At 39.7% G+C, this 105,487-nt stretch overlaps 4 protein-coding genes and 1 long non-coding RNA gene across 20 annotated transcripts; 3 read left to right on the forward strand and 2 right to left on the reverse strand.

The window, feature by feature from the left end:
• Positions 1-4,712: 4,712 nt before the first annotated feature.
• Positions 4,713-31,255, reverse strand: nat16 (N-acetyltransferase 16). 4 transcript variants are annotated; one of them, XM_046380321.1, is made up of 7 exons: positions 31,132-31,255; positions 18,518-18,706; positions 10,172-10,385; positions 9,611-9,836; positions 8,245-8,469; positions 7,736-8,079; positions 4,713-7,495 (listed from the first exon to the last, which is right to left on the reverse strand). In XM_046380321.1, exons 4-7 carry the CDS (start codon positions 9,824-9,826, stop codon positions 7,267-7,269), a joined length of 1,014 nt encoding a protein of 337 aa, XP_046236277.1. In that variant the 5' UTR covers positions 9,827-9,836; positions 10,172-10,385; positions 18,518-18,706; positions 31,132-31,255; the 3' UTR covers positions 4,713-7,266. The 4 variants fall into 4 exon arrangements, with proteins under 4 accessions (XP_046236277.1, XP_046236278.1, XP_046236275.1 ...); XM_046380322.1 differs by lacking the exon at positions 18,518-18,706; XM_046380319.1 differs by lacking the exon at positions 10,172-10,385.
• Positions 31,256-39,795: 8,540 nt separating this feature from the next.
• On the forward strand, positions 39,796-66,595 carry mtm1 (myotubularin 1). 4 transcript variants are annotated; one of them, XM_046381325.1, is made up of 16 exons: positions 39,796-39,905; positions 47,402-47,477; positions 48,421-48,493; positions 49,911-50,005; positions 52,658-52,774; positions 53,852-53,953; positions 54,843-54,926; positions 55,054-55,203; positions 56,131-56,316; positions 57,271-57,453; positions 57,541-57,696; positions 57,803-57,850; positions 58,027-58,119; positions 59,058-59,171; positions 59,296-59,472; positions 60,510-66,595. In XM_046381325.1, exons 2-16 carry the CDS (start codon positions 47,427-47,429, stop codon positions 60,702-60,704), a joined length of 1,824 nt encoding a protein of 607 aa, XP_046237281.1. In that variant the 5' UTR covers positions 39,796-39,905; positions 47,402-47,426; the 3' UTR covers positions 60,705-66,595. The 4 variants fall into 4 exon arrangements, with proteins under 4 accessions (XP_046237281.1, XP_046237282.1, XP_046237283.1 ...); XM_046381326.1 differs by having other exon boundaries at positions 60,513-66,595; XM_046381327.1 differs by having other exon boundaries at positions 52,658-52,768.
• A 909-nt stretch (positions 66,596-67,504) lies between these two features.
• Positions 67,505-82,654, forward strand: mtmr1a (myotubularin related protein 1a). Of its 9 annotated transcripts, XM_046381315.1 has the most exons (20): positions 67,505-67,935; positions 69,195-69,300; positions 69,407-69,430; positions 71,436-71,459; positions 73,411-73,479; positions 74,852-74,939; positions 75,466-75,560; positions 75,676-75,783; positions 76,001-76,099; positions 76,473-76,556; positions 76,996-77,145; positions 78,244-78,432; positions 78,577-78,762; positions 78,938-79,096; positions 79,181-79,228; positions 80,082-80,174; positions 80,412-80,525; positions 80,608-80,651; positions 80,735-80,867; positions 81,991-82,654. In XM_046381315.1, exons 1-20 carry the CDS (start codon positions 67,829-67,831, stop codon positions 82,156-82,158), a joined length of 2,088 nt encoding a protein of 695 aa, XP_046237271.1. In that variant the 5' UTR covers positions 67,505-67,828; the 3' UTR covers positions 82,159-82,654. The 9 variants fall into 9 exon arrangements, with proteins under 9 accessions (XP_046237271.1, XP_046237273.1, XP_046237272.1 ...); XM_046381317.1 differs by lacking the exon at positions 69,407-69,430; XM_046381316.1 differs by lacking the exon at positions 71,436-71,459 and having other exon boundaries at positions 67,506-67,935.
• A 6,236-nt stretch (positions 82,655-88,890) lies between these two features.
• Positions 88,891-102,201, reverse strand: cd99l2 (CD99 molecule-like 2). Of its 2 annotated transcripts, XM_046381330.1 has the most exons (10): positions 102,063-102,144; positions 99,053-99,118; positions 97,396-97,443; positions 96,879-96,998; positions 95,729-95,809; positions 93,960-94,028; positions 93,812-93,859; positions 93,590-93,709; positions 92,970-93,035; positions 88,891-92,077 (listed from the first exon to the last, which is right to left on the reverse strand). In XM_046381330.1, exons 1-10 carry the CDS (start codon positions 102,121-102,123, stop codon positions 92,016-92,018), a joined length of 741 nt encoding a protein of 246 aa, XP_046237286.1. In that variant the 5' UTR covers positions 102,124-102,144; the 3' UTR covers positions 88,891-92,015. The 2 variants fall into 2 exon arrangements, with proteins under 2 accessions (XP_046237286.1, XP_046237285.1); XM_046381329.1 differs by lacking the exon at positions 95,729-95,809 and having other exon boundaries at positions 102,063-102,201.
• LOC124054880 lies at positions 97,764-102,126 on the forward strand. The gene is made up of 3 exons (XR_006842496.1): positions 97,764-98,121; positions 99,359-99,438; positions 101,967-102,126. It is a non-coding gene; the product is annotated as an uncharacterized LOC124054880 (long non-coding RNA).
• Positions 102,202-105,487: the final 3,286 nt, after the last annotated feature.

Genomic DNA, 105,487 nt, shown 5'->3' on the forward strand with positions numbered 1-105,487 from the left:
GATTTATCAACATAAAATTATGTTACACATATATTAAAAAGGTACTTATTAACAAGCATCCCTTACTTGAAAGTGGTACTGAAAAAGATTAATCCAAGAACTCTGCTGGGCTACATGTGTGACAGTCCCACAAAACTACACTGCAGTAATTCCAAAGTTCAAAATACCATTTCAGGTCAAAATCTGGGGGATAAGCATCAGTGCATTAGGCAGAGTAAAAGTAATTCTGTCTCCACAATAAAAATGAAAATGATTAGGATGGACTGAAAGATTTCCTTTTCTAATAGTGTTTTTGGTCCAATTCAAAATTATGATCATTGAAATTCATCTAACCACATTGGTTGGATTGATATATATATATATATCTATATATATCTATATATATATATATATATATATATATATATATATATATATATATCTATATATATATAAAATTAACCATTTGTGTCTTAGAGCTTCTGCCAGATTCATTTGCATGTCAATGCCAGAATGTTTGGAATTTTTGTTTGGATTGTCAAAATGCTCTTTAAACAAACAAGACTGTAGAGCTAAAAAGTCCGACGATACAAACATTCCCCTGCATGAACTGCCCCTTTATCATGGTGGAGGGGTGTGGGTGCCCTAATGATCCTAGGAACTAGGAGCCAAGTACTTGCTCATGGGGGAATGTTGGGTTCTCTGTATTACAAAATTTAATTAAAGAGTATAGTCTAGACCTGCTCTAATTGGAAAGTGTCATGCTATAACTTTTGTTATGAACTGGTGCTATATAAATAAACTGAATTGAACTGAAGAAGAAAAGCAAGGACAAGCATACGCTGCCCAGAGCCAGGGCTGGGGAAGGGGCCCATTGACAAGTGCCTGGTGACTGGTCCCAGCCCAATGCAGGGACATGAGTCTGTCCTCCAGTGGGCCATCAACTGCAGGAGGAGTCAAAGGGGTCTGGTGTAATGTGGATTGGGCAGCAGACACAGGCGAGGACCTTGGTGGTCCAATACCCAGTTGTTATAGCTAGCTACTGGGACAAGGAGTGTCACCTCACTGGTGGGAAAGGAGCCTGAGTTTGTGTGTGAGGTCAAGAGATACCAGATAGATATAGTCTGGCTCAACTCTATGCACAGCCTGGGCTCTTGAAACAAATTCTTGAGAGGGGTTGCTCTCTCCTCTTTTCTGGAGTTACTCCAGGTGAGAGGCAGAGGGCAGGTGTAGGATTACTTATAGCAAAACGGTTGCTTCTTTGCGCCTCCATGTCGGGGAACAGATTCTGACTGTTGTTTGTGCTTATGCACCAAATAACAGTGATGGCAGAAGATGCCCATCCTTGGGACTACATCGTTCTGCTGCAAGACTTCAACATTCATTTTGTTAGGGTTGTTATCTTGTTTGATTTTGCTCTTTGTTTTGTTGCACTTTGTCTCTTTCTGGTTTTCCAGCTATTCGTCTATCCCCTGCTGTTTGAGTTCACCTAGCCAACCAGAATGGAGCAGGGCAGAGTGGGGATTGCTCCGATCGCTCACCTACCTGCACACCTGTTTCCCATCTGCTGTCAATCTCCTCCTCATCCACCTCACTATTTAAAACTGACTCTCCCAGTCCACCCTCTCCAGATTATACCATCGCCATTGTTGTATTTTGTCAGGCTCTCTGCATTCCTTGCCTTGCTGTTCTTTTATGTTGCCGATACTAATTTTTATCTTTCTGTTCAGGTTCACCTGCCTGCCTCTGCCCGCTCTACTCTGGCACAGGATTTCTGGTTTGTCTTTGGATGTAAGAACTCCGTTTGAACTCCTGGATTCCAGTTTGTTCTATTGAGCTTTGGACTGGGTTGTTTTGTGTCAGACTTTTTGGGACTTTATCAGTAAACTGTTTGTGTTTCATATTTCTTTGTTGAGTAAAGACCTTTTAACTTTTATCCTGCCATATTCACTTGCTCATTTGGAGTCCACCTCTAGCTTAAAACCTAACACCTGTGAAATGAAAGTGAGACTTGGAGGGGTGTGATTAGTAGGAATGGCTTGCCTGATCTGAACCTGAATGGTGCTCAGTTATTGGACTTCTGTGCTAGTCACAGTTTGTTTGTGGATGTTTGACTTTGTAGTTGTATCAGTGGATCTGTGGCCATATAGGGGAGGATCCCGGATAGATCCGGCAGACCTAAACAAATAATAAGGGTTTCCTGGGAATGTCCGAGGTCCCTGTCAGGATAGACTTCAACTACCACCTGGGACAGTGCTTCGACTGCTTCTGGGGGGTGGTGGGGGACATGGAATCTGAGTGGGCCATGTTTCACACTGTCATTGCTGAGGCGGCTGTTCAGAGCTGCGGTCAGAAGGTCATTGGTGCTAGGCACGGCGGCAATCCTCAAACCCACTAGTGAACACTGGGGGTGAAGGGTGCCATCAAGCTGAAGGAGTACTACAGGGTATGCTTAACTCCTGAGGCAGCTGACAGCTACCAGCAGGCCAGATGATGCAGTGGTGGTGCTCCGGGGGTAGACGAGATCCATCCTGAGTTTCTCAAGGCTCTGGATTTTGTAGGGCTGTCATGGCTGACACGCCACTGCAACATTACGTGGTCATGTGGGACAGTGCTTTGGGAGTGGCAGACTTGGGTGGTGGTCCCCCTTTTTAAGAATGGGGACCAGAGAGTGTGTTCCAACTATAGAAGGATCACATTCCTCAGCATCCCAAGAAAAGTCTACATCAGATTGCAGGAAAGGAGAGTCCGTCCATTAGTCAAACCTTGGATTCAAGAGGAACAATGTAATTTTTGCACTGACCGTCGAACACTGGACCAGCTTTACAGCCTTGTAAGGGTACTGGAGGGGTCATGGGAGTTTGCCCAACCAGTCTACATGTGTCTTGTGGACTTGGAATAGGCTTACAACTGTGCTCCTCAAAGTATAGTGTGGGTGAACAGGTGGCCTGTTGCTACGGGCCATCACTGTATTGTCAGAGTGATAAGACATCACAAAGATGCTTTGTTTCTTCTGTAGTTAAGACTGAGTCAAGTTTCTCAAAGAAACAGGCAAAAAATGTGTGGCATCCCAAACTGACTGAAGTTGGCCATATTTATTGAGGCTACCATGATTCAAGCAACTTGATGTAAGTTAAAAAAAGGTTTCTGGTAAGAACAGGACAGGTCAAACCTGAACCTTAAAGTATGCTTTAAACAAATTGGTGGAAGTTTCTTTATGATGATGATATTGTCAGGGATGTGAAACATTATCTCAATTTCTATGTTTCATCACATCCAGACTGCAATACAATGGAAAAAACACACAACTCTTGAAAAGAGATCAGCGAGGCAGTGGGATGATAAGAGCATATGGCAGGCATTTTGGTCCACCTCCAAGTGTGGCCATTTATAATGATTGAATCATAAAAAATTAAAATGAAAGTTGCCAGAAATTTTCCCAGATTAGAGGACAATCAGCATATTTCTTATTTATTTTGCCTACTGTGAAATTGACAATATCAAGACATCATGTCTTCACTCTGGCATTACACAAGCTCCAGTGGCTTTCCAGCACAACGTACAGTATTTACACGTTATTATGACAAGACGACAAAAAATAAGTGAAATTAATGAAAAACATTAATCATAAACTGACGGATACCATTACTTGGAATGTTAGGTTACGGTTATGTTAAACCTAACAGAGGAAGTATTAGATTTTTATGGAAATGTACAGCCAATTATACAGAGCATGTTTAAAAGATTATTTAGCTGATCAGGGTTTGCTATACTACTAGCATCTATGTACATTATGTCATTACTAAATGAATGCTATAAATCTGTATCTTCCTAGACATAATTTTCAGGCTATAAAACACATGGTCAAGAAAATTATTTCATAGTCTCAAAATTAAGAAGCTTTGTGATCACAAAATCAGCCAAACCTTGATCATTAGATCAAAAAAATCATATGTGGTAATTCAGCAATGATTAAACAAGGGGATGTGTCAGGCAAGTCAGGCCAAACCTAGCCAAACCAGCATGTGTATGGAAAAGGGCTACTCAGCTTCTCATTTTAGAGGGCTTTCATGCATATCCACCTGGGAGGACACTCCAGAGCAGACACAGCACATACTGACAGGAACACATATCCCAACAAACTAGGGCACATCCAGTATGTGGCTCATAAGAGTATGGGCTACTGGATAGATGGGCATGATCACTATACTGTAAACTGTTTCGCACAACTGAAACTCTCTTCCACTAGTAATATTAGAAATATCTAAAATAACATTTTAGATTAACCCAGTCAGGAGTTGACTATTAATTAATGTTAATATTTGCTTTGTCAAAAGTCAGCAACCCCACTTTATGTTAGCTGATTATACATAATTATCATGTCTGATTTGAAATCATGGGGATACAGTTTGAGTGATGTTATGCCAAGATAACAAAATAATGATTCTGTGTCACAACAATGATTTTTATAGAGATTCTTATAAATAAATCTCAAAACATATTCTTTGAGCTCAAGAAGACAAACTGTAAAAATATTTACTTCCAGTTAATAGCTTTTTTTTTTTTTTTTTTTACAAAAAGATATTCTTTACTGGCTCAGACAAATGGTTCTGTGTCATACCCTCTATGTGGGCATTTAAAGGGAGATTTCAGGCAGCGTGAAGAGTGAGTATGCTGTGTAATGTATGCTCCTATGATGCCAATTTTATGCAAAAGGAGAAATTAATCGCAATCATGGGGTTAAAGATGTAGGTCTAGGTGATAATGCAGGTATCGTAGTATAAGAAAATAAAGGACAACAGGTAAGGTGTAGACCAAAAATGTGTAATTTCCTCTACCAAGTTCATTATTATACATACAGTGACAAATTTGTGTCTGGTATTTTGCTTATACCATGGCCTCACCAAAGTAAATGTAAAGCTGTACTTAGGCCCAGCGATGCTTTGTGTTAAATGCTCTGTCAGTATACTAACATAATGACAGCTACAGTTCACATATGTGTGATGGGTATCATGTTCATGCTGTTTGCCATCTGTATTTCCCATGTTACCATGCTAACATTTGCTAATTAGCATTCAGCAAAAATTACAGCTGAGGCTGTCATTAATGTCATTATTTTAGCAGGTATTAGGAATAAATTTGAACTTGATTGTGGACTAATACAAGCCACAGTTTAGTAAAAAAAAAAATATATATATATATAAACTACTGATGGCACTTTGAAAAGTTAGGGGATCAGCAGAGTTAACACTTTTGCAGCTGAGTTAAATGGCAACATAGTGTAAATTATTGTTGCTATTGTCCCACTTTCATACAGACAAGTGAATCACACAGACAAATCCTTCCCTCCCCAAAAAAGAGAATATGTTTTGGAAAAATGCTGTTCATTCTTCCATTACAGTTCCACATACTTGGAGAGTCTATGACAAGGAGAACCAACACATAACTGCTGAGAAGAACTAGGTGTCCTGATTTTAATGGAAAGTTCCAGTCATGCAGAAATGAGTAAAATCCTTGCCCATGGTATAATGCACAATATTCTGTTTGTCTCTAGAAAACTATCGTACAAACTACAGACTGCCCTAATATAACTGAACCTTGTCTGAAAACTGGTGTTTTATATTCTCATGGAACACTAAAAAAACTAAAATGTTTTTGTCAGCTAGTATTAGTGATGTTTAAAACATATAACAGTATATTTCTGTTAATTCTAACAACATTATTTCCAGCCTCTTCCTTCTCACTACGTTAACTCAAGTCAGCAGTAAACTGCATGATAGTTTGTTAAACTTTTTCAGGCATTAGTATTTTGTTTGTCATTATACCAGCAATCTATGAAAGTAAACCTAGATTTCACTTACAGCTTCATAAGTTAATAATTTCTGTTAAAATTTCATGCAGCATTTCAGTGAAAATATTAAATTAGTAGCGTATATATACAGTCAAAACTTTGAAACTAAAGAAGACAAAAGTCTGACCATAATGAAGGATAAATCATCAGCCATTTTGTGATTGAGCATGTTCATTTCATTAACAGGTTTGTTTGTTGTTTCTGCCGGGATTTGTTGTTGATATTCCTAAGGTAATACTAGTTAGCAGATGCATGCATCAGTACAAGTGAAGGGGTCTGTAAATTAGCCCTATTTGATCCTGAACTATTCCTTTTCATTCTTACAAAGACACAACCTGTGTGTAGTTTTAATAAAGTGCCTTCAGAGTTGTGCAGATTTAGTAACCCAACTCAGCTTGTGTACATATTTAAAAGATTATTTACAGAAAGAACAGAGATGAAAGGTTTGAGATGCCCTAAGCGTACTTAAAATTTTATTCAAAGAATAGCATTTGCATGTTGACTGTGTTTTGGTTTTAGGTCACATCACTGCCAGTGTGCGAAAGTTTTCCCCATGTTCATCACCTTCACTACACCCTTCCATGTCATACCACATATAGTGGTATGACATGAAAGGGTGGTATGACAATTAATCAAGAGCACTTCCAATCATTGCATCATGATCGCTTTTGAGGATACTGTTTATAGTGTTGTTGTTAGTGTTATTGGACTGCATTGGGGCCCAGTCCCATCAGCATTTATAACCATGATGTTTTGGACCAAAATAAATTTGTCTGAATGGAACTGCAAGACTCTGGATGCACTCGTTATGGTTTTGCACCATTCAACTTATGTGCTGTCTGACTCACAAATTTGCAAAGTTGAACAATTGCAAAACCATCCTGACATTGCTAACTGCCTTTGGAACCCTTTCAGATTGGGTTTCTGTTTAGAAATCTAATTTATGAACTTTGGTTTTGGTTATGTTTTTCACAGGTCTGTTACAGCTCTGGTCTAAAGGTTTTGATCCATGATGGCCTCTACTAGAAGGTTTCCATCTTTGTGTTTATTGGGGGCACTAATTATTTATATTAAGCTATGAATATTATCACACCTGAAAACTATGGCCTTACAAATGATAGGCCTATTCAAAAATAATAGTAAAATTGTGTCAACATCTCATTTTTGTAAATACACTTTTTATCACAGCACTACAGTTGATTATGTGATGTGTTCATCATTTTATGTCCACATCTTGTATTTGTTAGAGTATTGTTAAGTTTAACTGACTGCACTGCATTGTTTTGCTTTGTTGAAACTACATTTTGTTTGCCTTGGTTCCTATCTCCTCAATACAATGTTTAATTGTGTTGTGTCCATTCATTGTTGTCTAGACCCTTATCTTCATTCCTTTCTAGCTCCGTCATCTTCTACTCCTTTCCATCCACCTTTTTTAACTAAATGACATCTGACTCCACCACACACTGCTCAGTGTACTCCTTTACTAGTTCCACGCTCAAGGTGTTATGGCAGAATTCGGCCATGGGCTTCCAGAGTGGTGGATCCAGAAACATCTGGCACATCACATGGCCCTTCAGGGTGGCGGTGTGGCGTTGCAGGTGGCATAAGAACTGCTGTCGAGCCAGTTCCAGGTCCTTCCCAAACACATCAATGTTCAGGTAATACCTGGTTTAAAAAAATGTATAAGTTGACTGAGTGAAAAGATTTTTTTTTTATCTGACAATAAGTAACTTGGTATGGTATGAGTATCTTAAAGACATTATGTGTTATATCACAATTCTGGACCTAATAAATTCACAACTGTGGTGCCCCCCCCCCAATGGCAGACTCAAATAATCCTATGGCAGACAGCTGTAAATATCACTACATTGTTGTACACTTAATATAATAAATAAAGACAGTTACCAATCATCTCCAATGGGCACCCTGAAAGGGAAGGTGCAGAGGCTGGCTACAGTAGGGTTGGTCAGATCATCTACCATCCAGTCAATGTCTTTCTTCAGTAGGATAGCCATGTTGCTGGGCAAAGGCTTGAAGGGCTGCCAGTCTTGAATGATGGTGGCATTGGGAAGGACTCCCTGCATCAGGTCAGTGGTTAAATACAGCTGATGGATAGCTGTATGGTCAAGACGCACTGGTGGATGGTTGGGGGAAGAGGTGGACAAAGAGGATTGGATTTCTTCACCCAGACCAAGCTCAGACAGTCGAAGTTTGAGGTCTTCGGCTCTAAAGCGTACCAGCAAAATACCCTGTAGAGAGGACAGTCAATGTGTAAGCTGATGAAGAACAGTAACATTAAACAAGCTGACTACATGCAAGATGTACTGTATTTTGCATTAAGCAACAAAAACATCTATTCACTAAAGAAATAAAAAAACAAAACAAAACATTTTTTCTGCTTTTCTTGCTGGTACCTGCTTGGTTATGATGCGATACTTCTGGAAATCCTTGGGTCCGAGCTGATCATCACGGGTCAAACGGGTTACTTTGACCTCTGGATACTTGGATTTGACCAGCTCAGAGCAAAAGCGCAACAGAACTCCTGCCACACCCTTGCCCCTTTCCTGAGGGGCAACACGAAGACCTTCCACCAGCATAGTTTCCCCATTGTCAATCACACATACCGACTCCAGAGCAATCTGTCGAGCATCACAGAAGACAAAAATGGCACTGATATGGTTGTTTTTGGAACTGTATGTCATTCCTGTAGCTGTGACACAGCAGTAAATTCCTCCTCCTATTCCTAATTGTCTTAGCTCCTTTTGTTTAAAACACTTTGGGTCATTGTGTCTGGTCAAATGTAAACACAGTTAAAGAACATAGCTGTTGTAGTGAACTGCATAGCATAACTTATCCACGTTCTGTTGAAATCGCCATGACATAGCAGCTCGTGTACTGTTTATTTATTGGGTGTCTGTATCAGTGTTGAGCAATAACATATTACTATAGTAAAATGTTACAGTGATGTGATTTTTTTTCTAACAGTAAGATGGTGAGTTAATTAGACTGGTCGCTCTGCCTTCAAGACCAGTAAAGGACGTATTAGCATGGCACAGAGTTTGAAGTGAAGGGACATGCCTAGTCTCTACCAAACGAGGAACAATGTGACAGGCAGTAACGTTGGGTGACACCTTTTGAAGTGGTGTGTGTTCTTAGCTGGCATGTGAAACTAAGACACAGATAGGTTTAAATTAAGGAAATTAATTTTGAGTTAGAAGGTCTCCAACTGCACTTCTGAGACTTCTGGATATGGAGTTGGTTTGAACATAAAATAACATGTAACATATTGCTCTTTCTGCTGACTAATTATTCAAGTCATGTAATTACTTTTTTAATTAGTAATGTATAATGCACCATTGATTACAGTATTGATTACAAGTAGCTTGTCCAACGCTTGTCTGCAGGCTTGCAGTACTCAAATATTTTATTTTATGTAATATACCATAGTAATTTGACATAATATAATATCTACGTTAAGTTCAATATTATATAATAATTCATGTGTGCAGATGCTGCCTGTAGTATGCATGTTTACTCAGACCTTTGCAGACAAAGGAAGATGATAAATATAGGTTATGCATATTATCAATGTAACTAGTTAAAAAAAGCAAATTTTAGCTTTATTATGGGGTCACTGTGCACGAAGATTATCTGCTGGGCCTAAAAAGGTCTGTTTGTACAAAAAATCTTAATTCCATCTAATGAATATGCTGAAAACAATTTCTCTTTACAAACATAGACACATTTGTATGGATGACACTAAAAAAACAAATAACTTACCACTTTTCCCTGTTTGCGGGCCAATATGACTATACGGTTGGTCTCCTGCAGCCAGCTGGTGTACCTAGTGGGCAGGTAGTCAAGGCCTCCATAGATATCCTGGCTCATAGCCATGATCTCATCAAAATCCTCCTCAGTGGCCACAGTGAACTGAAGGCCTGCCTGGGAGAGGGCCTCAGGAAGCTGGGGCATTGTCAGGCTGGTATCAATCTTCATCTTGAAACAACTGATGAAATACAAAGCGGAGGAGAGATTATTCTAGATTATATTTACGTGTGAAGGATGTCATTCTGAACCAGTCAAAAATGACCAATCAAAAGTGACAGCCAAATAGTCATACTTTAATGTACAGGACTAAAAACATTTTACCATATTCTTAAACCACCATTTAGAAGAACTCAAGAGCTGCCCTAACATAGGACCTCTTGACATGGCTTGAATGAAACATACAGTAAGCATTCAGTGAAAGCAGAGAAATAGCAGTGGTAAACCATAACAAGGGGTTTTATTTTAGGGAAGTTCCCAATTAGCATATGGGGACTTCTTACAGAGTAACTTCACCTGAGCTAATAGCATTGCTTGTGATGTCTTCAAGTAGTTGCAGCAGGCTCTGTTCCGGACAGTACTTCACAATACAGTACTCTGCAACTATGATGCCATGAGAAGATCAGATACCTCATGTAGCCCTCACACCTAACTTCTGTATTCATCAATCTTGGGTTGTCAAGATGGTTCCACAGTAATGATGAAAGTGGAACCAAACATCGATGAATGCCTGGAAAAATTAGTAGAGAGCAATATGCAGGGGAAGGTGGCTAGATCAACCAGAGGGACAAAAACACAAGCAACAATTCAACAAAACAAACCATAGACTGAAGAGAATGGGAGGCAGAAAGATGGGACAAAACAGAAAAAGGATGCAGGAAGTGGTTAACTGTCAGCTATCTTGATAGCTATGTCTTTTCCAATAAATCCTGTAAATTTGTACAGTCATTCTCTAATTATTACACTCGCTGATACCCTCTCCACATTTCAAACCCAGGTATTTGTCCATAACTTGGCAAAAGGATTCACACAGTTCAATGTGCAAGATAAGTACTGGTATTTGATCCAGATAAGATACAATGGAATACTATTTGTGTTTTTGGAGCTTGGATGGGGTGAGGGTCATTTGAGTGGATACACGACAATCTACAAGTTTTCTGGCAGTGAACACTTGTAGAAATGTTGTGGGAACTAGCAGAATATTGAATAACGTTTGAACAAAATTACCAGCATCAACTCTCAGATGTCCTGATGTCCTGCACTTAGGAAAACAACAACGATATGCTTGCTTGTCAGAATATTTTCGCATTTAATTAAGTTGGGACACAGTGCATTAACAGATGCTGCATACAGTGTGATCAAATAAAATAAAACAAGCTTATGCAAAACTAAACATGTTATGCAACATAACATAAAAAGCCATTCAAAAGAGAAGTGATACAATATAATAAGATATAACAATATGAAAATTATAAGTACATGATAACATACAATAAAATATAGGTAGGGCTGGGTTTGAAATCTCAATTATTTTTCAACACTTTTGTTATTATTTTCATATTTTGTGGTTAATGTAATTCCATATTTCATGTGGGAACACATGGGTTCTTAACATCGCTCATCTCTTAACATCTCTCTGTGTGAAAATAACATCTAACATGCATTTAAACACTTTGGTAAGTTTGGAATACTGGCTTGGACAGCGGTCATTGTCACTGCTAACTGGAGGCCTGGGGCTGATGCTCCCCATCAGCTACTGCCACAGCAAATGTTGTTCCCAGTTGACTTTTTTTGCCTACCAATTCTGAGTTTCATAAAGTGGGAATAATGCCTGGGACATTTCCATAGACCCCCCACACCAGTTCAGGCACTTATTGTTCAGGTGCTCCAACAACCAAAAGGAATGCAGCACTTGTTCACTGGAACTGAAGGTCTTTGCATTAATAGGAACATTACCTCTGTCAACCAATGCATATACCTGTACACATCTAATACACAGTTCTCAAAAGTTGATATTGGCTATTATGACAAACATTTTTTATTGATACCCAGCCCCAGCTATAAGAAGTGCTAAAGAGATGTCAAAATGACCACCAAAGACCTCAAACTGTTGTGGAAGTTCAACACAGAGCTTAGCAAGCCAGATCAAAGACAGGCCTTGGCTACTAAGGTGATACAACTGAATGTCCATAACTAAGGTTTCTAGTGCTGCTAGCCAGACAACAAACTCTGGGACCAGAGGCCAAAATGTCACAAAAATCAATGGCACCATCAAAGTATTCAACTACTGATACTCTCGACAGCATGGAATTCATCACATGAAGGAGTTCAAGGGGACATGAAATGGTAGGGGTTATGCCTTTAGTTCCCTGTGTTCCCTTATGTCTTTCCCCTCTTCCCCTCTATCTCTGTTTGTTTGCCCTGTGTGTGTTTGTCTCTATATGTTTGTATGTCAGAGCAGAGCTGGGTGGGGCTGACCTAGTACGCATTCTAACAACTCTACCTGAAGCTCCCAATACATAGACAACTCCTCATTCTTCTATACTATGCAGATCGTTGCTACTGTAGTACGTGCTTCAGGCCAGCTCTCTTGCATGTTCTTTGTCTCCCTTTGTTTGACTCATTCTTCTCACCCTTGTGCCTCAAGTTCACTGCCTTGTCTGTACCAGCCTCACCCACTTGGTCTCTCCAAGATTCACTTCAGGTCTGAATTTATTCCAGAATTCGCTCACCCTGGAATCTCAGTTCTTCTCGACCACACATCTATTTGCTTCCTGGTCCTATTTGCCTCAAGTTGTTTATATAATCTCTCCAGAGATGAAAGATGAGCCATGGAGAATTATAGAAAGGACTCTCTAGTGACGGGAATAATTCGGCCTTCCTCCTTACCACAAGGGACAGGATTTTTCTTTATTACTAAGAAAGATAAGTCTCTGAGGCCCTGCGTTGTCTTCCGGGGCCTTAACAACTTCGCGATCAAGAATTTATATATCGAGCCAGTAGTAGTAGTAGTAGAGTCACCAAACTTCGAGTCCGAGTCCAGTTTTGAGTTCCCAGTGTTTGAGTCAAGTCCAAGTCATTAAAGAATAATCCGAGCCAAGTCCAAGTCGAGTCCACTACTGATCCGCGTCAAGTACAAGTCAAGTCCAGGTCGTAAAAGGTTAATCCAAACTGAATCCAAGTCGAGTCCACTACTGATCTGAGTCAAGTCCAAATCAAGTCCAAGTCATTAAAGAATAATCTGATATCCGATATATAGATATTATCTATCCAATTTACTATGGTATATTACATAAAATAAAATAAAGATCCAAGGTCTTGTTTTCAACTCCAAATGCAGTTAATGCACAAGTCCAAGTCAACAGTGCTCAGGTCTGAGTCAAATCACAAGGTCTCAAGTCAGACTCGAGTACTACAAGCCTGTATTAAGCCACTTCAGGAATTGGTCATTTTCTTTAAATTTGATTTGCATAATATATGGCATTTAGTTTGTATCAGGGAAGGGGACAACTGAAAAACGGCTTTCAATACTCTACTTGGCCACTTTGAACACTTGGTCATGTTCAGACTAACAAAGGTGGTAACACTCTTTTAAGTGACAGACAACAATGTGCTCTGTGACTTCCATAATCATTTTGTTTTCATTTATCTTGATGACATTTTGATCTTCTCCAAAGTCCAAAGTGGAGCACAGCCTTCAGAAGTGTCTGCTTGAGAACAAATTGTTCATCAAAGCAGGAAAGTGCAAGTTTCATGTCCACACTACTTTCTCGGCTACATTATTGATAAGGGGCAAATTTGTACAGATCCAGAGAAGGTTCAAGTTGTGGCTACCTGACCCCAGCCTCAAAACAGGAAAGGGGATTATAGGGAATGAATAGGGATTATAGTCACATAGCAGCCCCTCTCATTAAGATAGCTTCATCTGGACTCCTGAAGCTGATGGAGATTTCAAACAGTTTAAAGAACTTGTCACTTCCGCCCCAGTCTTAGTTCATCCAGATCCATCCCTACAGTTTAATGTGGAGGTGGACGTTTCAGATTCTATGGTCAGGCCTGTATTATCTCAATGCACAGATCCACAGCAAAAACTTCATCCCTGTGCATTCTACTCTTGTGGATTATAAGCTGTTGGCTGTAAAATGGCTTTTGGAGGAGTGCAAATACTGGCTGGAAGGAACAGAGCTGCCATTTATCATCTGGACTGACCAAGAGAATCTGTCCTACATCCAGGTAGTTAGTCAAAATTCCACACAGGCTAGATATGCTTTTTCCTTCACCCGGTTCAATTTCACCCTCACCTACTGTCCTAGGTCCTGAAATATCAAACCAGATAATCTTTTCCATCAGTTCACATGTGAAGAAAAAAAAACACATAATGAAAACATCCTTTCCTTCAAGTAGCTGCAGAAGTCTCCAAGGAGATTGAATCTGTGGTCTGGAAGGCTCAACAGCATAATCCAGACCCAGATAATGGCCCCCAGGATGACTGTTTGTTCCTAACAATGTACTTTCTCGTGTTTTGCATTGGGTCAGCAACTTCCTGTAACCAGGAACAAGGCTTGCTTCATCCACTTCCTACTCCATCTCTTACATTGCTCTGGACTGTTACTGGACTTCCACTCTTTCCAGGTAACACAACCTTTCTAACCATAGATTTTCCAAACCTGCATTTCTGAGAGATTCTCAACCACTGAGATTCTTGCAGACCAAGTTTTCCACATCCACAGGATCCACCTGGACAAAGTTTCTGATCAAGGCCAACAGTTCACCACAGAAGAGTCACTGTCAGCCTCTCAATACCATGACCAAACAGAAAGTGAGAACCAGGACTTTGAATCAGTTCTATGTTGTGGGCTTCAACCAACCCATCCACCTGGGGTTCTCATCTGGCCTGGGTGGAGTATGCACACAATTCCCTTATTTGCCTCCCCTGTTCCTTCCAAGTGACCTCATCTGTTGCAAGCTGTGGGGGGACACTCATGCCCAGTGTTCACCTACACAGCTGCTACACTTTCAAACCAATCAACTGCACCTGAAGTTCCCAGTATATAAGCACTGGCTCATGCCTCTGCCAGACTGTTAGAGTCTCCACTGTGGTATTCACCTCAGGCCAGCTCTCTTGTTCTTTGTGTTCCTTGCGATTCTAACACAACTTTCCTTGTGGCTCAGGTTCACTGCTTTATCTCTGCCTGTCTCAGTGTGTCCCTTCAAGATTCACTTCAGGTTTGGATTTATCTCTGGACTCCTCTATGCTTCCTGGATTCATTAACTCAAGACTCAAAAGTCAGTTCCTCTCACCGACCACGCTACACTCACCTGCCATACTGGCCACCTCCCCCCAGTGGATTTAGAAAAGACCTTTGTCTGGACACACTAAATGGAGTGATTTCTCAGATGAGATTCCACCCTTGTATTCTTTTGTAAATGAATCATTGTTTGGTTATTCCCACTCACAGGTTATATGTTCTGTTTTTGGGTCCTCTATTCTGTTAAACATGACAGAAACAATACAATGTGCACAAAACCCTCAGCTGCACTCAGTGAAGACTAAAAAGGAGCATAGAAGTCTGAGTACTTCTTGGACAACAACAAAACTTTCAGTTCAGTGCAGCATACATCCATTCCTGAATGTATCACTCTAAAAGGTCAGTTAGACCTAAGTGCTATCACACAGAGAGCAGTGACCATAGAAATTGATGATGGTCATCCTTATAATAAAATTTTCACACTACTCCCAACCCGACACAGACATAGGGCACTAAAATAAAGTGTAGATTTTGGTGTGAGTTTGTACCGCAACATTGCAACATTTATTCTCCCAGGGGACCATAAAGGGGCACAAACCAAGGCCTTATCCTATTCCTGCTGCTTCTCTGCATTACCTTCAACCCTGTCAGCTGGTTATTTTGAGATGATTGCAGGTTTTAGAATGGCAGCAACTATTAGCCTCCTCTTCTGCATGAACCACATCTGCCCAGTTGTGGATAGATGGTTGCAAGAAAACAGAGGATTACTGGGACTGAAGAGGTTAAACTAGCAGATGGCTACATGGACACAGGGCTTTATACGTTGTTTTGTGATTAAGGACTTGACAATCACATGGGAGTCAATGTGCAAGGAAGACAGGAAGGAAGAAAGAGCAGGACTGTGTCCCATATCGACAGAAAGAACTAGATCCAAACTATCAACATAGACCAGTCATGTCATATTCCTCTGTAGAGCAAGGTAACCAAAGTTGGACAGCTGCAACCATCAAGATCTGGAAGCTCTGAACAAAAGATTTCATTTCCTTCAGCACAGTGTGCAACCACCTAGAAGTACATCCATATGGCACCTTTCAAGGATGAACTGTTATTCCACAGTGCAGCAGAAAGGGGATATAGAAGGACAAGAGAAAGATGGGCTTAGAGTGTTCCACTGACAGAAAGAAGACGTGACTGACACTGAAAAATCATGTCAGGGGAAGAGAACGCTGGACTCAAGAATAGTAGCAAGTCACTGAAAATGAAAGGACACCTGGTCACCAGGACCAGAGTCCAGCAGCACAATTGGACCCAAGATGCATACTGCATAAATGACTTCACATACAGTGGCATGGCCAAATTAAAAGAATTATGTAGTGGTCAACACAAGAAAGAGTGTCTGAGAACGCTAGAGCAATAACAAGTCACATCAAAATCACAAAAAAAAGAATATGGGAGTCTGAAGAATAACCAGGGGGCTAAAGAACAGCAATACAAGATTTGAGAATCCATTTGGGGAAGATAAACTCAAGCCATATGAGATTTCAGTAATTTCATAAACATGAATGGCACTGCAATCTTTTCACATTTCTTTCACAGTCGTGTGACAGTTGGAACATGGCCTGTCATACTTGCTTCTTCTTAGGGGTGGTCTACACCAGTCACAGAACTTGTCTGTGTAAATTAAGCCAAAGAGCACACCTTTATTTAGAAAGCATGGTGAGCAAGACTGATAAAATGGAAGAACATGTGTTAGGTCAGACTTGCTTGAGGACAATTTAAACATTTTCCTAAAACATGTCTGGTGTAGACATGTTGTAACTGTCAGACGAATCAGGGACCTTCTAAACTTCACAGGGATATTGTACTGCATCCAGGTCCATTGTTTGAAGGAAATATGTCAGCAATCAAAAATCCAAAGCCTGCCCAACATAAAGATTCATCTCTGGATATCAAATGGATGAAATTTGTCATTTGTCAAAAATGCTTGTAAGCCTTTATAAAAATGTGGACACAGTTGTATAACACAAACTCAAGGACATAATTCTGTGTTCATTCTGTTTTCATTCTTAAAACTTTCTACACTCTTTTCCCATTACTTGTTAGTTTGGGTTTGTGTTGAATTTGTTTTAAGCATTGTCTTTTTATGCCATTAAAAAGACGAGCCGTTGGTTTGTAGAGGCTAACATAGAAACGCTAGCTGTGTTCCAATAATCTATCAATGGGCCATGTGAGCTGTAAGGGCTTTTGTAGTGAAAACACTGTCTGGTCACAGCAGACACAGACACGTAACACTGTGGACACTGGTATTTTTCCATCATGCTTTGATGCTTTGAGATGAGTTGTCAGGCTTGACTGGGTAGCCTGGTCCTGCCAATGAGAGCAATCCTGTTTTGTTTTTGTGTTTTTGTCTCCCACTCTCTCTCACACACTCACTGATTCACTCTTCTCCCATTCACTCTCTCATGCTCTTGCTTCCTTCCTCTCTCTGGCTGGCAGTGTACTCCAAACAAAATGGAAATTGGCACATTGCTGTTGATCTGCCACTGCGAGCAAATGCCAGTGTGCTCATGGCAGATTCGGGTCTGGTCATCTAATGAAGCCATTGCCAGATGGGGGGAGCTTTGGAGTTGTAGTGTGGAGATAAAAAAAAAAAAAAAAATTGAAATTAAAAGTTCTGAACCCAGAGATGCATGGAGCGTAAAGTCAAGTACATGACTTTGTTCTTAACTGATTGACAAGTCAAGGGAAAAGGTGATAGTAAACAAAGTGCCAACTATTTTGGTACAAAGAATTCTGCATTTTGCTCACAAGAGAGCAGTCAGGATTATTATAAGATAGATAAGATGATCCGATCTAAATTTGTAATCATTCCTTCTTGTGAAATCAGCATTAAATGCAATACATTAAGTTGTTTCTTTCCTTGTAGAAAAATGTCAGTTTGTCACAGTATCAATGCACCAGCCTGTTTGCTCAGTTTGTAAAATGTGTGTGACCTGTCAACATATTGCAGTTTTTGAACACAAAGTGCTTTTACCATTTATAGCCCCTAGACTCCCTTAAAAATTGTTCAGTTTTGTGAGTTGTTATTAGGAGTTAGGAGAAACAGTATAAACTTTGTAAAAGACTGTTCATGACAAATACTTAATTATTTGGGCCTTCTTGTAAATTTGGCAAATGTTATACATTAACTTGTTTCTTTCTTTGTGTAATAGAGATTGTATGTGTGTACTGCCGTAGTCAGAACTATCCTCTTATGTTCACTGGGGACGCATGTTGAGTCTAGGTCTAAACAGGTTCAGTGGCCACAAAGACCAGCAAAGACAAGAATTATAATTTGAATGAATTATGAGAGTTATTTTCAGGTTATGAATGATGATTAAGTTTTAGCCATGTCTGCTTTCTCCACCAAATAGTGAGACAACCTCAAATCTAGTACTATTAGTAATATTAGTAACATGTTATTATAATGACATAACAAATTACACTTATTTGGAGTACGCTGCCAGCCCTCCTCTCTGTCCTCCCACACTCCCACACAGAATAGATAGGACCATCATACTGAAAAGAACAGGTCTCTTGAGCACCTGAATAATACAAAACCAAAGGAACACACCATGTCTTCAGTAGATTATCCTGTTGGTCAAGTGATGAGAACATGGACACCAAAATCATTCATGTCTCCTGGGTAGATCCTTGGCTCCACTGCTTCATGCCAGTAGGCTCCATGCTGACGCAAACACATAAGTATACCACTCTGTTGTGCGATAGCAGGATCCATGTCATTTTTCCCACGCAGCCCCGCCTATACATAAAACAAACCATTGACACACAGGTACCAGAAAATGATTAGTTGGTGAATCTGTCAGTCATCACTCTGTGCTTGTTGCCATGAAAATAAGATAACTGCGATATACTTCAACATTGTCAGTTATACTGAGTGGCTTCTCCGGGATTAGTTATGCTTTAAGGCATGTGCACATACTGCAGCAAATCATCACATTATACCCCAAAAATTCAAGTGGTATTCTACAGTGACAGAAAGTAGGCTTCTATCTTGTGTACATTTCATTTGGTGTATTGCTTCAGATATAGGAAATCACTTAAATGTACTGACATTTCATATTTTATGATGTATTTGGCAGGTAATGACATGATACCAATCGAGGAAACATAGCTTACCCAAGCTAATTGTTATATTATCAACACCATAAAGTATTTAGTATCTAGTAAGAGGACAAAACTTCCTTTAACAAACAACTTAAATGACCGGAAACTTTATGGACTATGTTTTATGTGTATATTACATAAAAAAATAATGCCTCTTGGTCAAGCTATCTCATGAGACCAAGGGCTTCTAACATCTGTATCCAGTAAGGTAACATTAAGACAATAAGTTTACCTTCAGTTTACATCTCCTACAATGATCTTTTAAAATATATGAGGTGGGTCATTACCAAGACTAATGAACTGTCAAAATACTAAAATGACAGCCATAGATGTGACCAGAACCTAATGGCATGAACCTCACTGACCTACACGAGCACACACCCTTTTATGTTTCAGTGTGTGACTTCAAATTTCAAATTTAACATTTTCTCCTCTGAACTTACATCTGAACTTTTAAGCAGCTAGTAGATAGAATAATGTGCAGTATATCCCAATGATTGTAATGCCCCATCTAAAAATCAATACCTTCCATGTTGAGAGAGGCATGCCAGCCAATACTGGCATCTCACTCTGCAGCAGGCTGTTAAATAGGTTATAGTGTAGTGAGTCCTTGGTGCGGTGAAATCTAATATACTTACACAATGAGTTAAAAATAAATTTTAAAGAAGTCTCCTGTTTAAACTAACAATATGCTTCCATTTAAGTCAAAAGCCATTTAAAATCCACAGCAATGTTTAACCAAAAATAAATCTAAAATGCATAAACATAAATAGAGAACTTCAAAACTTATGTATCCATTGTCCACTCTTGGTTTGCATGGTTTTCAAAGAGGGATGGTCATGTCTTTTGACATTACGGTTATATTTGGCTTTGACAGAAGCCTTAGATGATGACGCATGTAATGAATTACTTAAAAGGATAGTGTATAATCCTTGCAGTAAAGCTGATTCAGGAAAAGATGTATGTAATGTTCTTCAATAGGTTTTGGTGTAGCAGGGTGTGTATAAAATGTTGTTGAATTGTTGTATTCAGGTTTGAATCCAACATAAGATTCACCTGAGTGACTGCCACTCGCCACCACTTAAGTGTTGAAATTTTAAGTTATTATTGCCACTGTCCATCTGGAATACAGTTCAGTAGTTCTGGAGTATGCAGGTGTACTTACACTGTTCTCATCTTTAACTATGTTTTCATGTGAAGGAAACCAGAGACTGTGTTTCTGAGACTGCTAAGGAAAACTTTTTTTTTTTTTATGGTGCCATCTGGTATGTTATCAAGCTGCATCCCACTACCACCCAGCACCCCACCTCCTCCTAATGCATGCACACACACAAAAAAAGAAAATTCTCCATGCACTAATTTCCCAGAGAGGTCCAGTTGTTGTTGAGCTGGCCACTAGTCTGTTTTAGTCCTGACTCAATCAGATTACAAAAATGACACCGTCCAACAGTCATGGATAGTGCAAGAGAACTACATTTTCTATTCTTTACAATTTTTACCATGGGTTTCATGGGCTCCTTTCTTTTATGATATTTGACGTTCCAGAACTGCAAGTCCGTCTGTAGCTCCTGGAGAACCCCTTTTGCATGTCAGGCAGGTTGTGAAAGATTGCAAACTGATATTGGTTTATCTTGACAGGCGCATGGCCATGACCATAGGGAAAGATGTCGTGTGGTCTGGTCGTACGTTAATGAGACAGAAGTGAGAGTGCACTTTCTGGGAATGTTTTGGAATTGCACAATTATAAGCAGTTAGAAAGGCAGACAGGTCAGACAGGGCTTATCATTTTGGGAGACAGGGCTTATCATTTATTATCAGCGTAGTTTGATCTCCGAGCGCATTGCAATTGCAGCAGAGATGGCAGCTATTTTAACACCGTGTTTAGCCAGTGGGAAAAAGCAGTTGGTCAGTATTGATGGTTTGTGATCAAACAGCTAGGTATCAGCTCAGCAAACAATTAATTTCCCACCACCTCCACATATTGTAGTAAGGTTTCAAACTGCCCCCTTTCGTCGTCAAAGGGAGAAAAGCTGAAATTCTTTTTTTTTTTTTTTACCCTGTAATGGCTGGAATTATAGATGGCACACGTGTATCACAACTTCAAGAGACAGAGAGAAGGCTTTGGTAAGCTACAAAAGATATCACATCAACCCCCAAGTGATACTGGCTAATTACAGACTTTCTGCATAACACATGCAAAATGGGTAACAGATTATGTTAATGATGATGGAAATAGGAAGACTTTTCTCTACAATGACTGGTTGAACAAAAATAACATTTAAAAGACTCAAAAAAAACTGTTAATGTTATTATTTTTTATTTGTTGAATACAGTATCACTAAAGCCCAAGGTTTCTTCCAAGTCACCCAAGTCACCAGGGTAGCTGCAGGAAGATGGGTGGTTTTCCTAGAAATAAATAAAGATAAATTATATAATGGATTTTGACATTTGTGTGTAATCAATTATGAAATTAAATTTAAAAAAATAAATAAATTATTTATTCCTGTTGCCCTTACCTTTGCAAGAATTCGAGGATCCGTCAACCGACATCAGAGGAGGCATTATCATTCAAAGCGTTACCTTCCCCAAGCACACACCAAACCACTTCAGCTAAAGTAGCTGTATGCATAATTCAGCAAAGACTAGTATAGGTTTTCTAGTTGCCTGTGTTGCTTTCTTATTACCTGCAATATCCCCATTACAAGATGTTAGCATTACCCAGACTTTCTGGACTATAATCAACAGAATACTAAAAGTTGGCACAGAGGCAACAAAAGTCTGGGAAAGTTGTGAAATGTTGTCCATAACCGTTCCATGACTGCTCTTGTGATTCACAATGTGTTTGTAGATTTCCTTTTTTACTTAATGTTCTGTATCATGAACAACAACAAAAAAAAGTCACATTTGTTTTTTGCTGAGTTGGACAACATATTGTCTTAAAAGAATGAACAAAAATATTAATGTTGTAGGCATACATTCATCTCTATTTCCAAATGGCTGTTCCCCTCTGAGGACTCTTTTGCTTGCAGTGGTGTCAGCTGTCACAAATTTACATCTTCACGTCCATCTGAAATGCTTTTTTTCTGTGACAGTATACAGATCTGCTATGTAAATATTAGGCACACCGAACAGTTTAAAATCCTACCTGCTAATGTCAACATCACAGGAAATAGATCTTTTTTTTTTTTTTTGCCTTTTGCCTTTTTGGAGATTACTTTGGTATTTTCAGTTAGACTTTAATTTCTTCCTATACCTTTACACTTTTATAACCTTTGTTTTTCTCAATGTCGTTTATAAGGACTTTAGAACATTTGCAAGTGTAATTATCTGAAAATTTTTCAGATAAGGTGTTTCAGTGATCTGATTTTTGGAAGTCATTTATCTCCCACCATATTGTTTAATAGTTTAGGTCGCTGAATTTACTTGGGAGACACAGTTGCAAAAGTCAAATGTGCAAGCTGTGTGACACCACTGTGCACAAAAAGACTTGATGTCATACGAATATATTACAAAAGAATTCAATCATAAAATAAAAATAAAATAAAAGCATGAAACACGACTAAATATGACTTATTTGAATTTCAGCTAACATATAAACACTGCCAAAGGCTGCATCAGGATATTATTTTTGTCCCACTCATGTGGGTGGGTAGTTGGCCCAGCTCAGCCAGGACAGGGATATGTCATGGCCTGAGAAACAGAATGCAGAAATATATATTTTTGGCATATGCACTGTTTTAGTTCACTGCATGTTTGGAGTAATTTGTATTACCGTTTCAGGGTCTGTGGGACTCACAAAACCAATTTGTTCTTATTGAATATGTAAATCTTCACAAACCATGTAAACATCATAAATCGTCCTGCATAAATCAGCCCTGCTCTATTTGAGGGAAATAGAAAGTATAATTTGCTTTCTGGCAGTTACACAAAGTTACACATAAAGATTGGTACCACTCTCACATCCTTCCGTTTGATATTACCACACCAACAGAGAACAACAGTGTGGCTCGTTGATTTGATTTTAATAGCTTTTAGACAACAGTGGAGCTCTATGGCTCAGAGGAATAAAATACATCAGGCTTTCACACAATACTTGGAAGCAGGATGAAATGATTGTTGGTTTTGGTGTGCACACAAGATTTCCTGAGACTTAACGCTACAGCACTGTGTCAGTGCTGGAGAAATGTCTGGCTTTAGTTTCGGTTTCATTGTTAGATTTTGGACAAGATTATTTTGGGTACCACGATGCACAGCAGTGATCCTTTTCATCCTGGTTATCATCATGCAAAAGAAGTGGGGAGGGAAAAAAAACACCCTTTAAAAATAATTTCAGAACATAAATGTATGTCATGTCAAATAAATGCAGCTGCGCAAAGCATTTTTTTTTTTTGTTCATTTCAGAAATGTGACAAGACACATGCAAGTAAATGCAGTGAATGCTAGTGGCCCAAAGCACTCCTGCTATAACATGTATAAGGGTCACGAGGAGGAGAGGATGAGGGTGGGGGATGGGTGGGGGATTATGTGTGTGTCATTACACCCACAGACAGCTGTGGGTGTAATAAATATAATGAAACAGTGAAAGGGAGAGTGGAGGGGAAAAAATAAATGGGGGCTTCGTGTTTTGTATCTTTCTATCAGCTCTGTCCAGTTCCAGGGAGAGAGAGTGAGTAATGCCATGCATCCCTCTGCACACACGCAGGGAGACACACACACACACACACAAGCACACACACTCCTTCTTTTTCTTCTTCTTAAGTTGTCCGACAATGATGTCCGCTCCTTTAACAGTGAGATCTGTGGTGGCCGGACAGTCTTCTGCTGGACCCACAAGCTCTGCAGGTGGGGCATGTACATGTGGTGGTAGAGGTGGCAGCCATTGCTGTATTTCACCTGGCTCTTTCCTGCTGTCTTCTGGTTGTCCTCTCGATCTCCAGCATATGATCTCCTTATCCCTACACAGCAGCTCAGCTCGGGCCTTGATGAACCGGGTCTTATAACACTTTGCATAGTAGCCGATATGCGGGCATCCTTGCTACATGCCGCAGGAAGGACTTGATGCGACGACTGTAAGTTACCCAAGCACATGTATACGCACACACATACACACACATTACTCGCAGAGAGAGAGAGAGAGAGAGAGAGAGAGAGAAAGACACCAAGCCCCATTTGACTTTGCAGTAGTTCATCACGAATCTGCCTATCTGCAAACAATAAAACTGCTCAGGCAGATAACTTTCTCCTCCACCTCCTCCCTCCTAATGACCTTTCACCTCTTTCTTGCCTCCTTCCATTTTAGTCCAAATCCTCCTCCTCATGTCCAAACTTCCTCCTAGCTTCATTCTTCAGTTCCTCTTAACACCCCTTCTTCTTCCCAGTGTCCCTACCATCCCCCTCATTCTGCTTCTATCCTGTTCTCCTAAATCTATCCTTGCTGTCTCTCCTCTCGTTCATCCTCCTTGCCTGGCCTCCCCTCTGCACTGCAGCACCTATACAGTCATTTATCTCCAAGGTCTTGTCAATGCAACACACAACGTGTGTGCGCGCATTGGTGTGTGTGTGTGTGTGTGTGTATAATATAAGATATATGAGTGTCACACCATGTCACACAGTCCCTGAAAAGTCACATGCTTTATTAAAGGCAGATTTATATTTTGCGCATTTGTCCTATACGACCTGTCTGACGTAAATGTGTAGTCGCTGACGAAATTCTGCAGGGCTATAGGGGTTAAAAAAATAAAAAGGTGGGAGAACTACTAACTTCAGGCACCTATACTATTATATTGTGTATTGTATTAATAATGAGGTATCATTTTGGCTCAATAGACCAAATCAACTTTCAATATTGTCCCATTAGGGAGAGAGGACGGAACATGAGACAGAAACAGACCCACTTTGGAGGTGGGGGCAGGTGAGATTATGTTCTGGACCGTCATATAATACTCCATAAACAACAGAGATAAATTTCCTGAAATTTGCAGCATGAGACCGTTTACTCTCACATTAATTTCCACGTTTGACTTATGATAAACCATATTTGCAAACCTTGCAAGAGCATGAAAGAGGAAATTTGCACATTGCAATATGAAACACAACATTAGTACCATTTGAGGATCCTCAACCTTGGAGAGTCCCCCTCCCTCATCTATCAGTCACATACTAACCCACTCTAAAGCTTTATTTAAAATATTAAAGAATATTTTTGTTTTTCTGACTGTCGTATGAGCTCCACCTGCTCCTGCATCACCTTTCCGACATCTTAACGTGTTCAGTCAACTATACAGTAATAAATAATCCTAAATTTGTCAGTTGCACACTGATTAAACCACAAGACATCACAGCTGACCACATATGACAACAGTGAGCACATGGGTGGTCTTCACGTTCACAGATGGTGGGCACAGTAGCAAGAATCAAACGCATGGAGGCATTGGTCAGATCGTCATGCAAAATCCAGCATACTAACAAGTAGAAATCATATAGTGTGCGTTAACCAACAGATTTTAGATCTACAGCGCAGTATGCACAAAAACCATTTCACCATCCTCTTTGCATAGACATCAAGTGCTGGTTATCCTGCCCCTGAACGTAGAGCGAGGCAGAGACCGGACTGTGTGAGTAAATGTGTTGACAAAAGTGAAAGACTAGGATGTCCATGTTTTGCTTTCCTATTTTTCTCTCCCTTCCATGATTAATACAATAATGCCTCCACGCTTTCAGTTCCAAATACCAAACTGTCAAAAGACATCACATCACATCCAAACCTCTCACTCTCTCTCTCCCCCCAGCAGCTATAAAAGCTTGCATGACAACAGAAAGTATTTCATGTGGTCACCATGCCAAAGAAAGAGCCGTAAGTAACAGTAAGAGTATGATGATGATGATGACGATGAAGATGGTGATGGTGGCCGACACAGTGAACAACAACAAAATTGTCCTTTCACTATTTAAAGCCGCATTGATCAGTAGTTTTATATTAACAATGGATCAGATGACCAAGGCTAAAAGAAGGGTGAGTAATCGCCAGAAAGGAAAAATCTCCTTGCTTTTTCAAGCCAATTGGCAACTGCAAGCCACAGTCTCACATATGTGCACAGTGCCAACTTATGACCTATAGTCAGCATAAGCCTCGGGCTGAAAAATACAACAATTTAGCTTTTAAGGTGAGGTGACCATAATTTCCAGGTTGTGAAATACCGATGACCTGGGGATGAGACTTAATTATCTATCTTTCTCCAAAATTGCTCACCCCGCCTTTAAATTCTTCAGACAGAGAATTACAAATTACTAATTTGCCATATGGTGAATTTTATAAGGTAACAATATGTCAGACACTGTGCCTACTAAATTACTGTTACAAACAAAAAACAAAAATTCATACAACAAAAGGATTATAATAATACCAGTGTATTAATGTGATATCTCAAGTCTAATAACTTACACTTTTTTTTATAGAGATGTCTGTTATATATGTGGAATGATCATTCATGTAGTCTTGGTCCTATGTCTCCATTTTGTGCATTCTTGTGCAGTGTAGTGTGTCCCATTTCTATTTGGGAGAAGGGACAGTGGTAATCTAGAGTCCAGATGGTCCGCCAAATGGAGCATTTCCACATGCATAGTGAAATCAAGTGAGACAAGAATTTTCCCATAATGCATTGCGGTGGCTGAGGAATGGCTAATACAGTATGTGCGCACGTGCAGCCCACCTATCTTCTATCTTCATTACAGTATGTTACTAATTCATTATGAGTATGCGACAAAGCTGTGTGATTTGCCAATTAAAGATTAAAGAAAGACACTACGTGGACAAAAGTATCCGGACCGGACCTTTATCTTTATAATTGAATTCGAGTGTGGTATGGGGCTGTTTGTCAAGGGTTGGACTATAGGCTCCTTACTTCCAGTGAAGGGAAATCTAAATGTTTCAGAATACCAAGACAATGCTATGCTTCCAACTTTGTGTTCCAACAGTTTGGGGAAGGACCTTTTCTATTCCAGCATGACTTTGCTCCAGTGCACGGTGTGAAAGAACTTGACTGGCCAGCACAGAGCCTTGACCTCAACCCAACTATCACCTTTGGGATGAACGGGAACAAGACAGCGAGCCAGGCCTTTTTATCCAATATCAGTGCCTGCCCTCATAAATGCCCTACTGGCAATTCCATTTTATGTTTTGTGTATTTAGAATGTGATGTCCTTAAAGTCTGTGTTGGTGTAAAGGTCTACTGTCCCAATACTTTTGTCTATATAGTATACCATGGATGTACTGGCCTGAACAACTACAGCCTCTTCATAACTCTGATACCTACATTAGTTTCTGTTGACCACAACTGCAACTAGCATCCCAATGTATAGTAACAGGTATACCACCTGGCCCTGGCCCTTGTAGGTCCATACCAAAGGGTCATTACCCAGTCAAGTACACCTGGACACAAATGAGTGTTGCAGGAGAAGTAATAGGATATTACCCCATGCCTTTTAATTTCACCAGTCTTATATATTTGTTAACATTCTTATAAGGTAAAACTACATGTACGCCATTGTTTTGCATAAACAATCGTTAGTCTTATCTTATCACTTTGAGTGATTTTTTTCTTCTTTTTAGTATGAGGTCCATGCATGCAATGTATAAGCATAGGTATGCTAATATGGTATGGTAATATTTCTACCAGTACTTTGGCCATTATTGGTAGTATCTTGGATCTGATTGATGAGATTGACACAGTTTTTTTGGGGTCAGTCATACTCAGAGTACAAGGAGAATTATTATTAGACGTACTGCAATGAATCTTTATGGTCCCCAGAAGATGAATGCTAATGACTCTGACTTCAACTAGCACCACCAGCTGGGTCAAAATGTCCATTTGTCAAGAACTACAGCTGTACCTTTCAGATTAACGCTAACATAGAAAGTTCATATGTTAATTTTAGCATGTTAACAGTGTTCAGTGTCTGCATGATAGCTTCTTGTACACATACATGCAAAAATACATGCAAATTCAGAGGTCTGTTTAGGGCCAAAACCTACAGTTCAAGGCAAACAATTTAATTATGTTTGCATCATGAATACTTTCACACGGAAAGTTAATGTTGCACAGCGAAAAATGTGAAAAAATTTTATTTTTTTTTTCCTCAGGGCAAGTTTGATTTTTATGAGCTTTTACACCAAATCTCATCCTCAGTTAGAGTATGACATGAGCAGTTTCCTCTTGGTTGCTTGCGTTAATGATCTGTCATGATCTCAGTGTGTTATGACATTGTGGTATAGACAGACAAGATGACTATGGTCTCGGTTTGCATGCTTTCATTCCATTAGACAATTCATGATGATAACTGATGGTATTGCTATTAATATGTGCAATCAATAGCAATAAATGAACAGTCATCAGCAGCGCTATATTTTGTATGCCAGGCAGTTATTCATTCCAGGGTAAAAAATACTAATACTGATACTGATACCAAAGTAGTATTAAATTAGAGTTTAGTTATATTGACTGGTGGACTTTAGTGGACATGAGATAACAAGGTTTGCTTGGTTTTCAGACATTTTTCAATAAAATATGAGAGTTAAGAATATGAACTATTCAAACTACAATATTAAACGAAAAAGGGGATCAAGCAGCAAATTTGTGCCCCAGAGGCCTGATAACATGTTAATCCTTCATGATGAAATGTACAATGTTCACAAGCTGACAGTCGTTCTATTATGACATCAATCCCAATGAAGGATCTAGTACAAATCAAACCCTGGTGTTTGCTGAGTGGTTTGAAAATAAAAAAAAAAACAAAAAAAAAAACGATCCTCTAAATATAGAAATATCCCAGACAACTGCAGATAGGTGTTTGTGATTTTAATGCCCAAATTAAGTCTAGCTGAGGGTAACAATGCACGCCTTTGAGAGCCTTAGCTGACAAATTGAGTTTAAGATATATTAAAAGTGTACAGAGGATTAATATTTTTGATTCAGGGGCATATGGCATATCACACAGCCTGACTCAGCCCTTATTTCTGGCCTTACTGTGGTACAAAGAAGAAGGAAATAAGCAAAGTTGGTTTATAATGTGTGTGTGTGTGTGTTTCAGCCTCACTGGGCCATAGATTTTTCAGCTTATTTTATCTAGGATGGCACTGAGTGATATCAATAAAGGTATACTGCAAAAAGATGACCTTGTTTTCTACCCAGTTCTGGTGTGCTCAATGATCATGTCCACTGCCCTAAAAATATGAACCACTCATCTTTACACAAGGTGGCTGAGTTCAACCCTGATTCAGAAAGCAGAATGTGATAATGATAGTGATAATCCTTTTTGACATATATATATATATATATATATATATATATATATATATACACACATATATACATATATATAATTAGGGCTGGACTAGGTAACACGTTATCGCATTCATACATTAATTAATTAACGCAGATAATTATTTTATCGCACATTAATGCATTTTTTTTAATTATAATAATTATTTTTAAAGTCCGTTGCTCACTTGCTCACTAAAAATATATATATATAAATATATAAATCTATTAGATATATATACACAAACCCAAATTTCCACGAACTGCATACCAATAAAAAATGAATTTTGGTTATAGTCAAGTGGTACATTAAATTTTGCCAAACATTTTAGGCAGCGCGGTGTCAATCATAAGAAAAATTCAGCCGCGGTAGCCTAGCCTCAGTGGTGGTTAGCTTAACTACGGTTTGAGAGTCTTCCAACAATGGAAACTAATAACAGCTGTTCTTCACTAAAAGCTGCTGTACTAAATAATTAAATGTGTGGGGTTGTTTTTCAAAGCTAACTAAAGTAACTGATGGATGAACTGTAGAAAACCAAAATGGTCTTTCTTTTCAAGTAATAACTGCCTAATAAATGAAGTGCTGCATATTAATTATTTGTTTGTTTTGTTTTAGCCTTCTTTTTTTTTTTACCTTTACTTCGTCAGCTGACAGCCAACGCTGCATCCATTTAATGTAACTAAGTTACAGCTCGCTGGCTAACCTTAGCTCACTTGGTCGTGAAGGTTATCACTAACCTATTATATAACCTGCTTGGCTTGCTTCGTCGCATTGGCTGATGGAGTCATTTACAAATGGAATGGTAAGCTAATGCTAGTGCCATATGTAGCCAATAGTCCAAACAAAACATCAGGGCATCACAGGTAATAATAAATATGACTGTATTGTATTTTTTAATATTCTGGATGACGATGCATTTCAGGGATGAGTCTTGTGTATACCATATCACTAATTTAACTCCCCTTCACGTTTCAAAAAACATGCAATGTTAACCATTGCACACTACAGCCCCAACTAACACCCCTCAGGCAAAATATAGTCCATATCGTAATAGTATGAACAAAACCTGAACTATAAAAAGTAGCATTTTAAATGTTTTGTATTGTATTGTATCACCTTGCATTACAATTATAATGTTGCATGTACTTGACCTTTGATGTATGTTGAATTAAATTGTTTTTTTCAGTTTGTTTATGTTGAATTGAAGGAATAGCTAAGTGAAAAGGATGGATGGATTTGACTCAAGGATGGATGAATTTTAATGACCATGATGACCTTAATGCCATGTTATAAGGTATTATAAGGCCTATATGTTTGGCACGGTGTTCAAATGGCAACAGTAGGGGGGAAAAAGAACATCTTCTTAAAGAACATTAGATGCTATGATAATTTTTCAAGGTTCAGCAGCGATGGGTTACCAGTGATACCAGCGCGATAACCGCTCAGAGAAGATGAAAACGCCTAAATAATCCGACAAGGTCACTGCTGTCATTATTGAGAAGCCTACAACACTTTTTTAAGCATATTACATAATCCCATTGGAGATTAAAACCAAACAATATCATAAAATCCTATACGTCACAATGAACCCAGTGGGCCTACGATGCACCACTGAACACCGCACGCGCTCCTTAGAGATGTTCTAGGCTGGTAATTTTCCTTTAAACAACCTATTGGACAGCACTGAGCCATCCGTTATCTAACCGGCAGCCGTTCTCCAGCCGTCTGCACTGCGGGTCTTACCGCGGATGATGGCCGACGGTGATGTCCTCGGTGTCGCTGGTCGGAGGAGACAGGATGGGAAACGGTGCCTCGGTTGATGGTGATGAATGAAAGACACACAGACCGGCTCTGTCGATGATCCACTTAAGACTCAACACGAACCCCAAGCCCCGCCCCTTCCAGTTCTCTACGTACAGCCTCCCCCACTGGACTCACTGGATGGCTCAGTATGACCGCAGCCCTCCCCCCTCCGATATTTGTGTGTGTGTGTGTGTGTGTGTGTGTGTGTGTGTGTGTGTGACAGAGAGAGAGAGAGAGAGAGAGTCAAAGGGACGTGCTGGGACTCCCAAGAAGTACAGTCAGTTGGGTATCACACCTCATTTCTGCCTTTCTGTCTGTAATTTTTCATTAGGGTAACAGGTGTCTTGGTTATTTAGCGGATAAAAATGCCATTAGACTTTGCAACTAAAAAAATAAAGAATGACAGACTATCCACCATCCACCATTGCATCGGTGCTGTGATTTAGAATAGTGAAGAAAACTTTTGTTCACTTGCCAGTGCCTCTCTATTCCGCGTTAAGTCACCCTTATTTTCATTGCTGTAATTGTCTGAATGCTCTTAACAACTTCACAAGATTCTTATAATCTAATCATTGTTTGTACCTAATAGTCTCTGTGTGCTTCTCAGACTTTCATTCATATTGTACCAGGCCTTCAAAGAATTATCTTCCATATATGACATTTCCCTGTCCTTTGTGTTTGAACAATTTCATAATGATATAGAGACTTAAAACTTATGAATAGACTTATTGCTTCAGAAATGTTTTTGGCTAATAGAGCAAATTTAAAACCTGACAAATGAGCACACTTCTTCATATTAATGTAAAAATCCTCAGTCCTCAGTCAGTCCTCCTCAAGTGATCTGCAGTATTTCCCACAATAGAGTAATGCACACAGAAATATTTAAAAGGGATACAAACTTTTTGTGTTAGATAACAAACTGATGTCAGTGGTTACTTGCGTTTTTTTTTTTTTTTTCTGTTTCAAATTGCTGAATAATTAAATTGTAAAACTGAGCAGCTGTTGACTTGTGACCCTGCAAGGACTGCCACCTGTTCCTGCTCAAAACAGAAAGCGACAGCTGGCCAATCAGAGCTCATGTTGCTGCTCTGTGGGTCAAACCCATTTTTGGGGTGGTACTGGAAGCCGAAAATGCTAATGAATGATGAGCAACATTCTTCTAAACAATATTCCTTGGTTAGGTAATTTGATGGCGAACGCTGTCTAACACGTCGTTCCATAATCTCACTATTCACTTTAGTTCAGTTAAGATCTGGCAATTTTGAAGGCATTCGCATAATTTTCGCAAACGGAATGCCAGTGAGTTCTCAGGACTGACTTTTTCCCCACTCCACATATATCTGTAATTTATTGACAATTTTTATCCTTGGGGTCAATTTGACCTGAGCGGTTTTACCTTAAACAAATCAATATAAGTAAAATTGTTACCCGACTATTATGCGTCAAGTCCTCAGCATTACCTCATCAAAATCTGTTAGATTAAAGATTAGAGCTCATTTTCAGTTGTGAGAGAGCATAAAGACCAAACACACAGAGCACCAAAATAATGGTTTTGTAGGCTGCTGTGCAAGGTTTTATATTTTTGTTCATCCTTAGGTTGGGATGGGAAATATGAATTGTCATCAATTGAAATATTATATATAATATATTAAGCCAAAACTTGCTTTTACTCAATGCCAGTCTGATGTCACAAAATTCAACTATCCATCCATCAATCCATTTTCTATACTGCTTATCCGTCAGGGTCGCAGGGGGAAATTCAACTACTCAGTGCAATTGAGGTATTTTGGCTTAAAAATTTTTTTTAATACCACTTCATGCTATTTCAGGTGGAAATATTGTACTTTTTACTTCATCACAAGTGTCTGAGATCTCTCTTGAAACTTTGTGGTCTCATGTTTTATGACCAGTAAATAAAATGTGATGCAAATTTGGAGATTGAAATTTTCATATAAAGTGCTGCGACTTACCAGATAGTTTGCACCCACAACTCAAGCGAGAGTCTTTCATGCATGAGTTTTAGCTGGTAGTGAGTAGTCTAGAGCACAAGGAAAAACATAAGGAAATCATTAGGAGCAACAGCTCACGAGAGTATCTTCAGAGATACTAGCCTGAAGTGTGGTAACACGGTGTGCAGCTGTACAATCTGGCAGAGAATAGATGAATGAACTGGTCCTTAAATGCAGCACTCAGGTGGTAGAGTTGATGACCAGATCAGGTGTAGCCGTGCAGGTGAATTGGCAGGAGGACCCCGGGAGCCACACCCAGCTCAGACACACACATACACACACTCAAACATACACAGGGACAGACTAAGAGAATAAACAAGGATAGACAGAGACACTAAATTTATACTATAAAACACTGAAAGTTTAAAGAAAAGGACAATAAGTAAGATCTCATACATAGGCTATTTTCTCTATAATACTAGGCCTCAGTTTAAATAATAATAAAAAACAGCTTATTTTATTCCATTTTGCACAAGGTGTGCATAATCACCAATTTATGTTTTTTTTTCCCATTGGTGCCCAAATTAACTGAATACCACCTGTGATGACTGTCACAAAAATCATTTCACCAGGTAGGCCTACCTAGCGAAATGCAACATGGCCCTGGATCAAATCATAAGAGGCTACACTATGTGTTGAGGGGAGAGTATTTACATACATACTGGCCACAACATAATGTTGCTTGTATTTTTAATAACACCTAATAAGTTAGTAAGTAAGTAGTTATTTCCTGCTGTAACATGCTGGGTGTAAATTGATGTTAGATTGGCATGCGGCATTTGACTAGTTGGGATTAAGATTAAGGAAGGTTTAGGTTTCCTTTAACAGGTGATATATAATAAAATTATGTTTTATGGAAACAGATGAAGAGATCTTAGCAATCAGCAATAACTTTGACTTTAAGTCCAGTTTTGAAGTTGGTCTCTGTGTACTTCCACACAAAACTATTTACGGGGAGATGGAAACAGATATAGAGTTCAAAACAAGTGCAACAAAATCAAACAACAATAGGTAATAAAAAAAATAAGAAGTAGGTGAAAATAGGTGAATATATACATAAGTATAGAAAGCAGCAATGTATATACAATGTGCAGGATTTAAACATGGATAATATGTATAAATTAGAGCACAGTGTTTTTTTTAAGCTGTAAATTTACTGTATGTATATATATATGTATTACACGGTCATTGACACTAAGCTGACAGTTCATTAGGGTGATGGTGCGTGGAAAGAAACTGTTTTTGTGTCTGCTTGTTTTGCCATACAGAGCTCTGCCTACTGGGATGGAAAAGCTGGAACAGGTGTGTGTCTGGTGTGTGATAGGAGATTTAAATCTTGAATGAAACTTAGGTTGGTAGCAGTGATTTTTCTCTACAGCCCTGACTGTCCAATGTAGTCTACTCTTTTTCCTGTTTGGTCTAATGTAGTGGTGGATGTGCAGAGAACACACCAGACTATTGCAGTGTGGAACTGGATCACAGGTTGAATGTTGAGCTGGCACAGGAAGTACATCCTCTGCTGCCAACTGGATGCCCACTTTAGGTCTTGGAGGACTATGGATCCTAGGGACATGAAGGTGTCTACAGCAGATGCAGTGGTCCCATTCATACGCAGACTCATCGGTATCCCAGATAAGGCTGATGACCATTGTGTCATCTGCGGGATGACGGATCTTCTGAGGTGTCTTTGGTGAAGAGGGAGAAGTGGGAAACTCACCTGATACTTCCTGTCTGTCAGGAGGCTTATCATCCACTGACAGGTTGAATGTGTAGCGGAGGGCTTCTGGGATTATTGTGTTGAAGGCCAAGCTCAAGTTCACTACAGGGATTATTGTGTGTGGCCCTGAGGAGTGAAGGTGTTGCAGGGTATAGCGCAGTCCCATCTTCCACTTACCTGTTTCCTAGTAGCTAGTTCCCTAGTTCCCTAGTTCCCTACTCCTGCAGGAGAGTCCAGTAGGGAGCCAGTGATGTTCACACCTTAAAGCATTTTATTACCACTGACATCACGGTCCGTCAGTCACTGAATTCTGCCACAGAAGGTTTTTTCTTCAATTTATTTCTTGCGTTGCTTTACACAACTCGAGATGAAATTAATATCCACACATGATATACAATGACATGTTAGCTAGCTATGAGAAGCTGGTCAAAACATTCATCACCTCCTCTCTGCCCCCCACCCTGGATCCCCTTCAGTTTGCATACCTCCCACACAGATCCACTGATGACGCCATAACCTTCCTGCTGCACAAGACACTTTCCCACGTAGACACTAGGATGGGGAACTATGTGAGAGTGCTGTTTGTGGACTACAGCTCAGCATTCAATACCATAGTCCCCTCCAGGCTGGTCACTAAGCTGTGTGATCTTGGACTGAACTCCTCCCTGTGCAGGTGGATCCACAGCTTCCTTACTGGCAGACAACAGGTGGTACGCATGGGCCCCTATAACTCATCCCCCCTCACCCTCAACAATGGATCCCCCCAAGGCTGCGTGCTGAGTCCCCGGCTGTATTCCCACATCAGACAGCAACATCATTATTAAGTTTGCTGACGACACAGCCATCGTGGGGTTAATCTCCCTCAAGGGGCTCAGGAACTTCTACACCTGCACCACTGAGAGCATCTTGAGTGGGAGCATCACCACATGGATGGGCAGCTGCACAAAGCAGGACCTCTCGGCCCTTAGGAGGGTAGTCCGCTCAGCTGAGAGGATGATCAGAACAACTTTACCCGACCTGCAGGACATTTACATCAGACGATGCAGGTCGAGAGCTGAGAAGATCCTCAGGCAGCCCCATCACCCCGGACACTCACTCTTCTCCCTGTTGCCATCAGGCCGTCGGTTCCGCTGAATCTTTAGTTCGAGGGCTAAAGGGTCCTGCTCAAGGTTTCTTCCTGTTAAAAGGGAGTTTTTCCTTTCCACTGTCTGCTTGCTCGGGGGTTCAGGCTCTGGGTCTCTGTAAAGCATCTAGAGACAATTTTGATTGTATAAGGTGCTATATAAATAAACTGAAATTGAAACATTTTTGTTGGAAGTGTTTCTTTATGAACCGCTGTACTAAAGAGGGTCCCTGTGTCAACGTCTGGCTTAAAGACCATCACCGGTTAATGCTTATACTATGTCTGGCATTTTCCTAAATTGACATGTTTAAATTTAATGACCACACAACAAATACGGGGCCAGGACAGAAAACTGAACACAGTTCTCAAAGAGTGTACGCTTACAACAAGCCCGGAAGCTCATTTTTTGCCTTTGGGCTCTCTAGCAGGTGAATGCAGCTGATATAAAATCATTTTAAAGAACAAGACAAATGCCCTCCAGTCCTACAGACCTTTAATTAACAGAGCTCAGGATATCAGCTGTGTATTGTACTGACATTGGCATATGTCTGTGTAATCAATGCCCATGCAAAGGTCCACACTGCTGGCAGGACCACAGTCACATTGATTTAAAATTTAGTTCATTACTGCTCTCATTGACGTCACAGGTTGGCTCTATGCCTCAAACTGTTCCAGTCTCACTACAACATGTCCTGTCACAGTTTGATCATCTATAGGCTTCTTAACATCAAAATCAAACAGTGAGCAGGCTTATCATCTCTACGCCGCATTATTTCACAGGAAAATGATAATCTTAAATCATGATTGAATTTACAATACAGTAAGAAAACCGAACTCGTCCTCCACTTCTCCAAAATCCAACAGGTCATAAAGTCAATTTTTGAATTATACTGTGAATGTATTGTTTAATTTGCAAACCATTTCACATCAGTGCAGCAAAAGATCCTTACCATATGATTCATGTCTTCCAAAGTTTTTTTTCAATATGTACATATGTTCTTTTTAAAGCTGACTTTTAATTGAGTCAATAATTCATATAGCTGGTGATGTAAAATCTATACTGATGAAGTCTTTGGGGTTTTTACTTTTTAGATTTAAAACAGAGTTTCAAAGAGGTAGATGCTGGCTGAGAAGAATCATCTCTAATCATCTCTACAAATACTCAGGGGCTTGTAATATTGCCAAACTTTTTCAACTGAGTGGAGGCAGTGGCCATAAAAGTGTTACTGTAGCCTAGGTATGATATAGTAACATATAGTAACAACCATTTGAGGTATACCTTTATACTACTACTTTAAGTTGGAGTCACTTACATAACTGCATAAAGTCTGTGCCATTTTTCATACACCATCTGTGCTCTGTTGCCCTCTGCTGTTACAAGTGAGAACTGCAGCTGGGAGGGTAAATGTATTATCACCCCTTGCTGCTATGCCACGGGCTTAATGTTGATGCTAACATACGAACATACAAATATTTCCTCCAAAAACTGTAGGATTAGGAACAGCCTGTCCCTTAAAGTAAAAATGAAATTCAAATTCCCCTTACTTTTCATATAAGGAAATTTCTATACTACACTATGTTTAACCTTCAAGCATATGGATGGATGTTACAGTTTTATCAAGCAAAACAAGCCCTTGTCTTGTACTTCTGACTGGATAACTGGATAACTTACAGCACTCAGCATATGTGAGGATGTGTTGTGCTGTTAAGTTTATATTCCCCTCAGAAAATTAACAGACATGCTTCCCATCATCTGTTGTTTTTTGTTCATGTTATTCTAATACCCACAGAGTCATCGCCAGCTGTCACACACACTGTGATATACTGTATTCATCAATGTGGGGATTGGTCACATTCCACAGTGACCAATCAACTCAATCAACCCAATTACAAACACTTGTACTTTACTAGAGTATTTTTTCTCATGTCATTTTTTATGCTCATATGTAGAAATGCTGTACTTTTTACTTAATCTATGTGACAGTTTTAGCTAAGGATTCAAGGATTCAAGGAACTTTACTGTCATACCAGCTCACAGTCACATGTTTATGGTATGAAATTAGGACTCAGGTCCCGGCAGCAGTAAGTAGACTATAAAAATATAAAAGTATGCGGTAAAAGTTGAATAAAATCGAAATATAAGCTAAATAGAAAATAGAATATAAAAAGAATATAAAACTAGACATTTAAATAAGCTAAACATTTAATTAAAGAAACTTAATATTGTACTTGTGGTATTGCACTTGTAGGATAAAGTGTTTGTAGTGCACGGGGGGGGGGGTGTTGTCAGGGGTGTGTGTGTGTGTGTATGGGTATGGGGGGTGGGGGACTACAGGACATGGCTGGAGTTCAGCAGTCTGACAGCTTTGGGGAAGAAGCTGTTCCTGAGCCTGGTGGTCTTGCTCCGGATGCTCCTCAGCTGCCTGCCTGAGGGGAGGGGTTGGAAGAGTCCATGTGCAGGATGGGTGGAGTCCTTCATGATGCGGAGGGCCGTCCCCCTGCATTGTGCTGTGTAGAGGTCTGAGGTGGTGGGGAGGCTGCCCCCCATGGCCCTTTGTGCAGCCTTTACCACCCTCTGCAGAGCCTTCCTCTCAGCAGCAGTGCAGTTGTTACAAGTTACTTGCACACAAAACATATAGAGATGTACAGTTACAACACAGTTGATTAATCAGTTGGCAGAAAATTGATGTGGTTTCAGCTTCTGGAATGTAAAGATTTGCCGTTTTTTGTTTTTCTTTTTGATTATTATTTGTTTTTGTTTTTTAAAATTGATTTTTAATTATTTATTTTGGGATTTGGGCGGTGGTTAGTGTTGTTGCCTCAGAGCAAGAGGGTTCTGGGATCGAGTCTGGGTGTTATGTGGTTGATTATTTGTTTGTGTCATTCATTGTGGTCTCCATTACAAATAATAGAAATCATTAATGATGAATTCTGTTATTTCTTTTATTAAAATAGAGAAATTGATAATACACAAAATATGAAGACTGTGACATGGTTAAAAAATAAAAAACTGAAAAAAGCCTTGAGTTGATAATATTTTTTGTTTTGATAATATTTTCATTTATTTATATTCATCCATATTTTTATTTACAAAGTATCTCTATAAACCTGTCAACATATTAATGTAAATATGTCTGTCCTCTTTTATTTCACTGGTAGAAGTGAACCCGTGAACTGAATTTGGTAATATCAAATAAAGAAGAGATCAATATTACATTCAAAATGTTTTATTTGTAAAAAATACATAGAACAATACTTTGTGGTGAAAACCAGGGTAAATATAAGATAAGATGATAAGATGAACTTTATTGATCCCGCAGTGGGGAAATTCACTTGTTGTGGCAGCTCACAAGAACACAAGAAGAGTGCAAAAAGTGTGCATAAACAGTTACAAAAAAATATAGAGGTGAAATAAATTAACATGCATATAAAAAATAAAATTAGAAATTAAATTAAAATTTAAAATTGAAATAAATTAAAATAAAAATATATAAATAAACTATATTAAAATAAAAAGTGTTAGTATCTATCTAGTAAAGGCCCTGCGATTGACTGGCGACCAGTCCAGGGTGAACCCCGCCTCTCGCCCGTAGTCAGCTGGGATAGGCTCCAGCTCCCCCGCGACCCTGACGGATAAGCGGTATAGAAAATGGATGGGTGGATCTATCCAGTGAAAAGTATCCATCATACAGATGAAGAGGACAATCGACTTGAAAACTACATTTCCCTGCATTCCTAGCGAGCTCCAATTTGACAACTAGCCAATCCGCGCCATGACAGCACGGCACGTGACGTAGAGTAAGTTCCTGCTGTGGCTTGAGGGAAACAGATCGACATTCAGCCACGGGAGAATCGCACTTTGCGGGTAAGTTAAGAAATTCGACGACACCTAGGCCACCTGAGTCCATATCATGTGTTCTTCGGAGGGATTTGCCCGAAGTCTCTGTGCCCTGTGGCTCTGAAATAGCCTGGGTTTCGGGTGGAACAACTGTCGTACTGGCTAGGCCTCCGCTATTTCCTGGTGCAACTCCACAGCTGTGCCTATTGGAATGGTTCAAGTTGGGAAAGTTAAGTTTATGGGGTTTTGGAGGAGCTTTGTTCTTCTTCACTCCACTTTTTACTCTTCTGTGTGTTCAAAATTTCCCATCGATACTATGATGCCTAATGCATTGTCGCCCGTGAAAAGGATTGAAAAGCCAGCTTGTAGCTATGTAACGTTAGTCATATCTAGGCGTTGGGTATTCAAACCGCAAACTGCTCCTAAGGCCACACACACACCAATCCGACATCAAGGAACTGGTAATGACGACGGCCGAGTGTTGCGTCGCCTCATGTCCCCTTTGTCAGGGCCAAAACTGGCACTTGAATACACTGCAAAGACTACAACCAGTGATGAAATGGTACTTAGGTTCTGTGCCTGCAGAGAGTAAAAACTGTCTATGCCAGCAGGTGGCAGTAGTCTAAGGTAATTTAAGGTCTTCAGTTGCTTCACGAAAAGTTGCTTATTTTCCTCACTTATGTTTCTCATTTCTTGCACCGATTTCCTTAGCTGAACAGCAAGTGTGAATGATCTCTCTCACTGACAGGCTCTGTTGCATTGCAAACCAGGCTGATGGTTGGCTGTTGGTGAACGAATGTGGCCCTAGTTTTTGTGGTGTGTCCCCACACTGTTTGCACTTGTTGTCCCCAGTTGTCATGTTGGATTGGTGGCAGAACCTGTTGGTCCAATATGGACTCTCTGCATCCATCCATAGACAATATTTACATCCATATTAACACTCTGTTCTTGCACTATTTTTCTACTTATTTGCACCTTATTTATTTTATTCTATTTTTATAAGTATTATCTTATTATTATTTATCTCGACATCAGCTCTCCCCTGACTGAACATTCCCCGTCTCTGCCATATTTTCTGTACAACATCCATTGCACATCAGGGATCCCTCCTCTGTTGCTCATCCTGAGGTTTCTCCCATTTTTTTCCCTGTTAAAGGTTTCTTCTGGGAGTTTTTCCTTAGTTGATGTGAGGATCTAAGGGCAGAGGATGTTGCTATGATGTTATGTAAAGCCCTTTGAGACAAACTGCGTGTAAAAATGGGCTATACAAATAGGTTGTCTTGTCTTTTACATACTTAAATGTAGATTTGGAATAACACTCCAAGGCTGTTACAATTTCGTTGTATTCCTTGTTCAATGACATTAAAGGCTTCTGATTCAGATTTTTCGAACACAGAATACCGGTACCCGCCAGTGTGGAGAGCTGTTTCCTCTCATGCAAGCGCAGAACGTATGCACTAGTTTGTCATCGGCTGTAGTCTTTGCGGTGTGTTCGAGGACACATTTAAGAACCCAGACACAGGCAACATGAGGTGATGGAACAGTACGCCTTTATCACTACCAGTTCTTATACCTAAAAACCTTACATTGTGAGCCTGTGCTTGCAGTGCTGCCTGTTTGGCTTACTACACCAGCTTCTGTATGTGGAGCTGGAGCCAGATCAGTACATCAGTATAGCAAATATGGCTGCATATCAGCATATTTTTAGCAGCATGGATCTACTCTATCTATGTACAGTACAGTACAGAACAGAACAGTGTTTGATTTAATTAGGAGTCTTTTTATATTTTTTTTATATTACTTTTAGTCTTAGATTGTATTTTAATATTCTGTGATGGTTTGTTTTCATATAATTCCTACGGTTAAATCTAAAGACAAATATTTGCATCATTTTTGCATCTAAGATTTTTGTGGAATTTTTTTCTGGTATTTTTGATTCGTAAGTCTTCCGAGGCAACGTCTGTCATCATATTTGATGTGCAGTTTCCATGGTTACAGGTCTTCTCTTTTTTCTTTTTTTTTTTTTAAAGATGCTTAAAGATGTTTAATTAAGTATGAATCACTTTTTCTGTGTGTAAATACAGATGTCCTTCCCAAACTTTGGTGGTTTGCTTAGAGCCTTTTACTTTGGGTGGTTCTTGCATACTGGTCATCATTATAGCTACCTGTGTTCTTCCATGCAGAGCAGCTGTTCACCTGCAAACTGCTCACCTGCTCACTGTCTGGCTTTAGTTTGAAAGGAACAGCTCAAGATTGGATGAAATATTTAACATCTATTGGAAGCTAGGTGGCAGCTGACTTTAATCATTACTCGTCCCAACAGAGAGACTGTAAGAAAGAAACTAGCTAACATGAAAGTAACAATACAATAGACTGAAAGTAATATTACTGTGATAATGCTATGTTAAATGATAACATAATGTCAGTATGCTGGCCTGCATGTATTTGTGGTATTTTTCCTTTCCAAAAGCTCATAAGGTATGCTGCAAAAACAGTAAAACAGTCAATTCATTTGTACATTTGTCTGTTGTTCACATTATCATTTAGTTTTTTTTTTCTTATTATTAAACCATCCCCACCTGATATAAGCCTGGAGGGGATCATAGTTTTGATTGTGTGTATGTGCATGTGTTTGTGTGTTTAGCTTTCTACTGCTTATCTTACGTTCTGCTGGACCCGTCAGCCTAGTGTGTTGTGCATATATATGACTGCATGCTCAAGGATCTCTCGTGTTTGTTGTGATTGACAATTATTGAAATTTTTTTGGAAAATGGCATTTTACATCCTTGGTGTATTGGAATGTGCATTGTGTCCTCTTCATTATTCTGTCATGCATACACACTGGACACACAGCCTGTCCTGCACTCCTTGTTCCTCTCACATGGCTGCAGACACACCTGGTGGAGAACTACACACTACAGAGTATGCTCTAATAATTTAATTTTTTTTGTCTTGTGTTTAGACCATAAGTTTTTGACGATCGTATTAACGCTGGTACAGATCTTAAATCTCCAACATATCTTAAAGGTCAGTAAGAAAAAGCGTCTCCATTACAGAGTTTGTCCTCCAGAGAGCACTGACAAGTTATGAATTGACAAGACATGTTGTTGTTGTTGGACAGGGTTTCCATCATATTGCCAGGCTGGCCTAAGTTGACGTTTTGCCAGGTCTAAGCATGAAGGAATTTTCTTTTAATGTAGCTATTTTAAGATGTTTTTTTAAACTACGGTGGGGTGTCTTGGTTGTAAAAACTAGATTTGGAGCTGCGTGATTATGACCAAAAAGATTATCACGATTCTTTTGACAAATATTGACATTACAGCTAGTCATTGATTTTAGGAACAATTTCAACTTTCACATTTAACTAAGCACAGCTTTCACCTCCGTGTGCTACATTCCTGTTAATCTACAAATCTAGGAATCAAAATAAGACTTAAAATAATCCCAGAGGTCGTCTTTATTTGCATGGTAGTGCAAGAGTTAACACTGTTGCCTTTCGGCAAGAAGGATTCTTGGTTCAAACTCCGGCTTGTGTGGAACTTTCATGCTATCTCTGTGTCTGCCATCTGCCGTCCATAGCCAGATATTATTAATATATTGCTGCACACAGTGGCACTTTTTATTCCATTTCATTCATTTATAGCAAATTCTATACCTGTGTGTAATTACAGTTAATACTTCCTACCATGCCCTCAGTCACAGTCATCTAGCTTGGAATTGTGTAACATTGTCCTTACTGAATACTTGAACTGTGAATCCAAAGTTCTTGTGTCGGGGGGTTCTGGTACTTTCATCCGAGTAACTCAGGATTTTTGATCTTCATGGTACATTTTAGGTCTTTTATTATCATCCTCCACTTTCAGAATAGAAGAGTTGAAAATGTGGAGGACTGGCTTTGCAAAGTGGAAACACTGACATATTCCTCAGTGAAAAGTGCATCAGTGAAATTGGTCACAGGACCAGGGGTCATTCAGTGCCGACTCACTCGGAATTCGGAACTCCTTCCAGTTACTTTTCCAGCTCCAAAGCTATATTTAGCACTAGATTTCTCCTGCAGAACAAAATAACTAATATAGATTAGATAGAACTGTATCAGTTTTACACAGAATCAAAATTTGATTGCATGAAAGTGTAAACAAATTGAGATATTAAATTTTGAAAAAAAAATTTAGAAACAAAAATGTAATTTGATTATAACTTTGTCTAATAGCTGTTCACTTGAATACACAGAAAGGTATAAGATAAGATAATCCTTTATTAGTCCCATTACTGGGAAATTACAGATATAGAATAGGTATAGAATGGCTTAGAGAGATTTGTTGATACCCTCCAGAACATCACCGTCCTGCCGTGTTGGGATGCGTCTTGGGCCTTTCTTCCAGGGGAAAGGAAATGAGCAACAGCCCTTTGCTGCTTTAGATTCAAGATTCAAAGCCTTTATTGTCATATGCACAGTAAGGAAGCAGGTTTCCCTGTACAGTGAATGTTTAAGTTATATTTAAAAAAAAAAATAGAATAATTTAACAAAATAGGCAAAGTGCATGCAAAAATAAACATAAAAATATAAAATATAAACTGAATAAGAAGGTAAAGTAAAGCTATATGCATACATACACTTGAGTACTCATTATCACGATCTGCCTCGAACTCCACCTTGTGGGTCACTCCATATTCAGTGCATGTTCTAGAAGCTTCAGCTCCCTTTGTGCCTCTGCTAGCTCCTTTTTACACTTCCAGCCACACGAGAAACTGCTCTGCTTTTGCAGGGGCAGTTCTGAATCTCATTAAATATTTATTTTAATTTACAACATGTCCTTCTGCACATATGTTGCTAAAATGAGACTGTGGCCAAAGCACTGGAGGTCTCATCCGGTTATTTAAAGAAGCTGCGTTCATAACATTTGATCTGTTGTCTGTTTCTCCTTCTGTCCTGGCAACTGACTCTCCTTGGGGATATTATGGGGGAAATGACATTTGCAAACAACTACTCTTTATTGTGAAATCCCCGTCAATATAATGAATTATCAAGCTCGTGTACAACCCTGCTGTTCTGCTTTGTACCTCGGTGGTAGTCGCAGAGCACTTGACATCTGTGACATCTCTCTCTCTGTTTCCCCTCCACACTTTGCATTCAGCGACTTGGTGATTCATGCTGGAGGAGGAGGGAGATTCAGTGAGGTAAAGATAGTTCATCTTTTTAGCAAGTCGGGAAACCTTGGCTAAGTAGCCAAACTGTCAGCCACTCGGATAGCTCCTTTGTGACATTTAGGGATAATATCAAGGTGGGAACGTAAAGCCAAATAGTCTTCATTAGTCCAGCCGTGGGTCGACCAGCAAGTTGGACCCATGGCTCAGATGAGCTGGATGATCACTGATAAATTTACTTAAAACAGTAGTAAACACAGAGTCTTAGGCTGGCTGGCAGTTCAGCTTTATCAGAGGCCTTTTGTCTAAACATTCAAATTTTCATAAAGTTGATGTGCTCTTCAACCAGCCAATCACATTGTTAAAAAAAGGGTTGATTTGCTATAGTAAATTTTCTAAATGTTCAGCTTGGTTATGCAAGACAGGTTATGATTGGTGACAAGTTAGCACTGAGACTAACCACCATTGTGGACCAGTTTGCTTTCGCTTGAATTTAAAGAAGACAAAAAGAAAAAACATGTCTCTACAATGGACAGTATTTTTACCAACTGGCCCAACGACTTTTCTTGGGGAAACCCTGCACGTCTTGTCCTGCACCTTAGCTTGTTGAACGACAAATAGTTGCCAACTTATTTTCTTTCAGTCTCCTAATGAACTGATCAGCTAATAGTTGCAGCTCTACTCTTCAGCACCACTAACAACAGACTGCACCCATGGCGTGTAGGCTACAGGTTAACTGTGTACTTAGTTTCTCGTTTCACATGTTGTAACATCAGCCAGCTGCTGTCGGTCACAGACAGTGAGGTGTCCCCTCCACATGGCTGAGGACAAAAGGAGCATATTTATTACTTCTTTTCCTCCCTTTCAGTTAGAAAGAAAACAATTAGAAATAGATTAATGCAGTTTCATTATTTTTGCCAAAAAAATGACTGATCTCAGTTTTCACTTGAAGTGCCAATTTTATTGAGGTTATATACTGAGCCCTCGGTACTACAGTGGTAATTCTCATTTTCCATGAGATCCCAAAAGCAGTGTTTAAGAACAGTGTTTTATGTCTATGTGCCTGAAGTCAGTTTATAATTATTTATCATTTTGAATTTATAGTTTATAATTCTCTAGCCATTATCAAATAACAAGAAAGGGTACACTTAATTGTCATATTTAATCTATCTGGTTTGTTTTCAAACTTATGCCAAACTGTATAACACATTGTTGGGTTTTCACCCACATCCTTTCATGTGACACAACTACAACTCCAGGATAACTGAAATAATAGCTTGTGTGCGTCACCTCATGAGTATCTTTACCTGCTGCCATTTTCCATGGCGTGCTGTGCATACTGTGAAACTACAAATGAGAGATGAGAAAGAAGTGGGATGGTTCACTCTTAACATCCTTCCATCATCACCTCCAGGAAAAACAATATGTTTACACATTTTTAAATCCATACAATTATGCATTCGCACCTGGAAGCTGACCAGTACACCCACTTACTAGATTTGGCCACTAAGCACTGGGTGGTTGTAGTTAAGGTCCTTGCCCCCCTCCCCCCACTTATCCTCTCAGTGCAGGGAACTGATCCAGTGACGTTGTGGTCATAAGCTCACTTCTCTAACCCTGCTCCCACAGGCTTTCACAGAATGAAGAAGCATTCATTGCTTTCAGTTTCATCTACTTGAAGCAGTGCAGTGCTCACTCCGACCTAGTAGGAAGCCCTAAATGCAGTTGCCATGCACTGTATGCTCCACCACGAGGCCCTCAGTGTGAAAACAATGAACGAGCTTACTCAGGTGCTATGGAACATTATTCAAGTAGTGATTTTCATCACTGTTCACTCTATGTAATGAGATGGGCACCCGTTTTGAAGGGTTGCTGCATCACTCCAACGTGCACTGGCTGTCATGTGTATGAGCTGCGGTAGGAGGTTGCTGTGTTCCTCTTATCTAAACGGTATCAGCTGGCAGACCATTTTACAAATGCAGCCTGGATTTACAAACTCGCAAACATTTTCCAGCATCTAAATGTGCTGAATTAAAGAAGTCAGGGTTACAGAAATGCTCTACCTGATCACCTTCAGGGATATTTCAGTGACTATTTCCCTGACCTTGAGAACGCTGATCTGAAATGATTTAAAAATCAAATTACATTTACTGTAATATTGTCAGTAGGTTTTGGTTTTTTAAAGACCCCATCCAAAAATACTATTTGGGGAGCCTTGGCATGGAAAAGTTTGGGAACCCCTGAGCTGGGGCTTACAGCATAGTCAGATTACTGACAAAAAAAATAAATAGATAAAGAGCCTAGCTTTAGAGTACGACTTTGCTGCTGAGAGATTTTTGCATGACACTGCTAACAGTTGCTTTTTCTCTCCATTTCAGCTTGTGGAAGCCCCCTCCCTGAGCGATGGCCTCACCAGTCTCAGTCTACAACTCCTTGGACACACACATCTCAAGTGTATGTGTGGATTTATATTTATATACATGTTTATATTCATCTCTTGTCTGTTAATGATCTTATGGAAATTAATCTCTCATTCTTTTACCATAGTTTGTTTAATCCGGCATTTGAGACATAACATGGCATTGTGGAATGAGAATCGAGGAAATATTAATTGAGATGTACCCAATATCTCAAGAATGTCTTCAGGGAATTTCTTCAAATTTGGAACAAATGTCCACTTGGACTCGAGAATGAATTTCTGATCACTGTGACCTCTCAAAAGTATTAGTAGCTTTGAATCTTAATGTCTTAATTTTAAATCATTATGATGTAGAGCAGTCAGAAGGTTTCCCCAGTCCGAACTAACCGGATGGAGGGGATAAATCGACAGGTGTTTGCAACAAGGTTGTTTTCTGGTTAAGTCACTTTATTAAGTATTTAAAAATCGTATTTACAAGATTGCAAACATCCAAACAAGATGTAAACATCCATCTTCATCTGCTTATGTGGGGTCGAGTCACAGTAGCAGCGGGCTGAGAGAATTCCGAGCGTCGCCTTCCTTCTCAATGTTTTCCAGCTCTTTCTGAGTAACCCCAAGGTGTTTCCTGGCAAGATGGTATATTGTGCTCCCTCCAGCTAGTTCTGGGTCTACATCAGGATCTCCTCCCAGTTGGACATGCCAGGAAAACCTCCAGAGGGAGCCGCTGTGGAGAGATCCTAATCACATGCTTGACCTACCTTGGCTCGTTCCTTTTGATGCAAAGGAGCAGTGGCTCTACTCCTTTGTGACCTTTGTTTATTTAAATGAATTTATTACATATCTTCTTGATAACGTAGTGTTCGCTGAATTGAACTGAACCTCATCAGTGCTCCAAACAAATAAATAAATACATGTTGTTCTTATTCATTCTGTTATTTTGATTTTATGCCTTGCTGTGTTTTGTGTGTCTGTTTGCAGACCTCCAGAGAGTCTCTGAAGATGGAGTTGTTAGCTGATGTGTCTCTTCTGCCTGGGGAGGAAAGAATTATAGGTGAGTTTATGTAGTCCCTTCAGTCACATGTCACATCATTTCTTTACTCTGTTTTAAAGAAATGTGTTTTGCTACACTATTAGTCTGTCTCCCAGGTGAATCTCTGTCAAGCGAACTTCTTGTGTAGTTTTGGAAATAGTGCTCCTTTATATCAGGATCTTAAAGCAAACACTTATGGCTCAATGTAGATGGTCCAGAAGTTGTTACAAGGGTCCCTGTTGAGTGGACGCTGGCGCGGCTTGCTGCTGCTATTCACCAGTAACCTTTACAATGTTTTGTGTTCTGTGTAATTATACTCAAGTCAGAGCTAATCACTTCATTTATCTTATAATTATAGTGGATTGAGTTGTTACTCCTGTGCGTTTGTGTGTGAGCGGGCTAATGTTAGCCTACCTGCCTGTCACACCACCTGGCTTCACAGTGTGGGCCAGCAAGATCTGCATCTGTTCAAGCACTAGCCTGGACTATTCCTGTCGCTCTTCTTCTGAAATACGCCAGTCCTGTTGGACACTTTTTTAAAAGGCCAACTAAAATAACATGGTTAAAGGACGTTAGTTATTGGAACCATTTCTTGACGAACTATTCATTAACCCACTTGAACATGCTACAGATGTTAATCCTTTAGCTTTTGTGGTCTTGGTATGTGTTTTTTGAACTTTAAGACAAGTCACACTAACTGTTTCTTATTTCATCTGGTCTCGTTTTGCCACAATGGTAATATAAGACATTATTGAACACTGGTGCCATGGAGACATTTGTCTGTGTTTTTTTTTTTAAACCTGCTGTTGTCTCATGAGGATCTTCTCCTAGTCAGTTTGTGTGGAAGATAAGATAATAAGATAAGCCTTGTTATAATCCTCTATGCTTCTGAGACAATATACCAAAGACATAAGAGTGACTCTTCCTGCAATCATACAACCTTTGATTTATATGTAACACTGAACACTTACAGTAGATGGTAATTTTACCCCACCTTTGCTGCACAGCTCTCTACTCATTTTCTGCTTCCTCTTTGCTGCATGTGTGGTGATTTCTTCCCTTAAATTGCTCACTGCTTACAAACAGTACAATCATATAGATGTCTGAGCAAGTGTACTAATGGGGCATCTGTGGCCTAGAGGTTGGAGAAGTGGCTGGAGTGATTAATCAACACTCTCCCCCTCCATTAGTATTGCCTGAGGTGCCTTTGAGCAAGGTAGCTACCCCCCTCCCCCCCCAACTGCTCCCTGGGTGCCTGACATGTTAGCCAACTGCTCATGTTTGTTTCACTGCCTTTTTAATGTGTGTGTTCAATCATTGATGGGTTAAATGCAGAGAAGAATTTCAGTGTATGTAAAACTAAATATACTGGCAATAAAGTTTGAAGTCAAAGTTAATGTGAAAAGAGGATAAAACAATGTTTGTTTTCTGTTTTCAGATAAGGACATCATCTACATCTGTCCATTCAACGGAGCTGTCAAAGGCAAAGTGTTGATCACCAACTACAGACTCTACTTCAAGAGCTCAGAGGCAGTAAGTCCATTAAGTTCGGGCAGTGTCAGCCAGTACCTCATGTCTCGATGTGTGAGTGTCTCTGTATATATGTATATACTGTGTGAGACTGATGGTAGTCATCAGTCTACCAGCAATGAAGTTGAGTAACATAGACCTAAGCACCAGGCAGGCAGGACTGATATTACAGGGGTAGATGCAGAATAAAATAGTCACTGTGCTCCTCAGTAATTTAAACTCCCGTTCCATGTGACATTTTAAACTTCAGGAAAGTGCAGGATAGTACAGGAAATACAGTGCATTTGCTTTGCATTTGTTACAGTCTCATTCCAAAATGGATTAAATGAAATTTCTCCCTCATAATTCTACACAAAACTGGGGCTGTAATCAGCCGAAGAAATTCTTGGTCGACTAAAGCCCTCAGATTTCAACTAAAAATGAAAGACTAGAAAGACTAGTACTCTATTTGCTTTATATTAAATCATTTTTGACCTAATTATTTTGCACTGAAATTAATTAAACATTCGAGTCTGTCTGCTCTGACAGCGTTTTGCATCACGTGCATCTGTGCAATATTATAGCCTTTGATTTCTGAAAATGTAATAATAATAATATTAATAACTGACAGACACTATCATTTCGCTCTGTGACTCACCATAGGAGCTCAGCTTCGCGGCTGAGACACAAATAATAAGAAGAAGAGGAATCAACTTTATTAGCAGTATATATATTTTTACATACACATACTGAATTTGACTTCTGCATTTGACCCATCCTTAGTTGAACACACACATGCAACACCCGGCAAATTACATGCAGTGAAACACACACAGGAGCAGTGGGCAGCATCAAGCGCCCGGGGAGCATATTGGGGGGTTAAGTGCCTTGCTTTTCTTAAAACTTTTACGAGTGCAGAAACGAAATAAAGTGCATAACTGAAAAATAAAGTATAGACTCAAAACAAATAGCCTACAAACAGTGAGCTGTTTAATTTGTATTTATTTGAAAGAAGTCAATTCGTTGACCTAAAAATTCTATGAATACAGATTTTAAAAGCCGTCTCTGCTGGAATCCCCATTTTGGGTGATAAATTCTGTATGTCAGGGAGCCTGCAACATGGTGTGAAATGACAAACCCATCATAATGACAATTTTAGAAATAAGCTGGGAGAAAATTAAAAAATGGCGAGAGTAGGATAACAAAGAAGCATGTAGAGATCTCCAAATGTCTGTAAAGGTCTAATTCTTGAATGAACTGATTATTTTTCTTTTTTTTTTGTTTTAAATTTTTATATTGAGGAGTTGGAAGCAGTGACAGTTTTACAAAGCAGAGAATATTGGTTCCCACTTTTTTGTCCTAAAGTAGACAAAATGGCAACAAAACATGCCAAGACTCTTACAACAGTGAGGACAGTGTCCCTGCACATAGACCTAAACGCAACATAAGTACAACCAAAATGGCTTGCATACAGATCATACACAATGCATTTACAATAATTATGAATTAAATAAAAAATGTAGTAAAACAAAAAAATTACAAAAAAAGGATTAGTCAGAGGGAAGAGTCAATAGAGAATTAAAATAGTTTATGAAAGACCCCTATCTTTGAAAAAACTTTGCAGAGCTGCCTAGGAATGAAAAATTGATCTTTTCTAGCTTGAAAAGACATAACATGGCTGAGCCATTAGGAGGCAAAAGGAGCTTTAGATTTCTTTAGTAAGAAACACCGTCTTGCCAAAAGAGTAGTGAAAGCTGATGTATTGGATCGTGAGGAGCCATTTTAACAATGTGTTATCTTTTGTTACTTTTAACTCTGCTTACATTTAGTGATGGCTTTGCTCTAGTTCTAGTCATGCTATTCTTAGAGGTAGTATGTTTGGCTGACATATCTGGGTAGAATCTGATTACTTATGCTTGTACATCACCTTTCCTTTTGCCTCAGCTGTCGGTGAGCCTTCTTAGTTGACGGTTTGGTGTGGATATGCTCCATTTCCAGGCAGCAAATTTTCAAAAAAAAAGCACAAATGTCTTGTCTGTTCTTTCTTGGCTAATCCCACGATTCAGTGATTATTTCTATTATGTGACCATCCCAGAGAGACAAGTTCACAAGCAGTACTCCAACATGAAGCAGTATGACAATCCACAAAGAGAGCTTAAAAAATAGCCATGTCCACTGTGCCGGTCTTTTAGTCGTGAATGTTATCCTTTATTGTATTCCACAGTACAGTGAGTCATTATTTTTAGTGTGTAGCAGATGATGATAATGGCAGTGATACCTACTTAATGATTGCGACTGTGTAAAGATAGGAGAGATGTTGATTATGTGATCAGCATGCCTGGCCACCATGCACTTTATTATTTTACTCTTCTTGTTTATTATATGGTGATATTCTACTGCTTCTTGTAATTTTTACATGATGTTGCTGTTGTGGCTAAGAACACTGAAGGCTAGACAAAAATGACCAGTGTATTTGGACCTTCCTGTAAAATCTGTTGCCCCCTAGAGCCAAAAAAAAAACCCATTAAAGTTGATGTCTCTTTTATGCAAATGCAAGGGAATAAAGAAAACATTTTGGGCAGAATGTTTAAAGCTTTTTTTCACATTGTAGTGCCTGTTGACATGTCTACTTATTATGTGTGTCATATTTTGTATGTTTGTATGTATTTGCTGTAGGATGTGGCGGTGATGCTGGACATTCCTCTGGGTGCCATCAGTCGAGTGGAGAAGATGGGTGGGGCATCAAGCAGAGGAGAAAACTCCTACGGTCTGGATATCACCTGCAAGGTGCATGTGCGTTTGTGTGTTTGAGAGAGAGAGAGATACACCATCAGGAGTGTCATGGCCTGCTAACTTAACAGCTTACACTCCACTGGGTACCTCTGATTTGTATTTGTCAACAAACAGAAGTTCAGTGTTACTTCCCAATGCTAAATGTGTGTATTCAAACTGATAAACACCATACTATAATGAATTTTAGCCCAATACATTAAAACAGAACTCATTTTCAAGGTGTTTACAACTGTTCGGACGGAGTGATAATGCGTATGTGGAAAAACATTGTCTGAAAAAGTTTTAAAATGAGTCAGTGTAGGAAGGGGCTAAGACCACAGGCGTTATTACCTGCTACCTGCAGACGTTGAAGTGTGGCTGTTGAACTGCACAGTCTGACAAGGTTAATTGCTCTTATACTGCAGTATAATACGTATCGGTGCCAAGTTCGGTTTAAAACAGCTTGCTTAAAACAGACTCTTATCAAAGGTGTCAGTCACTGCCCATAATATGAATAATGGAGTCATACTTCTCACAGTACCTATGTTCCCTGAAGGCGACGTGATAGAGGAAGATCCTCAGCCTTCTTTGTTTTGCTGTCACTCATGATTCCACGCCCCTCTAAGCTGATGCCCCGCCCCCTAGCCAGATCCAGGAGTTTGAAACAAAAAAGACAAAGTGAACAAAAGATCTGAAAGCGAAAAAAAAGATGTGAAACCCAACTGTCAAAAAAGAAAGGGAATCTGAAAACACTGAAAAAAAAATGAGACTTCAGATAAAAAAAAAAAAGTAAATTTATTCAAAAGAATTTCAGAGTTTGAGTACAATGTTGTATTTTCCAAATTTCAACTTTCAAGGTCAAATATATTTTAATTTAATTATTGAGACTTTTGGCCCCGATTTAGGCCCATAATTTTTATTTGATTATAAAACTCATCCAAAAATCATGGCAAATAGCACCATGGGTACAGCAATTGTGCATATTTTCATAAGGAAGTGCTTCTCTGGTGTGGAATGTTATCATACATGCATGAATCCTGTGTGTGTGTGTGTGTGTGTTGTGATGGTAAAGTGGCTGACTTTCTCTGTCCTCCTCAGGACATGAGAAACTTGAGGTTTGCCTTAAAGCAGGAAGGTCACAGCAGAAGAGATATCTTTGAGCTCCTCTTCAGACATGCCTTCCCCCTCTCACATGGTCTGGTAAGACAACCTCTAACTTCTGCTGCCATCTACTGACTAACTGATGGGTTTTGGGAGACCTTACTCTTTGCTGGGCCAACAGGGCGATCTATTTAAAAGATGATTCAGATGTAGCCTCATTTTCTTGGACAGTTTGCTCCGCATACCCTGATGCTAATAAAAGTTGAGATGCTGTGTAATATGAAAATAAAGACAGAATTCGCTCATTTGCAAACAAATGTTATTTACCAACAACTTTTGGAAGTTTTCCTCATCCAGTATATTACCGTCCTTAATGAATCATTTGTTTTGAACCTTGTTGCCTGTGACAGACTGAGCTTTTTGAGGAGCACCACAGCTCCATCTGCAGAGCTAATATTTTTGCATGATAAAATTGTGCCAGAGCAAACCTTACCAAAGCTACTTTTATTTGTCTGGTAATGGCCATTGGAGACAATGAAAACTCTATTTATTCTGCTAACTCCCTCTGGGATTAAATGTGCCACAACCAAACAAGCTGCATTATGATGCTACTTGAATAATCAGCATGAAAGATGAACAGTGGGTCCGTGATTAAAAAGTCAATGCTACAAGCCTGTTGTTTAGAGAAAAAAAAACGTAAAGAAAGGAGTTAATCTCGACTCCCAAAGGAGTATTTAGTAAGAGCTTAAAATATTATTGGATGCTCTGCTAACAGTAAGTGGACCTAATAGAACATTCAGCAGATTCAGGGTCTGGGCCTCAGTGTGGCAACAAAGCATCTTATTAGTTTTTATTGTGCATAAGTTGGGTATTTAATCAATTAGTCAATAGAAAACTGTTGACTCACTGGTTTGTGTGTTCCCTGTGCTACTATTGTAATACTGTTGTAGTCTGTAAATAAAATACTCTGTCTCTCCCTCCCATCTAGCAACTGTTTGCATATGTGACTCAGGAGAAGTATGAGGAGAACGGCTGGAATATCTACAAACCCATGGAAGAGTTCAGACGGCAGGTAAGGAGGAACAGGATGGGTGCACTTTACCGTCAGCTTACACGAGGCAATTGAAGTGACAGCAGTGCAGGAAGGGAGTTGTCTGTCTCCACTTTAAATAACTGATGATCATCACTGTCTTTTGTAGGGCTTACCTAACAACAAATGGCGTATTACATTTATCAATAAGAACTATGAACTGTGTGACACCTACCCCACTGTGCTGGCTGTACCCTTTAAAAGTAAAGAGGAGGACCTCAGAAGAGTGGCTGCATTCAGGTCAAGAGGACGCATACCGGTGAGTCCAAAACTAACTTATGTAAAACTGAACTGCACGATGCATGAGTATAGCAGACTGGGAAGCTCATCATACCTTTGAAGATTGAGCCAGATGGGATGAAAGTATCCGGGAAGCAGAGGAACTTGAAACAGAAAAGGCCCTTTTCATGTCATATCATTGAAATCTGAAGGGTCGCGACGCCCACACGGTGATCGCTTTTGATCATCAACATCTGCATAGCGCATTTGCCAAATTTGAAGCCGGTTGGATTCAATTTCTAGGATGAGTTTGATCAAATACGGTATTATGGAACTGGCAAAAAAAAGTACACCAAAATTGCACCTTTGAGCCAAAATGGCACACTCTCTGTTGAGTTTATTGTACTGCTCTGAGAGACTTTTTTGTGTGTCCTGATGTGTTTAACAAGCCTACCATATTTCATAAGGGTCAGTGAAACAGGGCCAAGACGCTGTTTTCACCGATTTTTAAGGCAACACCATTTCGTCGTTTTGCTACGTCCATTATGGACATCCATAAAATCTAACAGACCTGATGGGTGGGAGCTGATAAGGTCTTCACACCCTCAGTACTCGGGCCCTAAAACTGAAGGTCCACATTCTATGATGTGCATAATGTTCTATGGCGTGGAGAAATAAGATATCTGACTTTGGATACAGTTCGTTGTTGGTTTTGTTGGAATAAAACACCAGTCACATTAGAGCTGAAATACAAGAGTTAGTTTAATTTGCCCTGAAACATGTTATTGTCACTTAAAATTCATATCACATAGGAATAAGTTTGCCCTGATGTGTTGTACTGGGAAGATGTCTTTTTTGTATTTCTGTTTTCATTCAGTATTGTGACAGCGCTCACTCTGGAAGGACTTTGTTACATAGCATACAGTGCTAACTGACTGTAAAAGTTTCTTCTGACTTTGTGCCTTAGGTTCTGTCATGGATCCACAGAGAGAACCAGGCAGTGATTGTTCGCTGCAGCCAGCCTCTGGTTGGTATGTCTGGTAAAAGAAACAAGGACGATGAGCGCTACCTGGATCTGATCAGGGAAGCAAACGAAACCACCAAGCTCACCATCTATGATGCTCGGCCCAATGTCAACGCTGTGGCCAATAAGGTCAGGGGGGAAAGGACATAATCTCAGGACTCAGCAGCTTTCTCAGTATTTCTTTTTTTCAATCAGGGAAGATTAAAGATGATTCAGGCTGCCTTTTTGTGGAGAGGGTTTAACAAGTGCGGTTTGCAGTGACTTTGGAAAAATGCCTGACAATAGTGAGTCATCGACAGGTTTCAGCACATCCATTTCCAAGCAACTGAAAAAAAAAAATGAAAAAGCTGGTTAGCACGATGACTACACAGCAGGTGGATGAATCAAGATTGGACATTGTATCCTCCAAGGTTTCAGTATTGAAAGCATTAAGCATTGACAGTATAGCCAAATTGTTTCCGTGTGGTTGCAGCACTGGTCTGTTTCCACTGTGTCAAATCTTCTGTGTTGAAGGATTAGTTTATTACATATGATCAATGTGAATGACATCACACATCAGAAAAATCATTTCCCAACCAAAAAGCCTGTATAAATGAAGAGGGGGGAGCTGGCCTTTGGTGTGAGAATGTGATGTGATGTGAGAAATACCTGATGGGAGTAAATACGAGTAAAGCTGCTGAACCAGAACGCATCCTTGGTTGTGTCCTATAAACATGCACCAATCAGCTAGTTGATGTTACTGCTGCCATTTTCAGTGTATCACTGTAACAGAGCTTAGCTCTGTTGTGAAGTGTGCGGTTGACACCACCATTGTCTAACAGATTACATTATTTCCATTGTTGGGAGAAAATCAGCAGTCTTGAAGAGGTTCACAGAAAACAACGTGTTGTTCAATGTCAGTAAAATTAAGGAGCTGATTGTTGCTTTTAGATTCAGATTTAGGCTCCTGGGAATCGATCACACAGATGTGCTTTGTTGTGTATGTTCATAGTTCATGTTATATTAACGAAAGCACACTTCCTGTTACTGTTTAAGAACCAAAGTTGTATTTTTTTTTTGTCTGAACATCTTTGCTATCCCCAGGCCACAGGAGGAGGCTACGAGGGTGATGAGTACCAAAATGCAGAGCTCATCTTCTTGGACATTCAGAATATCCATGTCATGAGGGAATCCCTGAAGAAACTCAAAGACATTGTCTACCCCAATGTGGAGGAATCTCATTGGCTGTCCAGTCTAGAGTCTACACACTGGCTAGAACATATTAAGGTATGAAAAAAGATTCCCAGCGTCCGTGCACATGTGAATGTCATTATTATTATTTTTATTTGATTGGTGTTGTTTTTGTGTCTGTAGCTGGTGTTGTCAGGAGCCATTCAAGTGGCAGACAAGGTCTCCAGTGGAAATTCAGTGGTGGTTCACTGCAGTGACGGCTGGGACAGAACCGCTCAGCTCAGCTCTCTGGCCATGCTGATGCTGGACAGTCACTACCGCACCCTCAGAGGATTCCAGGTCGCTAACAAGCAGGCACAAACGAGATTATGAAAGGCTTGTCTACGCCAAAGGAAAAGTCAAGATTAATTTAAGATGTAATGAATATTCTTTTGTGTTGTTTCAGGTGCTGATTGAGAAGGAATGGATCAGCTTCGGACACAAGTTTGCCTCAGTAAATGACGTTTTTTACATTTGCTGTCTTTAGGATGATCTATCTCAGCTTTGCATGTTTTTGATATGAGTACATATTCAATGCCGTATATTTTTACCGAAACAAATCATGGCTCAGTTGGATGATAAAACACAGATTACCTTCCTGTGAATCATTTGATGTGTGTGTATGTATAGAGGATAGGTCACGGTGACAAGAACCATGCGGATCAGGACAGATCACCCATCTTTGTTCAGTTCATCGACTGTGTGTGGCAGATGACTAAACAGGTATGTTCAGCCAAGAACTACACTTATCACCTTTTCATAAATTTCTTTAAATCTTTACTACATGCATGATGTGAATTGGAGCAGACATGAATCGAAAATTGCAACTGAAACTGCTTACATCTAAGTCTGGATTAGTAATCAGGTCATGATTTCTGTAAAGAGACACTGCTGTTGAGTTTTTCAGTTTTTTTTTTTACGTAGTCATTTATTTATTTATTGGGGAGATTGAGCATCAGAGGCAAAGTGAATAGCACTCAAATATTTTTTAATAGGAAAATATAAGCAGTCCTACAAAAGAGGAGCGTGAGATTGACAGGCAGATCATCACAGATCGGTGCAGCGACAGCAGTAATGCGGTCGTTGTATTGGTCCGTCGTGGTAAAGAGGGAGCTGAGCCATAAGGTGAAGGTCTCAATTTACCAGTCAATCTACGTTCCTACCCTCACCTACGGTCGTAAACTTTGGGTCATGACCGAAAGAACGAGATCTCGGATACAAGTGGCTGAAATGAGCTTCCTCCGCAGGGTGGCGGGGTGCTCCCTTAGGGATAGGGTGAGGAGCTCTGTCACCCGGGAGGAGCTCGGAGTAGAGCTGCTGCTCCTCCACATTGAGAGGAGTCAGTTGGGGTGGCTCGGGCACCTGTTTCGGATGCCCCGTGGGCGCCTTCCTGGGGAGGTGTTCAGGGCATGCCCCACTGGGAGGAGACCCCGAGGAAGACCCAGGACACGCTGGAGGGACTATGTCACTCGGCTGGCCTGGGAACGCCTTGGGGTCCACCCAGAAGAGCTGGAGGAAGTATCTGGGGAGAGGGAAGTCTGGGCATCCCTGCTCAAGCTGCTGCCCCCGCGACCCGCTCCCGGATGAAGATGGATAGACAAAAGAGTTTCTTGATCAGAGATATGAGGTAACTGAAGGCATCTCATCTCCTCATCTTTCAGTTTCCTACGGCCTTTGAGTTTAATGAGCGCCTCCTGCTGACCATCCTGGATCATCTGTACAGCTGTCGCTTCGGGACTTTCCTCTACAACTGTGAGAGTGCGCGAGACCAGCATGTAAGCCTCGACATAAAACACACTGCCTGCTCTGAATTGACCTACAATATGCATGCAGGCATGTTTTGCCTTTGCAGTATGTTTCAGCTTCAGATGCCTCATAGTCACTCTTTCTTTTGTTCAGGAGGTGAGGTCGAAGACGGTGTCTCTCTGGTCTCTGGTCAACAGCAAGATGGACATTTATTTAAATCCCTTCTACACCCCGGAGTCTGGCATGGTCCTTTACCCTGTCGCCAGCATGCGCCACCTAGAGCTGTGGGTAACATACTACATCCGCTGGAACCCACGTATACGACAACAGGTAGGACTGACAGTGTGTTCATTGTAACGTACTGCGACCTTGGTTGCAAACTCCCATGAACCCGAGACCTTCAGGTGCCTAGAAGCCAGCTTGTTGTTCATCATATGGGTTGTTGAAATGTGACCCGTTGGCATATGGGTTTTGCTGTATGTGGTGAAGTACAAAAAGCCGATTCACCAACCTCGAGGCCACGGCTGCCCCCGAAGGATCTGGTTTTCAGAGGCAGGACTTAAAAAGCATGATTTATGACATCACAGATAGTTTGAAAGCCAATTCTTGTCCAGTTTTCAGCATACACAAGTGTGGTGTGATGAAGCCTCCAGAACTGAGAATGGACTTGACAATGAATGAAGAGGCATCTTGTGTTTGTGTTTTTTTTTTTTGTTCTTCAATGTGATAATTCTCCTTTTCTCCTGTGGGGAAAAAAAATGTCAGACTCACATTAGAGAATTTTTAAATATGCCTTAATGCATACAGGTGGAGGGAATTCTAAATGTTGCTCTTTATTTTAGGTTTCTTTGGGTTTTTTTGTATTTTTTTTTACCTCATCTTTGTGGAATAAATTTGCCAAACCAAGGACACATGGTTGATTATTACACAGCTATAATTTTGTCTAATTTATATAATGATTTCACAATTTAAATGAATTAAGCCGGAATCACAAATTAGTTACCGTGCCAGAAGCATTTCAGTTTCTAAACTCGAAAAGTTGAAATGTATGAGACAAGACACCCTCACTCTAATCTACTCATCATAGCCTGCAATATCTAACAACATTCTTCTTTCTCTCTCATCATTTAGTGATGGACTACCCATTTTTATTTGATCTTTGTCTTTCACTTTTCATTTAGTAAAACGCACTAAATTGCACATCCCCTACCAAACAGCATTTTCTAATGGCAAATGTGTATACACAAGTGGCATACAGGATACCATGCTAGTTGCTATTATTGGTATATTCTAGCTGATATTATTGGCTGCACCAGTAGCTGTGTATTTGTTTGTAACGTGTGTGTGTGTGTGACTGTGTGTTCCAGCAGCAGAGTCCTGTTGAGCAGCGCTACAAGGAACTGTTGGCCCTCAGAGACGAGTACTTGAAGAAGCTGGAGGAGCTCCAGCGGTCTGACTCCTCCCCTTCCTCCCGACTGGCTAACAGCCCCACCCCCAACGCCTCTTCCTCCACCTCTTCCACACCTTCACAGCAATACACACACCTACAAACTCCCCTCTGAGGGCTGGTCACACACACACACACACACACAAACACACACACACACACACACACGTGCACCTACTCAGATATACTTGCTGACTTGCACTTATGTTGTCTTCACTTTGATTTTTGTCAGTTTCACACACACGCAGGGAATTATTTAGTATTGTGCAGTCATAACTGTTGATAACAAAGAATGCTAATAAGATTTAGATTTGATGGTTAATTCTAACACCATAGAGGGGACAATGGTGATTTATGCAATATGTCACAGTACAGCCTTGTCAAATGACTTTCCTACACAGACACTCATCGTACAGTGAAGCCTTAAAGACATTCAGTGACTTTCAGTCCAAGGGCTTGAACACAAAAAAAACAGTGGATGTATGTAGGCGACGAGCCAGCAGAGCAGAGCTGACGTCATGTTTTCGAAAACATGAAACTGATTGCCACAGAACCACATACGTAGACTAGATTAAGGGTAAACTGAGTACAAATGACTATACTACTGTTTGAGTGAGAAACATTTGTCATAACTCAAGGCCTGCTTGATAAAGATCCTGAGGAGCAGTAAAGAAACTGCATCAAACTAACATAAGAATAGATGTTAAAATCTATAAAGGGAGTGTAAAGAGAGAAAACTCATAGGCTGTTCCACAGATTGCCCAGATACAAAACATTTCCTTGGAATTGTAACACATTTCAGTTGGATTGCAGGATGCTACTACGTAATGTTAGGCCCTCATTCAGACAGAATCAGGCTTTGGCAGTGTGGAAGCCAACACTGGGATGGGATGGTACTATCAGTCGGTCTGTTAAACTCCACTGGGATAGCACCCGGTTTCCAGCTCTCGGCTTGGCAGCATCAACTCTTCCAGAGAGGCCTTCTCCTCTCTGCAACATGTTTGCAGGGTAGTCCCCCCCCCCGGCTCGGTTTTCCTGGGAGCGCAATATTGTTTGAGGCAAGAAAGCATCACAATAGAAACTTGAACCACGTTGTGAACGGCTTTAATAACAATACTGTTAACCAGTGGCTCGGATCTCTCAGTTATGTGATTGGTCACCACAGGGTAACTTCAGGTTGTTTCTTTCGACTTTTCACTTTCACTTTTCTTTATTTTATTTTTCATTTTTGCAACAATGTCTGATTTGGTCTGAATGACGCTTAGATCTGGTTTTTTTGTCCGCCCAGCTCCTGCTTTTTTTCCCCACCACACAACCTTTGTTGTCTCGTGTATGATCAAGATGTCGAACAGTTCTCACTTTTCGCGCTTCTGCCTACCTGCTGCCTTGCTGCTAAGTGTTGCCCTAATCCTTCTGAGGAACAGATTAGAACTGCTGCAGAACTGATGCAGCATATATTTGGAGGCTGGGAGGTTCAATAGTGGATTTTTGCTCTTCGCACGTTTTGTTATCAGCTTGGTTCACCTAAGCTGTCTTTTTACCAGGGCTGAGAGCAAAAACAATTCTAGCCAAGAAGCAGAGTTTGTTGAGAATTAATCAGTAATTTAACTGTACGGATTCAGCTTTGATACAGTTTGAAATATATTTTAGGAGCTTAAGATAACATATGGAAATTAAGGGATGCCTGCCCCTGATTCTCGGGTTGTTTTTTTTCTATGTTCTCACTAAACACAGACCCCGATGGACAAACCAGGCAGGTCCATGATAGTCTTACCATGTCAAGATGTTTGTAACCAGCATTTAGATACAGTAAGCAGAAATAAACACTTTTTGTAAATTAGACTCATGGAAAACCACAATGTACATGTACCTTTTTGGACAGGTGTTGGTGGTGTTTGCCCCCCCCTTTTGTATAGAAAACTGGATGCTCCTGTTTTTACCCTATTGAACTCTCTCAAAACAAACATCAGCATTGAAATTGGTGCATGTTATCAACTAATAGGAATGATTTAGAAAGCTATAATAAAACGGTTACGTTGAAAATTGAGTCATTTTCGCATAGAGAACAGATGGAACATTCTTAATGAAAAAAATGAAACATTATGTGCCAAACTTATTCCGTATCCTGATTTTAAAAAGTATGGGACTTGACTAAAAAGTTGAAAAAAACAAAAAAAAACAAACAAAATCTGTATAGTAATCTTAACTCAAAGTCTGCTGACTTGCATTTTGTGTTTGAAAGCTCCGGGCAAAACCAGGGGTTTGCTATTATCGGCTTTCATCAGGTTCATCTCAGTGCTTTCAGTACAGAGTTATGTCTGACACCAGTCCAGTCTGCCTTGCGTACTGTATCCCACAGCACTAACTGGGTACTTATTTAGCCAGTACAGATTTGTTTTCTCTCTCTGTCTCTCTCCTTAGAACATTCTGACTTTTAAGAAAATTTAAGTTGAAAAAAAATCAGAGTCAAAAGATTTATTATTTTCTTCTATGATTTGTTTTGTCACTGACTCAGATGGCCTTCCAAACCCCCCCCCCCCAGCAGGAATGCATCAAACCCGACCTGTCCAAAAAGCACATGCTTGAGTCGTTGTCTCTTTGGGATTTGGTGCTGTCACGGAGCTGGTGTCTACAGAGCAGTTGTGTCTGCACAGCTACAATAACTTTGACAAAGTCAAACTCAGGACATCACATGGACAACAGTGTATGTGTGTGTGTGTGTATAAAAGAGGAATGTTGGAAACTGAATCAGATTTTTCTATCATGACAAGAAATTATGAGAAATAGCGTGATGATAAGAGGATTTTGCTGCTAACTTGAAAGATTCCCATTTTGGTTAGTTTTTCTAAAAAAGAAAAAAGGCTTTTGCGAGCTCACAGAGAGAAATAATAGCCAGCATGCTGCTAAAATGTCTGTCTCAATATCTTTCAGTCTGTCAAAATGATACCAGCATGATGGCAGACTGCTTATTACAATCGCTCATGAGTTGAAGTTCTTGGCCACCATTTTTGTTTATTTCCCTTGCAAGGTACAGCTGGACTGCTGTACCGAAACTAGGATTAATGAGTAATCTCCAGTAGTCATGAACACTTTACTCCAACACTGACCACTTAATAAATATCTGGGGCTTGATTATTGGACTAAGTCAGGATTTGAGTCTAATATTTACCAACCTTCTGCTAGCACATCATAATCTGTTCAGGAGAAATGTAATAACATGTCAAGTTTTGGCAGTGCATTGAGGTCCATGACTGAAAATAAGAATAATACCAATCAGTAACTATTAACTATTGGTAGGAGTTCATCTTTAACACTGCAACATTGCAGTGCTCTGCTTTCATACCTGAGGGAAACTGCTCAGACTACTTAGTTTAAGTTAATACAGGGTAGATACACATGGAAGTCTAAATGGACCATCACTGTAAATTAAGTTTCTGTGGAACTGTATGTGGAATATTTTATAAAACCTCTCTCACAAATTAATATTTTGTTACAGTTATTTTGCGCTCTCCTACTGGAGCACTTCTATTGCCAGTGGATTGATACCAAATACCAAAAACTAGATACCAAAAAATTTACATTTCGGGTTTCAATTTCAATTTACTTATATAGCACCTTATACAATCAAAATTGTCTCTAGATGCTTTACAGAGACCCAGAGCCTGAACCCCAAGCAAGCAGACAGTGGCAAGGAAAAACTCCCTTTTAACAGGAAGAAACCTGGAGCAGGACCCGGCTTACATCAGCATTTTCCAAGTTCATTTAATCTGAACATTTGATTTTTCATCAATTACATAAGCGTTTTTCAGTATAGGAAATATTCCACCTGGGCAGAGCATTTTGAAATAAGAGGGATTGTCCCCAAAGTAAATATACAGTTGCAGTGATCTAACCTACTTCAGAAATGATCTTTTCAGCAGACAAAGCAGTTGATCGAGCAGTTTCCTTAGCGTGGTGAATTTATAGGTGCAGGAAAACGTTTTCAGGTTGACTGTAATAATCTGTCCTCAGTGTTGTGCAACACGCAGGCCAGTTAGTTCTTAGTTAATGAAGACTGAGAAAAGCCAGCTGAGACACCAGTGTATTTTTTTCATGTTCACCTCAGTCGGGTTTTCAACAACATTGATGCAGCAATTCATTGGGATGATGAATTCTATTCAGTGTGACAGTTTCAATTGTGAGTGTGCTGCAATAAGTCATTTTGTGAAGTGTGTCGTGTTTCATGTCCAGATTTGTGCCTTGATTCTTGTGAGAATTACCTTCACCTCTTCAGAAATATATACTCTGGCTGTCCAGGGTCATGTTTGAGACTGACTGCTCTGTAGTTGAGGGTCCAAAGGATCAAAAAAAAAAAAGCCTTGTGTTATTTGGTTTGGATACCATGATGCTGTTTATAGACCCACGCTTGTTTGATGTGGAAGGAAATGGGTGGTCATTGCAGGTATTCCACGGTAACTACAGAGCACAGAAGACAGAGCAGTTTATCCCGAGGTATATTTCCTGTGGTAAAGGAAGCCTCCGTTTATTCCCCCAAATTCTACACTGTGTTAATCAGTAGCAGATCACATAGTAGCAAGAAAAACTACAGAATGAAATTTATTGGCCCTTGTTAAAAACTACTGTAACTTTATAAAATCGGCAACAATTCAACATTCACACACGCTTAAAACGCTCTTGTGATTGGCGGACTGATGGACGCAAGTGTCTCTGTCACTTTTTCTGTGAACAACTTAGTCCAAAACTATGACTCTGTTGCAAGAGAGACTATTTTAAAACATGCTCTGTTATCTCCGTGCTTTTTCGATCTCCCTCCTTCTCCACAATGGCCTGTTTTTTTTGTTGTTGTTGTTTTTTTTAATCTTCCTTCTAGTGTGGACGTGCAGAATTATTATATTCTCTGGCACAGTCGAACAGCATTTCATATGAACTTTTTGAGTGTAACCTTAATCCTTCCCAGCCTCCCATACAAATTTATTTCCAAGCATTGGACAGCAGATGTTGCTGAAATTTTTTCTGAACAAAAACAAAAAGTCAAAGTCTTATCTGTGACCACAGCAGACAGTCAGAATGAAATCTCATCATTTCATGGCGTTTTCAAGAGAGAAAGGGACTTGGGCCGCATGCAAGTATGGCATATATCAAACATGACTCATAACCATGTGTGGGTGGGTTCATATGGGCAGACTTGGAAGTGCATGCAGATCCCTGTTTTCACAGAGAGATTAATTAACAGTAATTATTTTACTTCCTAAATGAAAGGTTTGATCTTACTGAGGAGGCTTGTGGCTTAAACAAACAGACAGAAAATATGTGGCAGCGAGGAAAAAAAAAAAGTGTGCATTGGTTGGGTGGTTGTGTTTTTAGGGAAAAACAGATGATCTATTTTTTGTTTGTTTTTTAAGGTTTTCTTTTGTACAAGCACCATAATGTAATTACCTCAATCAAAACCTATTTTACTGCCGAAAGTTCTATTATTGTAAAATACAGTTATTTTATGTAGTGCAGAATCTTACAGTTTTATAAAAAGGAAAGTATTGTTGGTATAAATTGTGAATTTATGCTCCATTGGTTATGATTTTTTTTTTTGTTTTATTTTGAGGGCATTTTTGGGGTTTGTACTTGCTAACCCAGGATGAAAAGACAGGATTCTGGATTCTGTTCACTTGTCACAAACCTTGACATCTTCCTCTCAGTTCTCTGCTGAATCTTTAGCTTTTAGATGTTGGCTGTGTGGTGATGAATCTGAGAAATACTCTGTCGATGTTGATTTCAGTTTGACTTTATCATTAATGTAGGGAACTTGGTGTTAGAGGGTTTTGTGTCATAATATAGCCTGCTTTTTAATAGATACACATAAAATGTGTTTCATCTTTTTGGTATCAACAAGGGAAGGTGAAATCCAAATACATTTCAGTTATATTTCTTTTAGTCGTATTATATCCTCTCCATGGTTTGTTGGATGGTTCCTGCTATGTAAATATTACTGATTAAATTAATTTAAGGATTTCTGACTGGCTCAATTTCTGACTGTGTTGTTTATTCAATTATGTAAGATTTTTGTGTTTATCTTACTTTTTAAGCTGGTCATTTACATTATACCATGACTACAGACCTTTACATTTGTCAGTCATCTCGTACTAGCCCTGATCTGTGTTGGTCCCAACCTCTGTGCTCGAAATGCAGTTAAACTAATTCAGGCTAATATGTTGTTATCAGGCTTAAGCAGTTATATGGTTGAACTGTTAATTCTGGGTGACATTATTTAGAATAGTGTGCTCTTATTTTGAAAAGATTTTTTTTTTTTTTTAAAGGCAAAGGAGATGAAACCATGGTTAGCATTCATATGATTGGCTGAGTGCTGCTCGTGCTGCTCTGGTTGTAGCTAGATGAGGCAGTAGTGCTGGGAACTCTCCCAGCAAGCACCGGGGCAATAGACTCATGTCCATAAGGCCTGTTTTATGTGTTCCTATTTTTTTAACGGTTATCATTTTGTTCTACATTGATCTCCACGATGTTCCTTTTATTTCTACACATTGATTACAATTTAAAGCATTAGATATTATCACTAGAAGAGGTCAGACTATGAGCGATGTTGGTGTACTGTTGTGCTGCTATCAAAATAAAACCAAAACCCCATCTTTTAAAAAGCAGCTATGACTATAAACATGACTATAACAAATGCTGTATGTCCAGGCTTGGTTGGTCTTTTAGCAGAATACGGAGTGTTTTTACTAGCAGTATCTCAAACTATATTGAGCTCAACTCTTTCTAGTGAGCAAACATTTATTTTGTGTTATATTTTATCACGTTTGGTAGCTATTGCATTGTGGTAATTACAGATCCCAGCAACTAAAATGCACGCCCAAGAAAACATAGGCTATTTAATTTCACATTAAGACATGACAAACCTGAACAAAACGACCGCCGTAACAGCGATGACACAGTGCGCGCCTTCCTCTCATCCTCGCATCGCTGGCGTATTGTGGGCGGAGCTACAGAGCGAGGAAGAGATGCAAGTGAAAGACCAACAGGAGGAAGCACAAATAACCAAATGACAGGAAACCAGAACCTACAAGATACATTTTACTGACATTCCCGAACTCAACAGAACAGTCGATAGGTGTGCGCCCTGGGCGGAAATTGGAATTGAACAAAGGGCCAATTTCATTGGCGTTCGCACATTAGAGGAAATCGTCCGCCCCCCAACAGTGACCCAGAAAGTAAACAGATCTCCGGCATATGGAGAAACAGGCCGGGGCTTCCGGGGGTGCGGATGGAGCAGGCCAGAGCAAAAAGCCCTGGGGCTCGCCGACCTGCGGACCAACCGCTAGTGAAACCCTTGACAGGTGAGTGGGCTTCTTATTACTACAATATGTCAAATGTCGACGAGAAGCAACGTCTATTTCCGTTTGTCTTGCTTCTGTACAATATGTAATTACATATTACCTATTAAATATTACACAAATATTTCTTAAATCGAGAGGATCATATTTTTGTTTCGGCGTGGATGCGATACATAAAGTAGAGCTTGGTTCACTAACAATTCAGAAACCAAAAGTGGTTAAAGGGTATTCTTCAGTGAGCAGAGGCTACAGCGTCTTGCTCTTTCTGACTGGTGTGTAGGGAGCGTACGGTACACTAGCTAACAGCGAGTAGCCTACAAGCTTGACTGAATCGCCATACTAAGACATAAGAGCAAGGACATGACAGCGCATCTTGTGAGATGAATCCACATGGTCCATGATAGGGATAAGAGACAAATAGCGTGAATATGACAGTTACCGTTAACTCGGATTAATAGGCCTAGCTTAGTGTAAACGTTAAAGTAACTACCGCTAGCGCAATTAGACCACAGTAATGTACTGATGTATCGCTGAGTACAGTGCAGTAAGACCAAAACTCCAACAACTACTAGATATAATTCGATAATTTCTTTATGAGATGAAATTCAATTTTGCTTAAGAATATGTACCCGACAAGCATAATACGAGATATTAACATTTTCCATAACCATAGTTCGTCCAAACATAAGTGTTCACTCATTACTCTGAATAGCCCTCTTTTTAGGACAGCGGCGATGTATACATAATTGCTTTTTCGTTAAGGCGGCATAACTGTACGGATGTATTCCTAAAAGTCTGATATATTATCGGCCTGATAATAGCGAAATTGATCTATATCTATAGCCTGATAATATGAGGGCAAACTGTTCTCATTGACGTAACAAGCATTAGCATGTTGCTGGTGTGAACATTGAGATTATAAACTTGTTTTTGCAATGCTCAAATGTGAAATTATCTGTTATCTTATCAGTATTGGCCATGAAAAGCAGACAGTTAATGGTTCTATGTATTGGCTGAAAAAAATCCATAATGTGCCTAAATAATCAATCAAATTTTTCCTGCCAGTCTGGGGTGGAATCAAACCGACAACCCTCCAGTCACAAGCTTCTCAAACCTCTAGGCCACGGCTGAAAGCCTTTAATATGAGACATCTATGCACAAAGTATTAATTTTCATTGATATTAAAAGCGATGAAAAAACGGCAAAAGTATCTTTGTTTAGTGACTATATATCAGCTTTTTTACTGGTCTCTTTCTGCTCAGTCCAACAGGTTCTCATGTAGAGTGGTGTAAACAGCTGATAGCTGCCACCATCTCCAGTCAGATCTCAGGATCAGTCCCACCTGACATTGTGAACAGGGACAACAAGGTAGCTAATAGACACACACACACACACACACACACACACACACACCCCAATACAAACTCACAATGCTGACAGTATGTCTCATCACTTTGTGTTTTGTAACTGATAGGCTGGGAGAAGAGCCGATTTAATGGTAAGCTTTTCAGGATTGGCGACATGTGTGCACATATTTGTGTGCTGTAAATACCCTTCAGGTAGAGGTTTATGTGTTAGGTGTATGTGAATGTACTTTAGCTTTAGCTAAATTACTATTAAAGAGACAGTTCACTCCAAAATCATAGAAAAATATATTTCCTTATTTTCCTCTTGTCCACAGTGTTATTTATCCATCTGGATTGCTTTTGTGTGAGGGGCTGAGTTTGGAGATATTGGCTGTTGAGATTTTATTTTATTTTTTTCCATCCAATTAGATGAAGTGCCCTCTGATTGGATAATACTTGGGACAAGGTAGACCGCTATAGAGGCAAGAGCTCCAAAACTTAGTAACTCACTATCAAAACAATAGCGATGATAAATAGCATTACAGGTAATGGGAAAAATAGATTCTGTTTTGGTTTTTTTTAAGTTTTGCAGTGAGCTGTCCCTTTAGGCTGCTGTAGCCTCGCTCTTCTGCTTCCGTCTGTCAGCACTGCAGCCTGCTTTCCACAGCCGCAGCTGTCCTCAACTAAAGCACGTGATTGGTTAATTGAAAACTGAGCAGTGTTCTCCCAACTGTCTATTGGTTTGAGAGAAAGGAAATGTGTGTGTGTGCACGTATTTCTCAGTACATATATACAAATAATAAATTACTGTAATTTCCAGACTATTGAGCGCACCTGAATATAAGCCGCACCCACTAAATTTATTGTACATATATAGGCCACAATTGTCTATAAGCCGTAGGTATTAAATTAGCCGCATCATTATTTAAGCCGCAGGGTTCGAAGCGTGTGAAAAAAGTAGCGGCTTATAGTCCGGAAATTATGGTAAGTGTCTAGGTTTTCTGTACATCGTATGTACTACTACGGACAATAACTGCACCAACCAGCTGAACGCAAGTTGGGTGTCGTTATGTCTCTCTGCCACACAAAATAATCGCATCTGATAAAATATTTGCAACAGTAGAAACTTGCTTCCTTCCCTCACATGGTATGCGACAAAATGAGCTGAACCTCACCTGAAACCATGTTATATGGTCGTGTCTCGTTGGACTCAGAGCAAGGAGCTGAACTAAGCCTTTGGCAACAGTGGATTTTAAGGAACAGATTTAGATGAGAGCAAAGGGAGCAAAGGTGGGGGGGACTGGGACGTTGACAAATAATCTATACACAGCAGCCAAAGTTATTGTCATAATTTGTCAGTTGTCAAAGTGATTTCACCACTTTCACCACAGTTTACATCAGTACATACTAATTTAAATGAATCTTAACATATGGCTAAGAAATCCCAGTAGTGGTCAGTTCACCCAATCACAAGGACGCACACTCAGTGAGAAGTGGGGGTTTTTTTGTTCATATTTGGAGATCTGAGATTTCTGCCTCCACCCAATACATGGAGATGAATGGAATACAATCTATGGTGTACACACTGTTGAAAACGGCCTTTGAAACAGCTCAGAATCGTCTCTTTACAGCAACAACACGGTTTTCTCTCAGATTATTTCTGTGGTAAGAAGTAGTTACCACAAAATCTTTTGACTAACATCATCTGAGTGACGTACAGCTGTTGAATTTTAATGAATGTTATTTGCACAAATGATAAATTTCATTTACCTTCATTGTTTTAGAGCAGAATTCAGATATGACATGAGTCGCATTGTTAATGAAACACAAGCTTTTCCGTCGTCTGTGTTATACCCACACACATAACATACGGTATTTGCTTTGCTGTTCTGCAGCTCTCTTCTTACACCGTAACAGGTTTCAGTCGCTGTGTTCGCTTAAATATTTATATTGATTTGTTTCTGAAGTTGCAGTGCATTTTTCTTATTGCTTATCTGTGTGCATCCGTCCCTCGCGAAATTCAGAATGTGAATGATCGATTTTCCGCAGAAAGATGTGAATTATTATATAACTAAATTAGTTGTTTCCATTTCATGTGAATTTGTTGTTTTGTTTGTTTGTTTGTTTGTGTGTGTACTTGTGTTGGTTAACCTCCAGATGTCCAAGAGACTGAATCCCAGGGTAAGAGATGTGGTCGTATCAGCTTGTTTTCTGATGAATATTATTTATACATTTGAGACACATTCAAGTGCGTGTGAGTCTTCTAACTGTTAACAGGAATGGAATGTCAGTTTTATGGCAAATTAAATACTGCCTGACAATTCGTGCTTCACTGCACTGATATAAAGATACGCATCAAAGTGAATATTAACGCAACAGTTTGTTGGTTACTGACTTTGACTGTTAAGTGTGCGTACCCTGTTTTTCATGTAAACAGGATATGAATACGTGTGGTTGAGGCATATCAAAGTGACTATAGATATATTAGATTCGTCACCATCAGCCCATCAGACCCACCGGAGGCCTTCAATCTTCATCTCTGCCTTTTCCAGCTCAGTGCGCTTCCCTCTTAGTTTTCCTTTCCCTGTACCTTTCTTTTTCGGGCTTTTGATACCTCTGCCCTGGCAACAGCCTTGGCTGGAACTATTTTATTTTCTATGTATGTCTGTACGTTTGCCTGTCCGTTTGTCCATCCTATTCCTGTGAACGATTGGAAGATGAATGTAATTTATTTGAGTATGCAAATGAGCACTTTGACCACAGTTCCCCTTTCCACTTTATTCACTGATTAGATAACAGCGAAGAAATTGATTTAACAGAAATTGCAGTTGCATGCAAGGATAAAGAGATTTAGGTTTAACTAAATGATGAGCGTTTTTTTTTTATTAAAGAGGACTCATCAAATAAATGTATGTATTTTTAGCTTAATATTAAAGCTTAATATTTTCAAATCAGTGACTGTATTTAAAGGTGTACGACATCCCCAAAAGTGAAGGCAAAACATTTGGAGCCCCCTGGTGGCTGACTGCAGCACAGCCACAGTGGTGCATGCAGATGCAGTGGCCTTATTACCGAAACACCTGTCACCTGTGTATGAGTATGAGTTAACGTAAAAATAACCACGCTACAATGCCAAAAGCTCACAAGTTCCATGTAAATCTGAAATTACAGTGGAAGGAAGTAAAACTCTTGCGACAAAAGAAAACACGGTCATTCATCTTTGCGTTGCTTTCTGCAATAAAATGTCCAAAAATGACTAGTTAAGTTGTGCAACACACATTAAATGTTTTCAACAATGTTCACAAAAATCCATCATTTTATTCAAGGTAATGAAACATTTTCTTTTGGCCGCTGTCACCATAACTTTTCGGAGACGGTCATAAATGAACCTGGCAAACTTGACTAAACGTAACATGACGAAAAGCATTAAAGCTTTTCCTCGTCTGTGAATAGTTCCGCTTGAGTCACGTCAGATGGACTTTTATCAGCAGCGGCGGATGTTTAATAATCAACGACTGCCTTGATTGCTTTTCCGCAACAGAAATTACATTGTGTGGATTTAATTAATTCATTTACCAACACGGTGGACGTATTAATCAGTTGAAGAGATATTAGAGAAACAAGGTTGTCACGTTTTGCTCAATTCCAGTCCAATGCCATCCTAAATCACTGATTTATAATGTGTAGGACTTATTTCTGATGACTTGGGAGCGTGGAGCACCGTCAGCACAAACAATGGGATGGGCTGTGCCTGTAAACAGAGTTCAAAATGTCGGCAGTCGCTGAGGTAGCTGGAGTGACTGGCGTTGAATGGGAGCACTTGGAAATCCGTCCTTGACACGGTCATTTTAAACTCAGGACATCGTATGATAAAACTGGTTACACTCTTCTGGACCTCAGCCAACCAGCTCAGGTAAAACGTATTATTATGTGAATGCAGACTGTGTACGCGTTGACATATTTGGCGTGCAGGCACCTTGTCACCTCCCTGCAACGACACACCAGGCTTAGCACAGCAGAGAGTGGTGAGTGATGGTGTCGTACTCATGGGGTGATTTGTATTTACTGCATTATTTCTCTTTTTTCTCTTTCTCTTTTTCCTCACTTCCTCCATGCTCACTCTCCCATACAGCAAGATTCACAAGATGAAGGGCTTTGTTACCATGGAGAACGTGATTCTGAGCATCCTTCCAATGCTTTGGCAAGTCTCTGCCTGTCCTTTGTCCTGTTTACTGCCTTGTCAACCTGTCTCATTCTGCTTCTCCTCCCCTTCTCCTTATTTCAACTTCCTTCAGTGCTTTTGTCACAGGAAATTGCAGCTCATAACACGTTTGACACTAAAAGGTACTAAAAGTTCCTAAACGTAATGGAAGTGAATTATTAAATTACTCAAGTGCTGGTATAGGGCCGCACGGTGGTGCAGTGGTTAGCAATGTCGCAAGAGCACTGTAGCACTGTAGCAAGAGGGTTCCAGGTTCGAATCCCAGTCTGGGCCCTTCTATGTGGAGTTTGCATGTTCTTCCTGTACCTGTGTGGGTTTTCTCCGGGTACTCCGGCTTCCTCCCACAATCCCACAAACATGCACATTAGGTTAACTGGCGGCTGACTGGCGACCGCAGGGCCAGGGTGTACCCCGCCTCTTGCCCGTAGTCAGCTGGAATAGGCTCCACCTCCCCCGCGACCCTGACGGATAAGCGGTATAGAAAATGGATGGCTGGATGGAAGTGCTGGTATAAATTCTATGCATGATCCCTCATGTATTTTTGTATTTACTTACTTTGCTCTTGTTACTGCTGTTACTGTTCTGTTAATTTCATCCTGTAAAGCATATTCATTTATTTAGTGACCTTACAGAGAGCTGAATATACTTAAGATTATTTCATGTAGCCAAATTTCTAACCCATTGTATTCACTGTAATATTTTAAAATATACTGAAATGTGTTGCTGGTATCAAATTCACAATGAGCATATATTTACAAAAAATCAGTCAAATCGAGGAGGTAAAACAAATACAAATCTAAGTGAGAAATGAAGTCATCACATTCTGTTTCATTTATGTTTTACACAGAGTCCCAACTTTGTTGAAATTTTAGTTTAGATATAGTATAGACAAAGGTCAAGAAACAGCATTTATCACGTTATCAATGATTGTTTACCATTGTCAGGCAAGTTCAGTTTGTGAATGGAGATGAGTGTGTCTCATGTGGTTTCTGATGGAAATGAGTGAGAGGCAGAGTCCAGTGCGATGCCATGGAAAACACACACATCCATTAAATTTTGAGTCTTGATTAATGGTGATAATTCACAATGAATGGCGTTTGGTTACATCTGCGGTGTTTGAGTTTGTATGTGTGATGCGCAATTTATTGTCTCATCAGAAATGAAAGGACGTGGTTATTTATTTTATTTTTTTTAACTCAAGCATGCTACTCTCTAGCATTACCTTTGTTTGTTCAGTTACTTTGTAGAAGGTGTCATCTAAATACTATTGCAGATACAAAAAAAAAATCTTCAATTAGACTTATTTAAGCTGGGTCTTGTGGTCCGACTAACTAGTCTGTGTCTTGTACAGAACCTTCCAGCTCTGAGATACGGGGTTCAGGTCAGAATGTTCCAGAACCAGGTTCCTCTGCTACCAGGAGAAACTGTCCAAATGACAGGTGAGTCCACCTACACTGTTTGTCACCTCTCTTTCCATATTGAGCCTGTTCACACTTGGTGTTAACGCGCGTCATGGGTGGTATGATCACAAGTCAGTTCCTGGTTTTGATTTGACGCTTCAACAAATTGACACTGCGTTTTACGAGTAAAGAAACTCACTGTGTTACATTTAATGCAGAACTTACAATAATGCTATGAATTCGCCATCTTGCGATGTTTATTACGTTTCTCCCGACCCAAAGATTTGAGACAGCATCTTAACTGACTTTCACAACTGGAACTCGAGGCGTCTTCCGCGCGTCCACGTCTGTACTTAGAGCTGTCAACTTCCTGATCAGGTCACACGGGATGGATGTTCAAAATAAAATGAATGGCAATACCAGATGTAAAACAGGCTCATGTCATCATGTGTACAGTCATTTCTTAAACCTGAATTAATATATAAAACATCACATGCTCTATGCGCTATGCTCATCACCTATTAAACAGTACATTATCTTTTTGTGCGTGTGTGTGTGTGTGCAGTCAAGGACGTGATGTATATTTGTCCGTTCAGCGGCCTGGTTAATGGAACCCTGACCGTCTCAGACTACAAGCTCTATTTCGCCAGCGTGGAAAGGGTACCGCACACCTCGTCTACTGATCGCTCAGCATTGCTTTAATACCTTTAATTTGCAATCACAGCACTGTTGTGTCTTTGCCGCTGTATGTTAATGTTAGTCTGCATACATACAGGAGTCTCCTTTCATTCTTGATGTGAACTTGGCGGTCATAAGCAGACTGGAGACCATCAGCGTTCCCAACCAGGGAGAAAACACCAAAGGACTGGAGCTGGTCTGCAAGGTACCGTTCTCTCTCACACTCACACACACACACTCCACATATGAGATGTCCTGATGGATACTGTGCATCCAAACAGACAATTTACCGTTTTACTTCATAATAACAGATACATGTTCCACCAACAAAGTCATAACAGCCACAAATTCCATTAGAGAACTGGTGGAATCAGAAAACGCTGGCTGCTAACTGCTTTCCTCTAATGTTTCCCCTGCATCAGGATATGAGGAGTCCCAGGTTTGCTTATAAGACAGAGGAAGGGAACCCAGATGTGGTGGAGGTGCTGAGCAAACATGCCTTCCCCCTCTCTCACGACCTGGTCAGTCTCATTCAAATGTTATTGTTTTTTTATTTTTTTTGCAATTGAAATTTCACAATGTATACTTGCACAATTGAAAATAAAAGCCCCCCAAATGACTCAGTGTATAGAGTTGTGTTTGGTCATAAAAAATTAACAGTTTAAAGATATAAGTTTGGGTTGGCAGTTTTGACAGGATTACATAGCAAACAATTGATCAGTTATTTGAGATAAATAATCAATTAATAACTCAATAATGAAACAGATCATCACATAAAAATATGCTACGCTCCAGGACATTTTATCTTTATTTTTTTGAAAGTACAGTATCAGCATTTCCATAGTTTGATTGTGACTGAACGCTAACTGTTTGTCCTGCGACATCCTCTGGCAGCCACTGTTTGCCTTCCTGTACAACGATCAGTTTCCTGTAGATGGCTGGAAAGTATACGACCCCACAGCGGAGTACAGGCGTCAGGTAATTACACATCAACTGTAACACTGCATCTGCTCCTGTCTTTCTAACAATTAACTAATTTCACATGCTGTTAGTTTAAACATGATGGCATTTTGCAGTGATCATGTTTCTATGAGTACAAGAGAGTGTATTACAGATTTTTATTGTATAGCTTATCAGTAAACTAACAGTTATGTTAAACTCACTCTCACTTTTTGTTTTCAAAACAAATGCTGTTTTTATTCATTTCTTATTTCACTTTTGTTGTTAAGCTACCATCAGTGAGACTCAACACTTCCTATAATTTTTTCACAAGTCTCGTGAAAGTAGCTGGAAGGCTTTTAATGTGAACTGTTTGTGCAGGAAGTGTTCAGAGTGTCTGAAAAACATTAAAGAAATAACAATACTGTATCTGTAGGAAATCTTCTGTAGAAAATCTTCTTGGCTTGTGTTTTCTCAGGGGCTACCCAATGAGAGCTGGACCATCAGCAAGATAAACAGCACCTATGAGCTGTGTGACACCTATCCCTCCATCCTGGTCATCCCCACCAACATCACAGATGAAGACATAAAACGAGTGGCTGTGTTCAGAGCCAAGCACCGCATACCGGTCAGTCTGAGCAATCCATACTGACAAGAGACACATTGCCAACCAACTTATAGTTTGATGCTCTCTTGGCCAGTAGATCAGAGTTTTCCTGGCCCCTTGCATATTTTTTACTGGCCAAAAAAAAATTCTTTCTTTTTTTTCTTTGTCCGCCATAATTCAATAAGTTATTGTTACATTTCAGTCAACATAGATAGAAGAATTAGAAAGAAGACATAATGGCATTTGTATGCAAGACAAACTACTGCCTGTCTGTTTCAACATTCATGAACATTAGGTAATTATTCAATCCAATTATTAAACCTTTACATCATTATTATTATTATAATGATGGTGATTATTATTATTATCAAATGCATGTTTCCAGGTGTTTTTAAGAAGAAGTCACAGCCCATGGAAGTCATATCACTTTTGTTCATGTTGTATGAATAAAACTGAACATTATGAGACATCATGACTTATTTTGACTGTGCAAGAAATGATCATTGACAGTAATATCTGACATTAGCTAGCGTTAGCATTAGCGTTAGCATTAGCGTTAGCTCAGCACAGCGACTAAGCAGTGAAAAGTCACTGCTGGGCACAACACACTGGAAAGCAGTTTAGAAGCAGCCAATCTGTTTTGCTGAAAACAAATTTCATAGCAGATTATGAAAACAATGTCACATGTTGGGTCTAAACATTATAATGTATGAGTAGCTTTACAGTAGTTCTTAACTGTAGCTTCAAATCTTACATAGGTGATACATTGGGATCCCATGTCCACAGATGATCTTATGTTGGACATGACATATGATGTACCTGCTACAATACTGTCACATAAAAGAAGCTCTTATTATAAACTAAACTTATTTTAAAATGGAAGCTAGTTTTGTTTACATTACGTTACGGTTTTCCACCAAAACACTTAGCGTCTCTCAATACTTCTTGGTACTTAATATTATAAGTACCAGGAAGATGTAATTGACTTTCTGTAGCTCTCAGTTCCAAGCCCATTGGTTTCTTTGAAGACATAAAACACCTCACAGTTACAGTACAAGTTCATGGAAACAAAGGATTGAGTGTCCTCCTGGACCTGAACTGGTCATACTCTCCCTGCAGGTCTTGTCCTGGATTCATCCGGAGTCTCAGGCCACCATCGTACGCTGCAGCCAGCCGTTAGTCGGACCTTCGGACCGTCGCTGTAAAGAGGACGAGCGCTTCCTGCAAATCATCATGGATGCCAACGCCCAGTCCCACAAGCTCACCATCTTTGATGCTCGACAGAGTAGTGTAGCAGTAACCAACAAGGTACAACACGGCCATGCTTAAACAGAAAAATATACCTGTTTTTCTTGTTTTCTCTCCCTCTCTCCTCACCTTTGACTGATATTGTTCCCTTTTCAATTCCTCTACTCTCTCCTTCTCTACCTCCGATGTCCCCTACACTTGCAGGCAAAGGATGGAGGCTATGAAAGTGAGAGTTTCTACGCAAACGTAGAGCTGAACTTTCTGGAAATCCCCAACATCCATGTAATGAGGGAGTCTCTGAGGAAGATGAAGGATGTGGTTTATCCCACCATAGATGAAGCTCACTGGCACTCGGCTATTGACCAGACACACTGGCTGGAGTACATACGGGTAAATCACACAGACAAGTAACACACAATAAAGTAAAACTTTTGTCTTTACCACCATACTCCCATCCTTGTTTTCAGAAAATTTATAGATGGATATATAAGACCTTTAATGGTTTAAAGGTCAGCAGAAGGTGTATCATCAACATGTGTGTTGTGTGTGTGTGTGCTGTGTGTAGCTGTTACTAGCAGGAGCGGCAAAGATAGCTGATAAGCTGGAGTCTGGGAAGACATCAGTGGTGGTCCATTGCAGTGACGGCTGGGACAGAACCTCTCAGCTCACCTCTCTGGCCATGCTGATGCTGGACAGTCACTACCGCACCCTCAGAGGATTCCAGGTCACACAACATCCCACTATCAGCTATACATTATAATCTTCATCTGTACCTCATAATAATTAGCTGTGTGTGTTTTGTTTGCAGGTTCTGGTGGAGAAGGAGTGGATTAGTTTTGGACATAAATTTGCTGCTGTAAGGAATAGAGAATTTTATTCTGATGATACTCTTGCTACTAATGAACTTTAACAGTACCATTCCAAAGCCTGATTTTTTTATTTTTTATTTTTTTTTATGGCAAACTTTATTGATTTTAAACAAAAAATTATACATTAAATAACCACATTCACAAATGGTCCGCACCCACACAGGCAGTCAGCACAAGATAAGAATCACAGTGCACGGTATAACAAGAACAACACAAATATAAATAAAAAGTTACGAATACAACACTGAATCAGTTAAAAAAAAAAAAAAAAAAGACGGATAACAGAGCATCATTGATCCAGTGGCGTATAATGGACATGAACAATTAGGAGGAGCTTATCAAGAAGCTCACAGCGTGATGCAGTTCCCTGGACGTCAAGCATATAAGGAAAACCTAGGGTCTTTTTTTAAATTTTGAAAAACAGTGAGAGCTGCAAGATTACAGACTGAAGTAGATCTAGTCAACTTTGTGGCCTCCTGTTTATCAATCATATCCCTTTGGTGACAGCTAATACACATCCGAGAACCAGAGCAGTGAGCAGAACCATTGTATGAAATGTTTTTCATTTACTATTAAAGCCAATGAAAACCACTTACAAGAATAAATGTGATGCAGCTGTTAATGTTTTTTAATGATTTTTAAATCATGTGCAACAAATTGACAGTCCAGCATAAAGACATTCCAAAGTTATTTACTTACTCAGTGCTCAAAACACATTGCACACATGTATGTATGAAATATTCCATTCTATTTCGCTGAATAATTATTACACGCGTACAGAAACTCGGATGTGGATAGTTTTCTGCATGTCTGCTGAAAGCATTGTTTTCTGTGTTGTAGCGTGTGGGCCACGGTGACGAGAACCATGCTAACTCGGAACGCTCGCCTCTCTTCGTCCAGTTCATCGACTGTGTTTGGCAGATGACTCGACAGGTCAGCCTGCGTTCTCGCTTTTGATTAAACTTTTTGATTAAACCTCAGCTTCAAAACCTGAAGAACTACTAACCAAACACATGCCATAACCGGTACAAAGTACAGGTGTGATTACTAATTTTGAGGAAGAAGTGTGCAAATATTATGCAGCCAGTCAGGATGAGCCAATGAATGTGTGCTTGGGCTCAGTTGTTGGCATTTCCCCACTCATTATCACTTCTTTTTGCCTGGCTGCAGTTCCCAGCTGCCTTTGAGTTCAATGAGTTGTTCCTCATCACAGTCTTGGACCACCTCTACAGCTGTCTGTTTGGTACATTCCTCTATAACAGTGAACAGGAGAGAGCAGCCAAGGTTTGTACCACTCCTCTGTTAATAAAGGTTATGGGTCTGTAAGAGCCACGTCAGATTTAAGTCTTCTTCCTGTCCTGTGTAGGAGGTGCAGACAAATACGGTGTCCCTGTGGTCCTACATTAACAGGTATCATATTTCCCACATGCATATGAGTAATGGACTGAATGACTATAGCGATTCTCTAACACTTCCATGGTGTCCCCTGACAGCCAACCTGAGGACTTCACCAACCCCTTCTATGTGGACTATGAGCACCATGTTCTGTACCCGCTGGTTTCCTCCAGACATCTGGAGCTGTGGAGCAGCTACTATGCCCGCTGGAACCCTCGCATGAGACCACAGGTACTCAGGCTGTGTGATGGCACCAAATATTTAAAACAGGAAGTTCATTCTCCCTGTGATTGGCTGGCGACCAGTCCAGGGTGTACCCCGCCTTTCGTCCGTAGTCAGCTGGGATAGGCTCCAGCCCCCCCGCGACCCTGATGGATAAGCGGTATAGAAAATGGATGGATGGAAGGAAGTTCATTCTGTAAAACAATCAAGTCAACAACCAAAGAAAGAGAAATAGGAAATGAAATGTAAAAGTCAGCTTCACTGACATTTCATCATCAATTTCAGAACTGTTAGACCAGCGACCAGTATTAGCTACAAACATTAGGGCCCAGTCTTCTTGTAAAACAGTGTTTTGGTATCATAGAGAATTAAAACTTTAATTTTGTGAAACTGACCATTACCCAGGAATCAGTAAAGTATTCTGATTCTGATTCTTGTAAAACTGTGACTTAATGCCTAAAAAAAAAATGAATTTAATGCATAATAACATACCCATTTCTTCATTTTATCCATAGACTGTAAATACAGTTGGCTGCGACCCCACACTGGTTACTGGATGAGCAGTTATTTGAAGTACTGATTAATCTGACAGTTACGTTTGTGATCAATCATTTAATCGTTTGCTTCATAAAATGTCACAAAATAGTAAAAATTTCGAAGTTGATGAAGGTCTTTCCCAGTTCTAAAAGCCATAGATACTTAGTTGTATATATTTATATATTTTTTAAGTCTTTTTGATTTTAAAGGAAAATACATTTATACTGTAAAGACTTTTAAAATAGTTACCAATTAATATTCTTTCATTCATTTAATTGCTAAATTAAGTTCTTAACTTAATACTGATGATATCATGCTTTCTGAAGTATGATTGCAGGTTTAGCCACAACAAACATTTCTTGAATTACAGTTCTATTTTCAACACATTGCAGGTTGTTTTTTTTCTTCCAAAAATATTACACTATTCCTAAATCTCAGAACAATTCACACATAGTTTCACTGTTAAAACAGCCCATGAGTGATTGAGATGTAGGGCCAGTTGAAACCTGGATGTTGCTCTGTCAGTACTTAATTCTTCCCCCCCAAGAGGACGGAACTGTCACCTGATGCTGTGATTGCGTGATGTGTGTTTCAGGTGCCAGTGCACCAGACTCTGAAGGATCTGCTGATCCTCAGAGCAGAGCTGCAGAAGAGAGTGGAGGAGCTGCAGAGAGAGGCCTCCTCCCACTCCCTGTCATCTTCCTCTGAACACTCCCCCTCCCCCACACACACCACAGGAACTCCACTGCACACTGCTGTCTGACAAACGCACACAGACACGCATGTTGGATGCATGTTTTAGCCTAATTACCGCAAATACTGAGGCTAACACTTGTTTACAATGTGAGGGAGGCTTCACAATATAATAATATAATTTTATATTAACATTCCTAAATAATTTTTTTGCGATGTTAAAAAGAAGTATTTCAAGGAAGTATTACAACTAGCCTTTAACAACTGTCAGAGATTTAATGAAACTCTTATTATTATTTGTATTATTCAAACAGTAAGGCAGACCAACTCACCCTGAAGTGTGTGATCCTTTCAAGTCAGCCACGACCGCACTCGACTTGATTCGCAGTTCCATAAAGTTGCCACCGGTTTTATGTACAGTGTTTTATTGTTGTAAAAAGAATTGTTACTCTTTGTCTCAGGGCTGTGTTATTCACCTAACTGCAGAAGACTGCCAGTGATGTTACAAATCACTGCAGTTACCAGTCGTGTTATATGATATATTAAAACCACTGCATGATATCTCACACTTTCTCTTTCTTTGTCAGTGATCAGTGGACAACTGCTTTTTCCCTGGTCACCACCTCACATTATTTCCTGATTTTCTGTTCTTTTATTATACTGTAGTAAAATTACTTGAATTTCTTGTCAGTGTTTCTCACAAATGAGCTAAAGGTTTGTGTATGTAGCACTGGTCCTAAACTGTATCTAAGTAATTAGTGTCTGACTGTTAATTCATTGAGTGAGCGAAACAAATGAAGGTCATATTAAAAAGATGGGACTCATCCAGAGTGGCTAACCCAAGTAAAGACAGTACTGATCACGAAGGATCCTCAAAACGGCGCAATCCCCTCCAACTAATATTCAATGACAATCAACAGCAATGATAAGTGTGGTTGGATGGTAACGAAGAGACGGAAGATGATCAGAACAGAAGGACTGAACCACCAGAACCCAACATTACAGATATTCAGGAAAGCTGCAAGTACCTTGGGATCCCACAGGCAAATGGAAACCACGAGGAGGCTGCAAGGAAGTCATCCACAATCAAATACCTACACAAAGTGAGGCAGGTCCTTAGAAGTCAGCTGAATGGGAAGAAAAGGGTCTTGGCCAATCAACACATACATCCTGCCAGTCATCACATACCCCGCCGGTACAATGAGTTGGCCAAAGGAGGAGAAAGAGGACATCAAGACAAGCAAGCTCTTCATGATGCACTTAGGGTTTCCCATGACTGTACATTAAGTGGAAGGAGGTTGAGGACTAGTGAGTGTCAGAACCACTGTCCAAGATGAAACAACAAAGATCCAAGAAAACAACAGGAAGGTGGCCCTCAGATGAACTGTCGAGCGAAAACCTCCGGCAGCAGAAACCTGGCAGTGTTGATGATGAGGAGGAAGACAAACCATCATGGAGGGACAAGCCCTCGTACCACAACAGATCGAAGAAGTGGCTGATATCAAGAAATCCTGTCAATGGTTGAACAAGGCTGGACTGAAGGACAGCATGGAAGTGTTAATCATGTTAGGACAACAACAGGCACTTAGCACAAGATCAGTAGAGGCTGAGGTCTATCACACCAGTCAGGACTCCAGATGCAGGCTGTGCAAAGATACCCCTGAGATAATTTAGCACAAAACAGCAGGGTGTAAGGTGCAGGCGTGAACAACATACATGGAACGTTATAACCAAGTGGCTGGCATAGTATACAGGAACATCTGCACTGAATATGGGCTGGAAGTCCCATGGTCAGAATGGAGAACACACTCCCAGGGTGGTTGAGAATGACCAATCTAAGATCCGGTGACGGCGAACGAGTTTGACATTGTAGTGGTCGTGAAACAACAGAAGAATGCTGTGGTGATAGATGTAGACCAATATAATTGCTGTAGTGTTTATTCTGATTGGCCCCAAACAGTATGCCTCATGTGCTTGCGACAGTATGGTGGTGTCTTTTTCGGCCGCGCTGTAATGTTAGTTAGCTTAGTTGGCCAGCTTCTCATCTATGAGTAGATATACAGGTGGTGGTAATGAGGAGTGATGCTGACTGTGTAGAAGGGTAACTTGAAAATGGAGGATTGATTGAAGATGGCCAGACATCACAGCAGCGGTGGTGAAGGGGTTCAGATGGGATGCAAATATTAACAGGGCTGAACAGACAGCTGAATGACAGTGGAGAGAGAGAGGACACTTTTAAAGTTTGATGGCTTGGTATCCCTTTAGTTTTATGCACCATGTAAATCACACTCTACCTGTGGCATTCTTTCTTGTAAATCTTGTCTATATACAAGTGATGTGTCTGTCTAATTATGTGAAAAACCTCACACCTCCTAACAATCCATTATCACTTCCATTTCAAAAGTAAAAAAGAAAGAATTCCAAACTTTTTTTTTTTTTGTCTTTTAAAATGGTTTCATTTATTGGTTCATATTAGTAACAAGTACCTGTAATATATTGCCAGAGAGTTATCATAGTGGAATAAGAGAGAAAGAAGAGTTCACTATTACACCTCAAGAAATGAAGATCCAACATTCAGTTGTCAAAAAGACACAAAGTTCAACACTCGTAAGCTACAAGTAAATGTGTATAGAGTATGCAGAGAAAAGCATGCATCAAAGTGTGTATAGGTATGAAAACAGTTTACTGGATTGGTGTATATGTGTTGTACGTGACAGATAGCCTTGCAAAACCAGCTCTCAATATCAAATCATTGATAGCTTTGCTGGGCTCCCATCTGCTTCTCAAAAAGCGAAGAATACATGACTCTTGTGTTTTCACCAAAAAAAAAAGTGAGGTTGCAGGATGGCTGGCTTTGCATGACACATTGACATCAGGCACTAGAGTGTAGTCCAGGGAGAGGGCAGTCAGAGTGGCAGAAAGCGTGGAGAGGTCAGTGTCATGTAACTGCATCCATGCACACAATGCAGATACCATAAAAACTTTGGAGATGCTTTACAAAGCCAGCTCACAGTATAACCCATGCTTAACATTAAGTCAGCCTGGCTTACATGGATTCAATGTGTGTTTCTACAAAACCAACTCTTGTCCTTCAAAGTCATATAGCGCACACCACTGATTTTACATATCAACATTATTGAGTCACATCTCCGCCTCTGCTGCTTTGATTTTTGGACATCTTTAATGTATCTCTGGCAAGCCTCACGACTTTATGGTGTAATAAATTGGTGGAGTAGAGTGACAACGTATCGCTATTTTGCTGCTTGTAAAACAACATTTTTAACAGTGAGACTGAAGCATGTTTTTTTCTTATGCGTTGTCTCACTGCATGTTTCCATCACTAAACCAGGCTAAAGTGAATGGAGAAAACTGGCAAGCCAAGCTCAACGGACATGGCTGGATGTATTCAGAATTTAGCATGGAAAAGATGGGAAAATGCTTACAGTAATCTGTCACTCAGAGGGGCAGCAGAGAAACCGTGAATCAACACAGCTTCTTTACTTGGGCTGCATGTGAGTGGATAACAAAAAAAAAATCTGTTTGAATTGTTACCTTTGTTTGAAACTGTTTAAGTTTTGAAAAAGTGACAGGCCTAATGCTTAATTACAAGTTTTTTTGGTACAATTTGGAGTGCTCCTGGATGAAAGACTTTACAGAATATCAAAAATGAATTGTCAAATTTAACCATCTTGTTGATACGGTCATTTCTATCCATTATACAGCTCAAGAACAGTGCTTTTCATTTTCTTAATTGCAGTGCTGTTGCAACATCTAAACAGTACTTGTGTAATGACTGCATTAGCCAGTGACTGACTGTACTGGCTAACACTCTCACTTTGTAAAATACCCCCCTCTACAGACCTATATGGCCCTAAATCCCATCTAGTGACACCACTGCTAGACCTTTATTGCTCTGGCTTTGGCTAGACATTCCAGCTGTCCCCCCATGTTAGTCTAATGGTCGCTTGTTGCAGGACTGTAGCAGCTTTATGTTGTACTGATGTCATATCATGTCCACCCAACTGTTTTTTCTGTACAGTCTGGTAACCAGTTGTAAACAACAGTGTGGGATGTCTACGCTGAATCTGAAACGAGTATCAACACCCACAGTACCATTGAGGCATTGTGTATCCAAGTGAGCACTGAACAATTGACTACATGTTGTTTGTAACATATCAGGTCCATCCATACTGTCCTTTCAGGGATGTAAAAAAAACATACAAACTCTACTCACTCTTCATCTAACCACAAAACAAATCCAGATGGCGCACTCGAGATCGCAAAGACATCTGTGTAACATTCAGATTTAAGGCCTGATTCAGTCCTTTTCTTTGCATTAATATTTCAAAACAAACAGCAAATTCAATTAATACATAAAGGTAAAGTTCATCTCAATCAATGCTACATCTTTGGTGAATTTGTATTTTTGCTACATGCCAAAGGCTTTTTGCTAGATAATCGATACATTCAGTAAACAGAAGGGTTTGTTATTTTGTGTTTGATTTGTGTCAGGTTCAACTCTCAGCAGCCTGAGCTTGATGAGACACCCAAACCTTTCAGTCCTCCGGTCGCTGTAACCATTCCCCCCTCCCACCACATCCAAGGTGACCACAGCAAAGGAGCTATATACTGTAGGAGCTGCTGTCTATGGGGTGTTAGATGAATACTCTGGTGTATCCCTGTGGGACAGAGCAGAGTCTAAGGCAAAGAGAGAAGCACCATTTGAATTACAGCTGGCAGGACAGAAAGGTCATCCATGCATGACTCTTATAAGGTGAAGCAGATCAGTTAAACAGTTTTTTACTCTAACCACTCGTCACCATCACCAGTCCCTGAACACACCGGACACAAGTTCAAAAAGCAGCTCAAAACCATGTTAAAAAATGTAAAAGTGCCCAAACTATGATCATTTTGACTTAAGTCTCTTCTGCTTAGTAGTGGTTGCCAAGACTACACATTGCTAAAAAAAAAAACCCTTGAATTTGTATTTTATTTATTCTGTTGCCAGAGTCATTGCTTAGTTTTCCTTATAATATGTTTTTCTGATGGTTAAAGTCTTCTAGAAAGCACAGGTTTTCAACTGACATCAGTGGATCTAGATACAGATGTCCTGTTCTGACCCACTGACCAACATACAGTTGCCCTTTAGTTTGTTACAATACTGATCACCGTGTTGTACTCAGAAGACTGACTAGCTGCTGCATTGTTTAAGAACTTTTACGGAAAAAGCGAAACAGAGGGATTGTGGGTAGAAGCAGGTTGGACCAGGATGTGGTATTCATGTAGGGATTGTGCTATATCCTGTCAGATATATAACCGACTTGTTTTACAAGGCCACCAACACTATTTAGAACTCATACAACACATACTCCCTAAGTATCTAAAATGACATGAGACAACAAGAGAGTTCCAACTCCACAAAATGCAAAGTCCCTCACCTATTCCCCTCAGTGTAGATACAGACTAACCAATCAGACACTACTCAAGTCATTAACAATGCAAGATCGTGGTTGGTTACCAGTCATTGCTTGTGCTATATTTATGCACATTTTCTTTAACCTATCTCCTTTCTTCTTGCTATGTCAATAAAAAAAAACCTTGGTTATCTGGTTGGCATTATGTACCACATGAAGGGCCCAAGTCATAATTGCCATTGGGGAACACTTTTCCAAAAAACTCAGAAATATCAAACCTGAAAATGCAGAAGTGGCTGAAAAAAGCAAACCAAAATGCCTCACATCAGCCAAAGTCCATCATTCAAGCTAAAAATACACAGAGCTATATGGACAGCATATTTTAACCATCACTGCCTTCCATCACAACTGATGTGAACGTGGCATTGATCACTATGGTCTGTGTCACATTGTGGAATCGTCCATTAAATCTCGCTTTGAGCAGTGCATTAAAACAACAGACAGACTCAGCATCAGGCCGTATAGAAAACAGTGAGTGATTTCAGATTCAGCCCAAGTCTCCCAGATAAAAGCTTTAGGAAAACAGTGGCAGTCCAGAACGGACTCACTCAGCAGGAAGCAGTAACTATCTACAAAAAGTTTAGCTAAGTTAATAAGAAAGGTTAAGTCTGCTACAAAGTGTAAAAAGAGCAAGTGAAGAGAGTAAACACACACACACACACACACACGCTAAAGAGTATAGTTTCATATAAAGCATAATTATGCTCTTCCAAACTGCTAATAGTACAAACATAAAACTGCTCACAGTAATATGTACAACCACCACAACTTTCCAAAAGCAATGTCATGACACTATTCAGAATCCTAAAGCTAAATACTACTGCTAACCTCATCTACACAGCCAAAGCAGAGTTTTTTTTTAAATGCATATCATCTCAACCATTGTTGGCCCACTCATTCAAACACACATCTGACATCTTTTCATCTTTTACAAACGCTTCACTTTTTTCAACTCGAGTAAATCTTGTTCTATTTGGTGGCCATTTTGAAGTCTACCAAAGGCTGAGCTGTAGGGGATGTAGAACAGCAAAGCAAAACCTTGCAGTGATTAAAGTGTTTGTGTAGGTGGAATCAAGGTAGGTAGCTGCGTAACCTTACAAAAATCTGTCATCTGACATCTGTCAATTAACTTTATGCAGTGGCTGTCAATGGAAAGAAGCAAAAAGAAGGCTTTGCACATGGGAGAAGTTAGCCTCGAAGCCTTTCTTCTAGAAAGGTCTTTATAATACGTGTCAAACATCGCAAAAGTGTCTATTTTTATTCAAAATTATGGTGCTTTTCTAAACGTAACCAAGTATTTTTGGTACCTGAAACTAAAACTAAAAAAAAAAAAAAAGCATTTTTGCTGAAAGCTCTGTGTACTGTCTATGCTAGCCTCTCTGACTGCCAGTCTATATACTACGTACTTTCTGCCAGAAAGTCTTCTTCTGGTAGAAAGCCTTCAAGGCTACCTTTTCCCACGTGGAGAACAGCAGCCTTCAAGTCCGCCTTCTAGCGCCACCATTCACAACACTTTTGGTTTTACGTACCGAGACATTAAGTTTAATAACTGTAACAAATCACTGATTTCTCAGATCCTACACCAAAAATATCTGGACCAAATATGGACTAAAGCTAGCTATTATTAGGAGAGTAATCAAATTAAGGCTACCCTGTGTTTTTTTTTTGTTTTTTACTGCAGCAATGCAATGGAGCAATGTTGTTAAGAGAGTGTTCTGGCAGTATCTCGTGCATGCAGGCCATGCGCTACACATTCCTGCTAACGGTATAACTATAGCTAACAAACCTAAATATAAACAGCCACACAGCTTTGTGAACAGATATTACATTTTGGTAAGAAAAACTATAAGTTTGTTAACATGAAAACCATCCAGGATACCTTTAAATGTTAAAACGCTAAATGTTTAAAAAACGCTTGGGCCAACGTAGGGCCTACTGTCTAAAATCTGTTCGGTATCTATACCAGTCTGTATCAGTATGAAACTAGCATTACTTCAGCACGCAAGATAATCCTCCAAGTAGAATTTCTCACAATGATGGAAATTCAAAATGGCCACCCTGGGGTAAAGATGTAGTCAGTTCTCCTGGCGCCTCAATGCTAACACAAACACAAAACATATTACAAACAATATTAGCTTGTATGTAGCAAGTGTATCTTCAACAAAAGTTACATTTTACAATTTTTCTGCCTGTCCGTGAACGTCTTCACAGCTTGTTTGTCTCCAGAAGTGCTGAGATAACCTTTTTCAACTTGCTTACCGCTAAATAAGATTCCTTTTGAACAAATTGAGAAGAAAAAGTACACACTGTACTTTTCGAAACCCTAACTGCAGTGAACCGATTTAACTGGTATCATTTTTATACTACATCAAATGTGGTGGCGTTTCCCAATTGAAACGCTATGTTCCCTGATCTCTAAACATTACAGGGCTAAACTTTGATTTGTATTTCTTTTTCTTCATACAATCTTTTAGCTTTTATCAGTCACTCAAGAGGCTAATGTAAGGTTCACTGACACCTGTTCTCATCACAGTTATTCCATCAACACTTTGGAAAACCAGCTTCCATTATTAGGCATTGTCATTAAAGGCTACTTAAAAAACTGATTTTTTAAATATTAGGCTATTCACACTATAAAAATTCACAGGTGTTAAGTAGACAGAAATGTTTAGAAGCCTTATTTTTGCTCAATGCAAAAAGATTCAAATCTGCATAAGGCAACTTTGTACATTAAGGTAGACAAAATGAGGAGGGTGTAGATGGAGTAGCATATAGCAACTAATTATGTAACTGTCACATGATGTAACAGGTAGTTACCTCTAGTTCCATGTACAGTATATTCACCAGTATGTACCTCAAGCACTAGTAAACTTAATAATGGAGCACATTAAAGGACAATACATGTACCAAGTGGGTCAAAATGTAATAAAGCCTATTGGAAAACTTGATCAAAATGATCATTGATTATATTAGTCACTGATTATGCAATCATAATGATAGTACAATAAACTGAAAATAAATTCACTTAAATAATATAATAAATAAATGATAAAATGTCATCTATTGTTAGACAACATCATCAAAGAGTGTTACTTCCCTTATAAAGTAACATTACATTAATTTTTTCTGACCATTTAGGCATTTTTAACACACTACAAGTGATTGCATAAGCGGTTGCTACAAGGCTTTGAATACAATTCTGGAGAATATTTTTAAATGTTCTTCATTTACTCTTTCCACATCTCTGAAGAGCAAAGACACACCTCCAAATTATGGATTATGAAGTGTAGTCCCATTTTAGATCTCATTTTACCATTCTGCATCAACAAAAGTAACATCAATGATTTCCAACCACTGACATACATAAAGATGGACGACGTGTCTCCACTTCCTTTACGCTGTACAAAACTGAAGCCAAAATCTTAACATTTTATAGCATCAAATAACTAATCAAAAACAAATGTATCAGAAAAATTAACACCTAAACATATGTTAGTATGAATAAAAAGTTCTTAAAATTATTTTATTATTTGAGATGTACTTTGCAGGAAGGGCAGGGTGTTGGCAAGGTGTTTTGGCTTCACTTTTGGGGAGCTCTTATGTCTTCTATCTTTACATACGGTCAGTGTTTTCGGCACATATTTTGTTTTATGAAAGCAGAACTGTTGTATTCTATTTTACCTATCTTTAAAGTCAGGAAATGACGTGCAATGAGACTTTCATTCATTTAAAAAAGAAAAAAAAAAATACACCGGGCATGTCACACAGCGCTCTTTTGTTCACCTCAAAGTTCATCACCTGAAAAAATTCCCCAATTCTCTGTGTAGACCTATGACCATCTTTGCCATTATCAGGCTCTGTTTTAGGACCATGCTGCAAGCCACTGACTCATCAGCGTCCCAAAATTCAATCAATCAACCCTGTGAACTACAAGCAGTTTGATGCACACACCAGTACATGCCCAAGGGGTTTCTTTTTCTAACATATGTATAATATGATTAACTGCTTTTAGCACATTTTTCCAGTATTCCAACTTCACTGTGTATCTGGAGCTCAGCAAACTAAAGCCCCAGGCTCATTGCAGGGAAATCCCAGACTACATGCTCAGGGCTGGTTAACTGTAAACCAACATTGTTAGTGGCATTCAACAGTAAACAATAAGCTACAACATATGCATACATTTGGCGAGGTTCGATACACTATCGAACGTGTTTACAGCTGACGATAAAAGAAATCCAAGTTCACATTTAGTATAAAAGGACCGCAAATCCCAACCTTTGCAGCACAGAGCCGCAGCATCAATAAGGACATGCTACACAATAGACAATCTATCCTATAGCATGACTGTTTGTGTGCGTGTGTTTGTGTGTGCAGGGGTGGGGGGGTGGGTTAAGTGGGTGGGGGTGTTTAGGAAAGAGTGTCACTAGGTGATCTTTGTGTGTGTGTGTGTGTGTTACACAGCATTTTCTTCAGTGGGAGGTTCAGCATTGGGTGGCTCCAGGAGAGTTTGTTGGACTGTGGAGGAAAAATGAAAAACAGGTGGTGATTTATTCACACATCTTCTCTATTAGCTATAACAGATGAGAGTAGACATAAATAAGTCCTCTTAATGTTTCGTAAGATACAAGTGATGAACATTTCTGACTGAAATGTACCTTAAACATGTTATGTGATCTTCACTACATCTTAAGAACAAATATTACAGGCACCACTACAAAAGATTGCAGTTGCATCGCAGCCACAGGCTACCTAGTTTTATTTATCATTAAATTAATTTTTTACACAAAAGGGATACCAGATATAAAAAAAAAACTTTGGAAAACTCTGAAAATTATCCACATGACTGGTCTAACTCAGACTCATGAAGCCTAAAGTCAAAAGTTAACTTTAGTATGTTTATGTACAGAACAAGAACTGTGGACTTTGTCCCCATCGCTAACACAAAAAGCACGTTATCTATTCATGACCAGCAAGAACAGGAGAAAGAATTATAGAATTTGAAACCTTGTTTCAAGGCAGACCTTTACAAAACTGTGACTTAGTCTTTTAAGTTAACTTCTGTTAGATAAACAGTGCATTATGCATGAAAACACATCGACAAGAATTAAGTTCTGAGTTCATTCAAAATTATTTAAGACATGGCCTTCCTCTTGTCTGTATCACTCAGACACACACTCACAAACACTGTCATCAAAATATAGCTGATTTAATTGTTCTCTCTCACAGATCACCATCATCTAGGAATCAAAGTTCCTGTCGCTCTCGCCACTGAGTTATCAAGTGACTATATATTGCTGTATTTTCAAGAATTTGAAGCCGTTTAACATTTAGGCTTCTATAGTAATAGATGAAGACCAGAAAAGAGTGTGTAATAGATGTGTGCAGTGACATGTAGAGATGTGTTTACCTTGTGGTTCTGAAGCCACCACAGCCTCAGGATTTTCAGTTTTCACCATGTCAGCATTTAGGCTCTCTGTCACAATGAAATGACGGAAAGTAAACACACAACGAATATTTCCATTCCATAAAATATGAGATAAACTGCGCAAAAAACATATGAAAAGGATGCAATGATTATGTACCTATATTCGATTAAATACAATATAAAGAGAAAACAGTTAATGTTCAAACTGATAAATTTCATTGTTCTTTGTAATTGTACACCAATCTGAATTTGATGTCTACAACGTATTCCAAAAAAGTTGTGACAGAGGGGACCACTGTATTACATCACCATTTTCCTTTAATAACAGTAAGTCTTTGGGAACTGAGGACACTAACTGTTGAAGTTTTGAAAGTGAAATTCTTTTCTGTTTCTGTCTCTGTGCCAGATGGGGGACAGTTCTGCACTGTATTGATTTGGAGAGGTGTTTGTGTCAACCTGATAGCTGTAAGTCCAAATTTCACTCTGCTTTTATCTCTGTTTTGAACTCCGATTCGGGACTAATCTGATCATTTTACAGTGTTGAGGACAATGCATAACTGACTTCTCTAAAACACAAGACTGCAATGTAAAAAAAGCCTTACGTTGTATACTGAAGCACAGCTTCTTCTTCTGGTAAGAGATGTAGCTGCTGACTGCACCCACCAGTGCCATGGCAACTGCACTAACAATCCCTGCAATGGTGCCAACCTCTGCTGTTGTCTCTGATAACACACACACACACACACACACACACACAGTAAGCTTGGGTAGGAAAGCAGACATGCATTTAAAATGAACAAACAAAACAGACAGAGAAAACCCACCAATGTTGTCATCATACTGATTAATCTGATCACTGTCACCACGTCCACCTGTGGAAACGCAGAATGCAGTGTTGGTTTTCTTCTATAACGACTAGATTAAATATTCCGTAGAGTTATACGTGGATTTGCGATAAAAGACAGACATCACCTTTGCCTTTGTCAGGTTTGTAGCTGTCGTCTTTGCTAACATCAATCAGATCATTGTCAGAAAATCCACCTGAAAAAGGAGAAAGACATCATCAGCACTGTGGTTGAAGAAGCCACTAAATGATGAAGTGTAACTTAAAGGAAGCTGCTGAATTGTGGGAAACAAAATTATGAATCTATAATGAGTTTTATTTGTCATTCCTGGGTTTTGGTTTTTTTCCAAAACATCTAGTGTAGGCCATTCCTACAAACACTCCGATGCTGGACGTAAGGGTATCATGCTAACTATGGTCCCTCTCAAAGTGATCTTTTATCTGACAGTGCTGCAAGCTCACTGAGAATGACACTCGACTCTATTGCCCTTCTAAAAAAGAAAACAATAAAGCAAAAGATATTAACACTATGGTATAACTCATATCCACAAATTAAAGCAAAACGCACAAAAACTTGAAAGTAAATGGCATTCCACCAAACTGGAGGAATCTCGCCTGATCCGGCAAGATAGTCTAAAATCATTCAGAAGGGACCCACAGAGTGCCAGAGAAAATAAGAACAACCCCAGGCTTCTCTTCAGCACTGCAGAGAGTCATAGTGCTATCGAGCCTTATATTCCTGTAACATTCAGTAGAAACAATTTTATGACCTTGTTTAATAACAAACTTTTACTCATGAAAGACAAAATTCATCACCTACTAACCTCAACTGGTACTGACCTACCGTCAAACACAAAAGCCTTGGAAACAGCAGTAGCACCAGATATTTATCGAGACTGCTTTTCTCCCATTGACATTCACCAACTCATTAATCTCTTCGTCTAAATCAACAACATGCCTACTCTTGATCTTGATGGTCAAAGTCATAAATGACCTACTTACATCAGACTCCATGAACAGAAACGTTAGTTAGTCTCCCAAGGCTTTGTGCTCGGACCAGTTATTCACCCTATATCACCCTATATGTGATATAATTAGGAAACACATACATTTTCATTGTTACGCAGATGACATACAGTTATATTTATCAGTTAACCCAGATGAAGCCAGTCAGCTAACCAAACTTCAGACATGCCTTAAAGTCATAAAAATCTGGGTGACTGGCAATTTTCTACTTCTAAACTCTAGACAAAACTGAAGTTGTTGTGCTGGGCCCTAAACATCTTAGAAACAAATTATCCAGTGATATGGGCTACTGTTATTACCACCTGTCATATTTCTACATTATTATTATTATTTTTTACTGCTACTACTGCTATCATTATTATTATAAAATCCAATAATGGACAGATCTGTATCAGCGGAGTGGGAGGGGATGATTAGCGACAGATGAAAACAATGAGTGAAGACAGTCATTTTGTTGTTCCATGACTATCAACAACAGAGAACTTACTCAAATATAGTTTGAACATAGTTCAGTTTTCAGTGAGCTGTAAGCACCCTGGCTCTTTAAGTTGTAGACGAATGTCACAACAAATGAAGAGAATCTTGCATCTTCTGCAGAAGTCCTTTTTTCAGACTTTTTTAAGTACTATGAAACAGTTGTACTGTGGTGTATGTTGCTGATAATGACTGTGGTGTCAGTATCTGTATACACCACTGTCTACCACAGTGTTTTTTGATTTTTCTGAAATTTTCATATTCCTCATATAGTGACTTTGATTTCACAGGAAAACTTGCCATCTGATTTACAAAATGTGTTTTCAATGATGATTTTACATTGTTACCAAACTAACTAACTATAAACATTAATCCTATAAAAGACACTCCCACGCACCTCCCTGCCCCTTGTTCTTATCCTTGCCACCAATGTCACTGTCGGGACCCAAGGCATCTGCCAGGTCAAAGTCATGGCCAGCTGTAGAGGTCAAAAGGTCAGTGATCAACATTATTGCAAAAATAAAAACAAACACAGGAGGTTTTTTTTAAGAAAAAGTAGGTAAACAGAGAGGGTAATAACAACTGAAACAACTAAATCAAATGCAACACAAACAGACCTGTGTACTTGTCTCTTGACCAGTCTGAAACAAAGGTCAGTGTGACTATTTTATTAAGTTGGATTGTTTGGGCATCTGTGCCCACATAAACGGTATACTTGATTGATCATTAGTCACAATTAAGCCTCAGGTCATTGCACTCAAGTCCCAAGTCATGTCCCAGGTCCTAAACTTTGACTTTTGAGTCTGAAACAAGTCTTAATTTTCCCTTCACCAAATACATCGTCATCAACATAACTTTGCACAACTTCAAATGCTGAATGAAGTGAGTTGTTGCACCTCTTTGTAATTTTTGACCCATGCATTTTGCATATTGCAGTTCCTCTTAAAAATACTTGGTGAAGGTGCATTTGAGGGTACTTTGAAGCCCTTTGTTGTAGATTTCAGTTTACAAAGTGTACCTAATTGAACCATAATGTCCGGCTTCCTGTGTAAACCAAACTCCAACAGAGGTTAGAAGCATCGCGCCCATAAATTACACTAAAACACAATAAATACTCTAAGTGTAGTTTTTTATTAAGTGACATTTTTGGAACAAGCATTTACCTGCCAGTGTGACAGAAAGCCTCATGAGATTTACTCACCAAACAGAAAATACACTCCCGTTTGGTGCTTAGCAGATGTTAATTTGGGACCCATGGCATTAATGAACTGAAGAGAAATTCTTGATTTGTGGCACACTTTGTAATAAACACAGTTCTTAATGTTTGGACTTGGGGTAAGTCAAAGGGCTCAAACACTCTGAAGTGAAATCATTGGTTTTCAAGTGTTTTCTTCACTTGGATTCTAAGTGATTCGAATTCACTTGAATCTTACTCGAGTCCAAGTCATGGGACAGTAGTATGAGCCTGCTTCTAGCAATGTCCTGGTGCTCTCTGCAAATGTGCTCAACACCTCAGGATATTAACACAGCAGAAGGTGCATTCTCACCTGACATAGGTTTGGGTTTGATTGGGGCCTTCGTGCCACTGGGGACTTTAGGCACAATCTTGGGTGGGGCTTTGGTGGTGGTCATGCCATCAAATTTAAAGAAATCGTCCAAATCAAGCTCTGCGGAGAACATTGACAGCACTGTGTTCAAGTACAATTAATGTACAGATCCACTGAATTCAGTTCAGATAAGTGCATAGAGAAGGTTTGTCTAAAGCCTTGAAGTTGAACATACAAAATATAAGGCAGCATTACACATGAAAATAAGGTCAGAAAGTCAAATCTAAACACAGTAAACGACAATGTTAAATTATTAACAGGTAAGTGAGTAGCTCATATTAGAACAAAATCTGCCTGATACTGTCTCGTGTCTTGATTTAGTCAACAGTGACAGATGTCAAGATGTCTTTTCAGTTCATCTTAAAAAAAATGTAAAAATATATTTTATGATATTTTACAAACTGCAGCCTCCAAAGACTCCCCTCACAGATTAGTAGTTCAGAGTAGTGGTTCTTACCTCCCCCTGCTCCTCCAGCTGGTGCTGCTGGCTTTGATGGAGGGGTGGCTATTGTGAAAGAAAAGATGAATTCTATATTACATTTATATTATAATTTGAAGATAATTCTTTTAACTGATGTCATTCATAAGTGAATATAGGATATTTTACAGTACACCATTTGAACTCCCATAGTATGTTTTTACAGCTGTGAAGAAGTCATGAAGAGGCATGACATACTCTTGTGCATACAACCGTAAAGGACACTCAAGAGGGTGAAGATTTTTTTAAAAAAAACTTATTGTTATCGTTTCATGATATCAGTAGCAGTACATCATGGGAGACCATTTTAATATTTTTAAATGTACATAACATTTGACAAATGCAAATGGTCCGGTGGATCACTGATCCTGCGTTTGATTTCAGTGATCAAAATTGAAAGCTAATTTTGTTTGACTTTTGATTCAGAATCAAAATTGTGACACCACTAATATGCTGTGTGATGTGGTACCACTACCACTAACTTTTTTTTAATATTCATTATTGAGTTATCTGATTGATAGCACATTTGTAGGGCTGTCACGATTAATACATTTTATCTGATGTTTAACTGTCATACAAATATTTGCAGTTAACAATTTATTTGTCTGGTTAAACAACAATTTTTCTTCTAGGCAAATAAAAGCCTGGTCTGAAATAAAGGTCAAGGGGCGTGGTCAAACAAATACAGGCTGAACCCAGATACAGGTCAGTGGCATAAAATTACAACAATAAAACCATGCTTTCAACAATCTCTTATTCTGGATAACTCATTTTAAGTGCAATTGTCCATTTTCACTCATCGAGAGGTTATGTGTGTCGATGTCTCATTCAGAAATTAACATACAAGTGCCACAAGAATGCTGGAGCTATTTGAAGTACTCTGATGCAGTGGTTTCTCAAATCACGCCCACCACCCCGACAAGCTGAACCAGAGCTAAACACACTAAAAAAAATCTCCCATTGTCTAAGCTACCTCCTATTTACTGGAGTAATTAATGTTTCCATGGCTTAGGAAACTTATGGGATGATAATGACTGTTCCAATTGTTAGTCAAACCACTTAAGTGTTACCAGGGAAATGGAGTTAGAGCTTTTGAAAAGCTTTGATTGCAAAACACATGAAAATATAATGGTCTTCATTTTTTTTCTTTGGTAAATGACTATGGTATAAGCTGGATAATATCCATTAATTCCCGAATATGGACATATTGTCAAGCATTATTCCTTACTTGTATGAGATGTAACAGGACTCCTGTAGCTTCCCTACTTGGGCCTCCAGACAAGAATTTTATTAATGCAAAATAAATGAAACCACCAGTGTGGTTGGATGTGCAGGATCCTTAAAATACTTGTGTTCAATTCAGACTTGTGCCATGTTCACAGTGTTACATAAAAGTTACAGGTCCAACAGAAAATTACCATTGTGACTTTTATGCGGCCCAGGTGGTTATTCAGACAGAAGACCAACTTGTTAAATTGCCATCTGATTTACATAAAGAGTTGAACATCTGAAAGGGCTGATAGAGTTCACGATGTCCTTGAACTGTGGGAGGAACCTCCGACGAGCACATAGGAGAAAATCCAAACAACAAACAAAAAAGACTTGAACAAGTGAGCAGTTTTTCTGTTGTACTTACATGGTTTACTGATAGCATCACCATTATCCAGAGCATCAGCCAGGTTCAAGTCACCCTGAGACAGAACTACAGTCCAGAGAGGACAGACAGAAGAAGAAGACACATCACACTGAATCTGACACACATGCTGCATGATTTTCTTAAGGCTGAAACTGATATGTGTGAGCCAAGCTTCTTATATTTTGTAGAGGTACAAACAATTTATTGATCACTTTTCCAGGGCCTGCTGGTATGACAAAAGCCCACCCAGGTGCCAAACCGGGGCCATAATACACTAATCCTCTCTGTTTGCTGTTTGGATTGCAGAGCAGAAATCCTCTACCAGAAAGGACACAAAAGCAGTGACAAACAGGCCCCAGCTAACCCTATGAGCTGCCACTCACATGGTGTGTGTTTGTGTGTGTGCATTTCAACATTCAGATTGTTCAAACTACAATTTTACCTTCAGTTCTGCCTACAAATGACTATATAGAATGTCTTTAGAGAACTTTATTACCTTTCTAACACTATATCTGAGGGATGGAACTACTAAAAATGATATTTCATCGGCATTGTGAGTAAATATAGCATGAATTGATGAATATACTTTGCTACAGTCCACACCATACAGTACCATTTCGTGAGTAAGAGACAGATATATTTATAAAAATACAAACACACAGACATTTTAAATTAACTTTACATTACTTTGTGTTCATGCACAAGAAGAACGAGAAAGGGTAGAAAAAAACCCAAAAAATTTCCCTCAATTTATTAAAGAATGACAATCATACAGTGGAAACAAAAACGAAATTGCCAGAGAAAAACAAGATGGACAAATGTGTCAATCACAGACCACACCTTCAACCAGGGTTTGAATAATGAAAACCTTTCAACGACGTAAACGGGTGCAAAATAAATTGTGATAGGTTTGGGGGCAAGTCAGGGCTGGATTCTTACATAGTCTCGCATTATCTTGTGATTCTCAAGATTTTTGGCTGTGTTGCCCACCCTCGTTACCTTCAGACAAGGTCAATTATCATTCTTCATGTTATGAATTTTCAGATCAGGAAGATTTAATAGCTGCTAGTCCATGAGCACCCAGTTTTTTTGTGACTATCATTGTGCGAGTATAGTCTAGAGTATGAGGGTGAAAACTCATATAAGGTAATAGTAATCAACCAAGATGAGAAAAAATTACTTTCTTTGGAACAATACATTTTTAAAAAGATTTAAATTCTAGAAAGAACTATGAAGGGTGACCACATAAGCATTTAAGTAGTTTCTTCCATTTACTATTTACTCTCCTCTAGTGTCTCGCTGTCTCATCCTGATTTAATGATGTAGTTGTAGTTATTTGTTCTTTGTTTATGTTTTGTATCTGGTTTGGCTATAACATTTCCCCTGAGGATCAATAAATTCCAATCTTACAACTTGAGCCTTCCTGTTTTAGCTTCCAGTCCATGCTAGGGTCCATTTTTACTGAGACACACAACACTACGTGGATTAGCTCCACCAGACCTTCAGAAACATTGGCAAAGATGTCCAAGAATTAAGGCAAAATTATTACTGAGTTTGAAAATAAAAAAAAAAACACACCCCTGCACTGAGCTTTCTGGATTAAAATTAAAAGATCTCATAATGTTGTATCTCACAAAATAGCATAGTACAGGACTTGGGTAAAGTTGGAAAGATATTCACAGATTCGAACTTCCGGGATCAATAAATCTTAGCCGAAACGTTCCTAAAACACAAATGATGCATCTGTCCCATTGCAATAGCATAGACTACGAGCTACAAGGACCAAATATCAATTATTATTGATAAATCACAATTAAAAAATTGACCAAAATTATGCAAAAGTATATTTTCCTAAAACAGCTGTTGTAGTACGACCTTGAGGAGACCGCTGATGTGTGTAGTGATTTTGGAGTGTCTGCACTGTATAACAGTGGAGTTATTGATCTTGTGTTTGTTTGCAGCACTGTCCTGTGGTGTTGACACTCGTCCGGCTGAAGGCTTAGTATTTTTTATTTTTTTTAATTTATTTATTTATTTTTTAAAAAGAGATCAGTGTTGTGATGTGTGCTTGTTTTAAAAAGAAAATCTGAATTTTGGTCCTTGTAGCTTGTAGTTTATGCTATTGCAATGGGACAGATGCATCATTTGTGTTTTATTTTTATTTTTCCCCCCAAATACAGGTGAACCGGGGGCCTCTAAGCATGTTGAGACCAAACCTTATGAGCCAAATTAATTCACATAATATGCATATTCTTTTGCAAAATTTACCTAACAACATTGCATTTGCTAGCTGATCAGTGGGTGGCTCAATCTTTTTGTTTTTTAGTTTATGTAGCTCTTCGGTCAGCCCATATCCTTGTCCATAGATCATCATGTGAGCCTCTGACAGCCAAATGCAATGGTAGGAGGGTGTGTTCACGGTCCACCTGCTTGTCTGGGTGCTGTTAATGAACGGTGGAGATCAAAGGGGTTCAAGGACAAGTGCCACTGTAATACATACAAAATAATCTGCTTGCTTTTATTCACTTTTTCATTTTCATCGTCAGTGCGAGTGACATCACTTTGAGCACGGCGCGTGCAGCTGTAACCCAGACAGACTGAAGACTCTGTGGGTGGCGCCACATCACTTTGATCTATCGAAAGCATCACCTCTAAATGATAAGAGTGGAGCGAATAAAGCAAACACTACACATTCATTCATGGAATCATGTATTACTCGACCTTTTCCTGCGACTTAAAATCAGCATTAGTCTACATCTGGACCGGGAGCAAAGGGACACTCAAATACTGAATCAAGGTTCAATAGTAAAATCTAAAACCCGTACATCTGTAATAACTTACTGAATATATTCGTATAAGTGAATATGTGGTTAGTAGACCTCTGACCGCTCTGTGTTTTACCGTCTGCTTCCAGGCCGGCAGACCGTTATTCGGCCTTGAATCAACGTGCGGCACAAAAGGCAGAACATGTGGATTTGCCGAGGTGTGCAGGACAAAGCCCGAACGTTACCTTCCAGAGGCAGCAGCAGCGCCAGCAGCACACACAGCGAGCACAGGAAACGGTTAGCCATGTCTCCGGCCTCCACGGTCACAAACACCGGCTACGAGCTGATAAAGAGGTGAGGTGAAGAGCCGTTCAGTCTGCCTCAACGCTACAGTTCAGCTCCGTTCCACTGCAAAGCCGCATATAAGGCGTTCACTATGGCAATCCGGGACACTCCCACGCAATGCCGCGTCCTGCCACACCTTTCAAAGTAAAACACCAGCGGTGGAAAATAACTACATTTCAGAATCAGAATTGTCTTTACTGCCATGTAAGTGAAGAGATTTCACATTACTAGGAATTTGTCTTAGTGATTGGTGCATACATAGAACGTAAGAACGAGTAACATATAATAATAGAATACAATATGATAGAATAAGGTAAAACAAAATAAAATGAGATAAGTCAAATGAATGTGGTTCTGGAGGGAGTACAAAAGTGTGGTAGTACAGAGTGGAAGTAGTGCAAGTAGGTGAGGTAAACAGTGCAAATTTACTTACGTGGTGCACACAAGATGTTGAGGTACCTGTACTTTATTTGAGTGTTTCCATTTTTTTGCGTCTTTACTTAAATGCTGTGGGCTGCTTTTTAATCCACCACGTTTATTTGATAACCTTCTTTAGTGCTTTTAAAATTTAATTTAGGCTTAGACTTAGATATAGACACATGTTATTGCAATTTGGCTCAGCAAAGAATTAAAATATATATTATAATACAAAGTATACAGAGGAAAAAATACATACTGTAAAGTACAGTAGTAAAAGTGACCTGGTTAACAGCAAGAGTTAACAGTAGTGGCTCATTTTGTACTCATTTAGAGGTGAGCGGTCTTATGACCTGGGGGAAAAAGCTGTTACAGAACCTGGTGGTTCTGCACTGAATGCTGCCAAACCTCCTTCCAGAGGCCAGCAGGCAGAACAGACCATGGTGGGGGTTTGAAGAGTCACTAATAATGTTTCTGGCACGGGACATGCAGCGCTTGGGTGAGATGTCCTGAATGGAGGGGAGAGAAGTCCCAGTGATTTCTCTCTGGACCAGTGAGGTGGTGTTCACAGACCAGGTGAGATCATCCGTGATGCGCACCCCCAGGAAGATGGTGCTGCTGACCGCCTTCACAGCCATGTTGTTGGTGAGAAATGTAGCGTGGCTGGGCTGGTTCTTTCTGAAGTCGACAAAGATGTCTTTGGTTTTGTCCATGTTCAGGATCAGGTTGTTGTCTCTGCACCAGCCCACCAGCTGCTCCACCTCCTCTCTGTAGGCCAGGTCATTGTTGTACCTGATGAGGCCCACCACTGTTGTGTCATCTGCAGACTTCACAATGTGGTTGGTGGCAGCCCTGGGGACGAGACAGCCTGTGCTGAGAGTGATGACACTGCAGATGTTCTGTTCAACTCGCACTGACTGCGGTCTTTCAGTGAGGAAGACCAGCAGCCAGTTGCACAGGGGGGTGCTGAAGCCCAAGGGTCCCAGTTTGTCTATCAGATGCTGTGGAATGATTGAACTGAGGTCCAGGGCTTCTCCTCCAGGTGTGCAAGGCTCAGGTGAGAAGCAGAGGAGATGGCTTCCTCAATGGAGCAGTTAGGAAAACTGGAAGGGGGTCAAACGTGGGAGGAATTTTGGAGGTGATGTGCTCCTTTATCAGCTTCTCAAAGAGTGAGTGTGACAGCCCAGCCGGTAGTCATTGATTGAGGGGATTTGAGGGTTTTTGGGGGGGGGGGGGGGGGGGGGGGTTGGCACCGGGATGATGGTGGCAGTCTTGAAACAAGATAGGACTTTGGCTTGATACAGTGAGGTGTTAAAAATGTCCGTTAGAACATAAGCCATCTGATCTGCATGTTCCCTAAACACCTGTCCAGGTGCGTTATGTGCCTTCTGTGTATTGACTCTCCTCAGAGTGTGTGTCGAGACAGAGTGCCTTTTCATCCTGGTGGGGAACAGGAGTGCTCTTTAGTGCCTCAAACCTACCAAAGAAGTTATTGAGTTTGTTGAGGAAGTCCACGTCATCATCACACGCAGGAGGGGCTAACCTGCAGTCGTGATGGCCCGTATGCCTTGCCACATATTTCTGGTGTTAGTGGCGTTGTGGAAAAAAGTCCTGAATTTTTGAACTGTGAGCACGCTTTGCCAGTCTGATGGCACGGTTCAAGCTGGCTCGCTGTGTTCTCAGTGCTTCCTGGTCGCCAGACCTGAAGACTGAATTTCTTGCCTTTAGCATTTCACGTTACTTCATCAGTCACCCAAGGTTTTTGGTTGGCCTGGGTGATGATGTTCATTATGGCGGTGACATCATCTACGCATTTGTTGATGTAGGCTGGCACAGACATGGCATACTCATCTGTGCTGGTGTGATCATTGTAAGTGACAGCTGCCTTGAACATTTCCCAGTCAGTGCATTCAAAACAGTCCCGTAGTGCCTCCATAGCCCCCTCAGACCACACCCTCACCTGCCTCACTGTAGGTTTTTCTCTGATCACCAGGGGCTTATATGCAGGAATTAGAATAATAGATAAACGGTCTGAGGAGCCGAGGTGGGCTGAGGGACTGCTTTGAATGTATCCTTCATGTTGGTGTAGGCCATGTCTAATGTGTTCACTCCCCTGGTTGCACAATCCACATGCTGATGGAAATGTGGGAGAACTGTCTTCATGTTGGCCTGGTTAAAATCTCCAGCAACAATGAAAAAACCCTCAGTGTGAGCGGAGTCCAACACCCTGATAGTCTGGTAGAGAACACTCATAGCCTCCTTTTTGTTTGCGCTGAGGAACACGTACACAGCAGTGATGGAGACTAAAATAAACTCCCTGGGCAGACAGAATGGTCTACAGTCAAAAACTCAATGTCCGGTGAGCAGTGGCTTGAGACAAACTTAATATATCAATAATTATAATCCAGTAATTGAATATAGCTTTTGTTATTTTGAAATATGTCATTCTGCAGAATGAGTACTTTTACTTCTGGTACTTTAAGCATTTATTTTATGAGCCATAAAATTATTTTGTTGCTAATAATTATGTACTTTTATTTAAGTAAAAGTTTAGTATATCAACACAGTACTTATAAATAATATAGTAATATAAGTACTTCTTCTACCTCTGAGCAACACTAAATGGTCCAAAACTATTTTAATAGTATGACAAATAAAGTTTCGGACGTGTCCTGCAATTAAAAATCCCATCCCATGAAATATACATGAAAGTGGAAATTAAATAGATAATTTATTCAAAACACAGCTTCAATTCATATAAATTATATTTAAACTTTCAAGTTCAAATCCATCCATCCATCCATTTTCTATACCGCTTATCCGTCAGGGTCGCGGGGGGGCTGGAGCCTATCCCAGCTGACTACGGGCGAGAGGCGGGGTTCACCAGTCACCAGTGAATCGCAGGGCT

Source organism: Scatophagus argus, chromosome 23, assembly GCF_020382885.2.
Source record: "Scatophagus argus isolate fScaArg1 chromosome 23, fScaArg1.pri, whole genome shotgun sequence".
Classification (NCBI taxonomy): Eukaryota; Metazoa; Chordata; class Actinopteri; family Scatophagidae; genus Scatophagus; species Scatophagus argus.

Bases quoted from the DNA above. Each gene is read 5' to 3' on its own strand.
- mtmr1a (XM_046381315.1), top strand. From the start codon at position 67,829: ATGGAGAAACAGGCCGGGGCTTCCGGGGGTGCGGATGGAGCAGGCCAG. The intron at 69,431-71,435 runs GTAAGCTTTTCA...GTTAACCTCCAG, and splicing joins GGAGAAGAGCCGATTTAATG to ATGTCCAAGAGACTGAATCC. The intron at 80,652-80,734 runs GTATCATATTTC...GTCCCCTGACAG, and splicing joins CTGTGGTCCTACATTAACAG to CCAACCTGAGGACTTCACCA.
- mtm1 (XM_046381325.1), top strand. From the start codon at position 47,427: ATGGCCTCACCAGTCTCAGTCTACAACTCCTTGGACACACACATCTCA. The intron at 48,494-49,910 runs GTGAGTTTATGT...TTCTGTTTTCAG, and splicing joins TGGGGAGGAAAGAATTATAG to ATAAGGACATCATCTACATC. The intron at 59,172-59,295 runs GTAAGCCTCGAC...TCTTTTGTTCAG, and splicing joins AGAGTGCGCGAGACCAGCAT to GAGGTGAGGTCGAAGACGGT.
- nat16 (XM_046380319.1), bottom strand. From the start codon at position 18,576: ATGATTTTGGTGTCCATGTTCTCATCACTTGACCAACAGGATAATCTA. The intron at 8,470-9,610 runs GTAAGTTATTTG...GATGCTCGACAG, and splicing joins CCCGCAAACAGGGAAAAGTG to ATTGCTCTGGAGTCGGTATG. The intron at 7,496-7,735 runs GTAACTGTCTTT...TTTTTAAACCAG, and splicing joins GTGCCCATTGGAGATGATTG to GTATTACCTGAACATTGATG.
- cd99l2 (XM_046381330.1), bottom strand. From the start codon at position 102,123: ATGGCTAACCGTTTCCTGTGCTCGCTGTGTGTGCTGCTGGCGCTGCTG. The intron at 97,444-99,052 runs GTAAGTACAACA...CTTTCACAATAG, and splicing joins TGATGCTATCAGTAAACCAT to CCACCCCTCCATCAAAGCCA. The intron at 93,036-93,589 runs GTAAGGCTTTTT...TCATTGTGACAG, and splicing joins GCTGTGCTTCAGTATACAAC to AGAGCCTAAATGCTGACATG.